The sequence below is a fragment of the Hippocampus guttulatus genome, chromosome 4 (assembly GCF_054856545.1).
Source record: "Hippocampus guttulatus isolate MCC_2025c chromosome 4, RoL_Hgut_1.0, whole genome shotgun sequence".
NCBI lineage: Eukaryota > Metazoa > Chordata > Actinopteri > Syngnathiformes > Syngnathidae > Hippocampus > Hippocampus guttulatus.
The window spans coordinates 20849260-20971155 of NC_141264.1; the positions used below are offsets into that span (position 1 = coordinate 20849260).

A 121896-nucleotide genomic window follows, 5' to 3' on the forward strand; every position below is an offset into this window, starting at 1 on the left:
CTGTCACCAGCAGAGCCACTGTTGTTACAAATGAGTTTGTGGTCTGTTAAAGGAGAACATACAGTATGCTGCTGAGTTATGGCCTATATTCTCATGGACATTTTATCTAGGCAACTGTATTTTGCTCAAGGAAACACCTGGACAGAAATGGAAGTTCACAACATTCAGAGAGGGGATCCTTCATTCGCAAGTGAATCAATAATATTAAAAGAACAATCAACTGATTAAATCATGGAGGGACTTTTGTAATCTAGCCGTTTGCCCATCCTTGGTTGGCAGTATACTGATTGTCATTCAGATGTCATTCTGTCATTGCCTCGCAGTTGTGTGTTATTCTAGGCTGTCAGCGGGCCGTCTGTTACCTTTTAATTACAACAGCAATTGAGAGGAAATGCAGGCGGTGAGATGTGGCTTATTAGTGGAGACTGGTCTCAACTGCATCGCAGAAGCATTTTTGTGATTTCTTTGGAATCCTTCCTGTGTCATGGATATGAATGAAGTCATTGTGACTAGGCAGTTTTTGCGCCTTGCAATGATGAAACGGTTGCATCTATTCAGACTTTATAAAATGGTGAACTTATACTACCAATTTGCAACTGCTTTTGCACCGTTTAGTGACAGGCTGCACTGCATTCCAACTTTTGTCCAAATTTGTGTTATGTCACTGCTGCAAAACAGGACCCATTGCATCAATAAAAGCTGACTCGATGATTGTATCACTCTAAAAATCTCTTCTTGATCTCTCGCAATTGCCTGTGTGTCGGCATCTTCAAAGGGTGAGTGGTTTTACTGAATTAGTGTTTTTTGTGGGGCTCAACATGCTGAAATTCACCTGGAACTCACTTTATATTGGAAAGTTGAAAAAATGATCCCCACACTTGCTTAATCGATCCACATGAAATCTGGTGGATATGTCGAGCATAACAGCAAACATTCTTTCGCAGGGACATATTTTGTTATATTTGAATAGTCCAGACCTGGGCTCCAGTGTTTGTATTTCGACAAACTCCTACAAGGGAATTTGCCCAAATGAGCCCCAATTGAAAGATGGATGATGCTAATAGGTGAAGTGCTCCTTCTGTCCAAGACATGAATTGTAGGCTGAGGGTGTTTTTCAAAGATAGAGATAGATAATAATCTCAAAAGTATGACATTTTGGTTTGAAGTCATTTAAGGCGATTCCAACTCAGGTCTACTAGACAGATGGGTGATGCTACATTGTGAAGCTTTGTTGCTTTCGTCATCTTGAGGAGCATGTTTGATCAATTTGAGGATTTGCCATTGAAATCTTCTTGTGTTTGACTGTTAATGTACACTTAATAAATAATGGCAACAGATCATGCCTGAACCAAATTAATTAACCTCACATTATTTCCCTTGGGAGATGTTTTTGTCATTGTGTTCCATTTCCATGCACTTTTTTTTTTGTTAACACCAATTAGTGATTGATTCTAGGCATGTGTAATGAAAGGAAAATGTTGTTATGTTGGCATTAATAAATGAGACAAAGGTTGGCGAGGGACATCGAGGGCCTCCTCAGAATGGCACAGATAATTAAGTGTTATTTCAAAAAATGGCTTTTCGGGGAAAAAAAAGTAGTGTGACTCATTGATTTATTTTTCTCATTTACAAAATAAACTATGTATTTCGTTGGAGTGTTGTTGCAGATCAAACCAGACTTTCACAACCTAATCAAGCTCTCTGCATGAGGGCTCTTTTATAATTGGGGGAGAAAGAGTGTCTGGGTCTATTTGTGGTGTGGCGCAGTGTTGGAAATGCCAGCTGTCATGTTAAGGCTGTGCTGGAACAAACAGTTATTTGGCAAACTCCATGCCACTTGTTGGAATGCTTGCAATTAATTTAGTAGTTTTCATATGGCGGTAACTACTCTGTCGATGTAATTTATGTCAAGAATGAGTAGTGGTTCCTTTGGTTACAGTTGTCAACTTCCAGATAAAAATCATTTGGAATTCTGAACATTTTTTTCCCCCACAAAATTAGTTTCGATGACGGCGAAGCGAGGAGTTGCGATAAAGCGAGCGCCCCAGTTGCTGTTAAAGCATTTTTACTTGTGGCGGTAGCATTTCATCACAAAACTAGTCAATAACACTTGTGTAGCGTGATCATTATGTAAATCAACCCCCTTTCCGCGTCACAATTTAGAACCACTCAAATTGTTTATCTTGTACATACATACATAATGTTGTAACTGATCTGTAGATAGAAGCTCTTTTTTTTTTAGTAAGGATTTTCGAATCATTGCCATTACCAGCGTTGAACAGATTTTGAGGGTGCTGATGAGATTGTGCTGTCCACTAGCCTAGAGCAGTGTTTCCTAGCTTTCACCGAGCCAAGGTACCCATCTTATATAATACATGAAAATGTAACCGAGAATGTATAAATAGTAAAAGAGTGAGGATGTAGTCTCAATGGACTGAGATTGACCGATTTATTGTGAAATCTGGACCTGATTCGTTGAACTCAAATCTATTATTCCATTGTACAAATGGTTAAGTTCTTGCGGCACCCACAATTCTGTGTGCCATTGAGGCCCAAGAGTGTAACGATAAAATCGAGCACCGGTCAAAACAGTAAAAGCAAGTCAAATTCTATTTTCACTCACAGTGACAGCACTTCATCACTGTGCCATCCAATTGCACTTTTTGTAAAATAGTGTATGGCTTTTTGCGTGTGGTCCATGTGGACTCAAATATGTTGCTGCTCCCACCGTGACAACTTTGTTGACAATACGAGCATGTGTCGGTGATCAGAAGTGACACTGTTAAAGCTAATTCGTAGCTCTGCTTGGCCATTGGCTTTAACTTGATAATGTACTCTGAAAGTAGTATTATGTACAATCATTTTTTTTAGGTTGTAAATGATAGTGTTTCCGTGTAGTCGTACCGTCACTGGGCAGACCTTTGCCCAGCCAAGCTCCTCAGTCATGGGCAGAGGAACTCTGTGTGGAGGTGGTATTATGTAATTAGCCCCACTTTTACATCACAAGCTGGAAACATTTAGAAGGGGTTTCTTAAAGACACATTTTCTGAAAAAGGCTTAGTGTAATTTCACACCGAACAGGTGAGCAGGGACTCTCGAAATCCATACTGTATATTTGTATGCAAGCAATTTAAAAAGTCAATTTTCCACAACATGTCTCTTTTTATTCAAAGCAATTGCCTTCGGAAGTTCAACTGCATCTATTTTTGAGTCCCTGAAAACTTGTTTTGTGCTCTCACTGTACACCTCAATGAGGACAACACCTGCTCGAAACATGATTGACACTTGTGACAAGTCCACAGATGGACGCATGCCCGACAAATCCGTGTCCACGTCGGGGTTCACGCCAAGGCCCCCACCCTCCTAGCTCTGTACAGACAGATACAAAAGTAGGAATGGGGTTCGATGTCGGGCCTCTTCGGGCTTGCGGGCGAGCTTTCAAAGCCAGCTGGTCTGGCTTTGGGTTAGGTCGATGGGCCGAGTGAAACCGAGGCTGGCTGCGGAAAGAAAGGAATTTTAGGCAAAAGGAAAGGGATGACGACAGTCAAGAGAGAGGCCAAGTGGAGACTGGAACAGCAGGTTCTTTGAAGGCATTTGTGTGGCAACAAAAAAACCCAAAAAAACAGGCAAGTTGTCAGAAACTCGACTCGATTGACAAGGGATTGGATGCCAACCGGGGTAACGTTTAGCTGTATTTACTGCAGTGTTCTGTGATTGTTTGTCATGATTATTGTGGAGCTGCAAGTAATCAATTATTTTACTAATCGATGAATCTGCGTCGTCTCTACTTTTTTTGTTGTGGCAATCGAAGCACTCTTGAGTACAATTCGTGTTCTTGAAAGGAAATTGCAGGAATGTAAAAGTCAACTCAAGTCAACTGTATTTATAGAGCACTTTCAAACAGCCATTGCTGCATACAAAGTGCTGTACATGGAGCAAATGCTAAATGGAGCTGCTATTTGATAGTTGTACTATGAAATGGGGAGTATAAAGCCTGCGTTTTCATCAGGTGGTATGGACCAGATTCTATCTGGTTTGTACAGATTCTACATTTCCTCTCTGAGTTATGTTGGCCAGATCAGATCTGACCACTGCGGTCGGCCACTTGATGGGAGGTTTCCAACAAGCTGTATGGTACACATTTTGGTACCCTGCACAACTCGTGACCATGGAAATACCAAAGTGGAAACCGTACTACTTGAATGTGCTTGACATGGTTCTTGACACTTTTCTCTGATTTTCACCTGCTTTTGTTGAGCGTTAGGTTGTAGAGATGATTGTCTTTCATTTACAAAAACATACTTAATGCTGCGGTGTACCATTGCTACGTCAATAATGGCAGCACAGAAATGTGATTTTGATTTTCAAAGTTGATAAGACACTTCCAAAGCGAAGCCCAGTGTAATTTTTGGAGCATTTTAATTGACACAAGCAACCTAATACTGTGTATGTGCTCTTCTCCCGTTGCCTGACACATGGAATTTCTGCTTGCCATAATATTGTCCTTGTACAGCTTGAGTTTGCACAGCAAAGCAAAAGAGGATGAAGAAAAACTGCAGGAAGCGCTAGCCTGCCTCGCCCCGTGCTGGCCATAAAGCACACTCTCATTTAACCTGGACGGCCGCGTGGCCAAAAGCCAAGAGCAGAACAATGCAGACACGGCCAGTTAGTCTGAAACGCTTGTACGCTGCTTGTTTCCAACTCTTTTCTCCCTGACTCTCCCCTCGTGTTATCTGATACCAGCTGCTCAGTCCAGCAGACAGTTTTTTTTCCAAACTCAACAATAATTGATCTAAACTCTCATGCTTTAAGGTGTACTGCACTCTTGATTAAACTTTTTAGACTTTGCCAAGTTAATAACGATTGTGTTTACTCAGGTGTCCCGACAAGTACGTTCCCGTTTGAGTGACTTTTTGTCTATATCGCATGTAGAAATACCACTTGAATTAATCAAGAATGTGTCTAACATGTCCCATGACCGCCGTGATTCAGTCTCATGATGGTAAGATGAGTCTTAACAGTGTGATGCTGAACAATTCGGGAGGGGCTTATGCGAATCACATTACTGCTACATAGTGTTATCGTATGACATCTGGAGTGACCAGAGGTGGCAAAGGTACTCACATACATACATGTCATTGGTATACACCAGGGGTGTCAAACCCATTTTCTCGCAGTCCACATTTTAGTTACCATTTCCCTTGGAGGGTCATTATGACTGAAACCATTTAGAAAAAGTCAATAATAACGGATTATTCAACTATTGTTTAAGTTACTGTCATGGGGGGTTTGGCACCAAAAAAAAAAATGCTGACAATATCTCTCTTATTTATTACATATGACAATTTGAAATTTTGGTCCATATTTTGACAAGCATCATGGAAGTTTACATCTATGATTTGCTTTTGCGGGCCACATAAAATGATGTGGCAGGCCAGATCTGGCCCCCAGGCTTTGAGTTTGACACCTGTGGTATACACTGATTGTCGTCAAAGTTGAAGAAGTGATTCAATGCATGTACTTGAAAGTATTTGTAAATAAAAGTGCAGACTGCGAAATCTACTGACGCAGATAAGGAAAAATGTCATTATGGAAGATACTTTTTCCATAACTTTGAACATAATGTTTTCTGTTTCCCTCTTTTATTAGTCTTCTCAAGCCTAATGTAATTAGCTTTTTTAAGTTACGCTGTCACTCGCAAGGGGTAAGATTCTAGCTTCACTGTCCATATTTAGGAAGTAACAGTCATACAACATGAGAAAAATAAATACCTTAGAACACCCTTATCTCCTTTCTTATGAAAGTAAGTTAATTTGGCCCACATTTGGCCCACTCTTTGTATTGTACGTTATGATTTTCATTCAATATAAGGATTTATTTCTGGAAAAATAGAAAACATATTTAATAACAGAAATATATTGGATTAGTAATGTCCCTCCCCCACAATACACAACCAGTTTTTCTTTTGCTCAATAATTAGAAGAAAAATAATTCGGTAAAAGTACAGATCGGCTTGTATTCGTCACTTTAATGTCTGAGGTGTGTGGTCACGTATAAGCTCACAGCACCTGCTCTCCTCCATTAAAAAAAACAAACAAACAAAAAAAAGGACCAACAAACATGCTGTCATGTTCCGAAGGCACTGCCACGCCTACCCTTTGGCCCTTTACACGTGACATGTTCCCGCCTACCTTTTGTTTCGATTGGCCGTTCCCATGAGGCGCTGCGTGCCACGATTGGACACCGCGTACGCCGATCACAAGTCACCGCTGTTGTCTGAGTGACGTGACATGAAAAAAAAAAAGTATTTTTGGTCCATCTGTTCATTTTTCCCTCTCCTGCACTCCCTACTTAACTGTGTTTCAAGACTGTTGGTTTAAAATTCGCTGCCAACTTTTGTCATAAAAACAAACGCTCATTCCTTGTTGGGCGCGTGCGCGGACGAGCTAGTGCGATGAGTGGGCGTAGGTAAGAAGTGATGACGTCTTATAAGGGGGCAGAGCCTAGCTGTCAAGAGGCAGACTGGCTTTTTCTGAGTTTGTCAGCTTAGATTCCCCCCTCCTTCCTCTCAACACCCCCCGAAAATAGCAGCTCAGCGTGTTCAATGTGAACCGAAATTACGTTTTGTCCAGCGGAGCCGCCGGTAGAGTGTCTCCAACAACACGACCCGGGACGAAAAAGGTGAGTGAACGCAAATAGAAACATTTGTTGTGGAAGGCGGCCGTGACTGACGAGGGCGAGTTAGTAACGCCAGGAAAGCGCCAGAGGGAGGCGTACAGTACAGTACAGTACCGTACAGTGGATCGCCCAGATTGGAACACGTTTAAAAAAAAAAGTAACTGTTCTTTTTTTCGGACCACCAGTTTCAAGCGACTATTTGATGAAACGCTGCTGATAGCGGATCACTTGCGCGGTAGCAAGACGCCACGATTCTACCAGTCGTTTGCTCCTAAAATTATGTGGGTTTTGACGAGTGAAAATTTGACAGTTCTCCCCTCTTAAAATGATTAAAGTCAACATTTTGGTCAGTTTGGCTAAAGTTTGTCCGCTCTTTGATGATTAATGTCTCATTCACCCTGCTTGTGACCATGGCAGCACCTGTTTGTTTCATGCACAGTTGGTGTTTTGCACTCTTGTTTCTCTTGTCTAAACAACAAGAGAAACCCTTGACAGTATTCACTACTATCCCTTTTAAACAAGTCAAACTAGTATTTTATGTTCAACGAGATGACCCCCCCCCCGCCCCCCCCGCACCCAACAGCTTTTTGACTGTATGTCTATGAACAGTGCGGATCACCTATTTTATGTCGATTGACAGCACAGACGATTTGCCCTGATTTTGTTTTTTCTTTAAGGACCAAAAAAAAAAAAAAAACTATCGTCAAAGTTCTCTTCTCTTTACCAAAGCAACACTAGTCATGCACTTCCAACTTTGTAGCCCACTGTGATTTTTCTACCTGTTAGTTTGCTACTAAACCAGTTGGTGTGTCCATCATGACCACAGAAAAATTGACAGTTCCCATTTCTTTATCTGATAGACATAGATGGGACCATTTTTTTGAAATGTGCCCACTTTTTGATGAGACGGGTCTCAACCATGGCAGCACCTGCTTTTTGCAGAGTATCACTGCTGTTGTTTTTGTTGCGTAGTCATTAGAACACCTGACTATTTTTCATTGACATTTAGTCCACTTTGGCAGCTTTTTGGATGGCAAGTGTGATATTTAACTGCGCCAATCAACATGGCAACACCTGCTTTTTGCGTGCAAGTTGATATTGCAGTTGGTGGTTTGCGCTCCTGGTCTTCTTGGTGTGGTTGTTGTTTAGTCACGCGAAGAGCTGCAAGCACTTTGAAGGAAAATGCTGTCAGCTTGAACTTATTATTAATTTACTTTGAAAAGTGAGGACTCTCCGGCTGCTTTTAAATGGAACTTGGACTTGAGTGTGAATTTGTAAGAAGTGATATGAAGTACAGTATTTAACAAAGAATGGATTTTTGCAGTTTTGTTTGCTTGTAGCATTTGTTTTGATTTCAAACCATTAATGGACGTTATGGAAAAATTGAAGTCATCTAATCCTGTTATTGACCGTACAGGCAGTTTTTCTTTGAAGCTTTGTAAGCTTTGTTTTCCTGGGAACATATGTTCACAGTCACAAATGAGGTATATCTGAATTTGTGACAGTATGAGCTGAGTGGCAGCTCAGGGTTGGAGCTCATTTGCTTCACAGTCAAGAGGTTCTGGATTCTAATGTCAGCTCAAGTCTCCCTGGGTGGAGTTGTTCTCCCTGTGCTTTTGTTGGTGTTCTCGATGACGATGGCCGTAATGTGTGGTATTGAGTTGAGTCGATTTGATCACGCCTCCCATAAAGCAGGAAAGAATGGAGAAAGGAAGTTGCGGAGTTAAATCAAGAAAACACAGTACACCAACCAATGCAAAAATAAACAAGCTTCTTGAATCCAGCCCTTTTTGGTTGGATTTCAACGGCATTGTGTGCACAATTCAGAGTTTTATTTTGCCCTCAAGTGGCACAGGAAATTGGATAACTTCAGATCGGAATCCGGACTGCGTTTTCCAAATGTGGATACATACACATACCCAGTACTTGATATCTGAAAATGCGTGTGGAGCGTGAATGGATGGACAGCTTGGATATCCATTATTACGAGCTTGAGGTAAACGAAATACAGCCTTTGGTAGTAGATAATTCAATGTGGTCTAAATACACTACTAGAGAGTGGCGTCCATCAACAGTGAATAAGCAAAACACTTGCTGACAGTGATTTGTGGAGTAAGGCAGAGGTTACTCTCAGTTAAGAGTCATCCCAGGTCAACTCAATGATATGTAACCTTTGGCCTCGAACCTGAAATTTTAGAGCTGCACTCAGAAATTTTAGGGGCGCACGCTGTTGTTACTCATTTTCACAGTGTTAATGTTGAATGGCTCGAACTGGGGAGAAGAAATGTTTGATAAACAACAAATATGAAATCATCTTTAAAATGTACAAATTGAAGAAAAAAGATCAACGTGCAAAACGATGCAGTGCAGCTACCATCTGGAGTCTTGTTGAGTTATTCAAATGCACATCTGGGTTACATGTGTTTGGTCAGTGTAAGCACTTTACATGGGGGGGAAAAAAATAAACGATACAGTGAATCCCTCACACATTGCGGAGAATCCCCTTATACCCCCTGATAACTCACATATTTACTGACTGTGCTCATGTGCGCCACCCGGTGGTAGCTTTATGTATGATGAGGAGTTTCATTTAGAGATAAGTAGTGCTTTGGTAAGCAGCGTTATTGGAGTCGTCTGGTATTTGTTCTTTTGGCCATCACAGCGCATTCGAGACCGGCTGTTTGCCGCTCAGTTTTGATGGCGAAGCAGTAAAACGGCCTCCAATCTGCAGTCATTAAGCCACGCGCGCTGCCCCCGGGCCTCAGTGGTAATGTTGCTCATGATTCTCATCATGTGAGCTTTTATGCGTAATATGCAGACAAGTATCGTTTGAACAATTTATGGGCCGTCTGAGAGACCCGTCGTTAGTGTCTGCCTTGTACATGGGCTGTTGGTCTAACCTCCGTGACCCCCCATGAGGTTTTCCGCCTTTTTCCGTGATGCAAATATTCATCTTTTTTTGGGGGAGTTTATGAAGTCTCTAGTAATGTGTATTTAGTATTTGTCAGCATCATTACCCGAGTTCCTAATTGAAAGGGAGATACAGGATGTGCGAGGAACGGGGCAGCTGCAGCATCCTCTCACTGCACTCTCCGTCCCCACTTTAATCTCGGCCCTTCAGCGTTCTCTTTCCATCGCAAATGTGGAGTGCGTGGGCGCGTCGGATCTGCTATTAATGCCGGTTGTCAGAAAGAGAAAACGGGTGTTTAACACAAAGCGCCAAGGACCTTCTCCTCCGTTTTTCTGCTGCCAGGATGTTTTCTTTGAGGATTACAAGGGAAGCTGGTAGCCAGTTGCGCAGTGGAGAAAGATCGAAAAAGACACGTTCATTGTTGTCATTGTGGTCCAACAGCATTTTCTTATCACAAGTCTCAGGAAAAGGACCCACATTTCCGTTGCCAGAAATGCAAAGGCCCTCTTGAAGTTATGTAGTTCGGCCATGCTGTTTTTCTTAGACCCAATAAAGGACTTTGCGACACTCAAAACTCACCAAATTTTGCATGTGTTCAGCATGGTGAACATTTTCGTACGGCAATGGTTGCTGACATGGCATGAAAACTTGTCATATCCCTCTGGCTTTTTTTTTTCTCTCCCCAACATAAGATGTTCGCCTGTCCATCATGTGTAGACCCACAAAAAAAAATCTCCAAAGGTCATGACAAAAAAGGCAGAGGAAATCTCTGATTTTGGTTTCAAGTGGACACATTAGGATTTCCCTCCACCTCTCAAAGATGAACTCATCTAAAAACCCGCTGCTAAATTTAAATCGAGTATTCTTGACAGACGAAGGACACTAAACTGTAAACAATTCGAGTTTTACTCATTGCGTGTGTCTGTAGCATGGTGACAAATTTACTGACTTGTCCTTGGCTTGGTCGCATCCAAATGAGAATGTTCTGAAAATTCAGCCCCCACCGCCATTGTCACCGAGCAACATGAGATTTCATGATCAGACAGATCAACAACAATGAAAAAGTCTCAAGAAGCCATGCCTGAAAAGCCAGAGAACGTCTGCCATGTTGGTTTGAAGTGGCCATTTTTGGCAGGAACACTTCAAGGCTGACAGTTTGTCCTTTGCCTTTTTATTCATGGAAATGTCATTAAACTTAAAATTGTTTTTGTAGTCCAAATTAAACCGAATCCCGAGTTGTCCATTTTCACATAAATAAATAAATAAGACAACGTTCCAAGAGTCCACTAAAATATTTCCTAAATGTCCTTACTTAACTTCTTCTTTTGTTTTGTTGTGTTTTGTTTTAAAGCCAAGTCACTCTTATCAGGACAAACAATATCAAGCCTGCTTGGTTAGCGTTTGTTCCCTTGTTTGACAGAGAAAGGGCTTTTGGTAACGTGACGCATTCTTTATTGGCACACCATCATCAATATGGAGATTCCAGCATTCTACTGTGAGACCTTGAGGTCACATGCAGAATCTCGAGCCTGGCAGATAATGTTTTACAATGCGGTTTAATGGAAGCCCCCCCCCCCCAATCCCCCACTCCAAAAAGCTTGAAATAAATTACCCTTATCATATGGAATCATTCTCACTGCTTGATGATCAATAATCACAATAATTTATATGAACATATTTATAATTTACAATTTGGGGTTGGCGCTAAATGGGTCACCATGTGTGCCATTTGGCATGCTAGCACTATCGGCGTTGGTGTCTTCAATTTCCGGCCCTCCTTTTAGTGTTTGTGTAACAACCAAGCCTTTTTCTTCCACACATTTTTCTTTTTCTTAAAAAAAAAAATCTATCTACACTGTATCTATATCTATATAATATATACAGTATATATAAACACTACAATGAATGTTTTTGGAATGTGGGAGGAAACTGGAGTACCCGGAGAAAACCTGCATAGGCACGGAGGAAACATTCAAACTCCACACACGGAGGCTGAGGATGGATTTGAACCCACACCCACTGCATTGTGATGCAGACATGCTAACCAGTCGATCATCCTGCTGCCCAACTGTCAGAAAAAAAAACACAAATTCAAAATAAACATTTTGTGTAGTATTGAAGTAGTACAAAAGTTTTAAGTAAAACAATGCGTAAAGGAAAATAATCTGTCGATTAAATGTAAATAATAATGAAAGTAATATTATTAATATTCACAGTTGCCTTCACTATTAAGAATAGCTTTTGCTGATTTATGTAGAACATAGTATGATAATTTCTCTAAAAGTGAGAAAAAGCACACTTTGTTGTGAAAATGTATGAATAAAAATCAAACTAGTTTTATATTCTTGTAAAATAGTAACCACCACACAGTTTAATGTCAGTTGTAGTCTGTAGATTTCCATTGAAGGAATAAAAGAAATTCGGTTGCAGCAAGTACCACAAAATAACCAAATTTGTGTCGTTAGGTTTTGAGGAAAAATTTTGGTTTCTAAGACAAACCTTTTGTGCACGTCCTTTACTGTAGTTTTATATCCATCCATCCATTTTCTGAACCGCTTGATCCTCACTAGGGTCGCGGGGGGTGCTGGAGCCTATCCCAGCCATCTCCGGGCAGTAGGCGGGGGACACCCTGAATCAGTTGCCAGCCAATCGCAGGGCACACAGAGACAAACAACCATCCACGCCCACACTCACACCTAGGGACAATTTCGACTGCTCAATCAGCCTGACATGCATGTTTTTGGAATGTGGGAGGAAACCGGAGCACCCGGAGAAAACCCACGCAGGCCCGGGGAGAACATGCAAACTCCACACAGGGAGGCCGGAGCTGGAATCGAACCCGGTACCCCTGCACTGTGAAGCCGACGTGCTAACCACTGGACTACCGGGCCGCCGTAGTTTTATATTTGAATGATTATACACTACTCTTTTTTTTTTTCACCTTTAAAACCAATCCTTTTGTCACACTTCCCAGACAAGCAGCCCACACCACAAGAGTGACGTCAGTCTTGCAAAAATTGAATTCCCAAAGAATAGTAGGGCAAGAAAACAGTTCTCCCAAGCAGCCAACGTTTCCACGAATGGCTTGACGTGAACTTCGAGGCTGAATGTATTAGTCATTGAGGCCCTGTTTGTATAGCAAGACGGCAAGCGTCGACCTTTCAACTGTCTTGCCTTTGACTGAAACCTCTGGTGGTAAGCCACTGGGTTTGGCTCGCTCAGCACATGTGCTGCTGAGCAGGGCAGAGCGGCTTAAGGGCCGAGGTTGTCTTTTCCTTCTGTCTCCGGCGCCCAAGCCTGACAAGTGGTCTGGACTGGACCACACTTTTCAGTTTGCTCGGAAGATCCCGGAGCGGAACCGCTCTCTAAATCTGCCATTTCACCGCCACAAATCCCGGCCACATCTCTGTCAACATGCATTTTGATTTCGGAACCAAAGTAACTCAATTAGAAAGCATGCCCTGGAACCGTTGTACAAAACGGTAGTCATGCAAACAAATGGGTCAATGCTCTGCTGACCAAGTCATATCCATAATAAATTAGAGCTCAGACCTCCACGAAGTCAAAGAACCTTTAATGTACACTGTAGTTTTGCCTACAATCCATCACAAATTGCCATCAATTCCAGTTTCAGGGCCAAATGATTGCTGGATCAACTTTTTAGCTTTTTTATTTTTTTTAAATAGAAAATAGCTTGAAATGATGATTTTGAATTTCAAATGGGAAAAAATGGGTCATTTGAGGGGACCCAAAAGTCAAGCAGCTGTCCCTCTCCATTGAGAGGAGCCAGATGAGGTGGCTTTGGCATCTGGTGAAGATGCCTCATGGACGCCTCCCCGGTGAGGTGTTCCGGGCTTGTCTCACCGGGAGGATGCCTCGAGAACGACACATGACACGATGGAGAGACTGTGCGTCCTGGCTGGCCTGGAAACGCCTGAGCATTCACCCGCACTGCATTTAAGGCAAATGGGTCTCCCGTGGCCACCGGGAACTTAACCTAGCGTTATCCAGAGGTTTACCCACATATCATCTCAGTTTCAACTTTTACCTACTCGTCTTCTCAATGGCGAGTCCCTTCCTTGGTCGGCCTCTGCCGTGTTCATAGTTACCTTCTCTGTTTTGACTTGTGGTGGAAACCGCGCGAGTGCGAGGTGATGACTTTGCAAAGTCATTTAGCACCTTTGTGAAATGTCACCTCCACTTATTTTGGCTTTCTGAGGTGTGCAGGCCCAACCTCACAATCACACTCTGTATCATTGCAAGAGAATGCGGATTCACGAAGAAGACCAACAAGCCCAAATGTGTTTGCGGTTTGCTTCACCGTTGTATCTACAATCAGGCCCGTAAGGCTTAAGATCAGTCATTAAAAACTGGTGAGTGGCCACATTATTGAGTTATGAAGTGTTACGTCATTGAAACCGACTCTCTGAACAGCAGTTAGAGACATCCATTTGCTGAATTGCATTTTAACAGAATTTTAATGAGACTTGGAGAAGTAAAAAAACATAATTCAAAGGAATATATTAAAATCTAATTTACTAGATCAAAAGATGTGCATGATTACCAAGATACCCCACTGTACTGAATTTCTGATGCCCCTGACTATGTGGATCTTAAAAAGCATCTCACACTCGAGATTTGAATTTGCTATGTATTCTGTTGGTAAACTGAAGACATTGTACTCTCAGATAATCAATTAGATTCTGAGGGTGGAAAAGTTTCAACGAAGTCCTCCCGAGTTATGACTGATGGAGCTGTTTACTGTCACGGGCCGAGCACTTATCGAAGTGATTTGAAACCTCACGTCACTTATTGCTGGCGTTACTGCCTGCCGTTCACTTTAGCGTGACATTACTGTATGTGACACACTGTACAGAAATGGAGCGTCATTTATCAGAATCCGAATCGTCTTTATTGGCCAAGTATGTGGAACACACAAGGAATTTGTCTCCAGTAGTATAGGCCTCACTAGTATTACAATAAAAAGCAACTACGATAAACAAAGACATGACATCTAAGTATCGAAAGACTTTCCGGAGTGTCAGGGTACCGTTGTGCAGTAGTAGCACCCAATGACAGCTGTGCGCCACCGTGCAGAGTCATCGAGCAGAGACTTTTGCAAAATGTTTACCTGCACATTTTGGAATCATGAGTCGAGCGAGGCTGTGTTGACACTCGAGGTGGAGGTATTGTTTGTTTGCCGGTACTAGTCAACAATTTGGTGATGAAGTGCTGCCTCCATGAGTGAAAATAAAATCCGTGATTTTACAGTCTCAATTGGGGCTCGTGATCGCTTTTTTTAGACATGTTTCTGAATATATACAGTATATATCCCTTTAGTTGTCATGCTAGTAAAAGCCATGCTCGACGTTGGCCCACAACTGACCAAGAATTATAACACACAATAAATGCACCCTGTTTAGTGCCTGGCTGAAATTAACCTGTTTTGAGTGGTTGGCTGTGCCACGTGCAAATAAGCTAAGATTCACTTTTGTTACACTGACGACTGGGGGCAGACGTATTTGTTGATTCCCGAGCTCAAACTAAGAAAATGTACAGTTTACACCCTCTGTATTGTGTCTCACTGAAATTAGCCTGTTTTGAGGAGATGGTCCATGTTTGGTGCCATGCAAATGAAGCGCTGCTCACCCCGTGCCCTTTGTTGCAGGGCCAGTGCCAGTATATCTTTTGTCAACCTGGTGACTTGGGGCGGATTAGCAATAATAGTTTTGAAAGAAGTAAATTATCCATTAGATATCGCCTTTTAAAGTCCCATTTCAGTCACACGAAACCACTTTTTCACATTTGTCAAGCCGTGGACAAACAAACCAATTGTTCCGATGCTGGTTCAATCCAGTAGCTGTGGGGAGAGTTGGAGCCCCGCAGGAAAGGCCCCGGCCTGCGATATACTTGTTTTTCTGTCCGAGGAGCCTTGTGAACCAAGAGAGCTGGAGGTGGCGCGGGGTAAGCAGAGTCCTCGCCTTATTCAGCAAAACACATCATCCATTACGACAGCAAGGGGAAGTAACACCCCCGCAATCACACACACGCTGTAGTTCGAACGGCTGGGGTCTGACTTTGCAGTCCATAAGTTGACGACTCTTCCGTGGACAGTTCTTAGCACCGGCACCTTCAAATCCAACCCTTGATTTAGCGAGAGCAATTTGGACTCTGCTTGGATGGTTTTGTCGCAGCCCTGTTCGTGCGTCTCACAGACCAACGGGTACCGTAATTCTGTTGCGAGGTGTCGGGTCCGCCCGCTGAGTGCGCCTCTGCTTGCCTGTCGAGGTGAAAATGGTGTCGGCTTCTCCATCAGTGAGCGGTCGGCAACCTGCGATCGCATCAGATGGTATTCTTTTGGTTTGCAACTGTAGAAGAGTGTTCTGAGAGCATTTGTTCTGACATTTGGTGAAATTCACAATTGTACTATCTCGGGAGGCAATGTATTGACTAGATTTTCCACAGATCTAATTGGCTGGATCTTCACCAACATCCAAAGTTCGTATCTTCATCGAGATGTTAATATTTAGTACTTCCTTGACACATTCCGATTTAGAATACGTTTGACTGGCATCTTCTTGAGCAGGGGTGGCCAAACAGTCATAGACGAAGAGGCACACACACACACCCACACACACACACTCACGCGGGTGCCCACCAGGGCACTCGCGCACATATGCACGCACACCACGATGAGCAACAGTTGGAACGGGCCGAAAATGAACGAAAGCTAAAGATACAAACAAACAAATCATTTTTTTCCCCCACCCATTTCCTCCTCCCACCCCTTGCGGTCAACCTGGAACCAGTTTGCTGGCTCCCGGTCGATGCTGATCGACGTATTGGGCACCCCTGCCTTATAATCAGAGGTAATTCGCTGACTAGCTTAGCGCTTAGCACCGTTTTTATGCGCATGAGTGGTGATGCAGTCATCTGATTGATTGCCCTCTATGTCAATCAAGTAACAGGATTGATGATAGGCTGACATAGTATGTTCTGTGTATTTAGCGCCTTTGTTTGAATGGCATCGCCACTGCCGTGGCGTTTTACACGCTTGTCGTGTGAAAGCCTGGGAGCCGCATTGAACAAGCCAAAGAGCCGCATGTGGCTCGCGAGCCGCGGGTTGGCCACCGCTGTTCTAGCGTTTCAGTAAGAGCACGAACTGTTTGTAACCACGCAGAGTCGTATGTTGGAACTGACGTATATCGAGAACCACCCTTAAAGGTTCTTTTTTTTTTTTTGAAGCGTAGTGTGTCAAGTTGTCATTTTTTTCATGGACTGGAGACTAGAGTTTACCAAGAAACAGCTTGAGAAGATTCCTTGTGAGGCAAGTAGCAGGGCTGGGGGCATCTCTCTCTTTCTCCTTGGCTCCTTCTGCCTCTGTCTCACTTCCATCTCGCTTTATCATGGTGGTTGGACACAGTGTTCATGTGACAGTGAGATAGCATCATTTGATTTGGGTGCAGGGGTGAGGAAGAAACTGCAAGAAAAACTCTGTGGCTGTCACAGTGGACAACTAAACCCCCTCCCCCCACCATTCTGTTTGCAGATGTTAGATTTGAGTCAGCGCCGCGTAAAAGTGATAATTACAAAATCATCTTTTCCCAGATCAAAATGAAACGGTTCTGCTGTGTGATGTAAGCAAGAAACAACTGAAAATGGATGGATGCTCACACTTATCATTGTGCAACAGTGATATTTACAGTTAGAGCTAAATGTGTTCATGTATGTAGTGCGGGATCCTGGGCCGGATCAAAATTTCTGACTTTTTATTTATTTTAATAATCTATCCAAAAGATTGCCATACTAATGACATGTGATTTTAAAACTCGTTATCCAGCAATTTGTTGTGTACCCTGTATGTAACAATATGAGAAGGTAATTGAACTTTATTTGTATGGTGTCGCGGTGAACAAGGAATTCCGATCGAAGCTGTAACTAAATGACCTGGGGCAAAAAATGAGTTTAACACCCTTGAATTACAAAATAATCTTTGTCTCATGATTTAGCATGAGACTTGATTTTTAGTTTGACCATTTTTGTGCTTTCTCGTGTCTTTGTTATTGTTTGTTTTATCGTTTGAATTAATTTTGCTCCTTGTACAGCGGTTTGTATACAGCGGTGGTGGAGTTGAGTTGGGAATAATTAATGACCAAATATTTAATAAAATAAAAATGGTAAATTACATCTAAATTGTTTAAATTGTTCTATTTAATTTTTTTTTTACAATAAATCAAACATCCAATCATTTAAATGAGGTCAACAAATACAAAAAAAAAATTGGAGATGTCAGTTGTAGAAGTCATTAAAAAAAGAAAATCTGAACAAGAAAGAAAAACGGGAAAAGGTCAGCTGCCACTATGATCCCATTTAAAAAATGCATGTATTTATCCATTTTATAGTGTTTCCATTTTGACCTCCCAACACATTGCAAAATTGAGTGGAAAAAAATAAAAATATATCCTGCAAAAATTATGGTAAACAGAAAAATGTTGTTGCTAATATTTATTTTCATATTTTAGAGTTGTCTGTTTGACCCGTAACTCAGCTGGGAGGTTAACTCAACTGACCCTGTGTGAACACCGCCTCTTACATACCAACAAAATCAGCTCTGTACTCTCTCTGCTGTATATTACACAAAATGAAAAATCACTGCCGGTTAAGCAGGTCCAGTTCGGTGTCGATGTGACTCATAGGCCATCCTGGTTGGCTAGATTGCATAAAGCTTTTATGCAACGGCATTGTAGAAAGGCATCAAGTGGAGGATGAAAATGGGAAGAGAAAATCAAATATTTAGAACTCGCTTTTTAGTTTTTCCTTTACAACCAGGTGAAAGAATGCACTTAAAAAGAGTCCAGAGACTCTCTTGGAACGTATCGTACCAACTCTTTCTTTCCCTGACTCGTACTCATCATTGGGTTCAACAGCCTGCTGGTTATTAAAAAACGTGGAAGAAGTGAGTATCTAGAATCGGAGTCTAATCTTGATCTTCAGTGTTTTCCAGCCACGCCGTGAGATCAGCGTAAACACTGTGCAGCTGCTGAGACGCATTATGCATGACATCCCCTCATACCGTTACACTGTGGATTCCCCCCGGAGGAAGATCTCAGTTCATCATCGCTGTTTACCAATTCGGAATTGCGGTGTGCGCGCAACATCAAAAGGCTGCTGTCGCACTTAACACAGCTCGCAGGCTTCCTGGGAGGGTCGGGCACCGTCGCTCCCTATGGCGTTGGCATTATCATTGTTCCCCATTGAGTCGTCCATCCGATGATAGACAGCCATGCAAATCCATGCGCCAATAAGCAGCACTGAATGCCATTTCAAAGGAACCATACAGATCGTGCGACTTCGAGATCACGAAAAGGTGATAGTCAGGAACAAACTTACCTCTCTTTGGGTCTATGAGGGAGACGATAGACACTCACCTATCGAATTCGTGATGTATATCGTCATATGGCCCAACTGTAGCACCACTTGTGCATTTTTGGGGGAGGGTGCGGGGGGGGTCACTGAATGGCAAAAGGCGACATCTAATTTGGGTGTCGATATGCCAGTTAACTGTGGAGCAGCGACGACATATTTGATCATATCTATTTGGGCTCTTTGAATGGATTCACAGATCCAACGAAGGAGAAGTTAAAAACCACTGCGATCCTGCGACAGATGGAGCATGTGGTCATCGGGACAGACTGAAGAGGTTTGTGTTGATCTGTGACTTAAAGAGATGCGAGATGATCCAGCGTTTGTTTTGAAGAAAACCAGACGCTTGGCTTTGTGCGGTGCTAAAAACGAGGCAAAAAGTGGGGCAGCTGGGGAACCATACAAGCTGTGCTGTGTCTGACTTCTCATTTGCATTCATTTTTAATGAGCCATAAATCATCACTTCTACCCCCTCGCATCTAAGAAGTTGTCATTCAGTAGTTGGGTAAAAGTTTCCATCGAGGGATTTACCTCAAAAACGGGAGGAGCTTCTTCCACATGAAATGGATACCACCGTTAGGAGAGGGTCATCTCTTTCTCCTTGAGAAACCGAGAACGCATTCATTGGCTGCGGCCACGGGAACCTGACTGACGCAAATGGATCATTGGGAATAGAAGTGTCCCAGCAGTAATTATATTACCACGCCGCCACACACACTACCTCTGAGGTAGGATGGCACGGGTGCGGGATGCTGCTTTTAGTCTGGTTCCCTTCGACCACCCTCCCCTCACGTTAACACAGTCAAGCCATCTTTTTCACATCTAACTCTGTGAATCTCACAATCTCAAAACACCTGCTATCAAACGCAGGAAGTGTCCCTGAAATGTTTTACTCAAACATATTATTCCTCTCAATAATAAATACAAAAATATAAAACCGAAATATATTACCACGGCTGTTAATTAAGACCCAGCCGGTTTGATCAGCCGATATTAACTCTAAAAAATCAATATATTTTTTGACATTACAACATAAGACAGTGATAATTATATTCAGTTAGAACATGTGATATCAAACAGTGGGAGGGGTAGATGAAACTGGCTCATCTTCAGAAAACAGGTAAACCGTGATTGGTCATTGCCTAAACAACTGTGGGATCATTTTCAGTCAACAGCAGTCAAGTGGCAAAATGGCCGCCCACTGAGATGGACAAAAACGGGTGGATTCTGCTGCTTAAATCGGATTCCACAAACGCAGCATGAATCAGAATGCCGTGTTTATGAATGTAAAGACGTATCTAACATTATTGGAAAGAACATTTTGAGGTTGACTTCGCCTTTAACACAACGTCCCAACTTCATTGGAATGGGGTTTGTATGTCTTTATATTTTTTTTCGTGAATTGGTTAATCAGTTATCGGAATTGGCGTTGACTTCACAAAAGTCCATATTGGTCGCCACCTACTGTTATTAATAATAAATAAAACGTACAGGTAAGTGAGTCAGTTATTCTAATTCATTATACGATCCCTCCACCTCTTTCCATGGCCTGCCTTTGCCTTCAAGACACCGTGTCTGTTTCTTTTTTTTTCTCAATATGCTGCTCCGTGTTACTAAGTCAGTTCAAAAAGAGACATGAAATTAATGTAGTGTCATCTTCTTGTGAAACCCCAGAGCACTCGGTCAAAGTCACCTTGCATAGTCCCTTCTCCTGACAGTTGTGCGAGAGTGAGATGGAGGTGTCTGTGTGCTCACACTGTTAGTGTACTACAGGAAGTCTTATTAGGTGTTAGTTGTCGTCATCGTTTTTTTTTTTTTTGGTAAATGATGTAGACATCTGCATGGTTTTCAGATGGCGGTGTCATCTGGCCAGCGATGAAACATTTTCTCTGACATCCTGTGGGGGTTTCAGTTCCTTTTGATGTCATTTGGTAGGTGATAAGTAGCTTCCCGTCTCGCCATTCCCCAGCTCGCGAAAGGTGCGAGCAGCATGAAGGATTGTTTGAACTTGCATTGATTCAGTGAGGGATTACAGCTGGGTCATTGGAGAGTTGGGCCGAGGCGCCGTCGTCATGGTGGCAGATTAACCACTCGTCGTATGCTCGGCTGCCGTTTGGGCACGAGCGCTAGTTTAGGTCGCACTGTCCTTTTCAACTATAAATTTTTATACGCCATTTGATTGATTTTGCTTTTAGGCTCAATCTGACTCGCCGTGCGGGGTGGATACATATTACTTTATCGAGTAAGGCGAGGAAGATATGCTATGACCTTCTGTATCACTTTCAGGTTCCCAGTCTTATAAAGAGTCTGTTTTACTTACTTTTAAAATGTTATTTAAGTTTAGAGACATGCCATGAACTTCCAGACTCACCAGTGATCTATCTACTGAGGCATTATTAAAAAACAAAAAAAACAAAACAAAAGATTTCAAAACATTTAAACTGAATCAAACTCACTTTTTAACTTCTAATCAAACATCCAAAATTGCAAGAATAAAATTATAGAAAATACTCGAATTGTCTCTGTGTTAACCATGCGCCTTTTAGAGGCGGGGCTGGTTGGGGTGGTGCGTGATGTCAGCAAGACTACGTGTGAGTGTCTGGGGGTTGAACTGTGTCCAAAAGCAGCTCCTGCATGCCTGCGCTGATGTTTTACTGTTGTCATGGCGTTCAGTAAACTGCCGAAAAGTGCATCAGTGACCACATGTCAGACATGACAGTACGTGTACTCTAAAAAGCCACAACAACAGTCGCTACAAACTGCAGATTATCTCTTCGGTATGTGATATAGAAGGGGGAAACTGTATTCTGCTCCCCCCCCCCCCCCCCCAACAATTTATACCAGTTTCTAGTTTAAAACACTTTTTAATATTACTGTTATTCTGGGCAATGCGATTTTTTTGTGAGGAAAATCCAAGGTCTTATTTTCAGGCCTTATCGCCACCTTTACTTTCCTCTACATTTTTCTGTCAACGCTTCCCTTTTCACTCTTTTTTTGCTCTTTGTACAACCACGGTGACGTTTATTAATTATGCCTCAGTTGCTGTGGAAACTGCGGTGATGTAGATATAACATTAGGCGATCGAAAGAAAGAAAGAGAAGGCAGGGAATGAGACGAAAGAGTGAAATCACATCTGAAAAGAAACTCTGGGACGGGTTGTTTGTTGTTGAGGGATCAGCTCCGACACCAGATTATCATCAGGAGACATTAACACTAGTGATGCTGCAGGGGCCACAATCCTGCCTTTTCACCACTGGAGAGGGAGATAAGCTCACAAAAAAAAAAAAAAGGCGGGGAGGATATGTGGAGTGTAAAGGGGGGCGGGGGTGATGTGTGGCGTAAAAGGGCTGGCTCGCCTCCGCTCCCCTCAGGCCAACAGCCCCATTTACAGGTACAGCAACTCCTGATGAAAGCGGAAAACGAGGTGGTGGTGGTGGGGGGTGCTCTTGGGTGGGGGTGATTGCTTGTTTCCTACCACACTGGTGTCAAGGCGCCACTGAAACAAACTGGTAAAATTGTGTCTTTGTTTGCTTGTTTTGAGGCTAGCTACCAGTGGTGACACCATTGCAGTTACCAAATGCATTGCTGTGGAGAGAAGCAGCACGGTGGCCAACTGATTTGCGCGTCTGTAGCAGGTTCTGTGTTCAAATTTGGCCTCCCTATTCTTGCATGGTTTTTCTTCGGGTGTTCGGGCTTATTCCATAAACATGCACCTTAGGTTCATGAGTCCAAATTGTTATTAGGTGTGGTTGTCAGTGCTTGTTTGTCTATACCAGGGATTGGCAACGTAAATGCTAGGGGGGGCCGCGATTGTTCATCGGTGCTACTGGCGGGCCACATAGGAATATGCGCTTGCTAACCAGATGCATGACCAAAATACACGCATCCATGAAAATTACATGCTCTTAATATATTTCATTTTTTTAAAATATATATCAATGCATGTACATATATAAATGATCCACTATCCTATCCCAACCACAAACGGCTTGAAGCACACAACAAAGTGACTTTCCCAGTGTAAAGGGCTCTGTTGCGTAAAAAGTACCATTAAAGCATGGCACAAAACTGCTGAACAATACACCAGCAAAAACATGCAAGAGCTCATTTTGTGTTCAGTGAAGATTCTAAATTACCCATCCGGTATGGGTGGGATAGGCTCCTCCTCACCCACAAGCCCATAAGGCTAAGAGGGTAGAAAACAGTTGGATGGATAGTTCATCCTCCAGCATGATGCTAATGTGTATGTGTGACTCATTCTTATGTAACCAACCCGACAAGTACTTTGGAAAGTTAAAAAAGCGGGAAAAGGTCTCCACCGACCAATTGTAAGCTTGTGCACGTCATCGAGCCTGTTTAATGAACCTTCCGGTAAAACATAATAAGCTCACATAGTGTAGCCACCAGAGATGAGCCCCTCTGTGGTTGTTTAGTCTCGTACTAATCATCACAATGGTGCTCAGATGGGAAGGGAGTCCCCGAGGGTGGTCCCTCCCTTTCCTCCTCTCCAGCTTTCGCCTTTGACTGCGGAGAACATGCAGACGTGCAGAAGAATAACAGGAACTGGACGGGCAGGAAGTGGAATCTTGTCTACCCGAGGCTTGCGATTGGATTGTGAGGATAAGCAGTTGGAATCCCTGCTGTAACGTGAGCCAGGCTCTCTGGCTACACTTCTTATGATTTCCTCTCCCAGGAACGGCTTCAAACTTTGCCCCCACCCACACATCCATCCACATTTATTTTAGATCAATTTGCTGCTATCGCCTTCTTCCCACCACGCAATAGTGTTTGGTACCAATCCAAAATATCCGACTCAAACCGTGCCAATTTTCAGTACTGGGGGGGGTCTGCAATTTATGGTGGAGTTTTTTCCATCGGTGGCAATGGAACCCAAATCTTTTTGGAACTGGTTACCTATGGATTATATAGATGACACAAATTGAGCTATTTTGGTTTCATTGTTGGTCTTAAACATTCGTCAATGCACCAATCATTATCCCTGGTGGCTGATCAAGGAAATCTAGCCAAATGCCAACTGCAAGAATAGCGATACCTGCCAATCGAGTATGCAAGCATGTGTGCATCATTATCCCGGCTGTCGCAGCAGGAAAGCTCAAGACTGGAGGCATAATGGACGCTGCCATGACATTTCTCTTACACAGATGTGAAATGACAAGCTGAGAGGCAGCAGGTGTGCAGCCCTCTCAATTTATTGCATACGCTGAACAAATCTTAGCCCAAAGCAAAGCTCAAGATGGTTCTTGGGCACAAAACCGACCCTGAATGGTCTGTGTAGTACATTGAGCATCATTGGCATAGGCAGGGTTTTAATACATTGTTTAATTCATTGATTAAGTGATGATTAAATTTTCTGTGTCACTGTTGTTTATTTGGTCGGATTATCTATGAAAAATGCACCACTAGAACACGGACTTAATGTGGTGACTTGAAAAACACGTATTTAGTTGGATTACTTTGAAAAGGCCACTGTAATTGGAAAAAAACTTAAATCTTGAGGGAGTTTTTCAATTCATGAGGACTTCATGAGAAAATATCTCCAAGTTGTGATTCATAATAAATTGACATTTTTTAACGTAGAATTTGAGAAAGTTTTGTTGAGTTTGGAGGACTTTTTACAAAGTAAAATAAAAACTCACACAAATTCTCGGCGTGACATGGTCGACCGCTAGCCCCAAGCAAGCTAACTGTTGGCTTGCACACAAACCGAACAACGTAGTTATCCGGTTTTCAGCATTTATTTAAAGTTTTACAGTGGTTGACTTCATACCAATACTCAGATACGAGAACTTCAATGTTTGCTTTGAAACCTTTTGCGTGGCGCAACCAATGTTGTGGCTTTCCATGCTGTCATTACGTTTGGAATGACCCTTTATCAAGCTCACCTGACTCCGCTGATTAGTCAGTGATTCCCTTGGAAGTGAACTTCGACACAAGTTGTTGACGGTGCCTCATTGAAGGCTATTCTTACTTCCATGGAATTGTTTACACGGCAAGCCAACTCCGCTCTGGCGACTCCTGTCATGTTGTGATTCATGACTCAATAAGTATTGTGTTTTTTTTAAGTCATTGTCACATGCATTGTGGCCGAATCTCGCACGAAGAGCCGAGCAATACCACTGAATACAACTTGATGCCTGTCACCGTCAAATTTGCTCAGGACGAAACACTCCAATGTCTCCATTGGGATACCGTTTGTGCTTACCAATTACGCACGGTTGAGGTTAAGAACTACTTTGTGCAGTGGTGTAAGAATATGTAGTCACCCAGCACAAGAAGGAATGCTTGGTTGTTGCTTTACGTACTGTTTTTCATTCGATTGTTTTACATGTATGGAGTTGAGGTGTTTTTCACACAAATGTTGACTGTAACCATGACAATTTGAGGTTATAAACATCATGCAATGAGCCACTTTGCAATGTGGTGTAAGAATCCATTGTCGTGGCTCAAGAAGTGACACTCAGGAAGCATCATATCAAGTGTTTTTGTTGTTGTTTTTTTGAAATCTGATGCTTTTCATTTATGGCCCTGAAGTCTTTACAATATAAATGATTACTGTAATAATGAATTTACTGCTGCGTTAGCATTAGGAATTGGAAGCCCAGAGATGCATTCTCACTTGGGTATATATATATTTTTATGTCACTGCAATCGGAACAGAACTCGGTCATTAACCGGAGAGCTTTGAGCCTGTTATTCAGTAAAATTGTGAGTAAACCGGCTCAAGATCAACACATTTTCCTATCCTGGCTTATATAGACATTTGTGAGTCCTTAGCTTGGGTGATCTCAGTCAGGTTTGCCCCAATCCAGAAAGCCAGACACCATAATTTCAGTTCATCTGTAAACCTTAATGACTGCGTGCCACTGGAAAGCGGTCATTTTCATTGGCACTGCCAATTCTGCCTCTGGTTTACTTGGATCCCAACTACTAACCGCATTTAATTGTCACAGTTGTTAACCCTTCTACATTTGTACCCATTAAGAGGGAATGTAGTTGTTTAGACATTTTTTCCCCTGCTCACACTAACTGATAGATGTGGCTCCAGAACAGGGGCTATACTTCTTTTAGGGAAACTGGCAGACATGGATGTTCCCAAGGGAACGGTGGTCAGGTTACATGCTCGTGTGGGAATATGTATTTATATACATATACTGCCACCTTTTTCACCCCATGCTCTCCCTTGCAGCCCAAGAGACTTGTACCGATGTCAGCCTGGGACTGGGCGCTGTCTTAATCATCTTAAGAGCAAAGTTGGCATCGTGGTCATCTTGGGAAGGTCAATACGATGTCACCACTCTGTTTGCAAGAGGAGCATAACCGCATTCTGTGGGCGTAGTTAAAACTTTAAGTAATTGTATGTTTACATAGTGAGAGGTAACTGATATAAAACATCAAACCAAATCCAACTGGAGTTTTTTTTTTTTTTTTTTAATAGGGGAGTATATACATCAGCCCCCAAATATCCCCCATTCTGGCAATTACCTTATTTTGACAAGATTGTTCCTCACCGTTGCGAGAGGAATTTTCACAGGCTGCCGATGTGTTATTAGCAGTTTAGCCGCTTCTAAGTAGCCATGCACCCACTGAACACAGTGAAGAAAAGATTCGGGACTGCCGCTCTATAACATGGAAAACTCTGTTTCGGGGTAGTCGCTAGCAGAAGTTAGCTCGGTAGCAACCGCTTCTGTATGCCCATTAGATAATGAACAAACCCCAAATGAATGATGGATAGGATGTCGTGACATAATAATGTGATAATTGATACCCCTTTCCGTCTCATCTGTTTGTTGATATTTTTTTGTTTTTGTTTTTAAATCTGATGTAATAGTCTGTTAATGTGCCCCGCTGTCACAGGCTGTCTTTCATTGACTTCAGCTGTGGCTCACATGAGGAGATAAGGGCCCCAGACATGTGGGTTTCATACTAGGAATGACATTGAAGACACTTGTGCTTTGAAGTGCCTAAGGAGACATTACTGAGTGTCATGTTAACTGCGTTCCCTCTCTCTCTTTCTCTCTCGCTCACTCGCTATGGCCGTGTTTTTTTTTTTTTTTTGTAGATTGTGCCGGGTGACTGCTGAAGAGCATATGGTGCGTGGAGACCAGTGAAAGTGCGCATACCAGAAGAAGGACTTGCACAATGTGCTAGGAGGGTGGTGGACGCGAACAGTGTGTGTGTGTGCATCTGTATGTGGGTGTATATGTGTGTTTTCGATTGTCGAATATTGTCCGTGAAGAGTCTGAGAGACGGGAAAAAGCACAAGGAGCCATGGGGCGGAAGAAGATACAGATCACCAGGATAATGGATGAAAGGAACAGACAGGTACACAAAACTACATTTGATGTTACCTTTGCCCAGTGTTGCGCACTAGTGATTAGCACATCTACCTCACAACTCTGAGATTCGGGGATAAAATCTCTGATTTGGACTTCCTGTATGAAGTTGCTATGGTCTACCTCAGAAGACTCAATATCAAATTGAAGACTAAATTCAATTGTGCAAAGATACGACGATAATGGGGACAAGCGCGATAGAAAATATATCAATGGATATCGTGGAAAGTATTAAAATTAACTGGGCCTGCTGTTCTAATCGAGATTGGAACCCGGATCTCATGTGAGGTGGACATGCTAACTACTAGCACACATGCTGCTTAATAACAGCAACAATTCATGTTTGGTACTTGCACTTGATTTTGAACAAACTTTGCTGTAGACTTGGATGCCGTTCTATTTGGTTGTGATGCAGATTAGAGAATTTTAATTTCTGTCCATTTTCTGTGGTGCTTATCTTCATTAGGGCCGCTGGTGAGTTGAAATTTTTCCAAACTGATTTGAGGGCAAGCGCCAGTGCCCTGGCCTGATGGCCAGTCCACCTTGCGACCTAATTTAAAACATACGAAAAAAAAAACCGATCAATGTTAAAATATTACAAAACTCGATCAAGATCAGGTTGTGGTTCGTGTTTATTTGGAATCTTAAAAACAAAAATTGTTTGTACGTTGCTGATGTGATATCAAAGTGTCTCTGTCATCAAAATGCCTTTCCCTACCTACCGACAGTACATCGCAGCTTTCCCTCCTGCCTTACTACCATCCGGAGTCCAGCAGCTGTCTTTGTTTGCATTGATGCAGAGAGACATTCCTCCCGAAAGTTTCAACCAGCTCAACAAGGACTGTGACATTTTTTTGTCATATTTACAGATGCGCTCCCCCTACCACCCTGCAGATTTGCCCGAAAAAATTGATGAGGCAGCAGGAGTGCTGTGCAGCAGTGGTAGTCAGACAACCCCCCCCCCCCCCCCAACATTTGGCAGTTGGGCTGAGACCCCCCCCCCCCCCCCCCCCCCCCAAAACCACAAACAGCACCCTTTCTCTGTCATGTGTTTGGTAGCAATTAAGAACGGCCACAGCACCCTCTCATTTAGCAGAGCAGGTCAGGAGGGCGCACAGCATCCTCCTCGGCAACTCTGGTCTGGCCTAGCTGCAGAGCTGGATGGTATTCACGCCGTCTGCGACAAAGTACCAAACAGAAAACACTCTTCAGAAGACCCTTGTCCGGTCTTTAATTTAAGAATGGTTTGTGGTTATTCCTCAAAGCTGACTGTTTTGGTCTTGTACCTGCAGGTCAAGAAAGGCTGATCTAAAATGTACGGTGTCGTAAATCTAGGTGCATTCAGCTTTTAGCCTGCCAGGATCAGAAATTATTCTCTTCAGGCACCGTCTGTAATTTTTAAATGTCTGTGACATAGTCTTCATCTCAATTCAGGGTGCCACTGCAAGGTCATGTTCTGGTGTATGACGAGATGACAATGGCGCTCTTCAGTATGTTGCTACTTGAGGCTTAAGCTGCGATTTGTAATTGCCATCCTTAGACAGGCTCTGTTTTATTGATCTGAACACATGACTGAAAGTTGCATGTTCGATCGGTGCGGTTCGAAGTATCCTTGAACAAGATACCTGCTCCATTCCGTGGCAGCATCACTGTGTAATGGAAAGTAAAAAAAAGTTCAGTCTTTGAGGCCGCAGACATCTTGTCGTACACGTCTTGTATGGGAGGATGCATTGCACATCCCCTCATACAATGATGCGTGTGATGGTCCGGCACTCGGCAAAAGCCCGAGTCATCAAGCCAGATTGTCTCACTGATTGCCAATGAATGTTATATAACGACTATCCAGCAGCATCGCCAATGCTTGATTGTCATTTATGGTGTTAGTGAAGATGACCTTTTTGACTAGCAACCAGAACAGATTCCAGGAGAGGCAGCTATATAAATTCTTCCATATTGAAAAAATTGTGCCAACATGTTAAACAATAATTGTGCTGTTGGATCTGTTTTGGCCCCAGAACCCGAGTTTGGTTACGGCTGGTATTGCTATTTTGGGTCTTCATATCCTAGATAGATAGTGGTTAGCGACTGGATGGCGCATCAACCTCACAGTGCAGAGATACCGGCTTCAATTCCAGCTCCGACCTCCCTGTGTGGAGTTTGCATGTTCTCCCCAGTCCTGTGTGGGTTTTCTCCGGGTATTCCGGTTTCCTCCCACATTGCAAAGACATGCAAGGCAGGCTGATTGAGCACTCGAAATTGTCCCTAGGTGTGAGTGTGAGCGCGGATATTTGTTCGTCTCTGTGCGCCCTGCGATTGGCTGGCAACCGGTTCAGGGTGTTCCCCCCCCCCCCCCTCCCCCCGCCTACTGCCCGAAGACGGCTGGGATAGGCTCCAGCACCCCTGCGACCCTTGTGTGGATAAAGCGGATCAGAAAATGGATGGATATCCTAGATTTGGCTGTGCTACCCGTTTGTTGGTCTTGAATCCCAATTTGGGGAAAGGCTGGTCTTCCCGTTTTTGACCACATTTGAGTTATTTTCCTTTGTCTCTAAGACGAGTTCAGGAAAAGCTCATCTTGCTGTTCGACCTGTACGTGAATTTGAGAAAGGTCCTTTTCACGTTACCGTTTTCTTTTGTCTCCAACCAAAGTTTGGGAAATGTCAATCTCGTTTTCTGTCTGGCTGGGTCACTCTACTGTTTCAAGGTCATTTCTACCCAGAACAAGACCCTTGCACCCTCATTTGTTTTGTTCCCATGGTTATCCATGGGCGCTCATCGCCGTCTCCAATAGAGATGACAGGGACCGACAGACATAGTGGACGGCATACAGCAGCAGATAGAGGGCCAAGGTCACTCTGCCAACCAGCGCTCGACCTCCCTTTCTCACTCTCTTTCTTCTTCTCTAGTGTTCTCTTCTCTCTCCCTGTGCCTCAATCCACTTGTCTGCCATCAATGTTTCTAATAAGACTTCCAGCTTCTCACCCCTCGAAGGTGTTAGCAACTTTGGCATCTTCTGCCATGGCCTAGTCACAGCTGCAATCACAGCCCCAGATGTCTTGTTTGTCTCGTTTGTGGTGCCTCCGCCCCAGGAATGACATTGATAGACCCTTTGACTGACACATCAGCTGTGTGTGAGTGTGCGTGCACGTTTGTGGGTGTGCGGGTGGCTAAGTTGTGCCTATTTGTAGTGCACATAGTGATAGGAATTATGAGTATTGGAGTGTAGGAATTATCAGAAATTGGAATCTGTTTATTATTATTTTGACAAATCTCCTTTTGGGAAGCCCCAACATATCTGAAAACTCACCATCCCTGGCGCAAATGTATTTAGGGGTAAAATTAGAGAAAGAGAAAGAGAGCTGGGCCCCGTTACTCATCAACATGAAAATGTGTGGACGTGTTGATCACAACATGTAAAAGGATTGAGACCCAAATTGAACAGGAAGCCCCAATCTGAAGCATCTTGGGTATGCATTAGGGCAAGCATGGTGCCAAAGTTTGTTAAAAAAAAAAAAGTTCTAAGTTCCACATTTTGGTGTGAAGCTGTGTTTTTTTTAGGTCATTTCAGTGCTCGTATGTTGACAAACTTTTCGAGAATTCAAATGAATGAGAATGAAAGCAGGGAACAAAAACAGATGGGCGATGCTTTGCCAAGCCTTTTTTTTGCCTTCGTCATCCAATTTGGGTCAGAGCATGGCATCAAAACAGATTGATGATGATGTCAAAAGTCTCCTATTTTTGGGGATGTGAAGAACCCTGTGTTTCCCATTTACCCCGAGGATGTTTGTGTGTGTTTCTTCCTGCATTGACCCCACAGATGCCCTCATAAAGGTTTATAATATGCTGTCTTAACGAATGAATCTATGAGATGCATTTAAACATTTCCGTTTGGCATGCGGTAAGCAACCCCATGCCAACTCAACTTTCTCAAATCGCGAAAATCCTTATCATTGACGCCCCAAATATAAATGTTTGGAATTGTTTCAACTGTAAATATATCATAAAGTGTGATTTCCAAAGCACTTTCATATATTTTAAACACATTTTACAACATTACGCCTAAAAAGAAATAGTTTACAAATCATTTGCAGAACAAATGCACCGCGATGTTGCCTTGACAACAACCCGTAAAAATAGCAATTCCCAAGCACGCGACCTCCACCTTCCGTCGGCTTGAGCTCACTGTCGAGCAGTGGCCACCAACCTTTTTAAAACAGAGAGCTCCTTCTTCAGTCCTGATTAATGCAAAGGGTTACCAGTTTGAAATAACACTGATGAAACAACGAATGTGCTCAAATTAGCGTTTTATGTTATTGTTCCTTATATGAATTTGTCACTTCTAATCACTCACAACAATCACTTCTAGAACATTCCTAGAAAATAATTTCCCATCACTGGTGATCTTTTTCCTTTTTAAAGAACAGGCTGGTGGGCAACTCAAGTGGTCTTTGGGGGTTACCTGGTGCCTGTGGGCGCAACGTTGGTGATGGCCAATGGTCTGTAGATGTCCTTCTCTCACGGCAGTATTAGATGATTGTGCTGTTTTTGTGTCTGTGGCAAGGAGGCAAGTGAAGTGACTGGCTCAGCAGCCATCCACTCAGCACTCTGCCACCCATCCAGGTGGAACGAAGTCCCAACGCCTCGGCATTTCAATCTGCATGCTTCTCTCCGTGGCTTAAAGCCCCGCATTCATCTGCTAAGAGCGGACAATTTGTTAATAGTTTTTTTCCCTCCCTCACGTGAAGCTCGCCCCCCACGTGCGCGTTCCGCTAGGTTGAGCAAACAAAAAGACACGCAGATGAGCGAGCGCGGTGGTTAGGAGTGCGAGGTGCTCTCAACGGGTAGAAAGTGTCCTGATATTGTGTCTCTGTGCGTGTCTACTTGTCTGCCCTCAGATGGTAATCCGCTTTGATGCCGCCATCAGAGAGACATTCACAAAGACCGAATTGCAGAAATGTGGTGGAAAGAAAACATATCAGAATGGGGGTGGGGGGAGCAGAAGTTGGGATGGGTAAACAAAAATGAAAATCTATTAAGGCAAAAGGCAGTTGCTTGTTATGTCAATACTTTTAAATGAGACATGTCTTCTTTTTGTTCCACAATTTAAAACCGTTTCCGGGCGTCTAAAAAATACATCTGTAACATGCTACCACAAGGACCAAGAAGTACAGTTTCCACCCTTTTTTTCCAATTGAACAAAGCCCGTTTCACCTTGCGGGAGTGGTCCTAGGACAAAGTCACTTTTCTTGGGGGGCATTTTGAGGTGGGGCTTCCATTTACCAGCTGGAGTGATGGATGACCTAATGTCCCATCGGAGAGCTCAAGTTACAAGGCTTGTGCTGCGCTACACAGATAGCTTTCCGTATATGGAGTCAGTGGCTACAGTAATGTATGGACGCTTCTGACTCAGCTCGCTGACTTGTGCGTCTTGCCCTGACCTCTTAACTAGACAGTTTGGAACGACACCATCATTTTTAGTGGACGACATAGTTTGTTACCTGTCGCATCGCCTGTCCAAACTTTTAGGATGTTAAGATTTCTGCTCACAACTGTTTCTTATACATATTTTTTTGTTAACATTTTGAAATAATTATTTAGAAATAGAAATGATCTTTTACTGTCTTTAAACCACAAAATCTACATGTATATGACAAGTGTCAGAATAAGTATTTTGACGCACGCTATTTGGTAATTAGTTTTCAAAAAGACAACTGTGGACTTTCATAAAATAAGCGAACAATAACAAAGTCTTGAAATGGAATTTTGGGAGTCCACTAACAGTATTTAATGCAACTTCCGGTTTGTATATCCATCCATCCATCCATCATCTACCGCTTATCCGGGGCCGGGTCGCGGGGGCAACAGCTTTAGCAGGGAAGCCCAGACTTCCCTCTCCCTAGCTACTTCTTCCAGCTCTCCCCGGGGGATCCCGAGACGTTCCCAGGCCAGCTGGGTGACATAGTCTCTCCAGCGTGTCCTGGGTCTTCCTCGGGGTCTCCTCCCGGTGGGACATGCCCGGAACACCTCATCAGGGAGGCGCTCGGGAGGCATCCGAATCAGATGCCCAAGCCACCTCATCTGGCTCCTCTCGATGTGGAGGAGAAGCGGGTCGACTCTGAGCCCCTCCCGGATGACCGAGCTTCTCACCTTATCTCTAAGGGAGAGCCCGGACACCCTGCGGAGAAAACTCATTTCGGCCGCTTGTAACCGGCCGAAATGAGTTTTGTATATTTGTCTTCTATTTTCCCTTTCTGGCTGTGCTTGTTGAGGCTGAGTCATTTTGAATAGGTTTTATAAATAAGCCAAAGAAAAAGCAAAACACCAACGTGGGGGTCAGTTTTTTGATTCTCACCAAACTGAAGTGAGGGATGCAATGAAGGTGCTTGGAACCCTCCGCAAATGTAATTTTACCAGGAATTTGGTTACATTCCGAATTGTACAACAATTGGAATGGATTTTTTGAGGTTCCCTACGAAAAAGGGGTCTTCGGTTTGTAATTGAATCAGTTTTGGAATGAGACTGTAAGAACAACATAGGGAAAGATGTAATCAGTTTGATTACTTGGTAGCAATTCTATTTGCTGTTTAGCCGCTCAACTGTAGCGTTATTTTTGCAATTAAGCTGTGCGTTTTATAAAATCCTCTGCAGTCAACGGTTTTGGTGTTTTGTTTCTCCAGGTTACTTTCACAAAGAGGAAGTTCGGCTTGATGAAGAAGGCTTACGAGCTGAGCGTGCTGTGCGACTGTGAGATAGCCCTCATCATTTTCAACAGCTCCAACAAACTGTTTCAGTATGCCAGCACGGACATGGACAAAGTGCTGCTCAAGTACACCGAGTACAACGAGCCCCACGAGAGCAGAACCAACTCTGACATTGTGGAGGTGAGCGTATTTTTATTTATTTTTCCCACTCTGTGCGTCAACTGACCTCACGTGCGGAAAGAACCCAGCCACGCATCTCCACTCGCTCCCATCGATTCTTTTGCTCATGTAGCTGTCACATAAAGCAGTAAATCCCATTTAACATGGAATAATCATTTTGTACTGGGTTCAAAGCCTTGGAATATTCCCTCATTAACATCCATTACCCAGATAATATTGCTTTACTAATGCTTTAGACATGAGGCATGTGTGGAAGTTTCTTTCTTCACTATATGTCACATGAAGTCTGCACTCCCTGATAAGTTCATGTCCACAAACCGGTGGAGGAAATCTATCTGACCGCGATGAGGAATCTGTTTCCCAAAAGATACCGTTTCTGCTGTTGCTGACATGTCCTCAGTGTGCGTTTTTTTTTAAAGTGATGTTAACTACAGTCGAAATTCAGTATTAGCTCAGCTTTTAAAATGTTTCTGGCAGAGTCTACGTGCCCCACAAATGGCAGGCTGCTTTTAGAAGATGATGTTTCCAATCAGTGGACCTGCGATAATTGGAAATTCAACATACATTTTCAGGAAAAACACGCTTCTGTCTCACTGTTCTGAGATTGAGGATTCGAATCTAAGCTTTGGCATTACTGTTTGGAGTTTCTGGCCACTCCACCTTCCTCCCATATTTCAAAGACATGATTCTCGGCTTCATTATAGGCACTGAAGTATCCACAAGTGTGGATACAAAGTCATCGACATGTCCTCAGTGATGTCCTGGTGACCACTCCGGGCTATACGTTGCCTCTTGTCCAACCAAATCACCTGCGATCCGAAGGAGAACAAGCACTAAATGGATGGAACACAGAAGTTGCACCCAAAAAAAGCAGTTTTACTCGATGTTTTGACATTATGCAAGAAAGATGGTCATTTCTGCTAAAGGTAGAACATGCTGAGCTCCATAATTGCGCAAAAGTAAATTAAAGAACACCTCAAGCTAGGGCTTGGCGATTTGGCCTAAAATTCATATTGTAATATAATGTAATTTGAACCATAGACGGTATGGCGGTATTTATTGCGGTATATGCCATGGTGTGTAGATTTCAATGTGAACGGTTTCTGAATAGGTACCATATACCCATGGAAAAGGCAATGTAGCAACAACTTTTCTTCAATACAAACATGAAATACTTAAGAATGCTACTTCCAAATTATTTCTCTTGCAAAATTGCAATTATAGAAGAAATACAGAAAAATGTGTGTGTGAAATGTGAGAATGAAATTTCAATGAAACATTACTCGAGTGCAAAACACGGCTTTGTCTTTTCCCTTCATTGTTCTTAAATGGCACAGAATATAAAAATGCCGTCATTTAATTAATAGAAAGCAGGTTTCTTCTATATAAAAGTAACAACATCAAAAAATACTCTGAAAATTGGTGGCTTGATGAGAAATGCTCTTCTCGATGATGTCATAACATAATGCGATAGACTGGTGTGATGAAAATCCCTACCTTGGGCCAAATTTGGACCGTTTATACCGCCCATCCCTTCTTATAGCCCATAAGTATAAAATCCATGATGGCTGTAACTTGGTGTACCTCTTGTGCCACGAGGTCACATATCGTGCTGAGGCACAAACGAGTTCTTTGCGCGCCATTCATAACCTCACAAAATAATGTCACGACTGGCAAAATAGACATAGACCGTTTTTTCCCTCGTCCAAAATGCCCAATGCGCTCCTGTAATAATTCTCTTTACCCACTTAGCAGATATCCGGGTTCTAAGGGAGGAAATCTGTCACCTATTGCACCTCATGAAAGGCTTTTACTCTGTGGAATTAGAGACATTACATGTAGCTCAGAAGAGTCAGCTGTGGCCCATTATCTTTTATTCATGCCGCCGCCGTCGCTGCCGCTGCTTGTGAATTACCTGCTTGGCAGGGCTGCAGCAGAGTGCTCTCTGACAAGCCAGGAGACTCGTGCAGTCACTCCCTTCATCGGGGCCCCCGTAACGAAAAGTTAAGGCTCACCTTAAGGAAACAGAAAAAACCCCCCAAAAATGGGCGCATGCCTTGCTTATTATGTAAGTTGTGACCACAAATTTCTTCAATTTTACTTCTCAAGATTTTGCATAAAATGAAAGTTTGACCAGTCCCACCACACATTTGGTTTTGCATATCTGGTTTCCACAGAGGTTTTTTTGTTTTAACATTACAATGTAAAGCGATACAAGTCGATCTATGGAGTACTATTACACACAAGGCAAATCCATCATGCTTTACAGAGGCAAAGAAATAGTTCTTAAAAATTAAATGGAAACCTCCATTCATCCATCCATTTTTCTGATCAGCTTATCCTCAAGGGTCGCGGGACGTGCTGGAGCCTATCACAGCTATCCCAGTTTTCGGGCAAACGGCGGGGTACACACACCCTGAATCAGTCGCCAGCCAATCACAGGGCACACATAGACGAACAACCATCCACGCTCATACTCAGACCTAGCGACAATTTAGAGTGTTCCATTAACCTGCCACGCATGTTTTTGGAATGTGGGAGGAAACCGGAGTACCCAGAGAAAACCCACGCAGGCACGGGGAGAACATGCAAACTCCACACAGGAAGGTCGGAGACGGAATCGAACCCTGCGCCTCTGCACTGTGAGGCCAACGCGCCATCCAGTCGTCCACCAGGCCGCCCAAAATGAAAACATGCAAATCAAAATGAAATCCCAAACTAAAATCGGCATAATTGGACAAAAATAAAACTAAATCGTAAAATTACGTCACACAGATAATCAAATTCAATGCTCCCATAATAGAAGCAAGATGATGAAACAAATATTTTGATTTTTTTTAATTGATTTTTTTGCAAAAGCTGAAGTGAGCAAGAAGATTTTCAGGCCAGATTTAAATGTACCCTCTACTCAAACTGAGTGGAGCTCTGCTCTTTGGGAAGATTGTTCCAAAATTGAGGAGTGTAAAAACTGAATGCTTCACTTTAAGTCTGGCTCTGGAAACGCTCAAAAAACTTGCACTCAATTACCTGAGGGGTCTCGAAGTCTCATCATGAACTAAAAGGGCTTGAATATATTTAGGCCCAAGACCAAAGACCAATAGGTCTTAAAATCTATTCTTTGATTTACAGAAAGTCATTGTCAAGCTTGGAGCGTTCTTCTTAACGTGGTCTAGTTTCCTGGTACCACTAATAATTCGAGCAGCAACCTTCTGAGCCAGTAGCAATCATCAGATAGATTTTTTTTCAGACCTGTAAAAAAACAACAACACAATAGGCCCATCTACTGAAAATGAACACATCATCTCATCTCATTTGGACAGAAGGTCTTTGATACTTTGGTTCTTTGAGTGGTAATACGTGGACAAAATTACAGCTTTTTGGTGGCTTTTTACAATCCAGGTCCAAGTCACGTCATCACACCGCTAAGATTTCTTACATACAGCACGTGAACCAGCAAATAGCTGATTGCAGCCCTTCTGGCGACTCTCAAGGAAGCTTCTCCCTGCTGCACAAAAGGCGACAACAATGCAGCGTCGTCCCGGAAAAATCACGCCCCGCCCATGACCCATCTGCCTACCGGCTACACGGTCACCGCTCAGAAGTGAAGAAGCAGAGCAGAAATAACCCAGCCATTCCACTCCAGAGCCTCACCACACACAACCTCCTTTCGCTCGTCCATGTCAAAGGTGGCCGATCGACTGTTGAAATTGGTTTGTGCACAGCATCCAAACGTAAGCCTTTTATGCCATCTCATTAGAAAGGCTCCCCGCTTGCAATTTTCGACAAGAATCCAAATTCCCCTGTTTGTCAGCAGAAATGAGCCTCACATGAGGGCACTTTTCCGAGACACTTATCTAAATTTTTTGATTGCGTTAAAGCAGACTTTTGCGGTGTAAACAGTCATGTGCCTGTTGGTGCACAGCAAGGAGGCTGACGGGTCGACGCCGACCTTTCACGGGAATGATCGGCCTTTGGTGAGAAGCCAAATCAAAAAGGTCACATACCTGCATGGTAGTAGCATCTGCAGATAAGTCTACAGTGTGGGAGAACATGTCTCGAGCTTTCCCACACATGGATGGAGGCGAGTCTGGCCCGCAGTTTGATAACCCAGTGGAGGACTGTGGACTTTGTTTCAGACTTGGCTCGCAATCCAAAGCGAAGAAGTCGGCTGGGATTTTCCCCTTTTGTCTGTGCGAGTGATACTGGATGAGTGCTTTCGCGTGTGTCAGTCACTCCAGTGGAAAAGCTCCATCTCCGCGTTCTCCAAATCAAAAGCAAAGATAGAGTTGAGGATCGAGTCGAGTGGGCTGCGGAACGACAACGTTTTGCTCTATTTTTAATGGAATACAGTACAAAGGGAAATTCCTTTGTCCTGATTGATATCGGTTGTACAACAGTTGTCCTGACTTGGAGGGTTTTTTTCCCCCCCAAATGAATAATGAGCCACACATTTTGGCTGACACAACTATTGGCGGGCTCTTAAATTGTGTTTCTTTTATCCTCTCTTTTACTTTTTTTTTTTTCTTTTTTAAACTCAGCCTGATTGCGTCTTTCTTGACCATGACGGGAGAGAGTGGAGCTTGAATGATCTTCTGTGCCAATTTGAGCATTTGCCGCTTACCAGAAGCAAATGCTGTTCACGTTGTTTGTAATGCGGATCTGTGCTTCTGACGCTGCAGCCTTTGCCTCTGATGTGACAGCATTTCTGTGTTGTCTAGTCATTGCTTGAAAATGTCAGATTTTGCCCAGGCTGGCTACCAAGTCATACTCGCAACCCATTGCAAGGGTGTAGAGGCAGTTTTAATGTGCCTGGAAATTCGCTGCACTGTTAAGTCACAATCTGGCAAACTCTCAGAATTGCTATGCTCACAGGCGTTTTGGGAAATAGCTCACAAAAGCTTTTCTTGGTTGTGTATATTTTTTGTTTGTGTTGTCAAGCACTCCAGAGACAGAATTGTTTGTATAAAAGCAATGAAAAAGTCATTTTTTTTGTCAATATCTCCCTTGGATCTTGGGGCCTTGTGCTAGAATCTTAACTGGTGTTTATAAACGCATTCAAACAAAAAATGCCTTCATGGACAATGGTTTAAAAAGTCACAGACCTACCGGAGCGGGGTTTTTTTTTTGGGGGGGGAATAACAAGTTCTTTGAGTGTTTTTGAGTAGGTTGGCAGTTTTCTCGGAAGAGTTATTTTTTTTTTTGTGCGGCATTTCTTTGCCTCGGTGTTGTCCCAAAGGCAGGAAAGCCCTCATGACAGGTTTTTAATGGCACTGCCCCAATTGTGTTTCTTATTGAATTCTTTTTGTGCCACAAATGAAAATGCTGCAGTTAGTCATTAGATTAATCTAATAATATTCACTCTTCCTCCTCTCTCTCTCTCTCCCCGTGTGGAGCTAATGAGATTTTGCCCTTGCTTCACTTCTAACCTCACACCGTGATGGTGGACACAGAGGGGTGCCTGTAAGTCACAGGCAAAGCCTTTCAAATTGCACGGCAAACTTCACTTTGTTTGGTCAGAAGTCTCTCAGAGCCATCAAGGTCGTCAAATTAAAATGGTTCGCAGGCACGCATAGTCAACATTAACTGTAATCAAATAGAAATTAGACAAAAGTGAATGGGCCTTAATCCAATAGGAGTCAAAATGCCAAATGATCTGCTGTGATAAATGAATGGCCTTTACTGTTATTCAAAGATTTTTGCATTTCGTGGCTCACTCGCGTGTCTTCCATCCTGATGAATTGTGAACGTAAACAAGTGGCGATCATTCATAGGCAAATTTGTCTTATCTTCCCCCATAATAAATAGGGCAGGCCATTGTTCCTTGAGGGGAAAATGGACAATTCCTTCTCTTTTCACAAAGGAACAGCTCACATATAGCCCCCGCTCACATGACCTCGTCAGTAAGAGGAAATGAGCCTATAATTATAAGGCAGCTCCCATTAGCTTTCATATCACGATTGTTATCAACAATTTTGTGTGTGTGCGTGTGTGTGCGTGTGTGTGTGTTATAGATGGACCTGTATAGATCATTCAATGCAAAATGTAAATTCTGACCGTTAAGAGAATGGCAGCCACATTTTCGCTTTCTGAGCACCGAGCCTATTTTTATTTATTTATTTTACTTGCTACATTCATGACATTTAAACTCTCTGATTATCCAAACAACAAACATGAATAGAGGACTCAGTTTGCTTGCTGTTTGCTTAAGTAGACACGATATTAAAATGGCTTCAAGCCGCATCCAATATATTTAATTTTGCCTTTGAAGCTGAGAACTGTTGCAAAATTTAGCAATCTATAAATCATGAACTGTTTCTGTTTTATGAAATCTGTATATATATAATTTGACTGACCATCTAATGCTACTGAATGAGCTGTGTCAAGGTTTAGTGGTAGTGGTGTTGGCGCTGGTGGGCGGGTGTTTAAATTGTCAATCAAAACCTGAGCGGCACAGTTATTAAGGCTCATTTTTATCATAATGAATGCAAATTGGCACATCTGCTACTGTAGGCTAGCTGTCCGGACTCTTCAATTAGTGTGATTGATCAATTATCCCAGTGCTGGTGGCTCATCGGAAATTGAGGCTGTTGAAGAGGGCAAGCATTGGAGGAGGAAAAATGAAAGGAGCAGAGAATTACATTAAAAAGAGTCAAATGGAAGGCTTTCCATCATTTCTAAACTGCAATAAAAACATTTTTGTATTGCACTTGACATTGTGTTTTGCCTGTGTCTTGAAATCAAGTTTTTGGAATGAAAGGTAATGAAGTCCTGGGGGCCATTTAGAAATGGCCATTTTGAAAACGGTTCCTTAAAAACTTGTCTCAACGTGTTCTATGTAATGCCACAGTTGTCGTTTCCACGTTCTGTCGTGAGCCAAATCGTGTTTTTTTTTCTAATGTCACTTTTAATGGGGCAAGGACTTCTTTCCCTTTGGGCTTTGAGTGGGGGTGGGGGTGGTTGGGGGTGCGGGAAGATTCATCCACCTCCCTTGTAGTTAGCTGAGGGCAATGAGACAGTCATTGGATTGTTCATGTGGTGATCCCACAAAGCAGTCTGTCAAAGGCGCAAATGCAGCTCCGACTTGCAATTGTTACAGTATCCCTGCACTGCATACCTTCTTTTGTGAACTTCTTCCTTTTTATTTCTTTATTATTATTATTTTTTTAACACCCGATAGGGCCTCACCCGGCGTTATTATGTCTCAGCTGTGTATTACGCTGCTTGTTACCAGGTTACTGCCAAGAGATTTCTGCTTTTGGCACACATCATGCCTCATTGATGTCACTGCTTCTTTTCCACCCTCTCAACTATGTTGCATATGTCTCATTTTGCACTGAGGGTCTTTTTGCACAGCGCAGAATGAAAGGAAGCACAACAAGTGTGAGTGGCTCTTTTTTTTTTCTTCTTTTTCTTGTAAGAGTTAGTTAGCTGTCACGCAAATTTTTTATGTCGGATCTATTTTGCCTCCAAATAGGAAATGCTTGTCTCCCTGCACATTTTCCCCTCAAATAGTATTTAAAATGCATTCTATCCACTGAATGATTATTTTAAAAAAAATTTCTGGCCTATGTCAAGTTATTATACGTTGGTTAGTTTATTATGCATAAATATGGAAGTACTGAACAACTAATTTCCATGCAACGCATTGTCTAAACCAGGGGTGGGCAAACTCATTTTGCTGCTACCAATTGTGACCAGATTATAAATCATACCTGTATTAAGATTAGTTGGATAAAATGGGTTTTTCCAAAGGTAAGTTTTCCTAAGATAAGAAAACCTTTATTTGTCTCACAATTGAGAAATTCCCAAATTCACGCGGGTGAGCTGGTTCTCCGTAGCTTAAACGTAAAACGATTAAAGAAAATAATGGAGATGAACAGAAATGAAGATGCCCCCCCCCCCCGTAGCTGTGGCATACAAAAACACACAAAACAAAGTAGGAAAAAAAGTAGGAAGAAGAGATAAATAAAATAAAACGATGCCTTCATTCACTCTCTTAAAAAAAAGGGGCCTATTTTCTCTGAAAGTAGACTTTTTTTTTCTTGACAAAGATGGGCCTCTGTTCTGTCATAATACAACTTTTGTTCTCTGAGAAACACACACACACACTGGTTTCCATATGTAGCATAGGTATGCACCTTTTCAATGCAAATATTTTTTTCACATTATTTTGGGGATCCCCAAACTACAGTCCACTGACTTTCGTTTGGTGCTCCTGTTTCGTATGTATCAGTGCTGTGAGTGACAGGCCATCACTCCAATGGTGTATCCCACCTCTCACCCTCTGTCAGCTAGGATAGGTTCCAGCCGCATCGCGACCCTGAACAGGATGTGGTGGTATAGACAATGGATGGATGTCTGTGGTTGAGTCTTGTTTACAGAGCAGAAACACAGGACACGCACTACACATGCAACCCGTGAGCTGCAACAGCACGGCGGGATCCGCAACGTAACTGGAAGCAGTGTGTCTCCAGTCGTAAACCGGTGTCTCATGAACCACGTGAAGTAGGTCAAGATCGGGCTGACCTAATTTGATTGGATCTAGTCGGGCGGCAACGATGTCGGCAAAGCTGTTAAAAGATCATTAAACTACAAGCCCCGAGTCCACCCTTGTGTTCTTCGGCGACCTTCAATGAGGGCCTGAAATACACAGCGGTGTCTTTTGAGTTAGCAACAACCAGTTCGCCCTTGTGCCCCCCTCCTCCTGGTGTTCCCGCTGCGCAGCCAACCTCCTCCTGGCCAGGGGCGAGGACAGAGCAAAGCCTGCTGGGATGGGGTGGCACCATGCCAACTATACCCCGTCGCAGATTGATGAGAACTCGGGTCTGCGGTCAGGGTGTAGAGTGTTGCAGAACAGATGACCTGCTGGCATTTCCTGCCCTCTCTGCCGCCCAACACCGGCTCACCGTATTCACTTAATCGGAACTCCTAATTGTCCTTATGAATATTTTAGAGGCCGGCAAGGATTGCAGTTCGGGGCGGGGGGGTATGGTTTCAAGCGGCCTGGTAGCTCATGATCCACTGAATGACCAGCGGAGGGAAGAGGGAGGAAAATGGTTGAAATCGAAAGTATACATGTTGCAGTTTTGAAATGTATCTCTCCCAGCAAACATCATTTTGATGTTAATGGCAATGCACAGTATAAGACGACATAGTCATGCTGCATTGCGCCTATGTTTTAAATTCATTTCATTATTTAATATTTATGGACTTGAAATGTTGGTATACGAAAACGTAATTATGACATGTCAGGTTTACAAACGGCGTCTAATGAACCAGCGCAGGAATGTGAGTGTAGGTTGGTGGTCGACGGCAGCGTGTTCCAACTTGTTCAGGTTATTTTGCTGTTGTTGGAAGTAAACCTAGCCGTTAATTTCTAATGTGCCACAGTCCATGATCTCATTCTGCCGATGACATTGGCGTGTCTTTCATTCATTTGCGGTTGAATTCCCTCCCGTCTCACAGTGGAAATGCGCAGGCTGATGATTACTCTTGGTGGCTGCGGGAGGGCAATAGCTTTGTCGCATCAGTCTTTATCCACGATGGTCGCAGAGCAGGCGTGGCTTCTCGCAGTCCTCAATCAAATCAGTTGCTTTTTAATTGCCAATCCTGTCCATCAAATCCACGTACAGTAAACCCCCCGCTAAATACTGCAGACACGGACTTAGCCCTGTCACAAATAAAGACAACCACCGAGTATTGGACACCTCTCTGAGAATGCTTGTATTTGCCTCCATTAATCAAGTGTAAATATACCACAAACTGTAATGCCAAAACATTTTGAGACCATTTTTAAACTCTTCTCCACCAGTGCGGATGTCGCTTTCGCCACTTGTAAAAAAATAAATAAATAAAAAACAATTGTCATACCGAGACCACCGTTGTTTGCTTGTTTCATATTTTTAATTGTCATTGAGCAAAAAGTAGGAATAGTTGAGTTTTTCAGTGAACAAAAAACCTCCCCCACAAAAAACGCAAACAGGTGAATTTGTAAATAGTGACCCCTGAATATCACCTAGTCTTGTTTATCTTCTTTGTGGTGTGTCCAAGGCTGAAGGTACAGCAATCGTGTCTCATTATATTTTTGGAGTCATTTTTTTTGTCACATCCAACTGAAGTTTAAAATTTTGCGCTCAGAACTTGGCCCCTCCCTTAGCTCTTCCTAGACACTAATGATCGAGACAATAGAGCGAGCCAAAAGCAAGTATATAACTCCAGCCTCATATCCTGATAGCAGTCCACTCAATCATCTTTAAGTACCACGAGATTGAATGGGATATGTCTGGCAATGTTGTTGTTGCGTAATAATAGCCAAACATTTAAAAAATTGGCCTTGATACGCTGTGTCTTGTTCCCCCCCCCCCCCCAACAAACAAACAGATTAATAAATAAATAAACAAAATTTTATTTTTTTCTGTTTTGTTTTTAAATTTTCCCAAAGTGAGAACAGCGCAGCAAGGGGAATTTGGAACACGGTTCTTGTGAAAGTCTCTTGGTGTTATATAAGCACGGCAATGTTCCTTGGCAAGATAAATCTCCTCTATCAGCTGCCTCCCAAGCTGCTGATTTCCGAGTGCCTTTGAATTCAAAAGAGCCCTTTGATAAGCCCGTTAGATGGAACCGCCCGGACACAATGGTGATGTCATGAGGATAAGCATGCTACCTTTGCAAGTCCCCATGCCAGGGGCCAATTCATGGCACTGCTGGGGTAAGGGCTGTGGAAAAACAGCTAGTGTCTCTAAGAACATGCACCCATCCACTCCTGTATATGTGCCTCTCCTCCCCATGTCTTCAATGCAGTCCCAGCATTGTACAGAACATAAATAAGTTACAGTGTTAAGCTCTTTTAGTATGAGAGAAGGGAGAGCATCTGAGTAAAATGGTCGTAAAGTACCTCACTCAAGAAGCAGGTGAGTGTCCTGTTGGATGTTTTTCAGTTCATTGTTTGACACTCATGAGAAATATTCACTGAAATTATGACTTTACTATTGCGTTAAGTAAGTGATAGATTCTGAGACATTACAACATGTGACTCAAAAAAATGTACAATGAGCCAGTTAAAGGAGACCAGAATTGGAATTCTTTGCTCCTTACTAAGAGCTCCAGTTAGGAGGCAAGCGGCAGTATTTTGGACCTACTGGAGACGCTTGCGGGAGGACCATTTGATGTACACATTTGAGTTACATTGTCCCTTGCATATATGTTTGTAAAAAAGTTACATTTTGCATGGGTAATTTTAGTAATGGGCAAGTTTTGCATTTAAAATGCAGATAGGTCAAATAGCTTTCAGGGTCTGCAAGTTGTTCCTTCTGTGGTCATGTCTGCACAGTTGACTTAGATCGGGCGATACGGTGGTGGGTGCCAGGTTCTGGCAGGGTTTCGGAGGTACGACACCTGTTTGGCCATGTGCTGCTTTAGTGATCCATTTACTGGGAAGTGTGGGAGGTCACTGCATGACATGCAGAACATGCCAAGTCATTCGGCAAAGATTTACAAGCACGCTCAGGACCCCCACCCCCAACCTTCCCTGCAGCCGTCACTCACTCACATGCATGAGGATGCCTCAGCAGAGTTCACACTAACTTTCATTGATGAACTAATGCACAGCAGCTGTCTCGCATACGCAATACTTTGAATCGCGGCTTTATATAGCCTTTTAAAAAATAATATGTACAGTATTGCCATGATTTATGTTGAATGTCTGTGCACAACTGCTTGGACTTGTCTCTTGTTCCTCTGTTGTGAAGCCCTCCCTACAAGGCTCAGGCTTGTGGGTATGTGCAGAATGCTGTTGTGTGAAAGAGGAACCTGGACCGGCACAACCGAGATATTCCCATAATGAGTAGGATGGAGTTTTAAATGTGCAGGTTCACATCAGACTTTTTGGCAGGCGGGAGAAGAAAGTGCAGAGTGGAAGGCCAGAAAAACACACAGGCCTTTAAAGGAGGGGTGACTATAAAGGGCCTGTGCTCGGTAAACAGGAAATAAAGCAGCAAGGCGTTGTCTTAGAACCAGAGGAATGTCACCGCTTTGTACCACACTGGTCTGATTTCTTGTGTGGTTCAGTGAGACCCAGTCATTATGCGGGCCAGTTGTCTCTTGTTGTCAATGTGGCCACTCGAGTCGGGAAGAACTGGGTGGGATTGGGAACATACCGGTCCAACCTTTCTATTCTATCTGCAGTATCTCTTGAGTGCAGTAGACCTCAAACATATGGTTGGTGGGAACCAAAATTAAACAGAAACAAACAGTACACATCAGCAGAATGCCGTACCCCAACAAAATCTGGTGGGAGTGGGGGTTTCATGCTTCTGCTTTATTTTTTATTTTTTTAATTTTTGTTTAGGACTCTAGAATTGTGGCTGTAGTCTGAGTGGAGGGTTTTATGCGGGTTAGGGTTATAGCGGTCAACCTTAGGCCAGAACTTTCAGACGTTGCGCTCAGGGTCAGAAGGTTGGGTGTTGGGGTTATGCTCAGGTTAAGATAAAGTTTGGGTTAGAGTTTGGGATTGGGTTTCGGGGACTAGGAGGATAGGGTGATAGCAGCCAATTTATGTTCAGAAATGTTAATGTTTGGGAATCCGGATTAGGATTATGGGTTTAGGTTTGTAGCAGTCACTTTTAGCCCCCCTAAATAATGTTAGGAGGTGATAGTTAGAGTTATAGGGCTACATTCCTGTTCAGAGTTCCGCTTGCCTGTGAAATTCAGGCTTCTAAACCACTGTAATGATTACCGGATCCCTGTAGATAGCAATGTTTTATCGCTTTGGATTTGATATCAGCACAGCTTTTAAATAGACGATAAAGTAAATCTCATTTTGTCACATTGATTATGTGGTAGAGAAATGCCAACATGTCATGTATGAAGTCACACAAGCTTAGGTATCTCACACATGAATGGAATATGTATATGGGTGGTCTAAAAGTATGTGTTGTGGTGAGTCGTGGAAAATGTGTGCCCTTTGCTAAAAGATGAGACAGTTCATGGTGTGAATGGTGAACGGTATGTACAAAAAGTCCCTGACATTAAACAAGTGTCATCATTGCTCACAGCACCTTTCATAGAGTTACATCAGTAAAAAAAAAATTGTTTTGCCATCAAATGTTTTGGGTGTCACACACACACACACACACACACACACACACACACACACACACACACACACACACTAGTTTCATCATTTTGTCGGGTGATAAAGACAAGAAGCCGAGACTGAGGTCTCATTAGTGTGTGTATGGGTGGTCTCACAATGACCCCGATACGTGCAGGAGTCGGCGACCTTCCTGTACACGCACGAGGCCTTACCCCCCCTAGAAGCTTGCCTGGCACGAGCGGCTCGCTGCTAGGGGTCTGCAGCCGCCCGATAGAGGAAGCTTGAGAGGTGGCCATAAATCATGTTTTGATGTGCGTCCGCTGCCGTATCACAAGCTGTCACATGCTGTCAGCCTGCCTTGTTAGCGGCGCTATTCACAGCGGTAATGAGGAGCAGTGCAGCACGTGGCTTTTTTATGTCGACTTTGTCGTGAGAGTGCTTCGCTACTCCTGGAAGCACAATTTCACCACCGCTAATATTTAGCGGCATATGATTATTAGTTGCACAGTGCATTCGCAAAATATTCACAGTCCTTCACTTTTTCCACATTTTGAAATAAATGTTATTTTTCACTTAGAATGGTACACACAAATCGTCTCTGATGATGTATCCATTTTTCTTGGTTTTAGTTTTATTGTTTTTTGTTTTGGTAAATCAATTCAATGATAACAAATGAATAAATAACACGGTTAAGTAAACCGAGAGTACGCTCATCGATTAATATACAGTATTTTCAAAAATATCAAAAAAAAAAGTTTTCATAATGGGACTTTGTGTGCAGGATTTTGAGGGAAAGACTGGAAATAATCTATTTCGGAATAAAGCCATAACATAAAACGTGTAAAAATCGAAGCACTGTGACAGCTTTACAGACGCACTGTATTTTACTCGCAGGGATTAAGATCCCACCGAGTAGGAAACGCATTGTGTTGTGGGATCTTCATAAGCACAGAGGGGGTTGCACTTCCGACAAGTAAAATATAATAAAAATGCTAACCCCATAGTCAGAGAAAAGGAGGAAACTCTGGTTTCAAAGTGGGAAGGGCAGGAGAAAAAAAATGACTTATGTTTAGTGTTTGGTGTTTTAGTCGGGAATATTTATATTACCGTATCAAGTTTTTTTGTACTGACTGACTGTCCAAATTAAAAACTTCAATCAATCCTAAATCATGAATTGCCATAACATAACAAGCTAAAGATGAACCTGTCCTTCTGAGATTTCGTGTCAAAGTGCACCAATCAAACATTGTCACATGGCAATGTGTCTGGACTAATATGTCTGCCCCCACACGATACACACTCCATCCCATGTGCAAGTCTTCAATATCTGTTTTTTTTTCTTTCACTATGTTTGCTGATGGTTCTTTTTCCAAACCCATACTGTGCCCCTCCCTTATAGGATGCATAGTTTGTGGCTCTTTTTTTTTCACCCTACCCCTTCCTTATCTTTTTCGTTTTCATCAAAGATTTCTTTCTTAGATGGTTCGTTACTGTTCAGTGAATTTCATTGCTGTCTACTCTTATTTTGTGCAATGACAATCAATTCCGATATTCTGGGTTCGTTGTGGGTTCAATATTATAGATATTGTTGTAACCATGAATGTTACTCATTTAAAAAAAATGCTGATTAATCAGGTATTTGGATTTTTATTCTGCCAGATATCCGAATAGGCATCGGTTTAAAAAAAATCCTTATTGGTCATGTTCTAACAGTAAGAACTGTCCCTTAAATTGTTTGGAGTAGGATGGCATAACCCTCCACGAAACCATCACCTGCAATTAGCTTATAGCATGGTGTATGACCTCTCCATGTAAAATACTGATTCACTCTGTTGTTCTGCAAAGCGAGAGACATGACTTGTCTTGTGTTTGTGTTTATTTCCCAATTGTGCATCTTCCTTTCAGAAATTAAGAAACAAAGGCCATAATGACTGTGCTAGCCCCGATCCCGAAGACTGTTTCGGGCACAGCCCCCTCACCGACGACCATTTCGGCAAACTAAGCGAAGAGAGCGATTTAATGTACAAGCGTTGTGGTGTAAGTACTTTTCTCCTGTCCCCTGCTGTTTTGTGTTGATGGCTGTTTCTATGTCGATGTTCACTGCAGGCGCTAAACAAGAAAGAACACAGAGGTTGCGATAGCCCGGACCCCGATGCCTCGTATGTCCTCACTCCTCACACTGAAGAAAAATATAAAAAAATTAATGAGGAGTTTGATAATATGATGAGAAATCATAAAATTGTAAGTACTGTTAAAAAAATAATATTTTTGCTTGGCTTTGTGTGCCACAAAGGATTTTCTCTCTTTTACTTTATTTTGGATTTTTTTGTTCACTTAACTTTTTTTGTCTTTTCGTTAACCTGCCCAAAATCTCTCTCTAAAAAGAATAACGTCTCTATTTCTGGATTTTTTTGTATTGATTTATTCTGCAACTGATTCACAAAGCACCTTGATAAGATCACATCATATTTGTCATGTTTTTACGGTCTTTCCATATTGAGTAATTAGCTCCATGAGGCCCATGTGCATCTCGTAAAGGGGGCAGTGAATCTTCCTCCTGTTAGTTCGCAAACATAGAAAAGCTATTTTAATGTTGAAAACACAATTTGAAACCATGTTTTAATGTTTTTATTGATTTTTTTTTTTTTAATTTCCACCCACTCATACAGTGTTTCTTGGGAGTATACAATGGCCTGTGTACACAGTGGGTAATTTCTGAAAATTGCTAAACCAAAAAATTCATTGATGACAATTGAACACAAAGTTACATATTAGGTATTTAGAATTTTCATTTTTTATTTTCCAAAAACACCCCATACATGGCTATCTAGATATTTTATTTTATAGTAAGGAGACAAGATTATGTAAAACTCATTTTTTGGTTGTCTGGGTTTTTTTTCAGTCTGCCCCCCCCCCCCCCAAAAAATCCTATTTATTTCCCTTCTCTACACTGTATATCGACTTACTTTTCTGATGTTTAAACATCCAGTAGGTCACATTGACCCATGACCATTTTACCTGTGTGGCGAACAAATAAACATAGCAAGAGGTTTAAACATGGAGCCCCTAAAGCATTTTAGTAACATTATATTTGACCGATAATGACTGAATCTGTGTGATCTTATCACATTTCCTGAGAGTATATTCTCTTCCTGACATGAAGAGCACCAATTTGCCATTAACAAAAGTCACAATAACGCGCCGACTGACCCACTGGATTCAGGCTGGAACGATTTGTTGTTTTGGTTTGTTTTCTTAATCACTGACACTTGCCTTTGTCAGCACGTGGTCACTCAATGCGTCACCATTTTCGGAGCTGTCACAATTCTTCTCTGCTATGTTGACAAATGCACGCACAGATGCTTCAAAAGGCAAAACCTGCACCTGTTGCGCTGACCGCTGCAATGCCAAAGTGATCACCTGAATGCATGTTGTTTTCTGTTTTGTTTCTCCCGTAAATTGTCTTTTGAGATTAGCACTGAAATTTAATCGAGTGTGTTTACAGCCTAAGGTGATTCATTCGCTGAACAAATTCTGAGTTAGTGGATTTTTAGTGTCTTTTTGATCGTTAAATGCGTACAACTTTTTGGATTTTTAACGTCGGTCTTGTTTTTTTTGCACAACACCAGCAACTTATTTTAATCTGCACAATTTCTTTTTTTTTTCTTTACAGAAATCTGAGTTTCACCAATGCAAATATTTTTGTAGAAGTTTAATTTTGACATGTGCAACTTTGGACTTTTACAGCAGTCTGGTTTTTCCCTGTACAACTTTTTTTGTTTTTTAAATAACAGATGTCACCTTTTTTTACAGTCGTGTTTCTGGTCTTATTTTAACCAGCACAATTTTTTCTTAGGATTTTTATGGTTAGTCTTTGGTATGTTGTGCTCCAAGCTAACAGGATCTCTAATCGTGAAAAAAAAAACAATCCTTAAAATTGTTTAAAAAGATCACTGGTACAAGCGTTAAAAAAAAAAAAAATGGGCAGGGGAGAAGGAAACATTTATGAGACACAAATTCACTACTCAGTGGTCAGCGGATGAATCATTCAGGGCTTAAGTGAATGTCTGACAAAATGTTTTGATATATCCTAGCATCCAATCACTGCCAAATACATTTTTGAATATACCTTGACTATACATGAATTGCAAATGATTGCTTCTGTTGTTCCTGTCAACATGTACTGCAGGCTGTTTGATGAATCAGTGTCCTTTTATTAAAACAAACCCTCAAGGGGTAGCTCCCATTTGCCAATACCACGACGGCCACTGGTCATAATCATCAGCCTTTGGATTGTGTTAGTGTGTAATTATCTGGTTGCGTGTGTTGTTGTCCCTCTCGCAGCCCACAGCGTTGCCTCAGCAGAACTTCTCCATGCATGTGGCCGTGCCCGTGTCCAACCCTAACGCCATGTACCAGCCGGGAGGCGTGACTCTGGGCAGCCAGAGCTTAGCGGCGGCCGCGGCCTCCCTCGGCGACAACGGGATGCTGTCCCCTCCGCAGGCCTCCTTGCATAGGAATGTGGGCTCCAGCGGAGGCCCCCAGAGGCCCACCAGCGCAGGTGAGTTGGTGGGCGCCGGCCCGTCGTCAAACACGCGGATGATCAAAGTGTCTCGTTCGATGCTGACACTTTTGTTGAATGACTTGTATGTATCTCAAATGGATTCTCAGACGATTTGCGTCCAGGGATGACTTAGAGGAGAGAATTCTTCAACCCATCACAATCAGAAGGTCTCCATAGCGACCATGTGTACTCCTAGTAATTTAGAAATACATGGCGTGTCGTTTAAAGAGAACGTGCTGATTTCAGTATTGACCTGGAAATAATTCTCAAGATTAGAGAAAAATACAAAAAACGGAAGAATGATCCGTTTTTCGAGACCCAACTACTGCGAGCAGATGTGGAATTTGGCTTTGTGCTGATTTCAACATTGACTCAGATATAATTGCGACGAATGGGCAGAAAAAAATAAAACCTGGTTTTCTAGGCCCAAAGTATGTAACGCTGGAATTTTTGGCGGAGAGTTCAAGAAAGTGCTGATTTCGGCCTTGGCGCAGGGATAATTGGGAAAGTTGAGGCCGGGTTGAATTAAAACCTGAATTTCTTCTCCCAAAGAAAGTGAGCTTATGTGGCAAAAGCTAAAACTTAAAGCCTAGTCTAAAGAAAGTGCCAATTTCAACCTAAAATTAATTTGGTCGATTATAAGGGGAAAAGTGGGGGGGGACACAAATCAGATTTGTAAGCAAACCTGCCATCTTTGCAACCTTTACTGTTAGAGCGTTGTGTAAAAATGAGGTGTCTTCTGGTACTGGGATGACTGCTGTGATTTTGTGGGTACAGATGGCTTTGGCTACACTGCATATGATACGAGTACATGCAGCAAGGTGTGAAATGCCTCGTTCCGATGCCACTTCATAACACAAATGTCTGACGCCTTGTCATTCCAGTTCACATAACGCTTGTTTTTCTACCGTGGTGACTCTCAAGTCTTTGTCGTTTTAATGCTGTAGTCGGTAAAAGCCTCTCGCGGGATTCAACGTGCCGTGCTTTGATTTCAGTTTAACTCTTGGAAAAAAATACTCTCGCACATTCATAAAACTTTAAAGAGCGGCCCGATAAATGTTTTATTTTCAAGTGGCTAATTGATGGCTCGCTGCAAATGCAACCTTCTGTCAGGATGCTAGCTATCTGTAAACTTCAATGTACTGTACTTCTTAATTAGTGATAGAGTGCCTGCCCACCTATCAAGTGTGAAATGAAACAGTCAAATGAATCTCTGCCCGTTTTTTGAAAATGTGCCTGTGGGAGATCCTAAATTCATCCTCGTTGTGATGTCACATGCTGAACCTAGCGGTTAGCCTCTCGGATTCAAATCGAAGGCACGCGAAACAACACAACGCACAAAGGCGACAAAAGGTTCCTGTATTTACTTCTCAGCATGTGCTTTTTGGTCATGATAAGAAATTACCTTTTTGCTGGAAAACCGAGAGTGGCGGTTGGTAGCACGTCTACCTCACAGTCCAAAAGTCCGTGGTTCAACTCAAGCTCTCGGCCCTCCTGTGTGGAAACATTCCGAAAACAAGGCGTGTGCGTGTGCATGCGTGTGTGTGTGTTTATATCGTTGAGCAAAGCAGGAAACTAATTATTGGTTATCAGTCTAAAATGTTCATATCGTGTATCGTTAAGTCCTATCGCCCCCCCCCCCCCCCCCCCCGAGGGAAACTAACTCCAATGTGGCCTGCGACAAAAATGAGTTTTGCACCGCTGTTCTACTTCATCTCGTTCCTCTTCCATTTCTTTTTCTAATGTCTTTTGGTAGTCGCCGGTGGAAAGAAGCTGGCGGTAATACAGAGGAAGTCCAAACGATGAGGGAACGGGGGTTTTGGGTGCTAGGCTGAGTTTGAATTCTAACGCATACAAGTCACAGCTGAATGTAATGAAGACTGAGAAGAACTGCTTCGTGTAATCTGAAAAATATGGCAAATGAACACAGCAAATATTACAGGATGGTATTGATAATATAAATGCTTCTATATGCTGGGGGTGTTTTGATTTGTTAGACGCCTGGGAACTATTCTAAGTCCTAATATGTCTCCCTTCAAACCTTTCTCGACACCGCTTGATGTTTTCCAAAACTGTCCCTTCCGCGTCAGACACGAATATGAGAGTCCTTGCCTTTTACAGACTGTAAAGATAAATCTACATGACATGATGTTCCTGTCTCGTCGAGAACCCTTGACACATGCACTGTTCGAATGTGTTTTTTTTTTGTGTATGTGTGTGTGCGCACAAGCCGTGCAGATGGTTCATCATATCACTCTGCACATCTCATTAGGTGGCCTGCTTGATAGCGCAGAGCTCTCAGTGCCAAGCGGCATGGGCTCTAGCCCAGCGGGTAAGTCCTTCCCGAAGAGATTTATGCGCTCTCTGTAGCTCTGCCCACTGGACCTCCTGCTTAGCACTTGAGCTGGATGCTTGCGTTATCCATCTGTGATTGGTTCAAGACAATTCAGCTCTTGATTTCGGGGCGGGGGGGCTTTTTGCTTGGCTATATAGTCACCGCATAATCACGGCCTACGTGATGTGCTTGTTGTACACGGTTAATAAACCTTGTATTTCCTTTAAAAACACTCCCACCTCCAGGCTGAATCCTCCCCCACCCCCCATGGTGTTTCCTTCGCTGTGTTGACAGGTGCATGTACCCTCACAGGCCTTATAAGGCTGGCCAAGGCCCATAAGATGCCCAGACCAGCATAACCCTGGAGGTATTCAGGCCATGATATCCCTCTTAAGTCCTCAGTACACAATGACCGGACAGCTTGTCATGGCTGCAATGTGCTGCGTGAGGGGCAGTGGCAGGTGGGCTTTTTAACTCTTTCCGTGCCACTCAGCTCGCCTGTCGCCAAAAGCGGCCATCGGCTTGTTTGTAGAAATAAGATTATATAAGGGGACAAACGTAATGACACGTTAGTCACTTTTAAAATAATAATATAGTGCATGTGGTTCGCTGCATGTGCACAGAGCCGATGCAGCTCTCCCCACCAAGATAATGAGATGAGCCGGGAGGGTAATGTGACAGCAACTATTGCACGACTTTGGGTGTTCATTCTGCAGCCTGATCTTTAGCCTGTTCAAACTCTTCGACTGTTCAACGTTTTTTTTTTTACCTGTATGGCTTTTTTATGGTTTTCTTCTATAACATAGTGACCGTTTTTTTTTCTAAAGGTGCCACTAATAGGCCTATCTGAAGGTTTATTCAGAGCAGCTTTTCCGAGAGGGTTTGTGCCAGGCAGACGAGCGACGATGAGAGACCGGTTTATTTTCGAAATTATGATGCAACGATGAAGCCTTGCTGTAGGATTACAATGTCAACACTGTCGGTAAACGGCACCTTGGCTGGTTGCGCATGTTTTGCGCGGTGGTCAATAGCTGGATTCAGCGACTTGCAGCTGTTGTTTGTACCAAGTGCCATCTCCCTCCGGCTTTGCTGTCAGATGATCATTCCTGACATAGCTGTTCCGTTTCACAATTCGGAATACAGTAAACCCGCTCTGTTCACGGGGCAAAAGAACTTCCTCGACATTAATTATTCCAAACATGGCTGTAGTTTTAATGGCGCAGATTTTTAAAATCTTCAAACCAGAGTCCCGTTCGAAATTATTACTCTCTAATATTACACCAATCACTACGTAATTTCCGATTAGCTTGTGCTTTGCCACCGTTCTGTTGTATCTTGGGACATTGCGGAAAGAGCAGCAAACTGCATGTAGGTGAGCAAATGACGGAGTGTCGATTTTACAGGATACAGGTGAATTTGTGCATAGCGTAGCACAACTAGGCAGGGATTTACCGTATAACCGCAGCAAAAGCTGTGACCAGATGGCAGTTGTTGCGGTGCCAAATGGTCGTCTCTACGTCTCACCATCAGTTCTTGTGTTTACTGGGACTAGTGTCAGCATTCAAGCAGCTTCCCTGTTTGGAGAAGTGGTGACTCATTTAATTACTGGGACATGCTTTTCTTCTAATACGGTGTCGTCTTGCGAGCCGCCGTGCGTAATGTCAGGGAACAAATATATTTCCCTCTCTTTTGTTCTCTAAATAGCCATCTGCCGCAGCTCCTGTCTAATTTTATATCACTACCCCAGTGTGCCATTCAGTAAGAGAGCTCAACAATGTACACAATTACACCCTAAATTGCACCCTTGTTTTCAATTGCAAGTTGCGGTGAATCAGCAGATGAAGAGCCTGTTTTGTTGTCTTGGTCTTAGGGAAGAAAAAGGGAAGTTGGGTGAAGGGGAAATGAGGTAAACAAACGCAACAGTCCTCGGCTTCCAGAGTGAAGACATAAGAAGAGATAAATAATGCCAGGATTACAAAATGTTTAATTGGCCTTGGCTGACCCCCAGTTGAAAAAAAAAAAAAACAGGGCAGGCATGCTGGGGAATGCTTACAGCTAGTAATTATTTTCCTGATTTAATAGTGGCCACAATTCAAACTTAGCATATTTATATCATATTTCATTGTCCGTACTTTCGCTTTTTTGCCGCTGCTCACCAATCTTTGTATTTGGATAACGTCAAAATGGTATTCACGAGGTAAAATCCGATTTGTGCGTTTACCTTGCACCCGCATTGTCAAATGTCCGACACGTATTCGCATATTTCGTCACAATTTGGAAGAGACCTTGTTCCCATCTGAACATACCCGATCCCGTGAGTTTTTATTCCCGTTCACGGAGCGATGACACTTCCAATCCCGATCCCAACTGTGCTACTTGAGAGCAAATCATCAGAATGATGTCACTCGAAACCGTAATGTGTTAACACAGCCTGTTTATGCTCGTAACATTCAAACTTGAATCTCGTGAATGTTGTGGGGTTTTCCTCCTTGTAAATTTAAAAAGGAGTATAATGACTTAATTTGTCTTTATTTTGGAAAATAACCACACACAAATTTAACTGTCAACTTTGAATCGAGGAAACAAAATGTTTTCCTTTACAGTTTAGTTGTAATTACGTGTGCCTTCTTGTGCCACATAACCACATATTCTTACGCCACCCAGCAAACAACTTCACATGCGGTTACCTTAATAAACCACGGACCCGCCGTGATTGTTTAGCCGAACCTGACGCAGAAAAGATCCCACCATAATATATGTCAATATATGTGTGGTTGAACAACAAAAAGGCTGAGGGTGCCGTGCTACTTATTTCTCGCTCATATTGGAATAAATGCCAGTAATTCAAGAGCTGCTAATAACATGACGGTGAGTATCTCTCACTTTTCATCCACAACAACCGCACTGCGCACATAATAACTTAAATGGATTGCACAGCATAGCATTTATTTGCATATCATATAAGGAGTTTAAATCCCTAAATAGAAACGAGAATAAAGAAATGTTTGGATATTACAACGCTAACAAAAGTTGGTCACAATTTAACGCAAAACAATCTAGGCCCTTTTCAATGAAAATAAAGAGCTTGTTGAGCATTGCCCAGAAGAGAGGAGCACAACCGTGCCAAATGCAAATCACGGCCATCTGTCTGCATGACAAAGGTGTGTCTTTGCCGCTTTCAAGTACAACGCCAGGCCTTCCGTGGCAACGTGAGAAACAATTTTCTGTTAAATGGTGGCTTCGGGTTATTCAAGTTGAAAAGGTAACACCCAACCTGTCCTACTCAAGACGCCCCAAGATAGAATGAATTATTTTTCCCCCCCAATCGTAGTCCAACAACTTTATTCTCGGGATATTGTACCTGTCATAGTTTTTAAACAAATTAGGAGTCATTTTCATTCAGACATCACTATTTGTAACAATATAAACACGTTTTTGTACTATGACAAAAATAATCAATTTATTGTGATTATAGTGCAGGGATAGGCAAGTCAAATGCCGGAGGGGGCCACAATTTTTCATCTGTGCTAATGGGGGCCAGCACAGATGTATGACAAAAATGCCATTTGCAAAATATGTGCTGTTAATATATATATTTTTTGATCAGGCATTTTTCAATGCATGTATAAAAGATCCTCTATCCTAACCCAAAATGAAACGGTTTGAGGAAATCAAACAACAAACCTCAAGTTCAAAGCCTAATTGCTTCCGTGAGCCCATAACCTGGAACGTTCAAAAATGAGGAAATGTGACCCAATGAAATTAATGGAAATGCAATTAATCCGTTCCAACCCTAAAACTATTTTTTTTTTTTTTTTTTTTGCCAGTGCGTGGTTAAAATTACATATAATCTCCAGAGAATAAGTGACAATACACTATTATAAATACATTAAACACTTACAATTAACTAAATAATGATTTGTTGCTCATTAACTTTAACTGAGGAGGGGAAAATGAGAAAGACTACAGCTCCTCCGTTGAAAATTAAATTGCTACACCATCATCTTCAAAATGTTTGTTTTAGTTTTAGTATTTTTTTGGGGTCCTTGTTCCCTTGCTGTGCAGCTTAATTGATATTACTTCCTGGACTACTACAATAGTTCAAACTCAAAACAAAGCACCAGCAAAGTACCACATACTGTACACCTAAAACGTTGGGCTATTTACTGTAAAACATCAACGGCCTACCACAGCCCACCCCAGATACGATTCATATGTTGCATCACTCGTATTATTTTATTGTTGACAGTCCAGTAGTTGAATGGCCAAGCGTCTCAAGTTGCGCCGCTCATTGATTTGCCTTGAAATGCTTGTTTTCTCGTCAAAGTGTGGCCATTTCTAAGGGCCGTCATCGACACGGCGGATAAACACTGCAGTCAATTCTTACGTGATCAAAGTCCCAGCTGACAGCTGCTTGTGTACATACTGTTGATTCAGCTGTGAGATACCATTGTGGGCTTCATAACTGTTTATTTGAGCGGGAATTGTCACCAGGTCTTTATCGTATGGCTATTGTTCCATTATGTTCCTAACGCAAAAGAGCCTCCCGGTCACATAGACACACACACACACACACACACTTGGACTTGCCGCACAAACAATAGAAGTCAAAAGTCAGCGACTTGGTGGAGTGTTACTGATCTGTTGATTCAGAGCCAGATACCATTCATTCTTTCTCCCCCCCTTAGTTTATGTAATAGTGTAGCTTCGCTCAGTGATTTTTGAGTCCCTATTTTTCAGAAATTATGGTCTAGAAATCACACTTTTTTCACATTTTGACTGTTCCTGCAACTTATACTCAGGCGCGACTTGCATACGGTATTTTCTGCACTGAAAGGCACACCTAAAAGCCTTCCATTTTCTGAAAAGCTCACAGCGCGCCTTAAAATCCGATGCGATGCGGTAATATTTCAATCCCAAAATGGCTCCTTTCTCGAGACGTGCCGACAACGTAGAGTTCAAACTTAAGGCGATCGGTTACGCAGTTGAACACGGAAATAGAGCAGGGGTAAGAGAGTTCAACGTTCACAAGTTAATGTTATAACTTGCTGTTGGTTAAGTGAACTGTGTCGCTGCTTTATTAAATCGATTTCACTGACATCTGATCGTTCTGTTGCCGTTTCCTTGAGCGTAGCTCCATCTAGTGCATGCATTATAGATTGCGTCTTATAATGCGGTGCGCCCAGTGTATGAAAAAAATTACAAAATAGGCCATTTATTGAAGGTGCACCTCATAATCCAGTGCGCCTTTTAGTGTGGAAAATACGGTATATTAAAATTAGAGTTCGGACTGCAACCCAAAATGAATGTTCCCAAATCGTGTTGACGACAGCAAAAACCATCTGCTTCTAACGATGGAAAAGTTTTTTTCTTTTTGGTATAAAATAGCTTACCTGAACTCGAATCCCACTTCCCATTGTGGCCAATGGAAGACGTTTTGAATCCAAATGGAATTTGTTTGTTGCCGTCAACGCAACGGGGACTTGGAGTGTGAGTACGAGCTTCATGTTCTTAGTCTGGGTTTTTGGAAAATAAAGTGCCCCCCAAAAATGCAAGTGCAACCTGTTTTTCTTTTTGATGATGCCGCACGCCTGAAAAACCATGCCAAAAATAACCAAAACCTCATTTTTGGACTCTAAAACATGAACGTTATAGATGTCAATGTTTTTCCTATTTAAGATGGAACGATTGTGTTTTGGCAAGGCTAACTTGACAGTATATTACACTGGTAAATGTGTTCAAAGTGAATGTGTGAGCGTTAAAAGTGAGACTCTAGCATGTGTGTGTTCATTGCATTTTTCTTTTAATTGTTTTTATCCGGGCGTAATGGTTTCAGCTATTTCTTTTAAGCGGTCACGGTACATTTGCCCGGAAACTGCCCCTTGTCTCCACATGCAAAAAGAAGCCACTTAATGTAATCATTCACACTAAAAAATAAAAGGCTCATCAATTTTGAAATGGACATTTTATTTTTGTAACTGTTCGGGATAATTATCCACGTCCATTAAAACTTCCCAGAGGGTTGAAAACACTCATCGCCGCGTGGATAAAAAAACAAAAGCGAGCCGCCTGCTCCCTTTGATGACGACAATGGTTGCCGGTTACGCTTTGTGCTTTTTGACGACGTGTCACTGTTGCTGTGTTGGGCTCTACAGGGAACGGCTTCGCCAACCCCAGGGGCTCCCCGAGCCTCCTCTGTGCGCCCAGCGGCAATGGCCTGGGTAAAGTCATGCCCACCAAGTCGCCGCCGCCCCCCGGAGGGAGCATGGGAATGGGAGCCCGCAAGCCAGACCTGAGGGTTGTCATCCCTCCGTCGAGCAAAGGGATGATGCCCCCGCTGGTGAGTAGATGGACTCTTAATAGCACCACATGGACTCAAGTGTTAAGCTATTACCGCTGCTCTTACAAATCCCTGAGACCTTCCTATCAGTTTTTATCGTGAGTTTATGAACTTCTTTCGCACTATCAGTCTGTTGCCACAGACCAATGGGTTCCCATAACGCTGGAAGTCAAAAATTAAGACTCAACAACAGTGTCGTGGTTCGCACATACGACCTTATTCTCCTTCGTTGTTGCATTTTTACGTGGTTTTGATGCGTCTCCAGTATGATATGGTTTTCGCCATTTTTGCACTGTGGCATCTGGAGATCTGTGATTTCATTAACAGGTGTCGTGTGTCACGCTCTTTGTGTGTGTGTGAGTGTGTGTGTGTGCGTGCGCGTGTGTGTGGTATGAAATTTTCAGAGCTTCATGAGATGATAACTGAACTATTTTTAAATTTTTTTAAAGAAAGATCCCCTCCCCACCCTGAGACAGCGTGCTGCTTGAGTGCTATAACGCTTAATCAGTTATTCACATTGAAACACCAGGCTTTGTATAATTCTGATAATGAAGATAAAGCGCACCTTGAACACCCGGGGCGACACTTGACCTGTTTTATTTTGGATTTAAACTTTCAGGTCCAAGTGCCCAATACCCCATTGAAAGTCTGTATCTGATTTTATCTTTTGCCATATATGTTTCAAATGGCATAAGTCAAATATCTGTCTGTATTTACATTCACAGAACGAATAAAATGCTTCGGGTGAACACGCTATATAATGCTCACTCAACGAGAAACCAAAAAGAAAAAAAAATCTGAATAGTCACTTTCACCATGCCGTGTGAATCCCACCTAATACTCAAATACACGCATTCATTTAAAAAATTATGCATTAGGTTTGGAGTTTAAACTGACATTAAATTTCCTATTAGTCATACACATATTAGCGTTGCACTTCTGTGTTCTGTACTCGGGTGAGTCAGGTTGTGTTTTTTAAGAAGCAGGCTTAGTCGGTCGTGTCTGAGCCTTCCAGACCGCTCACAAGCCTTTCAGAGGTTGGCGGCTGTGGCGGGTCTGCAGACAGCCTGTCATTAGACCGTAATGGTATTAAATTAATCACATCTTGGCATGACAGAGTGTAGATGAAGACTTAATCAAGGGGCCCAGGGTGTGAGCCAGATAATATCTTGTCGCCCCTTGTCGCGTTTTATTCATGCTATTGATTGAGTGCCTGCATTAAGGCAGACTGGGCCCGGTCAAAGGAGAAATGGAAGTAGGCACAGTACAGTGAAAAGAAGAAGTAGCATTTCCTCAAATAGAGTTCAAAGGTGTCTATTTAGTCATCTTCAGAAAGTGCCTGGCACTGATTTGAAGATGTCTTATTTCAGAGGAGGTTTTAATTTACATAAATGCTAGAAGGGTGTAGCGCAGTTGTGGGTGGAACTTTCTCTTCCCTACTTATGTTTTCACACATCACTTTACGGAATGGATTCCAGTATCGCTGGCGCATTGGATAACATAATTTTAGTTGACATCAACAGTTCTGAAACACATTTTCAAATCTGCTTCTTATTACTTGACAGCTTATATACACTTGATTATACGTTCGCATGAAATGTAAAGGGCCAATTTTTAAAGTGATTTGAATGAAGCATTTTCAAAGTTTCGCCGCAAGGGGTATAATGAAGACGCCATATTGTTAGAAATGAAGGGTCACCAATGTGGCACCTGTAGCCCCCAAGCACCAAATCAGGAGCCCGCAGGTCCACTCTAAAGACGACTCATCTTTGATGGGACCTTGCGATTTATTTATTTGCTTGTTTTTTTTAGAAATGTTGCAGATATCAACATTTGCTTGCTAACTAACACGAACAGATTTGTGGAATTAAAGCATTGCGTATGACAGGTATGTTCCTTCATTTTTGATAAATCATTAATATCATTGTTTTCACAAATGAACCTCATTATGATTACTAATAACATAAATCAGAGAAAATTTGTTATTTCAGAAGTGCGGGTAACGAGTCTATAAATTGCTCTCTGAAGGTAGAAGCACCTATTTGAGCATTTCCAAGACGGTAGCTAATGCATAGCCGTGAAGGAATATTAGCCGGAACACTTGGTGTGCTCTCCTGTTGCAATCTGTGCTGTCGCTTGTCTTCTTTGTTGCGGGCCTCGAAAACAACTTTGCAACTTTTACACCCTCGCAAGCCATTCACACGTCGCTCCGTTGTTGTGGCCACGCGTGTGAAGTCAAGGCGCATCACATCTGGCGCTTTTTGCTTCGCTTAGCGTCGTAACAGACAAAACGACCGCTGCCGCACTTTTGTCAATTGATGCGTCAAGTGGCTAGTTGGAGATGTTTTTGTTGAAGCAGAGTACACACATTTTCAAAATCTAAACCTTTTTTTTTTTTTTAAAGTGAGAGTCATATGACCAGGAAAAACTAAATCTGCCTCTGTGTTGGCTTAGTAGTCTGACATATTACTGCACATACCAGACCATATTTCCACACACAATCACCGGTGTCCTCCCGCAAGCAGAAAGTATGTCGTAGTACCAGGAATTTAACTCACAGGAGACTTTTGAGGAATATTTTCCTCCCAAAATGCGATCAACAAGAATACCAAACGAGACAAGCGTAGAGGTAATAAAATATGGGTGCGCCACTGTTTTTTCAGCCTTTTAAGCCTCCTGTTATGTTTGTTTCTTTGGTACACCAAACATATATGTGGGTCGCTCTGCCACTGCATGTTTAGTTATAAATCTTGAAAATAGTTATTTTAAAATGGCGGTATAGTAAATACTTCGGAATCGGACATCTGTCTTTTCTATCGTTGTTAGGAACGGGTGAAAATGCTCAAAATCAAAGCGTGTGTACTCTGCATTAGTGCCATTGAGGAAAGAAGCCATTTTGTCTTTGCCTGTTTCGGCTTTTTGGCTGGTGAAAATCACCTCAGCCTGTTCACTTGGCTCCTCCGCATTCATGTCGGCCACTCCACGCTTGGACTTTTGTGCGCTTGTTTCTGTGTGCGCTTTTGTGTAGCATTTCCTGAACAACACTATTATTTATTTATTTTTTTCATCAGGAAGATAAAGTGACACCATCACGAATGAGGTCATTGTGTCAGATACATGTTGAAGTCATCTGGCCTCAGAGTGCTGGAACAATGCGAGGAAGCTGTCAGCATGATGATGATGACGATGATAACACGATGGCAGTTGCACACATGTTTGTTACATTACGTGTGCCATCATGTCTGCTATTTATTCTTGCCGTATGGCTGCAGTATGCCGTGTTTGGTGCGGATGACGCAACACTGCATAAAAATACAGCCACGGTTGTATATTATTCTCTACCATTAAATTCATAAGAGTCCCTTGGCTATTGTACTTCAACGCCTGACATTTTAAACAAAGAAAGTGGAGTGACTATTTGCGTTGGATCAAGTAGGAGCCAAAACAGAGCAAACCAGAGATCGATAGCACCCCCGTGTGGTCGTAGATGTTCTTACATCAATTGAGAGCCCTCCATGATCCGAGCTAATAGTCCTCACGAGGGTCGTGGGACCCTATCCCAGCTATCTTCGGGCAGCAGGCGGGGTGCTACTGTGCTAATATTTTTGTTGTTTTTCTCTTTGCAGAACACCCAAAGGATAAGCAGCTCCCAGTCGACCCAGCCACTGGCCACTCCAGTGGTATCTGTTACCACACCCAGCTTACCTCCACAAGGCCTGGTTTACTCAGGCATGCCCACCTCCTACAACCCTGCTGGTAAGTTGCCCCCCCGAAAGTCTCACTCTGACTTTGCTAGACGGCCTATCTTTTGCCATCACGACGAAGGCGTTTCTACTTGTGTTGTTGTTTTTGCAGAGTATTCCCTGAGCAGTGCAGAGCTCTCCTCCCTGCAGGGTTTCAGCTCTCCCGGGCTCTCACTGGGCTCCATGTCAGCATGGCAACAGCATCAACTGGGCCAAGCGGCACTTAATTCTTTGGTGTGAGTAACACTCTACCCAACAAAGAAGACACGCTCGTCAGATGGCAGCGTACAAAACAAGACCGGCATTTGAGACGACTTCGGCATATTTATCGAGCAAAATTAGATAAAATCTCAAATTCTATGAGCAATTGCAATTCAAATTACGGAGTCCAACTGTTTTTGTTTTTTTTTTGGGTGGGGGGTGGAAAAAAACTGGTCAATTTCTTTGCGGGTTTTGGGGGGTTAGAATAAACCGCGACACCATTGTTTAAAAACAGAAGTACAAGTGACAAATTAAAATTTGTCATCTCGTAATAGTCCACCAGATAGTGCCATCCCCCCCCCCCCCCCCCAGTCAAAGCCTGCTGGAATATTGTACACCTCCGACTGGTTCCTTCAAGTTGTATGTCCCTATTAAAAGTCCACAGTCATGGATGTTCTAAACTCAATAATCAAGTGACCCACTTTGTGAGTGTTTTTGGCGTCACTGCTTGCGAGCATAATTTGAGTTCTGAGACAAGCGGCCGCTTGTGTTTACACCCTGAAATGAATTTTTAAAAAACCCAAACAAACTAGTAATTAAAGTGCTGTAATGCTCGTGGGCAGGGAGAGCCAAAATTGCCAATGCACTTTGAGACATGTATTCCTCTTGTTCTGAACAAGTTTTGAAAGTTGACCGGTGCATGTTGTTCACATGTTGCCCCTCCCAGCAGCGGCGGAGGGCACCTACCTCAAGGCTCCAACCTCTCCATCAGCACGAGCCAGAGCATCAACATTAAGTCGGAACCCATCTCGCCACCGCGAGAGCGCGTCACCCCCTCCGGCTTTCCACCCCAGCATCAGCCGCCGCCGCCGCACCCTCAACAGCAGCAGCAGCAGCAGGGCCCCGGCCGGCAACAGGAGGGTCTGGGACGCTCACCCGCCGACAGCCTCAGCTCCTCCTGTAGCTCCTACGACGGCAGCGACCGCGAGGACCACAGGGCGGACTTCCACTCACCCCTCAGCATGGGCAGAGCGCCGGCAACCGGCGACAGGGAAAGCCCCTCGGTCAAGCGCCTGCGCATGGACTCCTGGGTGACATAGAACCGCCGGCAGGTGTGAAGCAGGCAAGGGCAAAGGGTCCTTCTCGCGAATTATATCATAATTCAACAAGCCCGGGTTCAGTTTGTCAATGAAAGCAGGTACTGACTGTCAGGCAGGAACAGAGAGGCGTTCAGAGACAAACACGTTACAATAGATTGTTTGTAGCCATCTGACAATTATATTATGTAGTTGCTGTTGCGCTGTTGTGCTCGCAAACAATCAGAGCAGGCTGAGGGCCATGTTTTTTTTTTGTTTGGTTTTTTTTTAGAATCGTGATGTAAACACACACATATGTCGTTATGTCAAGTGGCCTCTAATTTATTGATGTTGAGAATGTGGACTGGAGGGAGAATATCAAATGAAGGAATCGGTTGCAAAAACAGCGTCACGTCCATGTTGCTGTTTAGGGGACATATTATGGGAAACTGACTTTTGAATTGCTTGAGCAGTAATCCCCCCCCCCCCCCCCCCCACGCCATTCGCAGAGCGGAGGCGCGATCCCTGAAAAAAGAAAACCTCCTCAAATTTTTTTAGTGAGTAACCATATTAATAGTTTAAAATGTAAATATACTACGACTATGAAACTAGGATCCAAAACCTTTTCATGTCACTTCAAGCACATCTTAAAACATTACCCTTAAAAAGAAAGGGCTTAGAATGGATTTGGTTAAAAAAAAAATAATTAAATAGAAGTCTACATGCATGCGCATCAAAGACTCTCCGTAATTGACATCAACAACCCAGGCTAAATTCACCTTCCCGGCATACAACGCTTACTGTTTCACATCAACATAGTTCAATGTTACCAATTTAGACACCGGGCCTCTTCGGAAAGTCAAACGTCCGAACCTTTAACCTGAAGCTTTGTGAAAATGCTCATTAGTTCAAGATGAAATAGAAAGCTTTTGTATACTGTGGGCTCAACAAGTAACCACTCCCTAAAGCTGTTCTTGCTTTGTGGCACAGTAGAAGGGGCCGGAATGAGAAGTGGCTCATTTGCATAAAATAAGACGGCCCATGCAAACAAAGCTCAAAAATGAAAAATATAAAAGTTTACTGTTATTCTTGATCCTTGAGGTGGAAAAAATACATATGGTGACTCCTTTAAAGTTAAGAGGAGGAAATTGGGAGGCCAAGCGAGCAATGAAGTTCACCTTGCCCAATCGTCATCACAAATCAAAGCTCATCTTTTGCCTTTCTGTCACGCTCAAATTTATTGAACATGTCAAGACATTTCCAATTGAAAGCCTTTTTTTTTTTGTACAATTTTGTTGAGCCCAAACCTTTGCCTTTGTTGTGTAAGTCACTTGTGTAAGTCACTTTTCGAATGGTTTTCACCAGAGTGTAGTCCAAAAACAAGGAGAAAAAAAATTGGTTTATTTTTATGGATGAACACCAAATTTACTGCAGCATGCAACCTAAAAGGAGATCACGTGCTGCTCCGAATTTGACTTCTGGCCTATGAGATTTTACATTGTCATAATTGCTTCAACCGCACATTGACTCATCATCCAAAGCAGTGTTTACTAATTTTTCAATCAAGCCAAGGCACATATTTTACATTACATAAATGTCCCGAAAGCTATACAAACAGAAATAATTCTGACCTTACTTTACTCACAAATGGACTCTTTAAGTGTGAAATCTGGGCACAAAGCCATCATTCTGAAGTCTGAACAAGTCAGATACACAGCTTAATGGTATTTTTCTGCCATCTAGTGGAGGAGAATTTAATTGCTCTGCCTGTCATGAGATGTCTCCAAAGATTTTTTTTAATATTTGGATTGATCCGTTCAAGTGAAATTTCATAATTAACCCCCCCCCCCCTCGTGGCTCTAATGTTACAACAAATGGATCCTGTGCCACAGCCTCGACTCGTCCCCCCTCCCCCCCTCAGCACACTCGGCATCGCCATCCTAAGCAAATGAGGCACTCTCCGGAGGTGTCGCTGTGCATTGGCCGTGCGCTTCTCACTTCACGTCGTTCCGTCAGTCCTCCGTACACCCCCCCCCCCCCCCGCAGTAATCTATGCAATTTTTAAGATCACACGCCACATATGTTCCACAGATAATATGATGTCAAAGCCTAAGGAGAACCCACAGGTAGACTGTTAGCCTCGTCAGTGCCACCGCTGCATGAATTGATTTAATACACAGTTACACATACGCCCACGTAATGCTATAGTGGAACCTCCAAAGGTCAGCACAAGTCACAAAAAAAAAAAGCCAATGAAAAAGCAAAAGGCAGTAGTGGGGAAAATGGAATGCGTCAGACTCATTTTCATTGCTCTCGTTTTTTTCAGTGTTGCCTATTTTTTTTGTGTGACTATTCTAAGGCACCATTGTCATCCAAATTTTGCAGATCCTTTTACACACCTGGGTGGTCAGCAATTTGTCACAACATTGATGGCAAATTAATTGACAAGTTATTTACATTTTGAAGCATATTCTTGTGGCATTATTTTGTTTAAATTTCTAAATTTGCCACTTTTGGGGGGGGGCGATGTTGGAGGTTCCATCATATTCTTTAGATCAGGGATGGAGAATCTTCGCTATATATATATATATATATATATATATATATATATATATATATATATATATATATATATATATAAAATGAGTCATGCAGTTCTAAAATCAAAAGCAGAGATGAGTTGAACTTTGCCGCCCCTGGATGGCGCACACAGCAGTGCTTCATTTTTTATTTTCCATGCAAATTACCACCTCAAAAAGATGAGATCAGGTTTATCCCAAAATATACTGTATATATTTTTTTAATATTTGAATCCACTGCACCATGGAGTTTGAAATATTAACACCACACTTGCATATCGGGAATTAAAAAAAACAACTTAATAATAAATGCATTGTTCACAGAAGATGAATAAAAAATATACCCAAATAAATATTCTAAATCAAACAACATTTAAAGATGCAATGATGCAATGCAGATGTATTGAACTAAGTTAAATACAACTGAATTGTACTTGGGCCACTAGAGGGAGCCCATATACCACTCGTGACGGGTGTATGGACCACGCTTTGAAAGTTTAAGAAAAGATAAGAAAACCTTTATTAGTCTCGCAATGGAGAAATTCCCGATTCACAGCAGCAAAGTTATGAAAGGAAGAAGTAGAACAACAAAATATAGGAGCTGCTTTTAGGCATTTTAGTCAAGTTTTGGACATGTTGAGGTCTCCCAAATGGCGATTTCCATGCCAACTGTCATTACAAGCCCCGAAAACCATTTTACCCAGAAATGCTCAAAATGTATCATAAAATGCACGCCCATCCCGAAATGCATTAAATTGTAGTCAGTAGTTTCCAGTTGCATCTTTAAACAGTACATAGCAGGCAAAACAAGCAATAACAAAGCGACTCCCGACATAACAGCACACGTCTTTTAGTACTTCATGCTGTTTTACTCTTATCAGGGAATTTTCTAGTATCAATATGCACATGTAGGAAATGCCTTATCCCAAAGAAATACGACACCACTCGGTTTAAAAAAAAAAAAAAAAAATCACACCTCACATGAAGAAGAAAAAGCGCGAGGCCAATACACAGTGATGCACTCTTTTCCTCCCGACTGGATGACGAATGTGAAAGGAATCACACTTTGCTTTGCTTGCTGGCTTTTATATACCTATATAAATATATATTCCAAAAAAACAAAACAAAAAAAAAACACAAGTGTGTGTGTTTGCTCAGTGTTTGTAGTCTCAATTAGTTGACTTATTCAGTAAAAAAAAAAGCTGTTTTTTCGGTTTGACTGCTCAAACCGTTTTGGCGGCACAAGCTGGACTTTGTTGCCAACAATGAAGTTAGTTGTTCTTTTTCCCACCTCAAAAAAAAAAAAGAAAACAAATGTTAAGTTAAAGTGCGTTTTATTTTCATCCTTTTCATGAGGAAAAAAAATATTCAAGTGAAGTTTTTATTGAGCAATTGAAATACTATGCTGTTAGATATTTGTTGTACAAAATTTGTATTTTCAGAGAAGTACAAATACTGGCTTTTAATGTGTCATTTAGGTTATATCTTTCTCTTTCTGTGTATATACAGTATATATATAAAAAAAAGACAAAACGCTGACATGGCATTTGTTCTCTTGTTGTGAAGACGCGCACACACACACACACACACACACACACACACACACACACACACACACACACCGAGAGAGTAAACAATCTTGATTAAACACATCAGTGTATATTTCAGTCTGGATCATCTTTGACTTGCCCATTAAATGCAACTATTGGCTTTATGCTTTATCATTGTGTGTACTCATGATAACTGCAACCGCTAGATCTTATTTATTTATTTTTTTAAAATCCAACCACATTAATGTATTCACATTAGTATTGTGTGCATAGTCAATAGCCCCATTTTAATACTTTCCCCAAAGCTACAGGAGCATCTCAGTAAATGAGAATCATTTGCTGCAGTCATGCAATTTAAAAAGTGAAACTTGCCTGTAAAATATTCTGTAATCATTTGATGCGGTCAAAGAATTATTGGTTTGAGGAGCATTAAAATGTACTTGAGCTCGAAAAACAAATTTTGTTACACCATGTCCAATTCTGCTTTGTGGAACAGTGCCCATTTGTGTTTGACAGAAACTAATGCAACAAATGACAAATGAAAAAGTACTCTATGTAATCATGCTTTAAAACACTTAATTACCAACATTTTCATACAATTGTTCTCGTATGAAATTGTTCTACCTGATGGTTTGACCCCTGGCCGCTGGCCTCCCTTTCAACGTGTTGTACTTCCAGTATTTGGCCTGCTAGTGGCGCTGTGACACCACAAATAATTTGCATCACTCTGGCCCTGTGGACATCCTTCGGACAAAACTATGAAACCGGTAACTTGTAGTTCTACCACCCGGCATGCAAGTGGCGCTGTGCAACCACGAATAATTAGTTAAATTTTTACCCCTGAATTTATGACGCCGAAGAAGATAGGTAACAAGCTGTCACGAATGGTAAAACGAAACCTAAAGCCCCCCCGCATCTTTTAATTTCCATCGAAATGTTGAAGTACGAAAAGAATTTTTCCTGAACAGTAGCGGGCACCGTTCGACCACATTTTCACATTCATTAGTAATATGAAACAGAAGACACTGACCAGGTAATTAATCAATTTGACCATTTTCAATGTCCAGTGCTCACGTGCAGTGGTGAACTCGTCTGCATCGCACTTATGTGATGTAAGATGCGTGGATTTAGCATGTTCTCATTGTGCTTGCGAGGACTGTTTCCAGGTGCTCAACTTATTCCTCTCCTCCAACATTAAGGGAAAAAAATGTTCGGTTCAGTGAAGACTCAAAATTGTCCATAGGTGTTTAAGTGCGTGTGAATGCTTGTTTATCTGTATGTGCCTTAGTTGAAAATGGAAAATGGATTGGTGGAAAGTCAGAACAAAAGGGGGGAAAAACAATCTAACCTCTTTATTTTAGTAGTCGTAAAAAAAAGCATCCTATTTTAATCGTCATCGATGTTGACAAAGTAGAATGAGTTCTCACAGTTTCAATCCGTTAATAGAAATAACTTTGAGGACAAGCATCATCGAAAATGAATTATAAGTGTTGTTCTTTTCAAAACTGGAAACAAATTGACCATTCAATTTCAGCTTCAACCTTGCACAAAAACTTCACAATGATGCTGTTGTTGCAGTTATGCATCTATAATTATTTCAACATGAGAGTACAAAGCGGAGGAGAAGAAAAAAGCGGGGGGGGGGGTAGATCCCTTGTGTATTTGGCATTTTAGATCTATTTCGTGCTATAAGGTGCGTGGTCGTGGCTCGCCATCCCTCGACCAGCTGTGCAGCAGGCAGGAACTGGTCCAGTGTGCATGTGTAGAGTAACCAAAGGGGCTTCGGGCCTTGTTTGAGTTGCGCAAGAAGGGGCTACAGGCCACCTGCCGGAGGGGCTTGCCCTGTTCCAATCCTCCCAAATCCCGCCTTTCAACCGGGAGCCAAGCTGGGGTTCTTTCGTGTGGGCCTGATCCACCGTTAAGACCTGGGCAAATATTGAACAAGCTTGGGCCCAGACTCAAACGCATCTGTTGTCATACAGTCTCCACTCTACTGCCGGCATAGAATGGGGAGAGACACAGTTGAACACCCACCGGGTCTTTTCGTATTCACTTTTTGTGTGGACGGGGAAAGACATAGTTTATACTTTGCAAACGCAAATGATGAGTAAACAAACATGGAGCGAGGAGGCTGTGAGGTAGTAGAGATGCAGTTTGGAAGACCTGAAGTGACAGAGAGATGGCCAATATTTCATATGGCGCCGTCTTGTTGCTCGATCTGTGCGGCGGGATTTTTGGGATAATCAGGAAGTGAGGGTTTCACTGATAAAGCAGGAGCGACGCAAACAAAAGCCAGGCTGAATTTGAGCATTTTTCCCGCCTTTGCTCAAATATGATCGTGACAATCATCACGTAAATCAGACAGACATCCCTGCTTGAAAAAAATGTCCACTTTTTTTTTAGGAAGAAAATGTGTATTCTTTCATAATAGTCTTATGTTTTAGGAATAAAGACGTCATTTCCATATTGAAAGGCACATTTTTAATTTCACGACAAAGTTGCAGATTTGAAATTCACTTGTGAAAAGGTTCTTACCCTGTTCAACCTCAACATTGATCTCAATACTGTGACAGTGTTGACAAAATATAGCTCCCCTCATAAAATTGAACATGCTTCTTTATTCTTATTTCAATACAATTAATAAAAAACAATAAAATAAAGTTCCTTAAATTAGAAGTTTATTCCTGTGACATTTACAGGTCACCATTTTATGATACATTTGTGGGACTGTAGATTGAAAATGTTGTGCAATCAGTACAGTCGTTTCTTCAGTGTAGTCCCGCGAGAAGAAATCATGAAATAATTACAAAAATCTGATGGGTGTACACACCTCTGTGAGATAACGTATCAGGGCCCTGGATGCTCAGCACATGGCTAACTCCACAACAAAAAAATATTTTCTTGAATTTAATACAGTTAAGAACATTAAAATGTTTGTAGAAACGTTGTCGGAACAGTCAATAAATGTGTTGGCGTGTTTGATTCAGGGCGGGTATATTTGTATTTCCGCAATGTCCTGTCGGATTGCAACGGTTGACCCCACTCCCAACGTGGATTTTATGGCAGCATTTAAGAAATCATTTCATCCCACCTCGTACACCTCGGGGAGGTATTTTTAAAAAAAAATTTAACGGCTGGCCCTGAATTGCAACAGTTGCTTTCTCACAGGTTTTGAAACTCGACCTCGCAAGACAGGTATGGCCAGTTTCAGCCGGTGGGGCCACTCCCACCAATGACCGAGCTCCGACTGGCACGTTTTGACGCACGTCCTCCTTTTTTAAATCAAAGGCGTCAGATGGTCGCGCCGCCTTCGTCGAAAGCAACTTGGATTTCGGGACGGCGTTTGACGGGACAGGGAGCTTGCTCTTCAACTTCGGTGTGCGAGCAGCGTAAGTTTGTGAAGACATATCGTCGAACTTTGTCACTGTCGGGAAATATGTTTGGCCTTATAAGATAATGGATAAGATTTGTCATGAGTATGTTTCCGTTTCTAATTGAACTACAGTTCTATGTTAGGTTATGACTTTGGTTTCTTTACGTTGTAATTTCACCTTGTTTCAGGGTAGAATACGACTCCAGTGGCTTTCCTCGGTTCGTACAAATTCGTTAGAATATTGCATTCGAGCTTAACGCACAATGTGAGTCTATGAGTCAGAGTAGCAATTATCTCTCACTAGGTCGTCATTATTCAAATCTTTGCGTTGTCTTTGGTCTGCACACATTTCAAGTCGGTGATGTCGACTCTTTCATTTCCAAGGAACCACTCAAAATGGAGGTCAAGAAAAAGAAGTTGATGGACAACCTCCGCATGAAAACAAAGCTGGTCAATCTGATGAAGCCGGGTAAGAAGGCAGCAGAGAAGCAAAAGAAAAAAGTCGGCGTCAGACGCAGCATATCTGTACCGGACCTCAGTGTCAAGCCGGACGAAGGTCTCCCTCCGAAGACCGCCTTGCCCAAAACGTCCGACTCTACGTTTTTTGGATTGAGCGATAGCGATTCCGTTGCGAGCGGCTCCATCCCAGATGGCTCGACTTCATTTGACAGGCACATTGGCGTTCGGTTTCCTGCAGACGCAGGCTCCAATAGAACTACTTCCCCAATTGACTCGCCAAGTCTCAACGAGGGAGTTCACAATGTGCTGACTCCAAGCACCGAGAAAAGAGCCAACATACCCGTTGAATTGCAAGCCAAGAGGAAAGGGCCTTTGTTTAACTTCGACCCTTGTCCAGTCCCACGATCCGTCTTTACCAAAGCCGGTTCGCCAATGCCCAATTCCGCTATGAGCTCTGAACGATCTTGGCTGTCCGAGGACATCTCAGCCGACAGAGCGCTGATCTCCGAAGCGCCGGCCAGAGCAAACTCATTGGGAGAACAAGCTAACGTCAACGCGCATTCAAAGGCTACGCATTTCCAGCAGACGTCTGGAAAAGGCGGCCTGTCCGAACAGCGGGAAAAGACGCCCGCCACGTTGGATTCTCTCGGTAAACCTCTGGGGAGCGGAGACTGTGGCAGTGAGTACTGTTTGTCCGGCGAGGACCAGTTGGCCATGCCGTGGTTGACGGACATGGAGGGACTGGACACGGATGTTGCGCTTTCCTCCGTCCCAAACGAGAACAGCATTGAGGACTTTTCACTGGAAGGAGGCACTCCGGAGGAAATTGAGGTCAGTCTGAAATACATTTGCTAAATCTGTGTCTGGTGTCAATGTCAAAATCCGAGAGAAGCATACAACCCTTTTTCCCTCCCAGTTTAGTCTAATATCGAAAGGAGTTAATTTTGGAGTAGTGCAGACACCAAGATAGTTTGACAAGCTGTAGAAAATCAGAGCATTCACAATTCATATGCAGCTTGGGCACATCCATCGTGGGTGGGTTAAGTGATTCGATTTGCTGATGATAAGGGCGAGGCTTGAAATCAGCGGTTTCGCATTGCACTTTGCCGGTCAAAATTCGGCCTCATTAATACGCATTGGAGAGCGAACTTGTCAAAACAAAGTCGGACTCGCGAAATGTTTCCAGGAAAGCCTGACTGGGCTCACGTCAAACTACCACCCGTTAGTCATAGGTTGCGGCAAATTCTGTGCTACTAACCAAGAAGCAGCTAGCTAGCAACGGCTTTCGCTGGCTACTAGTGCACCGAAACGCGTCGCTGAGTCGCTAAAAGTCATCATTTGCATTGCAGCGAATAAGCTACATTTCTGGCAAATATCATTCTCACAAAGAGATAATGAAGAAAAGACAACAAAGCCACGTTCAAGCTAAGGTAACCTAAGATTGACACCGCTAGCGCGTTCAACACAGTATTGATTAAGTGCTTGGGTGATGGAGTCCACTTTTCACAGACGTCCGTCTCCAGCCGTGTTCAATACTTTGAACAACAATATTTCAGGCAAATGGCTAATAATAAAACATTTGATTTGAAAGCACTTTTCATAGTACTCAAGGATTCCCAAAAATGGCCTGTAATCTTAAACGTATATCAATATTAAATTAAATATTTAAAATGTATCCGTAATCTTATTAGTTTGTTTTCACGATAGAGTCCTGAGCTTTGACTTTGCAATATAAATGAAAAAAAATTTTTTTTTAAAAATCACTTGAGCAGATCTTAAAAAAAAAAAAAGAAAATAATAATAATCAATTTTGTTTTGCTTCTAGACAAGAAAATAAGAGTAGCTGCTGTATACAATGTGAATTGAAGAAATCAAAACTGTTGACTCAAAAAAAACCCAATTGTTCATGGTTTATATTGTCATATTTTTAATTGTTTAAAATAAAACCAGTTGCTCCTCAAATGAAGTAGTTGATTCACAAAACTGCGCCACAAAGAAAAAAAAACTGAGTCTTGCAAGGGTTTAAAAAAATTACTCAAGATTTTGTAACTATGTTTGTAACCCATTGGCGAGTTGGTACACAGGTCCGAGGTGCACATGTTCAGCGGTGTCTTTGGCATGCTAATGTTTTCTTTTGTGCTTTCATAACACCTAATCCCCGTTTATTCATCGGCGGTATATACTGTTGTGTTGGTGCAACCTCACAGAACGAGGCTTCTTGTCCTGTCAAGTTAAGCGACCACCCGGGATTTGGTCGTGTTGTTGAAACTAAGACAAGCTCTACCTAGATCGGAATCAGGCCTCATCCAAATGTGGAAAAAAACTCAACTATGAATGAGCTATCTGCCGATGCAAATGCAGCGACAGCCTTAACCCTTTCATGCATGGCACTCACTGAACATGCCTTCTTGTGCCGCGTGACAACACATGACGCGATCTAGTTGATTGCGCGCCTCAAAACGTATGTCGATACCGCTGTAATTACGACGACGACTCCGGGCCAACGGGCGAGTCCCATAAAGCGGCGCACAGTTTCGAGGACTGAAGTCCTTGCGTTCGGAAAACGTCAATCGTCTCACTTTGCATTCACCTCATCAAATTGACTTTTTCTGAATGCAGATGTCCAGTGAACCATGTGAATTCTTTGAAGAAACTCTTCCCGACCCCCTGGAAAACTCAGTGAGTGCCCACCTGACTTCTTCGCCATAATGGAGTTGTCCAATCACTTGCGATGATCATTTTAAATGTGAATGGTGTCCCTCGGGGCAGTTTTCATCATCAGGGTTGGACGTCCAAGTCCCGGCCCCGCTCCAGAAATACCTGCTTTGCATCAGCTTGAAACGTGGCCAAAACCTGGTCATCAGAGACAGACGCGGTAGGCAAACAATACCCAAAACATGTTCCGGATTCACAACCTGTCCAAACTTGATCTTGATTGCTCAACTCCTGTCACCATACTTTTAGTTTCGATGTTTTCGTGTGGGCCAGTTGGACCCTTGCCAAAGTTTGCGAACGCGTTTGCTTGCGAGAATATCGTCTTCTGTCAAGGATTACGGTCGTGTGCAGTCAGCACACTTGAGAAGTATGCTGTCAGACCAGTACGAGAGCGCAAAGAATGCGATAAAGGAATCCATCCTTTCATCGGGATATTGAAACTCCATCACACTCACTGGCAATTAACTGTCTGAAATGAATCGTACACTCACACTTTTGTGCAGAAGCAAAGCCTCCACAAAGTTATTTTGCTATTTTAAATGAATCACAGGAGGCACCCGTACAAATCTGAATAATACTTCCTGGTGAGCCTATTGACCTCATCCGGAGCGCCATCACTCCAGCAAAATTGAAATTGGGAAAGCAGTGGCCACCGGTGGTATTGAATATAATTTCTATCTATCCGAAAACGGGCATGCTTGTCTCACTTGGAGGCGGCCAGAAATTTTTCGCCGGTGCTTCACTCTCTTCCCAACCGGATGCAAGACAAAAATTCAATATTAAATATGGACAAAAAAATGTGTATATGAGCAAAATATGTGCTCTTATTACTTTCAAGATTCCAATTTTGATAAAACATTTTTCAATGCATCTACAAAAGATCCACTATCTAAACCCAACAACAAAGGGTTTGAAGTAAATAACAAATAACCACATATATATTTTTCCCCAGTGCAAAGAGCTCTTTTGCCTAAAAAGGACCATTCAATGACGGCACAAAACTGCTCAACAAGAAACCGATATTAAGTGCAAGAAGTATATATATTTTTTCTCACAAAAATCATCTCTCTCAAAATTCACTATTATCGTATTTCCACGTTTGTCCTGCATATCATTCACAATCCGCAGGAATTTATTTGGCCGATTCACATTATGAATCAATGTAAGACCCAATACGAGCACTACTAAGACATCTGCTGGTGACGGATGAAATTACAACTCAAAACCACAGTCAACCGCTGCATCGTCGCCGTTTGGCACCCGCATATTTGCGGATTCTATTTTTGGGGCGGCTGGGGATGATTTTCCATTTCATTCCTGGGATTTTTCCCACCTTCTTTCCCTCGTTTTCCATGAAAAAAATAGTGAATATTTTTATAGATTTCGTTTTTTGTTTTTTATATATGGAGAATTTTTACCAGCATTGGTTGAGTTGTGTGTGTGTGTGTGTGTGTGTGTGTGTGTGTGTGTGTGTGTTATATATATATATATATATATATGTATGTATATATATACACAGCATATATAAAATACAAGTAGTCTCGTCTTTGCTCATGGCATTTTTTTTACCAATTGCGGGTGGGTCTGGAATTCACTGTATGAGAGTTACACGCTGTGGTGCCCTTTTCGCTGACAAGATGGCAGCGTGATGATGCAAGCCACACACGTTCCGTGCCTCGCCCCTGTTTGCCCAACAATCAGCGGTGTGCCAAAGGCTCACCAAGGGCGTACATTGTCATTACATATTCTGAAAAGGACCCACGCCACCAGCCCCCTCACATGCTCTTTGGGTTTTGCCCCCACTGCAACCCCCCCCCCCCCTTCCCCCGCCATTAATTTCCATCGTCACCGTCCTCACTTGTGCCAAAGCTTTTCTCCTCGCGAGCTGCCACATTCTCCTCCTGTCAAGTTGCCTGGAGGTTTCCCTGTCACAGGCTGGCAGGGTGGAGCTGCTGTGGGTCCTGCCTGCCTTTTGCGAGATGTTCATTTGGAGTAGGGAGCTGACAGGCCTGACAGCCCATCCCCACAGGGCCTTTGTCATGTGATTCAAGCATCCCTGCAGGCTCTCTCCGGCACCCCTTTATCCCCCACCCCTACACAAATGAAGGCATGGAAATGGCTTTCATTTTTTTTTTTTTTTTTTTTTTTTTTGCAATCGCAGAAACAAAGACGTCTCATACCCTCGGCCCAGACTTTATTAACGGGCCTGGGAGATTAACACTGGTTGCTTCGAGATTTTCGCTTTCCGCTCATCTCATGCTGGCGAGTGTTTCGGCTCTTTCACTATTAAACGGCTACACGGCAGTGTGTGTGGTACACCTCCCGTCCGCCCCCCCCCTCCTCCTCCTTCTTCATGTCCTCCTCCTCTGGAATCAGCCTGTGTGTTCTTATATAAGACAATTCGACGACCTTCACGATGCCATACATTATGCTAATATGTACCCATTGTGCTTCGAAGGTACGAGCGACCCGTACGTGAAGTTCAAATTGGAAGGAAAGCAGTTCTACAAGAGCAAAGTGGTTTATAAGAACTTGAATCCCAGGTGGAATGAGTTCTTCTCCTATCCCCTGCGGGACAGAGAGCAAATTGTGGATGTCCGGGTAGGAGTAGTTGTCCTCAAACCTTTCGATTGGAATGGAAATACATGATTTCACACGGGCAAAACGCTCTCAAATGAACACTTTATCGACTCGTTGCAGGTCTATGATAAAAATCTAACTACTGATGACTTCATGGGTTCGAGCACCATTCCGCTGAGGAATTTCGAACTTTACAAGTGAGTGGCGGTCCCTTTACATCTGTGTCGTGGATTATGAAAACAATATAAGACAGGTGCAGGCAATAAAATGTGTTTGACAATAAAAAGTATTTCATAACTCTCCCCCGCATCAATGTTAATGGGCGGCTTTGGCACTACGGACATCGGCCGTTCCTGTTCGCAACCACCACTTGCTATCTGCTATGGTGGCTTGGCTGTTTTAAAATATGGGTGAGGAGGAATATGAGGACATATGGGTGCAGTTTAATAAATGTAGATTATGTGAAGTTCATTTATTTCTAAATGTAATTTAAAAAGTCACACGTATACGCACTACATCCGGGGACTTTTTATTTTTATATTGTACTGTAAACAAGTTGGCTCATTACCGTTTACAGCCAGCAAAATCTCCCAATTGACCATCTCAGGAAAATAAATATGTAAATAAAGTAGGTTAAGGAGATATGAAATCAAATATCACCTTTCTCTGTAGGACTTATGAATTGGATTTGCCCCTCACTGATCCGAAAAGCAAAGAAGACGACATGGGAGTCATCTCCGTGGACGTGTGCCTAATGTTTCGGGACGCCACCATCAAACGAAACTGGGTGATTATTTGTGGGTTGAAACGTTACGCCGAGCACGGAGAACTGTGTCGTGTTGACTCTTGTCCGTATCTTCTTTGTACAGAGGTGGCCAGCCAAAAAGACTAAGGTAAGATTTACAACATATGGACTCAACTTGTTGGGGTTTTATTGATTAAAGAAAACCCACTAGGGGGCAGTAGATCACTGTGCTACGGTGCAACCAAAAAAAAAAAAAAAGGGTGGCCGGACTGCGTTCTAACCTTGGTTTCAACACCACTGCGCTGGTTTCACAGTGTGCTTTAATATTTGCGATGCCTCTCATTTATCAGCAGAAGAAGCACAATATGTCTGATCCAAAGCAAAATAATAAAATTGACTCCGCGTTGTCCTGCAAGGGACTCTTAGGTGAATATCACAGGGGCGGTATTTGCGGTTGGTAGTAAACAAAGTTGCGTCGCCTCTCCGTGGCTTTCAGTATAGCGCCGCCGTAATTAGATTCGCTGTGAAACAGTTGCGCGGCTGTTTGGGACCGACGAGCGCTGCATCGAGTGGGTTTATATTCACACCTATGCAGTCACTCCAGCTGCCACTGTTCTGTCTCTTGATGGTCCAGCAGACAATCTCGATTTGAAATGAGATGACAAAGGAATGAAGCCATTTTCATTCACTGCAGATGGTTAAAGGTACTCAAAGGGAGATGGAAAATGTGCGATGGGACTCTGCGCGGTTTTCCGCCGCCTAAGTCATCGTGCTAATTTGACAATGTAACAATGCCAGCACCCCCCACTGTCCCCACCTCCCTCATATCATTTTTGACAATATCTTTACGGCGTTTTAACACCTATCCTGGAAGTGCTGAATCGCCAGCTTTTACAGCTCCACGCCCCCTCCTGTCTTTGCAAACGTGCTTTTTTCCCTCCCCGTGTGTGTGTGTGTTGCCATCACGGGAGACGGGAGTAAAATCTCTGTTTCCAAACGTGTGGGGAGGCTCTGGCGGCGGCGGCGGCACGCTGCCAGAGCGACATGCCTAAGATCGGCACGGCTGATAATTCCCAGGCAAAGTGGGCAATAACCCAGATGTTAGGGAGTAATATCGCAGCTGCGGACGGACAGTGGCGAGGCGGAGGCCAAATGGACGCGGCTCCGAGCTCGTTGCGCCTGTCCCCGTGCTGCCTCGCCATATGGAAGCCATCGTGCGGCCCTTTTTAGGACCAGGAATAGATTCTCTTCGGGGGCCACTTACGGCTAAGTGGAATTGTTTTATTGGCCGCTGAGATAGAAACCTGGCCAAGATAAACACTTGGGACGACTTGGCTGAGGCCTGTTTTCTATCGCCGCTCCACTCCCTCTGTTCTTTCTCCTTTTGAAGAGGGCTGATATTTATAGGGCCTCGCCTGCGGTGTTCCGTGTTAATTCAGGTCCCCGAGATGAGCTTTGATCCCCTCCGGATTGGGTGGCAAAGCAGGTTGTGACCTCCGTAGCGAGGCGGGAGGGGGTGGAGCGGGCGGCGGCCGGAGTTGTTTGTCTCCAGCCCGGGAAGCCGGACAATCAAAGAGGGTTTGAGCGGGATGATGGTCCTCCTCTTTAATTAGTGGCGGCCTGGCGCAACCTCTCTGCTGTTTGTGTTTTTACACACTGAGCAGCCTCGCGGGGACTCTAACAGGGAAACGTATCAAGGCCCCTCCGTCTTACGGCCCTGCGCGGTGCCCGGCGGGAAGAGTCCGTTTGCCAAGCTTGTCCTCCATTTCCGACATGTTGACGAAGGCAAAAGCATGGGAACATATGTCATGTTAAAGGAGACGCATCGTGATTTTTCCCTTGATTGGAAACCCTGAAAGTCTTAAAAAAACACACACATCTGGAACATTCTTTCATGAAAATTCCCTAAAGGATCAAGAATTACAAGCGCTTTACGTCCCGTTTTTCAAGCCTCACTGAACGCCCATTTTGAGGTGCCAGTTCTGTCTTCTGTGTGTTCTCTAGTCACATATTCAAAGTCTTTACTCTTCACGACTTCATCTATTTGCATTTTGGGTAGTAGGGGTAACGTATCCTCCATTATTCGTTGATGCCCAGGAGATAATGCTAAATAATGCCCTGTCTTAAGAGGGAAGAAGTACAGTTGGAAGTATTTCAAAGTCATCCATCTCGACTTAGGGACAAGCTTTGTGCAGTATGTCGAACAGGAGCGAGGTTTAGCCTGGGTTGTTGGAGAGAGTTTTTGCAGCATTTAGAAAAAACAATTATTTGTTTTCGGGTAACTGTTGTAAGTTGAATTTGAAATTATATTATACTTAATGTCAACGTGCACATTAGTCCAGAAATGGGACACATCTGTCCACCACACCACCTCTCTCAGGCATCGTAGTCAATGCGTGGCAGATCCTCGTGTAGATAAACTCGGCGTGTGTCTGTCTGCACGTGTTTCACTTTGGGGTCTACTCACATTTGTTGCGAGTCATTAAGACATTAATGGCTGCGTATTGAGTTATTTTGAGACGACTGTAAATTGACTTTTTTTTTTTTGTGAGATCCTGTAAATTGGTGTAACATTCAGGATTATTAAAGAACAGTAAAAATAATACGATCGTTAATCTGCATGACTGTGAAGTACACTACGGCTAAATCGCAATCATGAATATGAATGTGAGTAACATTTCTCAAAATGGAGCATTATTACCTTTATGAGAGCAAAATTTACACGACTGGATCTCATCACGTTGTACCTAATGTTGTGACCGTTGAGTATATGAATCTCAAGGATGTACCCGCATACGAACGCGCTGCAATGTGGGCCATACATGCTGCATTTTTTGCATAATATGCTGATGAGAGAGCCGTGTGCGTGCTCGCTGTGCATCATTACTCACTGCCGCCTGCTGTCTCCGGCGCGGCGTGCCAAGTGTCCTGACTCCCAACACTCAGCCTGGAAGCCAGTGATGAGTGGGACTGTCACAGCCCGGGACATCTGGCTTCTCGCTGTCGTCCTGCTCTCTTTCCTCTCTCTCTCTCTCCCTCTCGCTCGCCCTCTTTCTTCGCCAGCCTTGCCTGTCAGAAAAGAGATGTGCTAATGTCCTCCAGCAGAGATGTGTTGCAAAGTGTAAACCCTTGTCTTACTTTTAAAACGCTCGGAGAAACATGAGGAGGTGTCAGGATGAGGCGGCAACATGTATGCGGTAGGGGAGGGCGAGCGCTTTGCACGTACAGTAGAACCTTAAAGGTGGCGTATCGGTTCCTTCCGGGACCCTCCTAGTTGTGATGGAACACGTCAAGCTGTCGTTATTGTGAAACACTTGAATTGCGCCGGCAATGTTTTAATAGTCTTGACGACCGTAGAATTGTATCAAACAAATTGCTGCGCACAACAGCATATTCTGTCACACAGTGTACATTATTTACTTATTTAGCCACATTCGCAGTGTAAATGGCATACAGGGGGATCCGCAAGCGCCCCAAACATCCCAATATCATTTAAAACTCATCCGGCAACATGACCGGTAAAAATGAATGGCTTACAAACGATTTGAGCTTGAAAAAAATAAACGTGCTGAAAGTGTTGTCCATGCACACGGCGAAGACTCTCTGTAATTTCCTTCAACAACACAGGCTAAACTTTGCTCGTGGCTCTCACGCAAAGACCTCGGAACGTTCGGAATGTTTCCCCTCAACATATTCCCTTGACAGCGGTTTGTACATTCTTATGAGCAAGGGTTATGGCAGAATATTGTGACATCTTAGGTCGTTTCAGAAAGAGCGCAAAAGGAGCGAACGGTTGAGATTTTCAGTGAATAGCTGAAAAAAAGCGTGCATTTGTGAATCGTGGGTGTTGACTGCGCAATGTGTGTCTTTTCTTATGCCGTTTGTGTCTTTATTCCAATCTTTTTATTGCTTTGACTGATTGATTGATTTGTTTATTTTGATGTCTGTCCTGTTGTGCAAAATTCGCTGAGACACAACAGAAACCAAGGTTATAACCAGACGTTGCCAAAGTAGACCCTCTACATACTGAACAGTGACTCAATTCCTTTACTTCAAAGTAAAAAAAAGTAGAGAATGAAAAATATACTTTTACTGCCCGTACATTTGTTTTCGTAACTCGTCACAATGAAAACCAAAGAAAATGTCTCTGCATGCGTATATTGGGTTCCTTTTTTTTATTTTTTATTTTTTAATGAATGAACTTTTAAAGTGCTTGTATTTAAAAGGAAAAAAAAACTTGACACGGGCTGACAGGCTAATCAGGACTGAAATGGTTACAAGTGCTGCACCAACAAAAACGACGTAATTAAATATACAAAATTACCGAATGTTAACGACTGGAAATATATACAATACCTGTTTATGTTTTTTTTTTTCGTTCAAATTAGATGAAGAATTTTTGAACTGCAGCTGGTGTTTTTTTTAGGTTGTCACAAGACGATGCATTTGACATGAGCCAGATTTGTAGCGGACAACCCCAAACAATTCACTTAAATAAGGCCGCACTCAACATCTCAAATATCTGCTTTTAAATGGAGGAAGTAAAAAATGTCGGCAGCAAAATGGCTACTCAAGTCTGATCCCTTGGAAAAATGCCATCTTCTCACCTCTGCGCCATGGTAATAACACAACATCTGCGTTGCACAGAAGGCGATTCAGTACCAGAGCCCGGCTGAGATGCAGAGGAGTCAGTCCAAGAGCCGCTTGTGGACGGGGGCTCTGGCCATCACCCTGGTGGAGGGCCAAGATCTGCCGCAGTGTGGACAGGGCGACATCTATGTCCGCTTTCGTCTGGGCGATCAGAAATACAAGAGCAAGGTTAGACTTTCAAAAAAAAAAGAAAAAAACCCTCCCTGGTTTCTCACGCTCTCCTGTCTTTTTCGTGACATGCTCTTTTTACTTTGTTTTATCTTTTGCGGGGGGAGGAGAGATTCCTTCGCCGCAGCGGGTACTCGTCTGTGACTCACCTCCACCTTGGCTCACTGGGCCGCGGCAAAGGCAGCTCATTAGAGCGGGCCGGGGCTGCCACTCACTCAGTGCTGCCGGGCTCCGTTGCCTCTCTCATTTGCATACGCAGCACGCCTCCGTTCATCTACCTGGACTTGTTTTTCCTCCCACCCTCCCCAACCCGGCGAGTCGTCGGCGTGTCGCCGCTGTCGTGTCATTTCTTTTTTAAAAAAAAAACAACCTCTCAGCCGTCCCTCTCCACTTGTTTGTTTGTTTGTCGAACAAAGCCCATTCTAATTGGGAGCTGTCAGCGTTTACAATCCCAGCGTGGCTACCGGAGTGTGCCGGCCGCACGCCAACGCCGGCGCGCGAGCATCTCCGGTTGTCCTGCACGGTGACTTAATCCACCTGTCACGCAGACGCCGTTCGGTTTGATAACGCCGTAAACGTAAATGTCTGCATGTACGAGATGAGCCTGCCTTTATTGTCTCGCAGAACCTCTGCATTCAAGCCAATCCCCAGTGGAGAGAGCGGTTTGACTTCAATCAGTTTGCAGATCACCAGGAACCTCTGCAGGTGCAGGTGCATTTAAAGAGAGGCAGGAAGGGTGAGGAATCGTGGGGAATGTGAGTACTTCCTGCTGGGTAATGTTAGCTCACCTCCGCGCAGCCCCTTTACCTTCCCGGTGAAACCATTTTCCCCTTTTTTTGCGTGTCGTAGGTTTGAGGTTGACCTATCCAACCTTGTGTTTAATGAGAGGCAGCTCTACACTCAAATGCTGGATCCAGGAAAGGGCAGGCTGGTCTTTTTGGTGACCCTGCTACCCTGCTGGGGAGTTTCGGTCTCCGACATCGAGAACGCTCCTTTGGAGAAGCCGGATGAGAGAGACGCTACGGTGGAGAAATTTGTAAGTCTTAGCTTTTGCAACAAAACAAAGACATTTCGAGAAGTGCGGAGCATTTGATATGTCAGAAATCGTGCGCGTTGGCTTTATCAAAATGCCCACGACTTTCATTCATTAGCGTAATATTGTTAAGCAGTGGAAAATACGCTTGAAAAAGCTTCTGTGGACAATTTTTTATCGGGATGGTATTATGCAAGCATGTTCTCCTCGGGCCTGCGTGGGTTTTCTCCGGGTACTCTGGTTTCCTCCCACATTCCAAAGACATGCAAGGCAGGCTGATTGGACGCTCTAAATTGTCCCTAGGTGTGAGTGTGAGTGCGGATGATTTTTGGCTTGGGGGGCAACCGGTTCAGGGTGCCCCCCGCCTACTGCCCGAAGACAGCTGGGATAGGCTCCAGCACCCCTCCCGCCCCGCGATAGGATAAGCGGATCGGAAAATGGATGGATGGATGGGTATTATGCAAATTAGCCCCACTGTTCTGTCATAGTCCAGTAAAATTCATAACGCCACGCTCACATGCACATTTCGGAAGGAAGGCTCACCTCCACTCGATTACTGGGCCAAAACCACGTACGACCTTTGTTTACTATGACAACCCGGCCACTATTTTTGTAAATTGCAGCACAAAGAGAAAAAAAAAGCGAGCGCCCATAAAAACAGAGGTGGTCTGCCTCGTCTCAAGTGGGATGAAGAAATTGACCCATGATACGCTCAACTCAACTTTGCTTGTATGGCGCTTTCTCAACAGTCGCAGTTGGAACAAAGCGCTGTGCACAAAACGTTAATAACATGACTAATGGCTTTAATACACTCATAAATAGCCAAACACAAACTTCTTCCTTCAATTTTTAGTTGTTACAGTAACCCCTCGTTTATCGTGGTTAATGGGGACCAAAACCACCCGCGATAAACGAAAATCCGCGAAGTAGCGACCAATAAACATATACAGGTTAAAAAATATATAATATAAATATATACAGTACTGTACTCCATGTATATGGGAGATTTATTTTTTATGAATATGTTTGAAAAAATCCGCGATGCACTGAAGCCGCGATAAACGAACCGCGAAATAGCGAGGGATCACTGTACAGTAAATATTCTCTAGTACGGACTCGTGTTTGCGCTGTCCAATTTGTCCTGATAACAGAAATTCCTCATTTGGGAAATGAGCATGGTACATGTCCTTTATGAACCTGCAAGTATGTTCACAAAATGCACGTGTAACAACACAATCAATAAAATACAAAAATATGCTGTCCAAAAACTGTTTAGATAACAAAAACTGCAATACAGGTGTATCCAAAAAAAATCACAACAGTAAAATACGTACAGTATTTTAATGTTTATTTTTTTTTCTGTCTTGGGAAAAAAAATATGTATTTTGGATTGTTTTGTTGGATGCATTCTTTGGTTTATGACAACGTTTGCCTGCGTGTCATACAGTTTTCTTGCTAGTTGCAAGTAACTGTCCCGTTGATCACCGATGTCTGGTAATTCTTGTGCATACTGAAGGATTTTTGTTGCCATTTGCATTGCTTCCTTGCTGGATGGTGGCTTGTCATCAGGAGTTGAATCGATGCCTTGTTGTTTAAAGTTTCGTAGATTTGCGTCTTTCCGACTCCAAGTGTCTGCTGGATCTTTTTAACTTTGTGTCCAGCCTCGCTCAAACGGACGCATTTCACTCGCTCCGCTCCAGTTGTTACAGTTCTTCTACGTTTCGATGCGATGATCTACACGACATAATAAGTGAATAAAGTTAAAATCTTTCGCAATTACAGTAAAACGCACGCCAATAAAAAGTCGCTTACACGTCTTCGTTTCGAATCTGATGAATGAAAACGGCGAAGCGAACACGTTTCTTCGGTCGTGTCGAGTGGGTGCTGCTTTTAAGCTCGTGCCGCGTTCTACGGGACGTAAGTGAATAAAGTTAAAATCATTCACAATTACAGTAAAACGCACGGCAATAAAAACTCACTTGCACGTCGTCGTTTAGAATCTGATGATCGAAAAAGGCGAAGTGAAAACTTGTTTCAGCGTTGTCTTTTCCGTCGCATCGGGTGGGCGTTGCGTGTATTTAAGCTCCCGCGGCATTACACCTCCATCCGGGTTCCGGGTAGTGGAATTTCCGCTTACGCAACTTCCGGTAACATGTAATATCGTAGTCAAAATGTTAATGCATAGGTTTTTATTCCGGGTGAAGGATATTCCTTTCCATAGAATTCCGGGGATGGGAATATTTACTGTATACCAAAAGCTGCGGTGAAGGATTTCTCATTACATTTGCTAATTGAGTGTCTTTTCTTTTTGTTTTCCCCATTTTTTTTTTTTCCTGCAGAGCCTTCGTAACTCGTATAAATCCACGGGAGAAATCGGTTTCCTCCAAGTCAAGGTTTTAAAAGCAAATGAGCTTCCCGCCACGGACATCAATGGTAACCATTCGCCGCGGCACTTTTCAACAACGATTTGATGTCAGTTATGAACGCCGCATTGCCATTTGCAGGGAAAAGCAACCCCTATTGTGTGATTGCGCTCGGAAATGGCAAACTTCAAACTCACACCATCTACAGGAGCGTCAATCCAGAGTGGAACAAAGCAATCACATTGTAAGAAGGCCAATGCCCCCCCACCCCCACCCCTTCCTCCCACCTTTCATGGTTTATATTACAGCATGTCTGCCGCTGTCATGCCGCAGCCCCGTTAAGGACGTTCATGATGTGGTGGAGCTGACCATCCTGGATGAAAATGGAGACAAAGCACCAGGCTTTTTGGGCAAAGTGGCGATTCCATTACTGACTGTAAGTTTGTCGGGCGTGTAGGCCACGGCGTTTCTGTTCTCCCCGTTGACGTTGTAAAAAGGAAAGCTGCTGCACATTTTTTTTCTCCACCTTTAAAAAATATATATATATATATATATATATATATATATAAGAAATTGGTCAACTGTTTAACTTGGCGTACCAATGCAAGAATGGCTTGAACGCCATAAAGAGCGTAAAAGCATGGGTTGTATTTTCACTCATGGTGGCAGCACTTCATCACTGAGCCACAATAATCATCAATTCACTCGCGGCTCCTGTTTTTGTGTACGCGCAATTCAAAAGTCGATTTTACTCAATATTGTCTGACTGTGTTCAAAGGTTCAAAACGAGCAGCAGATTTGTCTCTACTTAAAGAAGGAGGACTTGACTGGCCCAGCCAAAGGAACCATCACACTTGTCTTAGAGGTTATATATAATCAAGTAAGCGGAAAATCATTTTAAAAGATGCACCATATAGTTTGAGATCTGAAAAGAATTGTTTTCTTCTGACTCCTGCTAGGTTCGAGCTGGTGTTAGAAGTTTCCAACCAAAGGAAGAAAAATTCACAGAAGAAAATGTAAAGTTCTCCAAAAAGGTATCACCGCAGTCGTCTATTATGATAAAGAAAGGCTGGCCAAAAAGTTTGACACACACACATTTGAAGTCCCCCCTCCCTGTCCATACAGGGAGAAAAAAGTCCTGACAAATTTTTTCAGTGATCAAGCCTCATTTCAGTCATGAACACAAAGACAAAACAAACAACAAAAACATCATGTCTCTTATCTCCAATGATCCCAACCGCTATTTGGTTGCAATTGTTCCCCATTTAGGTTCTTGCTCACAATATCTATCGGGTTCGGAAAATCAGCACAGCGGTTCTGTACACATTGCGGTACATTAAAAGCTGTTTTCAATGGGAGAGCACCCAACGGAGCCTCATCGCCTTTCTGGTAAGACGTTGCCTCACGTTCATGTATTGCCTTTGAGCCCACCCTCCCCCCTCTCCCCCTCCATACCCCCATAATGAAAAAACAATGTCTGCCTTCTGTTTTGGTCCCGCTTGTATGCGCTTTATCCTTCAATCAAACCCCGCATGGCTTTCCTTCGATTCTGATGACTTTCGAGTCGAACCTCGGGGTGCGTTTGTGCGTCAGACTTGTGAGCAAAGCCTCTGAACCCGAGGGAAGGCGTGAGGAGGGATCACGGCGGAGGATCACGTGGAGGAGTGACGGCCTGCCTCCGAGATGTGATCCGGCGTTTTCAATGTCTCTGTTTAACTGTTTTTAATGAGGCGACGTGATCTAAGGTCCTAAGCCAAAATAATCTCGAGTCGCCCCCGTGAATCCCTCTCAGAGCGGCACTCCATAATGTCATGATTAAGAGCGCGCACTTGCCAGGGTGAGTGGGCGGTCACAGACGGGGTGCGAAGTGAAGAGCTAGCCTTTCGCCACCTTTCTTTCCGTCTGCGCCGTCTCAGGATGACATGCAACTCGTACCTGGCGTATCCCGAGGAGTGATTCACCCTGAGGCTATGGGCCTACGTATCTCAGCCTGGAAACGGCAAGACGCACAGACAAGGCGAGGGGGGGGGGGGGGGGGTCACAAAGATACATAGGTAGGGAGAGAACTATGCGGGCGTTTGTATAAGAAGAAGAGTGGGAAGCAGGTTGGAGGAAAATGTTTGCCATTGGAGATTTGCAGATCTGACATGTGATGGGTCGGCGAAAAGACGCTAACGCCAAGGTGTGGAATATATGCTAGTTTTATGACACGTAACTTTTATCAGGTGGGAAACTTACTGTTGATTTTTTTTCAGGCTGAGTACACAATTTTTAAAAGCCTGATCGATTTTTAAAGTGTGAGAGACCCGACACAATCCAAAAAATATATATCTATATATACTGTATATATAGCATATGTGTGCTTATGGCTATTCTCTGGACAACTATAACACTTCACGTAAATCACGTAAAAATTAGGGACGGCCCAAAATGACAATTCTTGGCCGTAAACGAAAAATGGGAAACCAAGGTCGACAACAGAATCACCAAAAGAAATTATCATACGTTAAAAATACCCCAAACTTTGCCAATGTTGTGAGAGCTCTTTTCCTCCACTTGCTAGCGAAGCGCAGGCTTGTTTGCCTCGGCGGCCAGGCAGCCTTCTCGCTCTGGGCCAATGACCGGCTGTCACGGCGTGGGAAATTTTTTCCCGTGCAACAGTAGAAGAACAAATACAAAAAAATCAAACTCACTGTTAGCTCATCCGATCACGATGTACATTGTGACTCCTTTACTCCCTGTCATTTTTATTGTGGTGAACGACTTGTGAGACATGCTGAAAGCATTCAACACTAGAACTCAGACTTGTATCCAAAATCTGTGTTCGCTATTCGTTTAATGAAATGCTCTATAGCTAACTAAAAAAAAATGACACAAACGAACACTTCCGGGTGTCCCTTTTCATAGACTGCGCTTCAAATTCACATTTGGCTTTTTTTTTAATTTTATTGCGGCCATTTTGCATCTCAATTCGAGTCACGGCTGATTCATGCACACCTCTACTCAACACAACCAAAATCCTAGTGACGACACGCGCTACACTAAACAGATATCCAGTTGAGTTTAATCCGATTTTTTCTCTTCAGCAATCATTCGCAAACATTGAACAGAAAACGAAACGACCACCTTAACTCAAAAGGCTAACGAGTGGGCCTTAGCGTCCATGCTCCATCACACTCTGAGGCCAGCCTTCTTCGTACAGTGACCCCCCCCCCCCCCCCCACTACTCCCAGACATCATCCGCAATTAGGTTAGCGTTCGGAGCCGTCTACGACGTAGCACGCCGCCCGTGTGCTCTAATGAAAGCGGCTCCCACTCCTATCTTTATATCTTTAGGCAGTGGTAATAAGGTAACTGATTCCGACATTGACAGATGGCCTCTGCTTGCCTCTGCGATGTGCATAATTATACCACCGGGGTCTGCTTCTCAGGGTACGCCGGTAGGAAACGCTGCAGTTTGCGCCGCAGCTTCAATATACATTACAATACATTATTTATCAAGCCGGGTGGACCGGCGTGAGCCTTTTTACACCGCATACATCCTGTAATGCATTTCCGCCGCCGCGGCCTCTGCTGGGACCGCGGGGATGTTCCTCGCCGAGTACTTTACCAGAAATACTTAGCTATTATATCACTCAGTCCCGGGGGCCAATTTTTTGACCTCAGCGCAGTATGCGGCCTCCATTTTTATCCTGTTTATGGAGATGCGTGTATGCATTATGAAGCACCTCATCGGCGTGCGGTCTGTATAAACTATTCAAATTATTGCATGACGAATCACTCCTGGTACACGGAGAGGATTGGGGGGGGGCATTTTGGGTGGCAACATTTTACTAGCAAGTCGGTAATGAGTAGGAATGCTCAATTTCCGCCATACTTACTGTTTTTCTTTTGTTTGTTTCATGTTAATGTTCGACACGTGCTTTTCAGACAAATATTTAATGCAAATAGGACTTAGCTCCTGTGTTTTTGTTTGTTACTCGTGCTACGTATGTTATGACTTGTCACCAATGCTAAACAAGAAGCTGCGACATGGCCTTTCCTTCAAAAAATCAAAAGATAAGACCTCTAGATGGTGTGACTAGATGGTGCTGCAGTTAGCTTTACACATGACCAATACCGCTATCTGTCACGGTCGGTCGCCTTTCCAGTCGTGGCATCTTTACAGCGAGAGTTTCCGCTTGCATTGCAAGACAAAATGCTAGATTTTGGAACACCTTCATTCAGATTGTCCTCGCTTTAACGTTGTTACCGACAGACAACGTTTCAAGGTTGCATACGATGCACGATGAAGTAGATCGGGCAGCAGCGAAAGAATACGTCACCGTGCCGCTCAGTTCCCGATGTACTTACAGTTTGGCGTGTGATTGTTTCATATTTATGGCCTGCAAGTTGTGTTTGTTCTTTTTTTCCAATCAAATATTTACTGGAACTATGACTTTGCTACAATGTTGACGTCGGTTAGTGAGTTGCCTGGCTTATGTATAAATTTGCTGTTGGAATGGAAACGGAGGACTCCACGCCGAAAGCTGAGCTCTACTGGGGACACACTAGAATATTCAGTTTTGGGACACACGTCTTAATCGGTGAGCCTCCAAATGTCACCTTTTGATTGCTAATTTTAAGACAGTTTGGAAAATCCTATGCTAACATGAAAACATTTTCCCTATAAAATGTGTGTATTTTAGGGGTAAAAAAAAAAAAAGATTCATAGACCCAGCCGTTATCTCGTCTGTCTCACAGTCAAGAGCTCCCGGTTTGAATCTCAGTATCACAGTGTGGAGTTGACTTCCCAGCGTGGTTTCTTTCAAGCTTTGCGATGGCATCGAATGTTGGAAGTTGTAAAAAAGTTTGGTTGAGTATGCCACCGCTGCACTGTGGATGTTTTTTATGAAGTGTATCGCTAATTAAGTAAAAAAATATATATTCTGCTGTCACGCTCTGCGAAAAAAAAAAAAGAGGACAGTTTTGGAAGTCAAACATTTTCCCCAGCGGACAAAAACACAAACTGGAAAATTCCATGTTTTGCCCTCCAGCACCTCAGCTTGTGTGTGCTGCTGTAATGAGACTCGGATTGGCATTTTTCAAGAGTTTGACAACAGCAAGGAACTGTGACGGCTATAAATCTTCACAAAATAACCTCCTTTAGATGTTCTTTTCCCTGCTAGGACGCAGAGCCAAATGAATGTGCTATACATTCCCCAAGAAGGGTCACGCAAAGTTCTTTGTTGCACGACAGGATGCGGCCTTTAGATGGCGCTATAGCACTTCTGGAGAAAGCGAGCAAGGGCCTTCTGACACTCCTCCTCAGCCCCCTTCTCATAGTTTCCTTTCATGGGGAAGAAGTTCTTTGCGAGATCGTCGGTTTTGGGAGCAGCGGAAAAGACAAGTTGGAATAGGAATCTTAAATTAGCACGTATTAGCCAGGCAAATTAATCTGCTTCAGAAGTTCAACTTTTGATTGAGAGTTAAAGAGAAAAGGGATCATTTGCACTTGAAAGCTGATTCGGAGCCTCGCTGTCATTAGAACTGCTTAAAGTATTTAAGGAGAATTAATATTTCAACGTGAGCGCTGCTTGGGAAACGTGTGTATTGCTCGAGTGGGTTCTCTTTTTGACCCAGCCAGCCGTTTTTTTTTTACATCCTGTGAAATGTTGATTGGCTCACATCACACTGTAAAGATGGCATTTGATGAATACTTGATGCGGTGACGTCGTAAATACATTTGGCAGTCACGACCACCAGTGGCGGGAAGTGCAACTACGTAGTTAGGGAACGTCAACAAATGTTCAGGTGACTGTACGTAAGTGCTTATCTTTCTGGCGCCATTTTACTTTTACTCGCTATATTTGAAAACAGATATCTGCATGTTCTTCTTTGTTCACTTTTTTTCAACCATACGTGGATGACTACACGTGTTTAAAAAAACAAACAAAAAAAAGATTGGTTGAGAGTTTTGGGACAGCAGTGACATGGAGCAATGTGAATCATTATCACTGATGACACGCAGATACCGAGATTGCAAAATATTCCCCATTCATAACTTTATTTTAGAGAAATGTTTAATGTCGGAACCAAGAATGATTGGTGCCGTATGCTCTTCAGAAAATTCACATGCAGATACGATGATATTATTTCAATGATCAGTAGCTAATTTAGGTTTTTATTGTAATTATTTTTTTGCTACTTTGCAACATCGCAAACTTTGGGATCATATTGTTTTTATAGCTTAAAATTCAAGCCAAAGCTAGCAAGGTCTTTGTTTTTGTAAAAACAACAACCGAAAAGGTTACTCTATAGATTATCGCAACAAAAGAAGCATTGTGCATGATGAACAGTCATTAACAATCAATATTCAATACATTTTTTTAAACTTTTGTACTTAAGTACATTGCAGCGTCTGTACTTTTCACTTTAGTTGAATCAGTTCTTCCACTTTTACCAGAGTCACTTTTTTTTTTTTTTAACACAAGAATCTGGACATCTACTTCAATGTAGGGCGAGAATACTTTTGCCACCTCTGCTAACTGCCGATATAATCGACATCGAGGCGAGGGCAGGGTTCAGCTTGGGCCTGCCGGAGGTCTCGAGTGACCACCTGTGCAGAACCCTTGGCAGCGGCGGCCATTAACCAGAACACCCCCAGATCAAAGACGCAATTAGACTCAGTGGTAATTGTTCTTGTCAACGCCCGTCCCTGAAAAGCGGAGGCTTTAGGAGTCCAGCGGCTGGCCTCGTCTGTTAATCGTCTTCTTGTTTCTGCTGTGCATCTGTTTTCTCTCTCCTTTGGGGTTGGGGATGACGAAAAAAAAAAAAGTTGGAGGCCTCAAAAGGAGCGCCGCTCTTCACTCCCTTGGGGGTTACGCTCTCTCGCTCCCCCTGAGCTGTGGGAGTTCTCACAGCCTGTGCGGTGGGAACGTGTCGAGCGGGAACAAAACGACGACGGCCGTGACGGTGAAGTGTGTGCACTCACACCGTTTGGAGGCCGTAATTTATTAATTATTGAACAATACACCTGCAGCCCTTGCCGAGTTAAGGCGGTATTATGACCACAGCGTCGGGCGACAGCCATTCGCAACCTTGAAACACAGCCGCTTTATTCAAGCAACTTTTCTGTTCATTCGGATTGTGAAAATGATGAGCACTCGCATTTCAGTTCTTGTCTGCTTTTTAAAGCGTATTTCTTCATATTTAAATCAATCTCAATATACCATCCCCGCTTTGTGGCGCCAGGTGGTTGTTTACACCAGTGTTTCCCAACCTTTATTGATCCAAGGAACACATTTTTATAATTCAAAAAATCGCACAGCACACGACCAAACAAAATATATCACCAAATTATTCTGTTGTATGAATGACAACATGTGTTTGCCCAGGTCATTTGTACCTTGTGGTCAAGGTACAAATGGCCTGCTCTATTATGTTTTTTAAAGTGGTCTGAGCACTGGGCGGCTCCTTCAGCCGCGCTGCAAGAAGGGGAGGTACCGCCGCTCGTTCCTGCCGACTGCTGTCAGGCTATTCACCTCCACTCACCCATTTTTAATATGCTTGTATTTATTGATATACTTTTTTGTTCTTTTATATATACACTTTTGCTCTTCTACTTCTCCCTTTCATAATTTTGCTGCTGTAAATTGGGTAAACTCCATTGTGAGACAAATAAAGGTTTTCTTATTTTTTAGTTTATGGGTATTTACATATTGTGATGCCCTTGCATGTGGTAAAGGAGAGTCACCGTCGTCAATCCACTTTTGAGTTGTTTATTGAATGCTGGGAGAAAAGTAAAAATGGACTTAAATATTTCTCTTGCTAAATCCCCCCCCCATATTTATTCCAAGTCGCACCTCACGGAGGAATGCTCTGTGCTTAACCCCACCGTGCGTGCCGCGTTGCAATGACTTACTCGCCACCTTATTTTGCCACAGTGGACATCTGACCCCAGGCACTTGAGGCGCTGACCCTTCCTTCGCCCCACTATGCAAAGGGAAGGAAGGGGCTCTATGCCCTGGTGTGTTAACGTATGTGTGAGTGGAGCTGACAGCGATTCCATGCCATTCTCCCACTCCCACCCTTTGGGTGAAGTGTGTGTTGGGGATGGGGGCTCACGTGGCAGATCTGTCACCCAGGAGGTCGCTCAGTGTTAACGCACCCGACACGGATTAAACACTAGTGGCCAGCGCCCGAGTGCGGGGTCAGCGTTGGCCGCCGCTGACAGGCACTACGGGGCCCCCTGCTGACCAGCCCCCCTCTCGCGCTGGTGCTGCTGTGGCCCTGGCATGTGTCAGACAGGCAGGGAGGGTGAGGGGTGGCGGGATGACGTCCAGATCTGGCCCTTGGGAGCACATGCTAATGCTTTGCTTGTGGATGTTAGAGACTGTGCAGACGTCCTTATGAGCATTTTCTTATCTCCTCCGCACAAGTCAGACAAATTGGTTTATTTTTAATTGCGCTGAAGTAAGTGACAATGACTGATCACGGCTAAATTTTTGTTCCACCCCCCCCCCCCCCCTCTCAGTCAACTATGCGGTGTTGGTGATCTGTATGCCTTTTTACGCCAGAGCAATTTTGCTGTGCAACAAGAGAGTTTTAAATATGGTCGGAGATTAAGTTTAATTAAATTGAAAATATTGTGGAGAGGTAATTTTGCATGCTTAGTTCACTTGGGCCTAGAGCCATACGATCCAACCATATATATGGTATTGCGATATACATAATCGTTGATCATATATAACCCTCTGTTGTTATTGTTTTAAAGGGTGCGGTATTATTTTAGCTTCGTTGCTACATTAACGTAGCGTCTGAGATAGTCACACGGCAACCGTTTCCTTTCCATGATGTCATGCTTGTCCCTCACTCTTCAGGCATCATCTATCCAACTCCGCTCGATCCAACTGTTACCTTAGTATCAATAAGTGGTGCTCCGATTAATTGGCCATTGATGCGATCGGCATATGTCGCCTCACCCCTTTCATTGCCAATCACAAAAACAAACAAAAAAAAGATTCCTCAGAGCTTGCACTTGGCAGTCAAACAAAATAAATGTGAAAATAGGTGTAAATTTCCATCATTTCAAAAGCCTTTCATTGGTCAGAGTTTTGTATTGTCTGAATTTGTGACGAAAAACAGTAAAGCATTGCTTTCTTCCAAGGAACTTACAACAATGAATGTGATATTTTAACATACTGTAGTGTCTTAGTCTGAACACTGGGGGGTGCTGCCACGTAATGACACACAGGCCGTAGAAAGAAGAAGAAAGAAGGCATGAAGAAGAAATCCGGCGCCATGTCTAATGAATACTGTAGCACAGTGTCGTCAGCTTCAAATAGAGTAAATTTGAAAAAAAAAAGAAATACAGGACCGATTGTTGAGAATACGACACCGACCAAATTCAAATGTCCGGTGCGGGTCCAGACAGCGACTACCACCCACTGTGAAACTCTTTGAGGTGATTGAAGGCTTTCACCTGTAGTGCGTAACAAAACTAGCTGCTACTGCCAGTGTGAATACTCGTGATCCACTTTCTATCACGTCGGTGATCAGCAAGCTCTTATCTTTTTACAATAGTACAGGCGCTGCAACTACTGTGATTAGCTCGGCGACGTGTGGTGTCGGTGGCGTTCCCGTCGAAGGCAGTGCATGTCCATTGAAAATAAGTCAGAATGGCTCAATTCGCAACCGATTTTCATGAAGTGAATGGGATAGGACAGGACAGAGGTAGTGAGGCAGTCGGCGCTCCATGTGTGTCTTCCTCATTTTCAACTGATCTTGTTTCCACTGCTGAGTCAAACAGGGCAGTGGCTGTATCCCTTTTCTTGCTAGAATGTTGGCTGTGTCCAAATCCACATTCAGCGTCTTCCGAAGGCCGCATTTTTTGCGTGCATGACAGCTCAGCTCGACCCTCACGTGGCTTCCAAATTCCAGTAAGACGATTTGCAGGCTGACTCCTTTCAAAGGCTCCTCCTCATGTAACCTCCGTGGCGAATTCGCGACAGGCTTCATGTGAATTTGGACCGTGCATGCGATCGAGTCACGCCGGAAGTAACATCATGCGGCCCGAACGAGTGGTAGCAAATAGGACAGGACAGAACTAGTGACCCAGGCAGTGATTGCTACCTGTCTGTGATGTTTTTGACTGGCCCGCCGAACACCCCTTGTAAAGTTAGTTTGAACAGGAACTGATACGAGCAATTTGCTGAAAACCAGCCTTCAATTAAGTCCATTCATTGCTTGTAAATGGAAATCACACTCGAAGTAACTGTGACCTCCACGCGAAATGAAGCCCCCCCCACCACCACCACCACCCCTTTTCATACTCTCACCAAGCAGTCTCTCTACTATACATTTCCCTTCCTCCTCCTCAGTCAATACGACTTGAGCTGAGCGTATGTGAAATATTTATTCAGAAATAATTTGCTCAGAGCGCCGCGGCTGCCCACATACACACACACACACACACACACACACACACACACACACACACACTCTCTGCGTGCCCCGAAGAGAAATCTTATCTGCGCTTCCTCCCTGCCTGCCGACACCCGCTCCCTCTCCTACCCCCCCCCCCCCTTCCCGAAAGCCTGTCCCCCTCGCTGGCCTAAGCTCAACACACATTACATGTCTCATTGCTCTGCATATACAGCTGCTTGAGAGCCCCAACGCTCCGCGGCAACCGGCCCTCGGGTTCAAGACCAGCGACGTGTGCATGCGCCTTTTGATTTGTCTAACTTTTATGACCGTGTCAATTCATTTCACCAAAGAGAAAAAATATACTTTAAACATCATCTATGGAGTTCTGCTGTATGTCCAGCGATGGTAAAAGCAGCAGCGGTGGGAAAACGTTTGATCTCAAGGGCCCTATTTGATTTTTGAAACGGACAAATGAAATTAAAGAGCCTCGTTTTCGTCCGGCGTAAAAATTGACGCATCTTCAGTTTTGTGCCAGGGCAAGTGTAGTTTACTGCGTTTGAGAATTTGGCAAGACCGCTTTGCGCTTCGCTGGGCGTTCCGGCAGTGTTTTCTATTACACGCCTCGGTGGCACCTGACAATTTGATGACAAGACTTTAGACGAGGTGAAAGTGCATGTTATCTGTGGAACTTCAAATCTGCGTTGGAACAACCCAGTCTGAATTTGGGTCTTCCCTGGCATACAAAGATGCTCGTCTTGCATTTCGAGATGTATCCCTTTCATTACAGTATATATCCCTGTCACCACTTACTCCTTTCCTGTTTGTCCGGATTTGGGCACAATCTTGTGGTATTCTGGTACACAATTTTTTTTTGTTTCTTTTTCACAAATAGCAAATGGAAAGCGAATACGTGAAGTGGTAAATAGCAGAACGTGAATAGGTGGGCTTAAACAGTCATATCATTGAGTGCCTTCTTGGAAAGGGAAGCATTTGCCAGTCTGCTGCTACGCCTGCCAGTCACTCGACTAGCGTGGCTGAAATGGTCACCCCCTCGCCCCCCTTCCGCACCCCCGCCTCTTCCTCTTGTTAATCAATTTACAGAATGTCAGAAACTCTTTTGCGGCATGTCTTTGTCCCTTTTGTTGATCTTTTATCCCCCACGCTCCCTCCCGGGGGAGCCTGTGTGGCAGTGGAGCTGTCGCGCTTGCACAGCTTGAACTTGTTATATTCACACTTTTAATCGCCGAGTGCTTTATGATTACGTGCCCAATTCCATCCAGCCAAGCAAAGGGTGGTGGTTTGGGGGCATCTGTGCGGTACATTTAGTGGAATAATAATGGCGCCATAAAACAACTCTGTCAGGCTGTTCTTAACCCCGCTGGTAGATTTGCTTGGCCTCTTTTCCCATCACTTACAGGTGGCTAAGGAGAGTGAATCTCCATCGCATAGATAGTTCATACTCCTCGAAGTGCTAATTGTTTTGTTTCGTCTCCTCCCCGGGTGTCCCTCTTGGAATCATGCAGCTGTTTTTCCAGCCGGCTGGTAATTTACAGTACACGCTAACACTTGTTCAAATACAGACCACATTAGTTAGCTCAGGTAGGCTTTTAAGCTCCCATTCCACTGAGCGGCGAACGATTGCAAGTATTTGCAAAGGCAGAGAATGTTGTGTTCTCGTCAGGGTTCGTTCAAGGTCACAATTGTTCGCTAAACGGTTGTCAGACATTCAGCAGATGTTTGCCAAAAGTGTTTTTTTTTTTTTCCTTGTAAGAAATTTTTGAACATGTTCGAAATGCCATTGCGCCAAGGGAAGCACAGGCAAATATTTGTCAAATGTCTGGCAACTGTTTGGCAAACAGTTGCAACCTTGAATGAACCTTGAGGTCTGACGAGAATAATACGATAGTAATTCATTCTCTTTTTTTTTTTTTTTTTTAAATATTGTCTAACTTGAACCAAAACCCTTATTCGGATTTCCCCATTATGGGACAAAAGATCTGTTCATTCTAATTAATTTTGCAATTATTTTCCAAATATGTTTAACTGTTATTTGTCGTTAGCATTTGACTTGTATTATTTTTAATTCTTTACATTTTAATAATTCACCAAAATTTACATTGATGATTAATTTAAGCATCCACAAATAGTAATTCTCATGTTGAAATATTAGCGATGCTAATAAGTTTCATGAAGAAGTAATTAGATTAAACTAAGGGTTTAAATGCACACGGTATGTATAAAATTATAATTATTTGATGAAAAGCACTATTTTCTCATACAATTTTGACTTTTTTTTCATGGAATGATGATGTGCCAACTTTTTTTTCTCACTGTGATAATTCTGGTTCAGTTTATGTGATTATTATTATTTTTTAATTATATCATTTACAACATATTCATAACCAATAATTTTATGTGATAAATATATTATAAATAACTAATTTTCAGTGGTAAAATGGAGACGTTAAAGCATCATATATTACAGGACTCATAATGTTTGGTGGACTAAATGAAAGAAAGTGGGCCGTATGTGGCCCGCAGGCCATACTTTGCCAATCATTGCGTTAGCCATTTGTGCCCCGTGCTCCACTGCATTGTTTGTCATCGTCCTGCTTTGTTTTGTCTTTTACATTGACCACATTTGCCATGTTTCGGAAGGTCGAGGTTTCGCTCTCCGCGTGTAATTTGTGGATGGAAGGAAGGCGGGGTGGGAGAGCTCGAAAAGGGCCTCCGCTCGTCTTTGACGGCAATTAAAAGGGGGATTATTTTGATACAGATTTACAGTTGCACTTTGTCCAACGTGTCCTCTAATCACTCAGCCACTTGCTAATAAAACACAAGCCACTTAGTTGGGAGGGAATTAGTCTCGTCTCCTTTCTCGTGGGGGGAACGCTGGAGGATGTGAGGAAACATGGGGGGGGGGCGGGGTTGAGTACCCTTCTGCCTCTGCTCATTACTTTGGGATCCTTGACAACAACAGCACCTGAGTGAACATTTTTTTATTTTATTTTTTCCTAACCACCCAGATGTTTCACTTTTCGCAAAGAAAGCCTGCACAGGCAGAACACACCTGTGAGGGAGGAATGGAGGAGATATGTCTGACAGTTTTGGTTTCTATCCTCATTTAGGCACTCACTTTTTTCCCCGACGCCAGGCATTGTCTTCCTGTAGGCTTTTATCTTGTCCGCTGAGCCGGAACGCGGCGAGCAGAAATTTGCATTAGTGGGCGATCATGAATACCTGTGACAGATTCCTTCCCCTTCCCCCCCTTCGGGCGGAAATGAATTGGCCTCCTCTGTTGACTCGCGCGGCAAGACGGAGGCCTCGCAATTAGACTTTTAGTGGTTAATGCGACAGCTTTCGCCAGGCGAGAGCAAGGAGCCGCGACATTCCTGCTGGGCTCGTGTCACTTTTCCTTTCCTCCCCTTTTTCCCTTTTTTTTATTTCTATAATATTGTGGGTAATATGACAAGCTACTCGTCGGCCAGCCAGCTGAATTCCTCGGGGGGGGGGGGGGTGCATTGCTTTGGAGGCGTCTCTTGGGAGCTGAGGTGACAACACATGACGCAGGTTATTCATAACAGAGCCTCCATGCATATTCATTGTTTACCTTTTTTTTTTTTTTTTACTTTACCCCCCGCTTGTGCTAGTTTGTCGCTGTAATGCAAATGAGCTATTAAAAGAATAACAGCGGCAGATTGTCTATTTGTGGAAAGTTGTTGTACAGTGAACCCCCCCCCCCGCCTATTTGCAAATACACTGGTGCCTTGAGATGTGAGAAACAAGACGTGCGGTGTTTCTTTCCTTTGTATTTGACGTGAGAGCAAAACATTGAGATACAAGCACTGTATTGCGACAGTGAACTCAGCGCAGCTCACATAGTAGCAAAAGAGAGTTACACATGAGATAAAACAGCCACATAACGTTGCCTTGAAGTGCGCTAGCTGAATGCTAACACATAATGGGAAAATGAATGAATGAATGAGTCCATACATGGACGAATGAATAGCATCAATGTGTTGGTGTAATCACCCTTGAACTTTTGCAGTGCCAGCCATTTGGGAAAAAAAGACAACCTATTGAGTGTCAGCCAGTTTAGAGCATTCTGACTGATCTTTCAAGGCTTCCACTGTATTTTTTTTTTAACACAGAAACTGGCAATAAAGATTGACCACTCATTTTTTTCATAACCCCCCCCCATTTGTTTTGACCTTATCTTTTGCTCACGGGGGGCAGATGATTAGTGACCTAGGAGTGACTCGGCAACGTGTTCAGGCACACTAGTAACCAGCTGAAGCTATTGCCACCTCGCTGCTTCTGCAAAAGTAGCTCAGAGCTTCCCTCAACCTCCCGAGTACCCACGTTGATGATGTGAGCCCAGTGACACTTTTGCGGACCATCTCGATGGTTATTTTACTTCTATGACTTTTGAGCGATGTTTTGGCGTTTGAGCCTCAGTTTTGTGATTCAATATGTATTAATGAGGTGCAAAATGTTCAGTTTGAAAACAGCACTACTATTCCTGCCGTTACCTGATTGACTTACAGTAATCGAGTGAAACTCTTCTTCGCGTCCGCATGACTCTTCTATCTTGCCCCCCCCCCTGATAGCCAAGTTGCACATACCAGACAGAGCCACGATGAATTAATTCATCATGATGCATAAACTGTTAGCTACATACAAACTGAGCTATACCTATGCAGAGAATACACTCCGCGCCACTGGTTTAAAAGATTAAAACAGACGATTGTAAGTTTTTTCTTGGGAGTGGTCATAATTACTTGCATTTTTTTTTCTCCATAATTTGCAGCACAGCTCAGTCCCTATCCCCCCCCCCTCCCCCGCCCGCGAAAGGCGGCGCTTCGTTGTCGTCGCCTCAGCTCACCTACTGCTCTGTCAGAGGATACTAAGCGGTGCGGTGGAGAGGCTCGGGGGCGTTTGTCTGCATTAGTCATTGTTCCCTGAGCAGCACTAGGTAGACTGGCCCCCGGGAGCCGACGTGTACACATGCCGCGCGTGGTGATTGTGACACAAGCAATCTGTTGTTTGCGGGGCCCCGCTATACCGAGGCCCCAAGCTCTTTCTCGCTCTCTCCGTGTTTCTCGTCCTGTCTCGGGTTTTTAACGCAAACATATTGTTCACTCTCCAAGCAGCCCGCAGCTCTTTTGAGCCTGTTGTTATTTTCTAGCTTTAAGGCGCGAGCATAGCACGGGTACAAGTTGTAGCTGTCATTGCTAGGGAATAAATTAGGTACCTGAAGTACCCTCTCTCAAAGGGATCACTGTTTTCTACACCTATTTCTCAAAAAAACATATTTTTTCCGAATGGCTCACCCTCCAAAAACATGTTAAGTTCCTTGAAGACTCCAAATTTCAAAGTATGATTTGGCATAATAACCGTGAGCAAAAATACATTGGTTTCACGTCATTACAATTACAGGTCCAAAATGTCCTTTTTTGAAATATTCGGCCGGATAAAAACAGTATTTTTTTTTCTGTTGTACACAATATATTTTATTTTTTCAACAAAATATCGAATATTTGGTATATATTTCGGAACATGTACCTTGTAAAACGTTCTTAAATAAATAAGTGACAACATTCTTCTGTTGTAATTCTTCCTACTAAGTCACAGTGTTCCATCACTGGTGAGCTATTTTTAGAAAAGCTGCTCATGTTGTCCTTGGGGCTAACAAGTGCCCTCTGGCGCCATTTTGTTTGTTTCTTTCTTTTGCTTTCTTTCTTTATTTGTTTTTTTATTTATTGGGGACAATAAGGAAAAATGCATCCACGTCGGCGGCGTCTTCCTTTTTTTGTCTTGCTGCCTCCCTGCTCCTTTGTGCAGAACTACTCACCCCTCCCCTCTCTGCTTTCTGAGATGGGGGCCGGGGGGGGGGGGGGAGTTAATTTCAGGCAATTAACTTCAAAGATGTGGCTTGTTTACTCAACTCTGCAAGCAGCCAAACATATCGTGCCCTGCTTAGAAGTCCCCTCGGCTCATTATCGATGACTGACAGGAATAGAAACCTTGACTTTAAAACCACGGTAAACCGTCAAACTGGCAATCATCTCATTCCTAATTGTCTATACGTGCCCTGAGATTAGGTAGTGACCAGTCCAGGATGCGATACGGTTTTTCACCGTCATCTGTCAATCAGGCCTTTCCTGAGTTGCTTCTGACTGAAGGCCGCATTTGACAGTATGCCTTTACCCCGTTTAACAAAAGAATTATAAATGAATACTTATACGTGTTCTAGTCAAGTTTATATCGACTTCAACTTAATTAATATTGGGGACATTTTTCCCCACCTCCTTCTTGTCACGCTCCTGGTAAAATCATTTCCACATGTTCCCGATCGTTTGCCTTGTAGGCAGACTCATTTGACGACCGACCACTAAGTGGCTTTAAAAGGAACCATCCAATTAGCTCTCCGCTGTGAAATGCATCTGCGTTTCATGCACTACTCCTTTACAGAATTATAAGGGATTACGCATTCAGCGTGATCCGCCTTATTTCAACCGGGGGTCAGTATCATCGCAGCCGAAAGGGTAAATGTTGCAAATGCGCCTCCGGTTGCCATATGTCCCTCGTCAGACTTTCTCGTCGTCTCTGACTCTAAGAGGATTTGACACGCCGGTTAAAAAAGACGGCATAGCGCACGTCTATCGTCTATCCGTCATACTTTCTGTTCAGGAAGAGCACTCACTGCCAGCACAGCGCTATCACCGTGTGTCTAAATAGGATTTGGACGTATTAAAAAGTTGTCCCTAGAATTTTCAGACATAATCTGTTGCCAAACTCTCAAAAGGCTTTATGGTTTGCAGTGCTTTTTTTTTTTTTCCGAGAGATTTTGAATGCGCTTAAATCAATTTCGGACTTTGTTTTCGTGACGGCCACATGGGGATTTTGAAGTCTCTTGAGCTGTATCGCATTGAATCTGTCCTGTCCCGTCTCCTCAGATCTTCCTGGTGACAGTATGGCACTGGGAGCTCTTCATGCTTCCCCTCTTCCTGCTCCTGCTCATCAGCTGGAACTACCTTCATCTCTGTGGCAGAAACAGCAGTTCCAACCAGGACCTGGTGAGTGAAACTGACATTGCAGTTTGCCGATGTAACCCTGCACTATGAAGACACTGAAACCTACACACTTTGTCATTTACGTATTATAGCAAGTCCGTCTTTAGGCGTAATAGCAGCGGTATCTTTCCGTGCTTGGCGTACGATTCAAAAAGTGGGCAGTTTGACATAATTTACTTGAATTATAGTTGAAGTGTGGGTAGGGAAAGTGTCAGTCTCGTGTGTGGGTTGTCGGTAATTCCAAACAGAAAAATGGAGTGCAACAAGTTCAAATTAAGCCCGCAGGGTGTTGGACAAAGTCGGCAGACGCAGAGGAAGTACAAAAATAAAGGATTGCGCACATTGAAACCATACAGAAATGTGTCATCAATGTCCAGATTTATGTTGAGACAGGAGAGGCCATTTTCATCTAACCTGTAAAATACAGCAAGCAGAATTTGCCACAAACAGAAAAACCGAGAAGAGATTAAAAAAAAAAAAAAATCCGGTTTCCTAGGCTGATGAGATGGAAAAACCTTTCCTAAGGTGACTGAAAGGCTAAAGTTTGGAGAAAGAAATGATCTGCTCAGAAATGAAACATCAAGAACGATGCAACCAAACTGACTGGGAAATCTTTTATCATGCAGCAAGATCATGAACCAAAACACCCAGCCAAAATCACAAAGTAGTTTGTTCGGGCCAATAAGTGAATGAACCAGCCAAGTCAATGGGCCTCATTTACGAACACACACAAATTTGTGCTTGAATTGTACATACACACATTTGTCTGTGGTCCCTCAATATGTACGTACTTGAATTTGTGCATACACTGCAGCATCTACACACAAACAATGAAGGGTCGGCTTTGGAAAAACATGTTAAACACGCGTCTTTTACCCGAGATGCATATTATATTGAAACTACAGTGATTAGTGCGCATCCTGTGCTAAGACTCGACATGTGTAAGTAAATTTTTCTTTTTGACGACAAAAGTGCAAAAATGTGATTTTACCGTATTTTCTGGGTTATAAATCAGTTTTTTTTAAATATAGTTTAGGCAGGGGTGCGATTTATAATCTGGCGCAATTTATAAATGAAATGTATTATTATTATTATTATTATTATTATTATGTGTGAAATGATTAACACGTCATATCATTTCACATGTTATTTTCACTTTAAACCACAAGAGGGTGCTCTAGGCCTGTGTTGATACTTTCCACATTGGCGGTAACTGATCGGAATAACTGACGATGACTCTGACGTAAACGCCGTAGAAGAGGAAGCGCCTTATCTTCTACCTCCGGAGTTGGCGGAGTTTTTTAAAAGTCACACGGAGGATGAAGATTTCATTGGATTTAGCGATTTGGGGTGACACTGATGGTTTGGTAGACTTGTTAGCATGTTCTTTATGCTCTAGTTATCTGAATAACTCTTAATGTGTTGCGTGAACATACCAGGCAGGTTCTCAGTTGGTTGTTTATGTGTCATGTAACGTTAGCATATCCTTCACTTACTTCAGCCTGTTCTCTATTTTTATTTTTATTTGCCTTTCAAGATGACATGTCTGTTTTTGCTGTTGGATGTTATCAAATAAATACCCCCCCCCCCGCACCCCCAAAATGCGATTTAAGCTCTAGTGCGACATCTAGAGCGGAAAATACGGTAGTGTTTTGGGAGCCAGTTAACGCCAACACGCAACAAAAATGCAAACAACCACAAACATCCGACCATCCGTTTTCGAGCACGCATGGTGTAAGTGGAGTGAGCGTGCATTCTCCACCCTGTCTACCGCTGTGGGCTCGATGTTTGCCCTACACGTGCCTCTGAAGGTTAATGCTGTTCACACTTCCGACTCCCACCCCTGCCAGAAGCCTGGCCCCGCTCACACATCCTCCCCAAAGTGGTGCCACCTCAGCGGTGAGCGCGTATGCGGTTGCAGGCAAAGGTTGCATCCCTGGGCAATGTTAAAGCCTAACTCACTCTCCACATCCAGTTGCCGAGACCCTCTCGTAACCCTCCGGCTGGCAATGACAAAAGCGCTGTTCAAAGGCAATGTCACAGAGGGGTCAGGGATGACTTGATATAAAGTGATATCGGCAACAACATCCAAATTAAATGTTTTTTTTCCCGTGCCCACTTCCCCACTGTTTTTATTTTTATTTTATTTTTTTGTGCGCTTACACGGCGGAGAAATGAGATTGCTTTGGTGTGACGGTGCTCGCTTGCAGAAGGCTCTCTTTCACCTCTTCCTTTTGTCTGAGGTCACCTCATGATGCCGTCTCTATGGCAACAAGCCTCTCCCAATAGGGGTGAATGTACTCAAAGGAAATTTCATTACGAGGTGTTTGTTAAAAATGCTCCCGTCCCACAAATGTCCCATTCACTTGAATCTCTCTCTGCCCTTTTCTTTTCTCCCAGGTGAACATGAGCATGGGTGAGGATGAAGAGGACGACGAGAAGGTATTTTATCTGGTCGCGCTCGAAAATTTTTACGGGCTAATGTGTTTTTTGGTGGTACGTCTCGAGGTTTTATAAATAATCCGCGAGCATCCTGTAATGTTTACCTTGAACGCTGACTGTCTGCAGCTTGAGGAAACATCAAGAGACGCATCAAAATAGGTGGACATGAAGAGTTTCTTTCAATTTCGAGCCGCGGCCAAGGCGTACCATTACATTACGTACTGTGTATACATCAGATATAAATTTATTGTGTTTACAGTTGTACGTACAGTGCCTGTGGCTAAAAAGCAAAGTGTGGAGAGTCTCTGTTGCCGAAATGCATGGGTGCGGTCAGCGGATGGCGCTCACACTGTCCACTATGCCGCCGATAGGAACACCGGAGGTTGCAATTATTCCGTTACAGCGAGTTGGCATGTACGCGAGGACGCTGTGCCAGGTGTGCGCCAGTGACCGTCATTAGTTCGCGATTGTCCAGTTTGCTTTTGTTTTGCCGTATCGCTCGGCATGCCTAATTTGGGAGGAACCGGAGAAAAGCCCAAAACACACGCGTCAGAGATTTTCCACCAGGAGGACTGTGAGGTAAACGATCCAACCACTATTCCACCAAGCTGCCTGTTCATATTATCAACTATAAGAAATCTTTACTCTTCTAGTTTTTATAAAGGGCATTACCAAGCATACAATGCGGTGTTCAATGTCTCTTAAATCAATCCACAAAGGTCCTGCAAGCCTTTTTTAGAACCCACATCTTCACATTTAGTGTCCTCGTAAAAGTGCATTTTGTGGATTGATTCAGATCTCATTACTGTCTAAATGGAATAGTTGTGGGTGATATTCACTCCCAAGTAGCTGCAAAAACTTTATTATTTTATTTCATGTTATTTTTTATTTTTTTTGCCCAAAGCGGTTACGAGCCACTTCCACTTGTTCACTTAGTGAGGAAAAATCAAAAAGCATCTTTATTACTGTCTGCAGGAAAACTAAAACAACAGGAAATGTTTAAGGAGCCTGAAAAAATTTGCCTTCTTCCCATGCCACGGAATACCACATTCAATTACACTCACCCCCCCCCCCCCCCTTTGGTGTAAGGAAGGGACACTGAACAGCGATGCGCATTATTGCTTTATGGCAATGAAGTGAGTGCCCGACGCAAAGCCTGCGAGCGCTGACCCTTGTGCTGCGCGTCCCAGCCCGGCGTTCATATCCATAATGCGCTCAATATATTCTGTTGTGATGACCGCCGGCTACTCGCGAGAAAAGGGAAGAAAACATATACACCGGCACTTCCTGTCTGCAAAGATGATGAAACTCGCATGATCGGTCTGCCAACACACACACAAGTTAACAGAAAATAGCACTAAAAATTGTTTTTTATAGCTACGTGACAGAATTGACACAGTGTAATTAATGTAATAGCAACGTTTCCGTGGATATTTATTACATTTGTCTTCACCTTGAACCTCCGCTTATGATCAAGGTCTTTCTAGTTTCGTCGAAGAAACGCCGATGCGAGCGTGTCCCTCTCATCTTAAAGCTCTCTGAAATGTTCCCCCCCCCCTCACCCCCTCCCGCCCCTCCATGAGACTTCCTAAGCCCTTTTTCATACTGAGAGAAGGGAGAAAAAAAATGAAATATCTCCTTTCATTTACTAATTAAGCAGCGGGCCGTGTTTGTTTTAAGCTGTCAGCTTTAATTTAAAGTGGCTTATTTGAAAGTGGTGTTATGGTCTGCGCTGTCACTTGAGCGCGATATCGCTCGGCGAGATCAAGCCCGTGTCGCTTTACACCTCCTATCAAAGTCTGCCTTTAAAATATTTGGGGTTAAAGAGTGATCAGTTTTAAGTTTGACGGTTTCAAAGCCTCTCCGCTAACATACCAAGAAAGACCAACACCCCCGCCCCCCCCCAGCCTCCCCTCATAAGGAGGTTGTGATTACCACCCAAAATATGTTTTTTATTCCCCCTTCTTTCCCCCGAGGAGGGAACTATGCGAACCGCGGGAATGCCAAAGCATGATGTTAAAAAGAGGCGAAAGGCGATGCAGTGTTACAGCAGGATAATACACAACAGATCCTCGGCCTGTGAACAAATCTGTCCTCGGGGGTCGGACGAAACAGCTTACAAATTATGTGTGGGCAAAGTGACTTCCCTTTCGGCCCTTAGGTATCAATTGTGCACACAGACGCTATTTAATCAAAACACAACGAAACGGGAGAGGCAAAACTAGTCCACAGATCCCCAATAGAACTGAGGCAGGGGAAGATGAAACGGGCCGGGAGCTGGTCCCCGGGCCTCCGCTCGCTCCCAGAGGGGAGTTAAAAAAAAAAAGGGTTGTGGGGGGCGGGCAGAGGAGGTGCTTGTTGGGGTGCTAGCCTGGGCCAGGGGGGGATGCTTGTTCGCTCCATGCCTCAACCGAGTGTCACCGGCGGGTCTCCTTGAGTGCACCAGACTGTCCGTGCCATCATCCGCAGCATACAATGCCTCAAGAACTGCTTTGTCAACACAGTTGAGCGTAATGAATCCTTTTGTGTGTGCCGCTAAGTGGTGAGAAGAACCAGTATTTGTCATTTGGTAACTGCGCTTTAATTGAATATTTATTTTTATTGATCTCACAATGTAAGAAGACTAAAAATAAGGAGGGGAAAGTTAACCGGATTTGAGTTCTTGATTGAGTGACTGAGATTTTGGGGTCTTAGAAGTCGAAAAAAAAAAAAAACAGGGCGGCAATGAATGGCATGGAGGAACGTGAACCAGGGAATGCTCCAAAATGGCTGCCACTCGAGGGGCCGCCTTTTCTGAAAATGGCTGCCATTGAATGAGGTAAACAACAACATGCGACATAGGGGGATTTTTTTTTTCCTGTATTTATGTTCAAGCACCATGTCAGTTAATAAGCGTTTTTTTTGTTTTGGTCATTTTGCAAAGTTTTCACAACTGGTAAATATTTGACAGTAGAAAATGGAAGTTGAATCAGTCCCTCTACATTTTGTCGTGTGAGTACTTTTGGCACCACGCCTCACCTTTCCACCGCTTATTCGAATGAATCCAATGAGTCAAATGAGATTTTCTTCCCGCCACCACAAATGTTTTGTTTACTTTTATTCAGAGGATCAAATGAGTTTTCCGTGACCACACTTCTTTTTGTTTGCACAGTTTGAGCTGATATGCGCATGTGCTTTTAGCAGCTTTTTCTCATCAGAAGACATTCACGATTTGTGCAGTCCAGTTGAAATTGTTTTATTACAATTTGACGGAAGAAAGACATGGAAAGTATGTCTTGTCACCAAGGAGATGGAGCATTTCATGATTTTTTTTTTTCGTGAAAGGAAATGAATAATGATAATCTTCAGAGAGACGCCTATTTATTTATACTTCAGAGGGCATCTATTTGTCTGTTTTCTTTCCCTCACATATGAAAGCGAAGGCTTTCGCTCTTTATCCGTGTCTCCCGTCATTGTATGATGATTTGTTTGCACTTAGTATACACTCGATACATACAGTATGTATAATAACCTACATTAGAGCTGGACTTGTTTGGGCCACTTTTCAATTCTGTGTTCCTTGGAGATGTAAAAGTACGTCGTAACTATTCAATGTGTGTGTGTGTGTGTGTGTGTGTGTGTGTGTGTGTGTGTGTGTGTGTGTGTGTGTGTGTGTGTGTGTGTGTGTGTGTGTGTGTGTGTGTGTGTGTGTGTGTGTGTGTGCGTGTGCGTGCGTGTGCGCGCGCGCGCGTGCGTGCGTGTGTGTGTGTGTGTGTCCTATATGGTTGCAGTACTTAGTGCAATTGAACAGGTTTATTACTTTGTCCGCCACTGAAGGAGCTAAAAAGATGCTCTTCTAAGCTACTGACCGGTGAAATAAACAAGTATCATTCATTGTCCCTCAAGGATGTCAAGGAGTGATGAAACACGTGACAAAGGGACCAGCCAATCGATTAAAAAAAAAAACACATTTTTTTTTTTAATCTGTACAAATTATATCAGAATTAGGTTTTATGTTACCATTCATGTTGCACAAGGTTCGTTTACTGGAGAATTTATGAACAGCATTTTGCACTTTTTGTCTTTTTATTTTAAACGTGATGTTTTTTTTTTTTTTTTAGTTTTACAGAAGAAAAAATCACTTAGCCGTTTTGTAGAAAAAATACGATTCTGTACAGCATGTGTCGTTCCACTCTTTCATGACAAAATGCAGTTTTTGAACCACAGACAAGGTTGCCAAGTACCCCCACCCCACCCGCCACCTGCTACCCCAACCACCTCCGGCTATACAGTATTTTGGTTTGTAGTTGCCCCCACTATATTGCACTTTTTTTTTAAGCTATTGTTTTTGATGGCTTTTTACTTACTTGCCGTAATGCCCGCTCAGATGGGAAAGGAGAGCCGATGCACTTTTCAGCCATCAACTGAATACAAGCAGAACGGTCAAACACAATGCACCGAGCGATCTCACGCTGAAGCTGCTTCTGGCCGCAGCTCTCAACCAGGCACTCACATGCAGACTCGGCCATACGCCATCTCTGCCAAGCCCCGCCTCTCAAAGGTTCTTGCAGAGTATCTCGACAGATGATACATTATGTATGCTATCTCTCAGTTCTTTTTGTGCTCACATAAAGTACATTTAGGCGTTTAAAATTTCGTTTTATTAAGATTAACCGTTTACATGTGTTTGAAGCATGTGGCGGGAACTCTAAACACAATTATGAGGTCCCTCGAGATCGCAGATTTTCACCTACTGCAAGTGGGGATAGAATGTATTCCATACAAGAGATGGGAGGGGGGGGTGTCACTGTAGAGGTTTGGTACCCCTCACTATTCAAAAGCGCTTACTGTACCAAACTGAACTCTTAAGTCCAAACACTGATAGTCCCCATGTTAAGAGTGTGAGAGGTTCCTCTCAACCAAAGCATATTTGCCATGCTTTTGCCTTTTTTGGCCAGCGGTGAGTCTCCGCTGCACAGCCAGGATCCGACACCCGGTTGGGGGAGGACCTGCTAGTGTGGGAATGGCTCTCTTCCTGCAGACCTGACAGCGGGGAGTTTTCTCCCTTCTCTCCCCGCTTGCAGACGCCGCCGCGTTCCCATGGGCGGCCTCGCCGAACCGTGATAGCGGCGTCCCGCCTGGACCATGTCAACGTGCTTGTCTGGTATCATAAACATATACGGCAGATATCCTCCAGCCTCCGTGGCCACTGCCCTCCGCCTCCCTCCTCTCTGTCATCATTCCTGTCATTATTTCCTCCTTTTGATGTGAGCCTTTTCAGGCCTCTTTAGGCGGCGTTATCTCGATGCACTCCTCTCCCTCTGGAAGGCTTCACACGCGTCCTCCATTTGGTGCCTTGATGTGATCAAAAAGACAAACCCTCCTTCCCCTTATCCCCCCACCCCCTTCCCTACCTCGCACATGTTGACTTAGTGCATTGCCACACTCAATTATTATGTCGTATGTTAAACGTAAATAACGCTTCGGCACAGGGAAAAGTATTTCTGTCATGTGCAGAAAGTGTCGACATCCTCTGGGTTATTGAACCAAGACGGACAGTTTTCACGATTCTGGAAGGCAGGCACCCTACGCAGGTTGCAGCAATGGTACTTTTCCAATGTGGAACCTGATTGCAATTGATCGTTAGGACTGAAACTCCTCTACAACGAAATCATGTTTGCGGCAAGACATTTTTCACAACAGGGGGTTTTTCACTGTAGCAAATTTGATCTCAGATGTAAACACACACACACAAACGTATGTCTACTTTTATTTTTTATTGCAATAGTGTATAAGTATGAGCATACATCTATTTGACACTTCATATAGTCAGTGTAGAAAGAAAAAAAGGGGGAAAAAATTGCGAAATTTATGATCGGCATTCACTTTCATTACATAATTTCTTGGATAATGTATTTTATTTTGCTTCCTCCGTCTTTCATTTTGATCACTTTTACCCTCTTCCAGCGTCAGAGCTCTTCTTGTCTTAGCTGCTTGACATCCAAAGGTCCGCTTTGTAGCCATTTTAGCAATGCAACGTTCTTGCTGCGTCTGAAACTAACAATAACAAATACTTCCTGGACTACTGCACATGTGTAAACCAGTGTGGTGGTTGCTGTTGCCATTTCCGAACAAAGCAGTAGAGGTCGCTGTTGGATTAGACTTCGTTGTAGTGAATGTCGTCGTGAGGCAAAAGCAGAGAAAAAGATTTTGTATAACGCAACAGGGTTTTTTTTTCGTTGTATGGGGGGCAGGAGAGTGGGAATGGTGTTAATGCATGAAGATTTTTTTCACACTCGGGGGTATTTTCGCCCATGTACTGTAGGTTTCGTTGTAGAGGAGTTTCACTGTACTTTTTATCCAACCGAGCGTCTTGATTGTTAAAGTATTAAATTGTATTGTGTCATGCACTCAACATTTGAAATTACATTTTGCATTTGTGTGCCTGTCTGGCATCCAGTCACATTTTCTTCAGGACATCTCATCTTGAAAAGCGCTGTCTGAAGTGGACGTTGTTAGCTCATTACAACCATTGAATAGACAAATCACATAATTGCTCACCAGACATGTTTTCGGTCTTTGTCGAAGCAGCGCAATGACCAAACAGTTGACCTCATCAGAGCTTTTGTTGTCTTTTTTTTAATTTTTTTTTTTTAGGAACCCGGAAAAAAAGGTTTGATGGATAAGATACACATGGTGCAAGAAGTTGTCTTGACTGTCCAGAACATTTTGGAAGAGCTTGCAAACATCGGGGAGCGTACAAAGAAGTACACAATTCTGTTCTCATACCACGTTTTTTCAAAATTTTTGACTAGATTTTGACGCCGCTCCTCTTCTTTTGCAGCTTATTCAACTGGTCGGTTCCGTTCATGTCGTGTCTGGCCTGCCTGGTCCTCTTTGCAGCCACCTTGCTATTATATTTTATCCCACTGCGCTACATTGTGCTCATATGGGGTAAGTGCATTCACGCCGTTGTGCAAAAATCGAATGAAAAATGTCACAGGTCGAGATGTCGACCAACAGTGCAACAAAATTTCATGAATTGATCACTTTTTGTGCGGAAGCTCCAGTCGGAGAACCGTCATGCTCGATTTCACTGCCCACCCTAACTCTCCGCCAATCATTTAATGAAGTGAAGTCCTTTTCAAGATCGCTCCCCGTACACCTCTGCTCATGCAACCAGATCAGACGTCTGCAGCGGCGGCGCGCTGGGCTCCGTGTGGGCTACGATGCCGCGGAGCCCGGTGCAGGCAAAGGCCCCGGGTTTTGTAGGGAACACAAAGGAGAGCTGCGGAGCCGTATATAACACAGCATATCCTTGGGCGCTCCGAAGGCCTCTCATTATCTAGTGTGGCTATACCGCGCGGACCGTCATCTCAGTGGTCAGGGAAATACGCTGCCCTCCACGGGCTCCTCCTCCACCAGCTCGCCAGCCCACAGCCGCTCTCCGTTTGCGCGCAGCCCTCGACGCAATCGATACCAAAATCCTATCGTATCAAAAAAAAGCGCGCAGACGGAGACGCTTTCTCTGCCTCCCCTGTTAACCTCCATCCCTGCGGTTTCAAGGCAAGCCTTTCAAGTTGCGTGCACATATTTAGGTCCCGGGGTTCTTTGTCTGCACGTTGAGGTGAGGCACTCGCTAGCTGCCAGTATAATAGTCCCATTACCAGACCGCTGAGATGTGTTTTTCACTCATTTGTACGGAGTGTCTCACGGCGTTGCGCTTGTAAGTGAGCAGAAGGTGGCTCGTCCTTCCAAAATGAAGCAATATCGTGAACCCCCTCCTAATCGCAATTTTTATGAATTGAGTGGGGGGGGGGGGGTTGTTTTGTTTTTAACTCATTCACTCCCAAAGACGTATTTAAACGTCTTTTCAGACTTGGTCCAAAATTGGCTGGTACTGAATGAGTTAATGTGGAAACCTACGCTTAGCAATTTGTGTGTCATTTTGTGCATTTTCTGTAGCACTCTTAAGATCCAATACATGGCACCAAAGCCCTAGCTAGTAGGAAAGTAGTAATTGGTGCCAAGGAATTATTATTGATGCTGCACAACTTGACCGAGAGCCTAAATTCTTTTGGATGTCAAGGAATAAGTACGTTTAACCCGGTCGGAGAGCGGGAGTTACAATCAAGGCTGAAATTATTCATTTCCCAACGGGTATGAATGATTTCAGCCTTAAATGTATCTCGTCTATTTTGCAATACCCGATCGGCCGACAGGCAAGCCTCAAATTATTCATACCCTTGGGTTGTTGTATTGTGTATGTTGTACTTGGCCTCCTGGGATGGATCGCCGGAACGTGTACGGCGCAAAGCATGTTGGTCCTCCACTGATAAAGGTGTCCTTCTTTTTCGCAGGCGTGAACAAATTTACCAAGAAGCTGCGCAAACCGTACGCCGTCGACAATAATGAGCTGCTGGATTTCCTCAAGAGGATGCCGTCAGATGTTCAGAAGGTAACGGACCTTTTTTTTTTTTTGCATCCAAATAGGGACCCGATTCCCTCAAGACGTTTATTTGCTGTACGAGAATCCCCGCGCATTGCGGGAAATACGTCCTTTTGGTTTTGTTTGACTCATCATGGCCGCACGCCGTTTTCAAGCTGCTCCTCGGCCCAACTATCCTCAATGAGAAGATGTTCGGATGTGTCCGTGTTGACATTCAGGTGGCTTTGCGGCTTCGGAGAGTAAGTCACCTGCTGTGTACACTATGTGCAAGTCATAAGTTTCAAGCCTGAACATTCTAGTTTCAAGTAGGAATGATTGAATCAGTAATTAATTCAATTTAATCATGATCGTGACTTTGGCTGCCGCCATTTGATTAAAAATAGAAGTGTGATTGCGGATTCCATCCACTTTTGACACCGCTTATCCGGAAGAGGGTCGCAGGGAGTTGCTGGAGCCTTTCCCAGCTGACATCACGAGGGGTGGGAAGGCAGACTACACCCTGAACTGGTCACCACTCAGTCGCAGGGCACATCTAGAGACAAACAAGCATTCACACCAACATCCACGCCGTCAGCGAGTGCGAACCGATCCTACCCTGCCCGCACTGGAGTCAGGCGAGTGCACCACGCAACCATCAGCGACTGTGTTTGCGGATTATAGTCATCATTTTTAAATGCCTGAAGCTCTTGGTTTTGAGTCATTCTCTCAGACAAAAACATCAAACTTTTTTAAAAAAAAATTAATTAGACCACAGATGGGGAATATCTTTCTTCTATTATGCTCCTTGCTTCACACCCACTGTCACTGCTCACTTTTTTTTTCATCTGTCATAAATCCCCAAGTTCTCAATCAATCCATCAATCAAGAACTCAAGCGCAGTTATTTTGACTCCTCTCTGTTCACATCTTTTTTTTTTTTTTGGTCCCGCCGTCAATCTGCAGAGGTTGAATAAAGTTATCCGAAAAAGACAGCTGAAAAGCGACATTAGTACAGCGACAAAGGCTTTGTACTTTGTTACTTGCCACCTCTGCCTCCGCTGCAGGGTGCCGAAGGTCAATGAATGCGTGGCGTGATGGACACGTCAGCCACGGCTGGCGCGTCATTGGCGTCATCATCACAGAGCGTTCGGAAAGGGACTCGAGAGACTTGCTCTTCTAGGAAATGAAGTGCCACCTCGCTCCCTTCATCTCCCACGTAGCTCACCCATTCGCCGAACCCTGGGGGAGAAAAATCCTGACGGTGCGGATCCAGGCGAGACTCTCTCACCCTTGATTCCCCCCCCCCCCCCCCCCCCCACAGCAACATCATGGCCACCTTGTCTGTGATGTCGCCCAAGCCTGTCTCGTTTGAGATTTGGACGGCAGAGTTGGCAAAACAAGGTGGCGGATGCTGTTTTTTTTTTTTTTTGATTCCGGTTCCTTTTGTCCGTCTTCCTCCCCCGTCGGGATACAACATTTTTTTTTTCCGTCTTTGAAATCGTACACACAAGGAAACAATACTTTTTGGATAGAAAGTACATGTTGGGAATAGCTCCAACGTTCTTAAGATTCATCCCAAGTGCCTTTTATCATGGCTTTGGTGGGGTGGCGAAATAACCCGAACATCATATACCCAAGAGACCCCCGTTGTAAGAAAGCGCATATTTAGTTTTTTGTGGACTTGGAACAATCGTCGGATGCAACAAAAACCGCCACAAACGGACTCCTGTCCTTCTCGCAAATGTGACTTGGCAATTAGCGGCCGCGCAAATCTACAAAGTCGTCCTCAAACGCGGGACTTCTGACAAGGCGGAAATGAGAAGCATCTGTCAGTTCTGAGCACAGTTTCATGTTGTGATGCACCAGGCTGCCACTTTGTTCCCACACTCCCATCTCCCGTTTCTAATAGCGGCCCGCCCGGCTAATTAGCATAACGTTTCCTTACCTTTTTACTCAACAGATTTGCCGCCTTGTTTGAGCGTGCGCCTGCCACCGCGCTTCAAAAGCAACTTTTCAGCACGTTTTTAGCTCGCTCCTCTTCAAGACACCCCGCGATCACTTGATTTCAGAAATTGCAGAATGAGGCGATGCTGAAAACTTGAGTGAGTCTCGGGTAATTTGAGATGTGTAGCCAACGGAAGAACATGCTACATTGCAACACTTTTGCACAAAATCAAAACGTTTTTTATGGTCCAGGATTCAAATAAATTAAAACGTCAGGAAAAATGTTTGAGACTTGTGAATGTCCTTCCCTACTTCCAGAAGTCTTTTGTCCGGGAAATGCAAACATAATTAATGCTGCAGACATCATTGAGAGAGCGCCTTGTTCACCCCAAATCCTCAAAATGATCTTAAAAAAGCCATTGCTATTTAGCATCGCCCATCTGTCTGGGATGTTTGTCCAATTAGGGCTCATTTGGGGGATTTCATCAGGAGAACTTGGTCAGAATACAAGCCCTGGAATTCACCTAAAATGGCCGACTTTCAAAGTGATCATCAAACATCAAACACCTCCTCAAAACATTTCAAGTTGCCCATCTATCGAGGATACCTGCTTCCAATTGGGGCTCATTTGGATGAGTTCAACAAAGTGCAAGTCCGGGAATTTGCCGAAAATGACAAACTGGCGATTCAACTCATGGGTGCTTGAGACTTTTGCGTGCGTGTTGTTTCATGTCGATCAACGAAACTGCTGTCGGGGGAGTTTTATTTTACAAGACAAATCATTAAAATGTTTATCAAACATTCACCACATGCTCTTTGTGTTAAATGCCATTTGGCCCCCAAAAATATATATACATATGTTGTTACCGATTTGGGCTCATTAAAATGAATGTCCTAGTTTTTGTGGGTCAAGCCTTGGCATTTGCCCAAATTAGCCGCTTCAATGGTGCTACCGAGTGTGTTTTAGGTGGCTCGTGTTCGAGACTTACATTGTCGCCAGGATACATACGAGTGTTTGATTTTTAAATTCAGTGGCTCTTTTGTGTAATAAAACACATTCTATATGAAGAATTGCTGGAAAATGATGGACCTGAACAGTGTTGCGTCATTCGGTTCTTTCTCATCAGGTAATCAGGGAGCGCCCTCTGGAAACTTATGTTTGAAATTGATTTTAAAAAACTGACCATTTGGGTTTAATTAGGACAGACCAGAGTTCAAAGCAAACATGGTGAAGCAGCATCTGCCTGTTATGCTGCAAACAGAAGTGAGGTCAGCCCCAAGTGTGAATACTTGGGGCTGAATTTCTTTCAGACAAATGACACCAGATTCACTAATCTACATGAAATTGGGTGCACAAAAAAAAAAAACACCAAAAAAAATCTCACATCCCCATGCAAGAAGTGGAACAAGAAGTTGGCCAATCAGAGACAGCTATGTGAAATACATGAGCCACGTTTTTTTTCTTTTTAACTCTGCCCTGCCGTGTAACGTGGGCAGAGCTCTGCGTGAAACTTTTGATGATGTTTTCGAGGACAAAAAGGGGCAACGAGGGCCCGTTTATCACCGCTTTCAGCTTTGATGTTTTTATTAGACTTGGACTTTGGAGTTTAGTCTTCTGAGGGGGGAAACCGTAAATTTCAGTAGCTTTGCGGGTCACCTCAGCTGTTTTCCGCTTCTAATATTGTGATTGGGGGTGTCGAATGAGGTGTTAGTACAAAACCCTTGATTCCCGAAATCCTTCCTGTGCGTGATTAATCCCCTCTGCTCTCGTGTTTAAAAAATAATTCATTACATTGCGAGCCCGCCTTGCTTTTATCTCCCCACTGCGCCGACTTCTCCTCAGGGGAGCCATTACCGTGCGCTCGGCTGAGCTCGGATTACCTGCCTCCCGCTAAAAAACTCCTGGTTGTTTTTGCAGGTGCACTATAGCGCACTGAGAGCGCCCACCGGCCACAACCTGCCACGCAAGAAGAAGTAAGAGAGCAGGGGTCCGACCCAGTCCGCCTGACAAACAACGCGCCGGTGCCACCCGAGCTCCACCGTTGCACCCCGACTCAGCAAACCCTCGCCCCCTCACGTCGCCCTCTGACTCGTGTGTTTGCCTCCCTGGCTGACAGCGGGAGGAGGAAAAGGATGAGGCCAGCTCGCGGCCCCGTCCATCAAAAGCGAGAGCGAGCGAGAAAAAAGCTGTGCCTTCGTCTTTGGATGTAATTTGGAGGAGGAATGAGGCTTACCTCAGATATCCTTTCGTATTTTTTTTAGGGGGCGTAAGATCTTGGCCCCAAGTCAAAGTTAATGCCGGACTTAACATTTTATGGAAAACAAACGATGGCAATATATTCCACTTGATCCGCGCATTAATATCATTAAAAGCCAAAAAGCGTCAGAATTACGGGGTGGGGAGGGTGGAGCCATGTTTTTGCACTGCTGTCCTTTTTTGGTAAGGATGCCGTATCAATGCTGTCAGTTCATTTCATCTCTGCAGCGAACTTTTCATACCGTGCTCTGTTATTTAAAATGAAAGAAATGTCCTCAAAAATTCTGCCATCAGTCTGTCAAGAATTTCCCAATCAATGTCCAGCAGGAGATCGTCTGGCGTGGCTTGAGAAATGATCCAATGTCGCTAAATTTGGCCGAAAATGTATTTATTTCCTACAGATGTTCTACTTTGTATATATATCTGTATCTCGTTCATCTATCTACGCCAGCGACGTGTGGATGACAGGCACAACAATTGAATGCTCTTCTGCTAAATTCAATTAATGTGCGTGTCCACCTGTCCACATGCAGACATGAACTATTTTGGAATAAATTCATATGAGATTATTTCAGTATGTACACGTTTTTGTTTTTTTTCCCGGAATGCAAAAGATATGCCTTAGCTCATTAACTCATTCACTCCCAAAGACGTTTTTTCAGACTTGGTCCAGAATTGGCTGGTACTGAATGAGTTAAAGTTTGGGAACAGTTGCAGGAGGGGAAAAAAATCAGACCATATAAAATAAACATAGAGCTGATCTGAGGTTTGGGGGATTTGTTTTTATATGCCGGGTGGTGATGGGGAGGGGGTTCTGATAGGACAGTGCCCCCCTCCTCCTTCTCCTTCGCAGTAGCCCAGTGGTGAAAGAGCATCCATCTGTGCTTTGTGAAGACTTTGATTGGCTCGGGGGGGACCTCGGCGAAGCCCCGGGCTATCTTTTTTTTTTTTTGACAAGCTGATAGAGACATCACTTGGCTCTCCCAGGAACTGCCATCAGGGGTCCGTTTCAAAAGTGAGAGGGAGGTGTGGAGGTGACCCCAGAGCTTCTGACTAGCTAAATCCCCCCCCCCACACACACACACACACACACACAAACACACTGGCACACAAAAAGCCTGCCTTCAGGTGGCAGTTCTGCACGGGCCCAGGGGGGCCTGGTTTTGGCTGTGGTGGGCTTTAGGTATACAGTGAAACTCCTTTACAACGAAATCATGTTTTCAGCAAGAAATTTTTCACAACAGGGGTTTTTTCACTGAAGCAAATTTGATCTCAGATGTAAACACACACACACACAAACGTATATGTACTCTTTATTTTTATTCCAATCGTGCATAAGTATGATCATACACTTATCTGACACTTCATACACTGTAGTCAGTGTAGAAAGAAAAAAAGGGAAAGAAATTGCGAAATTTACGATTAGCATTCACTTTCACTTACATCAATTTCTTGGATAATGTCTTTTATTTTGCTTCCTCCGTCTTTCATTTCTAGCACTTTTACCCTCTCTTCCAGCTTCAGAGCTCTTCTTGTCTTAGCTGCTTGAC

At 43.4% G+C, this 121896-nt stretch overlaps 2 protein-coding genes and 1 long non-coding RNA gene across 11 annotated transcripts; 2 read left to right on the top strand and 1 right to left on the bottom strand.

Moving 5' to 3' along the window:
• Positions 1-3408: 3408 nt before the first annotated feature.
• On the top strand, positions 3409-69899 carry mef2aa (myocyte enhancer factor 2aa). Of its 8 annotated transcripts, none has more exons than XM_086109160.1 (10): positions 3409-3626; positions 27093-27355; positions 34044-34247; positions 49246-49377; positions 49447-49581; positions 51685-51901; positions 60395-60579; positions 64206-64335; positions 64435-64558; positions 65251-69899. In XM_086109160.1, the coding sequence occupies exons 2-10, from the start codon at positions 27302-27304 to the stop codon at positions 65621-65623; spliced, it is 1554 nt and encodes a 517-aa protein (XP_085965286.1). In that variant the 5' UTR covers positions 3409-3626; positions 27093-27301; the 3' UTR covers positions 65624-69899. The 8 variants fall into 8 exon arrangements, with proteins under 8 accessions (XP_085965286.1, XP_085965285.1, XP_085965288.1 ...); XM_086109159.1 differs by lacking the exon at positions 3409-3626 and adding an exon at positions 6544-6681; XM_086109162.1 differs by lacking the exon at positions 3409-3626 and adding an exon at positions 6544-6681 and having other exon boundaries at positions 65254-69899.
• A 725-nt stretch (positions 69900-70624) lies between these two features.
• On the top strand, positions 70625-120915 carry mctp2a (multiple C2 domains, transmembrane 2a). Of its 2 annotated transcripts, XM_086108441.1 has the most exons (24): positions 70625-70761; positions 73017-73104; positions 73486-74391; positions 76180-76239; positions 76330-76435; positions 78734-78876; positions 78976-79052; positions 79528-79642; positions 79725-79748; positions 84248-84418; positions 85043-85173; positions 85268-85454; positions 87791-87884; positions 87956-88058; positions 88148-88250; positions 88593-88694; positions 88774-88848; positions 89084-89203; positions 105181-105300; positions 107698-107739; positions 114376-114485; positions 114563-114672; positions 116079-116176; positions 120008-120915. In XM_086108441.1, the coding sequence occupies exons 1-24, from the start codon at positions 70739-70741 to the stop codon at positions 120065-120067; spliced, it is 3168 nt and encodes a 1055-aa protein (XP_085964567.1). In that variant the 5' UTR covers positions 70625-70738; the 3' UTR covers positions 120068-120915. The 2 variants fall into 2 exon arrangements, with proteins under 2 accessions (XP_085964567.1, XP_085964568.1); XM_086108442.1 differs by lacking the exon at positions 70625-70761 and having other exon boundaries at positions 72946-73117.
• LOC147206536 (uncharacterized) lies at positions 86850-87584 on the bottom strand. Its single transcript, XR_015100628.1, has 3 exons — positions 87431-87584; positions 87264-87359; positions 86850-87185 (listed from the first exon to the last, which is right to left on the bottom strand). It is a non-coding gene; the product is annotated as an uncharacterized LOC147206536 (long non-coding RNA).
• Positions 120916-121896: the final 981 nt, after the last annotated feature.

What these genes read in the sequence shown, in the direction of transcription:
- mef2aa (XM_086109160.1), top strand. Translation starts at nt 27,302, where the DNA reads ATGGGGCGGAAGAAGATACAGATCACCAGGATAATGGATGAAAGGAAC. An exon ending in TGGATGAAAGGAACAGACAG is followed by an intron (nt 27,356 to 34,043) that starts GTACACAAAACT and finishes TTGTTTCTCCAG; the next exon opens with GTTACTTTCACAAAGAGGAA. An exon ending in TAATGTACAAGCGTTGTGGT is followed by an intron (nt 49,378 to 49,446) that starts GTAAGTACTTTT and finishes TGTTCACTGCAG; the next exon opens with GCGCTAAACAAGAAAGAACA.
- mctp2a (XM_086108441.1), top strand. Translation starts at nt 70,739, where the DNA reads ATGAAACAGAAGACACTGACCAG. An exon ending in TAGAGGTTATATATAATCAA is followed by an intron (nt 88,695 to 88,773) that starts GTAAGCGGAAAA and finishes GACTCCTGCTAG; the next exon opens with GTTCGAGCTGGTGTTAGAAG. An exon ending in ATGTAAAGTTCTCCAAAAAG is followed by an intron (nt 88,849 to 89,083) that starts GTATCACCGCAG and finishes TTCCCCATTTAG; the next exon opens with GTTCTTGCTCACAATATCTA.